Source organism: Procambarus clarkii, chromosome 84 (assembly GCF_040958095.1).
Source record: "Procambarus clarkii isolate CNS0578487 chromosome 84, FALCON_Pclarkii_2.0, whole genome shotgun sequence".
NCBI lineage: Eukaryota > Metazoa > Arthropoda > Malacostraca > Decapoda > Cambaridae > Procambarus > Procambarus clarkii.
In genome coordinates this window covers 13484963-13629141 of record NC_091233.1, presented here as the reverse complement: position 1 = coordinate 13629141, position 144179 = coordinate 13484963, and the positions used below count along the sequence as shown (strand labels likewise).

The window sequence follows — 144179 nt, the reverse complement described above, 5'->3', positions numbered from 1 at the left end:
ATGGGTTCGAGTCACTTCTGGGGTGTGAGTTTTCATTCGCATATAGTCCTTGGGACCATTCAGGCTTGTTCGCATTTGTGTTCCTCACATGTGCCCCAAAGAATGAGGTGATTTGGTGAAATGCTATGCCTAAGATTACCATCCGAGTTGCCGTCGGGGAAGTGGCTCAAATAGCATCGGCTATCACTTCCTTTTGACGGCCGTGATGGTCAAGTGGATTAAGGCGCCCTGTAGTTACCAGTTGCGTTGCTTCTGGGCGTATGGGTTCGAGTCACTTCTGGGGTGTGAGTTTTCATTCACATATAGTCCTGGGGACCATTCAGGCTTGTTCGCATTTGTGTTCCTCACGTGTGCCCCAAAGAATGAGGTGATTTGGTGAAATGCTATGCCCAAGATTACCATCCGAGTTACCGTCGGGGAAGTGGCTCAAATAGCCTCGGCTATCACTTCCTTTTGACGGCCGTGATGGTCAAGTGGATTAAGGCGCCCTATAGTTACCAGTTGCGTTGCTTCTGGGAGTATGGGTTCGAGTCACTTCTGGGGTGTGAGTTTTCATTCGCATATAGTCCTGGGGACCATTCAGGCTTGTTCGCATTTGTGTTCCTCACGTGTGCCCCAATGAATGAGGTGATTTGGTGAAATGCTATGCCCAAGATTACCATCCGAGTTGCCGTCGGGGAAGTGGCTCAAATAGCCTCGGCTATCACTTCTTTTTGACGGCCGTGATGGTCAAGTGGATTAAGGCGCCCTGTAGTTACCAGTTGCGTTGCTTCTGGGAGTATGGGTTCGAGTCACTTCTGGGGTGTGAGTTTTCATTCGCATATAGTCCTGGGGACCATTCAGGCTTGTTCGCATTTGTGTTCCTCACGTGTGCCCCAATGAATGAGGTGATTTGGTGAAATGCTATGCCCAAGATTACCATCCGAGTTGCCGTCGGGGAAGTGGCTCAAATAGCCTCGGCTATCACTTCTTTTTGACGGCCGTGATGGTCAAGTGGATTAAGGCGCCCTGTAGTTACCAGTTGCGTTGCTTCTGGGAGTATGGGTTCGAGTCACTTCTGGGGTGTGAGTTTTCATTTGCATATAGTCCTGGGGACCATTCAGGCTTGTTCGCATTTGTGTTCCTCACGTGTGCCCCAAAGAATGAGGTGATTTGGTGAAATGCTATGCCCAAGATTACCATCCGAGTTGCCGTCGGGGAAGTGGCTCAAATAGCCTCGGCTATCACTTCCTATTGACTTCCGTGATGGTCAAGTGGATTAAGGCGCCCTGTAGTTACCAGTTGCGTTGCTTCTGGGAGTATGGGTTCGAGTCACTTCTGGGGTGTGAGTTTTCATTCGCATATAGTCCTGGGAACCATTCAGGCTTGTTTGCATTTGTGTTCCTCACATGTGCCCCAAAGAATGAGGTGATTTGGGGAAATGCTATGCCCAAGATTACCATCCGAGTTGCCGTCGGGGAAGTGGCTCAAATAGCCTCGGCTATCACTTCCTTTTGAAACTGTGTATGGAGTCAGCCTCCACCACATCACTACACACACACACACATGTGTGCGTGTGTGTGTGTGTGTGTGTGTTTGTGTGCACGTACCTAGTTGTATTCACCTAGCTGGGCTTGCTCGGGTTGAGCTCTGCTCTTTCGGTTCACCTCTCAATTATCAATCAATCAACTGTTACTATCTAGAAACTAACTATTTTTTTTAAACTCTCCCACACCCCCAGAAAGCAGCCTGTAACAGCTGTCTAACTCCCAGGTACCTATTTACTGCTAGGTAACAGGGGCATGAGGGTGAAGGGAAGGGAAGGGAACTATCAGGGAAAAGCACCAAGCCAATACGACTATATAGCTCTTAGCAGGGGTCAGGATAAGGATTTGGGATGGGATGTGTCATCAATTACTGATGACGTGTGTGTGTGTGGGAATGAGGAAAACTGTCCATTTTGTTTCTAACCGGCGCCGGAAATCTTCAGGCTTACGTGCCCAATGTGATGTTCACTCAACCACCAGTGTCCCTGGTGGCTGTGTACTCACCTAGTTGTACTCACCTAGTTGTGCTTGTGGGGGTTGAGCTCTGGCTCTTTGGTCCCGCCTCTCAACCGTCAATCAACAGGTGTACAGGTTCCTGAGCCTACTGGACTCTATCATATCTACACTTGAAACTGTGTATGGAGTCAGCCTCCACCATATCACTGCCTAATGCATTCCATTTGTCAACCACTCTGACACTAAAAAAGTTCTTTCTAATATCTCTGTGGCTCATTTGGGCACTCAGTTTCCACCTGTGTCCCCTAGTGCGTGTGCCCCTTGTGTTAAATAACCTGTCTTTATCTACCCTGTCGTTTCCCTTGAGAATCTTGAATGTGGTGATCATGTCCCCCCCAACTCTTCTGTTTTCCAACGAAGTGAGGTTTAATTCCCGTAGTCTCGTAGCTCATACCTCTCAGCTCGGGTACTAGTCTAGTGGCTAACCTTTGAACCTTTTCCAGTTTAGTGTTATGCTTGACTAGATATGGACTCCATGCTGGAGCCGCATACTCCAAGATTGGTCTAACATATGTGGTATATAATGTCCTGAAAGATTCCTTACACAAGTTTCTAAATGCCGTTCTTATGTTAGCCAACCTGGCATATGCCGCTGATGTTATCCTCTTGACATGAGCTTCAGGAGACAGGTCTAGCGTGATATCAACCCCCAGGTCTTTCTCTCTCTCTCTCTGCCTCCTGAAGTATTTCGTCTCCCAAATGATACCTTGTATCTGGTCTCCTGCTTCCTACCCCTATCTTCATTACATTACATTTGCTTGGGTTAAACTCTAACAACCATTTGTTCGACCATTCCTTCAGATTGTCCAGGTCTTCTTGAAGCCTTAAGCAGTTCTCCTCTGGCTTAATCCTTCTCATAATTTTGGCATCATCAGCAAACAGTGAGAGAAATGAATCTATACCCTCCGGGAGATCATTTACATATATCAGAAACAAGATAAGACCGAGTACAGAGCCCTGTGGGGCTCCACTGGTGACTTCACGCCAATCTAAGGTCTAACCCCTCACCGTAACTCTCTGCTTCCTATTGCTTAGATACTCCCTTATCCACTGGAGCACCTTACCAGCTACACATGCCTGTCTTTCCACCTTATGTACCAGCCTCTTATGTGGTACTGTGTCAAAGGCTTTCCGACAATTCAAGAAAATGCAGTCTGCCCATCCTTCTCTTTCTTGCTTAATCTTTGTCATCTGGTCGTAGAATTCTATTAACCCAGTCAGGCAAGATTTACCCTCCCTGAATCCATGTTGGCGATTTGTCACGAAGTCCCTTCTCTTCAGGTGTGTTACTAGGTTTTTTCTCACGTTCTTCATCACCTTGCATGGTATACAAGTGAAGGACACTCGCCTGTAGTTCAGTCCCTCTTGCCTGTCGCCCTTTTTGTATATTGGGACCACAGTCGCCGCCTTCCATATTTCTGGTAGGTCTCCCGTCTCCAGTGACCTACTATACACTATGGAGAGTGGCAAGCAAAGTGGCTCTGCACACTCTTTCAGTACCCATGGTGAGATCCCATCTGGACCAACAGCCTTTCTAACATCCTCTCATCAGACTGATGATGAATTCTCATCAATCTCATCTAATACAGCTTCACCCAACACTACTTCAACAGAAACTGAAGAGTTTTCTGAACATTTATCCACATGTTCTATGGATGCAGAAAACTCAATTCATGAGGCTACAGAACCATTATCCCTCCAAAGTTAACCTAAGGGTGAAACTGAAACTGAATCTGAAGCTGAAGCTAAAACAAAAGGCTGAAGCTGAATCAGTAACTTTTAATCAGAATAGTGATGGTTTTAAGGATAAAGATAGGATTATCATAAATCTCGTATTCCAGTAATTGGACTTATCTCATCAAGAGAATGCCATCCTGACTATGCAGGATTTCATACAAGGTTTGCATTTAGTCATGAAGAAGAGAACCAGGTGTAGGCTACAAGCAAACCAGGCGCTTGTAGCCTACACCAAATCTACGGAAAATGTACCCACATCAGATTCCTTAAATGAACCTCCCAAAGTGAAACAGTCTTTAGGTAATACGGGTACTAATAATTCATCTAGCATTAACAGGTCGAACACCGATTTATCAGTGAGACCTAAGAGTACTACAAGTACTCCTAAGAAACAAAACACCAAGCATATGCAAACAGCAAAGCCTTCACAACCTGTAGTTGCAGTTTCATTTAAACCGGTGACCCTTAAAATAGACTGAAGGCCGAAGGTTATGTTTGTTTTGCCATCAAGATCATTCCTTATATAAATGTACAATTTATCTTGAAAGAGACACCCGAGTCAGACGACTCAAACAGTTACACAGATGTACCCGGTGTCTCAAACCGCTTAATGTAACCCAGCTGTGAGACCCCATTGAACACATGCAATAGGTGTCGAAAGGGCCAGCATCATGCTGCACTGTGCAAGTATGCTAAATCAAAATATTCAAACCCCAGGGTGTGAGATAGAAAATCCACCCAAGTACAGTGCTGCAAAGTGCAAGCAAATAACAGCATGGATACCTATACAGTCAGTCCATCTAAACCTGTAGTTCATACGTCACCCAAAACTGTGATTCCTACATCTACTACAGGAAGGAGAAGCTGTCTATTCTGTCAAGAGAATCATACCATTTATCAGTGTCAAGCCTTTCCTGATCGCGTTACTAGGATAAAGCGCCTCAAGGAATTGCACAAGTGCACCAAGTGCTTAATGCAACATGATCATAATACCTGCACCACCCCATTGTGCATATGCAACAGGTGCCATTAGGATCAACATCATTCCGCGTTGTGTGGAGTTGATAGGCCAAAATCGCCTAAACTCAAGTTGGAACAGGATACTTCCACCACTGTGCAGTGTTGTAAGGTACGACATGAGGTTAAGGTGCTTAATACCAAGTCTCATAATAATGACACTTTACATACTGCACAACTACGATTAAATAACAAGAATTTCAGGATCATTACAAGAGGTCTATTTGGCCAGGGATCACAGAGAACGTTCATCACTCAACAAACAGCTAACAAGTTGGAGCTCAAACCCTTGCGTAACGTGACATTGAACATAGCAGGATTCCTATCAGCTACTGGACCTAAAGAATATGAAGTAGTACAATCACTAGTACGCCTATGTCCGACTTGTCTAGGTCATAGTAGTTGATAACATCCCATTTGACCTAAATGTTAAAGGTCTAGGAAACATAGGCAGATTTTTGCAGAAAAACAGAATCAAACTGGCTGACAGCAAGATAACGTCTGTCCGCCTCACCGATGTAGGTCTATTAGTAGGGGCAGACTATTATTATCAGTTCATTACTGGAACAACACGACAACAGGGAATAAACCTGTTAAGGTCAGCAGGAAGCTACTTACGTACAGGTAAAGTCTTAAACTGAAGAAGCCTATGCCAGCTGACAACCAATACTAATCAGACAAGATGAGTCTGGTACAATTAATGTTAGCAGAGATAGTTTCTATGGGTCTCAGAGGATAGTTAGTGACCAGTAGCCTAAACCGGTTCACGTCACAGCAAAAAAATCACTGACCCCACTGCAGACTCAGATTCATTCTCGACAGTGATAATTGACCCCACTCAATCCTCATCGCATCCATCATACCTTAGGGTAAGTCTTCCAGAGAAGACCGTATTTATACCAAGTCATCTGAACTAGGATTTTTTTTTTTAGGGATATTCCTGCGCGGGCCCTAAGCCTCTGGCTGGCCCACAACAAGCAACAAGTGTTGCTTGTTTCTGTTTTACTTGGGCGGAGTATGAATATTTATGACTATGGTCGCTTCAGTAAGATTTTATCATATGTGTTTAACAACTTCTCCAGCTCTGTTGAATCTAAATTGAAATCTTAATGGTTTGTAACTGTGCACTGTGTTAGATAATGTTCCAGTGGTCTGTCGGGCATTTCTCCACAGTGCTAGGATTTACTAATCCACTTAATTTGATACACCTGCAGGGTTGTATCAGTTTTTTTTGAGCTCCTTCTCCTTTCTCGTCTCTGCCCACAAGTATTCTTAGAGACAGTTTGTAGAAGTATCTTAGCACAAGCAAAATTGAACTTTGGAATAGCCTGTAAGTGAACATTTACTAGAAGACTATCAGTAGTGAAATAAATAGTTTCTCATAATATACTCATAACTCATACTCATCCTTAAAGTTATCATGTGCTTATTTATACCTGAAGAGAGTTATAGTACTGTAACTTAATGTGTAAAACCAGAGTAGGTCTACTGCTCATTCAGAATCTTTAGGTTGCTATATGTGCTCAGTTATACCTCTAGAGGGCTATAGCACTCCTAGCCTAATATATGTAATTCGCATTTATCCTCTACTTAGGTAGATTAGGGAACATTAGTTAGGGTCAGCTGAGTGCAAGTTGAATCTGTGCTCACTAAAGCTACCCACTGACTACATTCATAGGGACTGATACCCATCTTCTTGAGGTTATCTTGGGTTGATTTCGGGGCTTTAGTGTCCCCGCGGCCCGGTCCTCTACCAGGCCTCCACCACCAGGAAGCAGCCCGTGACAGCTCACTACCTGTCAGCCCAGGTACCTATTTACTGCTAGGTAACAGGGGCATAGGGTGAAAGAAACTCTGCCCATCGTTTCTCGCCGGCGCTCGGGATCGAGCCCAGGACCACAGGATCACGTGTCCAGCGTGCTGTTCGCTCGGCCGGCCGGCTCCCCATATACTCAGTTCTCTACTTTGTATAGAATTTAGCTAGGTTAGGAACTTAGTTATTATTATAGCATAGCCTAAAATACTTGTTCAGCAAGAATTATACCTTAGGACACATTTAATTTTGCATAAATACATAGAATTCCTCGTTTGAAGTTGAGGTCATTTATGAGTCTCCAGTGATCAATTAGTGTCTATTAACTCATCTAGTTACACGTCACTGCGACCCTAGACATTGATCTCACTGTAGATTCAGTATCTCCTTGATCTCAAAGGGGCATAAGAATAATACATTAATCATTGCACAGATGTACCCTTGACAACAGATTAAACTTGTCATACGGATCCGGGACATTCGTTATGTACATACTAGCGTACTAACCTACTAAAATGAAAGAATTTTATAACTTCAAGAAGAGGAACAGGTACGTCAGTACTCAACCATGAACTGCAACCCGTAATTTCTCCCCCCGGAGTTATGTTGGAAATTTCCAACAACTAATTACTAATCCCTAATACAATTGGATGTATATCCTGTACTAGTTGTCATAATCATCAAATACTTAATTACTAAAATTTAGTACTTCAAGTAGCAATTATTGTACTAACCATTATATATTACTAATACTACTAACCAGTAGTGTAATAACATTATTTCATATTATACTGCATAGTAAGTATACCAAAAGTTTCCTAGTATTCATACCCGTGTTGCGTCAACTCACTTGACTGAAGAAAACATTTACATTTGCGAGAATTGTGTTAAATTCACCTTTATTTCAGCATTATTTTACAAGAATTATTAGCTGAATTATTCATCATTGATCCGGCTATATCCCATTGTTTGCCGAGATAATTTTATAAAGTTATGAACTGTTATCAAAGGGCATTCATGGAGGAATAAATTTCCCCTCTAGCTTTTTTGTCTATGTGAACTTCGTTTTATATTAATTGTCACAGCGAGAATTTAATTAGTATTAGCTTTCTTATGACAAACCTTGTCTTTATTATCTCGCATCATTGAGCGAATTATAGTAGAATTTTACTCCGCTCCCACACTCCACGTTACTGTGCATGTGCAAGCCAAGAATAGGATAAGCAGCCATTGTTCTCAGAGAGAGTGTCTGAAAGCTCGCTAGAATTACCGCCTTGTTAGTGCGTCATCCTTGCTACTACAGACGTTAGAGTGACGGAGCAGCTTCATCATTTCTCAGACACAGGGTCGGCAAACTTTAAGTTCCTATATCCTTTTATTATGTGTGATCACATTACAATATTAGATTGGACGTTTGCCGTCATACTGCATGCCCACAAAAAATAACAAGTGAGTTTTATTTCAAAGCGCTCTCACATTTCAATTAGAAATATGTGTAGTATTATATTTCTTTAGATAGTATTTACCTACTGCCCGTATTTCAGCCTGTCTTATTGGCAAGAAAGGACATAACCTCTACCTCAGTTACGTGTTCCCAGGATATCCTGATTCAACGAGTTTTAGTGACGATTCTTGCCAGACGCATGCTACTATTTCATCATACAGCTAAGCTGTTAATTCGTTCTTGTAATTCGTTCTTGTTAATTTGCACCATAGAACATTTCTTAGATTAATTGAATGATTTATTATGATAAGAATTAGAATTCGTACATGCATTTCTTTTTTCATCATTAATTAAATTTATTATACATTACATGCATTATATAAACTAACATTATAGCCAGCTTTAGAATTTATAGAATTTACGGTTCATTTATTATATATTAATATAATTTTTAGAATTTAATTGATTTAATCATAAAGTTCCATAAGCCACTGGTTCTCTCATTTAGAATAGAATTCTGGTTCATTCGAACATATTGGAATTATATATAATTTTATTAGTATTAATCTAGCGCCAGATCTCCCCACAAGACCTGTCAATAGTCTTCTGTAACCAAAGTATACTACTTTAACACACGTCTCTCCGGACTGTAATCAAAACAGAACTACAATTGATTGAATCAAAATCAATCAAAACAAACAGTTTAGATAATTACTTTAATTAAGTATGTTAATTACAATCTGTCACTCAGACCATTAACCAATCAAAGGTAATTTACGTTAATTACAATTTGTCACTTGACAGTCAATCAAAGTGACTATTTGTCAATCACAAACTATCAATCAAAGGTAATTTATATTAATCACAATCTGTTACAAGACAATTAAACAATCAATAAGTAATTCCCTTACTGTCTGTCACACAGACAGCAAATTATTCAAGACGATTTAAGTTAAATCATCGTTGTCACTCAGACAGCTCTGCCAATTTAAACAGTAATAATTACGTTAGATATTGACCAGACCACACCCTAGAAGGTGAAGGGACGACGACGTTTCGGTACGTACTGGACCATTCTAAAGTCGATTGTCGAATGTCTTGAGAATGGTCCAGGACGGACCGAAACGTCGTCGTCCCTTCACCTTCTAGTGTGTGGTCTGGTCAACATACTTTAGCCACGTTATCGTGACTCATCGCCTGCATACGTTAGATAATTACTTTTAGTAGTGTTCACTGACCCTTCAATCTATAATCACAAATTACATATATATGTATATATATATATATATATATATATATATATATATATATATATATATATATATATATATATATATATATATATATATATATATATATATATATATATATATATATATATATATATATATATATATATATATATATATATATATATATATATATATCTTGGTCACGCAGACCAATCAAAACACAGTAGCAAGTAGCACTAAACATCCTGTGCTTAAGTAACACAACACTAAACACGATAACACAGGAATAATAATCACACAGGAATGTGATCAAATGTAAAATCACCTAAGATAGTCACAGAGACCAACCCTCCTCAACGTACTTACTTACAGACTGGTGTTCTCCTCTAAAGAGAAATAGAACATACACATGGAAATTCTAAATCACAGTGGCGATATAAATTGAAACACACAACAACTTGAGAGAGCATAGTGTAATCATACACAACCAGAGTATGATTACGATTATACTGATTATAATGAGTATAATCATTTCGATCCCCCCACACGTCTGAGGGGGAGGGTTGTAATTGTATCCCCTTTTCCTCAAAATAAGGGTTAATTAGGGCTAAATTTGGCCCAAATTAAAGATTAAAACTGAAAAAATATTCCTACCACTAATATGTCCATATTTTACCCTAATTTTTAGGTAAATAGGGGTCCAATTACGACACCCCTTGACAGGGGGTGGTTTCCTGCTGTCAGGACCTCCTCCCCTGTCCCCTGTGAGGGGAATATATATATATATATATATATATATATATATATATATATATATATATATATATATATATATATATAAATATATATATATATACATATATATATATATATATATATATATATATATATACATATATATATATATATATATATATATATATATATATATATATATATATATACATATATATATATATATATATATATATATACATATATATATATATATATATATATATATATATATATATATATATATATATATATATATATATATATATATACATATATATATATATATATATATATACATATATATATATATATATATATATATATATATATATATATATATATATATATATATATATATATATATATATACATACATATATATATACATATATATATATATATATATATATATATATATATATATATATATATATATATATATATATATATATATATTATTAAATATGACCGAAAAAGTAAGATTAATAATTCTAACACGAATTTTCTCAATATTTCGTACATTATGCTTCACTGTTGGAGGTAAATCAAAAATCACTTCTCCAAAATTCATTTTTATTTCTAGTCTGACGCGACACGGGCGCGTTTCGTAAAACTTATTACATTTTCAAAGACTTCACAAATACACAACTGATTAGAACTTGCGTTTCCCTGATTTTATATCTACATTTGAGTGAGGTGGGAAGGGTGATGTGGCATTACATTTGAGTGAGGTGGGAAGGATGATGTGGCATTAACACAAGACAGAACACTAGAGGATATTAATAGGGTATTAAAAGTATCAACACAAGACAGAACAGAAACAATGGGTATTGAATAGAAGTGTTTGTAGAAAGCCTATTGGTCCATATTTCTTGATGCTTCTATATTGGAGCGGAGTCTTGAGGTGGGTAGAATATAGTTGTGCAATAATTGGCTGTTGATTGCTGGTGTTGACTTCTTGATGTGTAGTGCCTCGCAAACGTCAAGCCGCCTGCTATCGATAGATACAGCGATAGCAGGCGGCTTGACGTTTGCGAGGCACTACACATCAAGAAGTCAACACCAGCAATCAACAGCCAATTATTGCACAACTATATTCTACCCACCTCAAGACTCCGCTCCAATATAGAAGCATCAAGAAATATGGACCAATAGGCTTTCTACAAACACTTCTATTCAATACCCATTGTTTCTGTTCTGTCTTGTGTTGATACTTTTAATACCCTATTAATATCCTCTAGTGTTCTGTCTTGTGTTAATGCCACATCATCCTTCCCACCTCACTCAAATGTAATGCCACATCACCCTTCCCACCTCACTCAAATGTAGATATAAAATCAGGGAAACGCAAGTTCTAATCAGTTGTGTATTTGTGAAGTCTTTGAAAATGTAATAAGTTTTATGAAACGCGCCCGTGTCGCGTCAGACTAGAAATAAAAATGAATTTTGGAGAAGTGATTTTTGATTTACCTCCAACAGTGAAGCATAATGTACGAAAGATTGAGAAAATTCGTGTTAGAATTATTAATCTTACTTTTTCGGTCATATTTAATAATATATGTCTACAGGAAAGACTGCTACCAAAATATACTAATATATATATATATATATATATATATATATATATATATATATATATATATATATATATATATATATATACATATATATATATATATATATTGTGACGATAATCTCCTTCAAGAGATTGAGCCTGCTCTTCCCTCCATAATTACGTCGTCGAAATTATATAAAACGACTATGGAAGACATGTCCAACAACAACAACAACACCAGCAAGGCTTGCCAGGGTGAGCAAAACGTATGCAGCCAGCCACCTGTTCGGACTCAAACCACCAAACTACATGTTGATCGCTACCGGCTCCGCTGATTGGTCGCCGGTCTGGCTGTACCTGCACTCGCCCCCCCATACTACTTGATGTCTGGGGTCGCCCCAACCTCCTACCTCAGAATGTTCAGTGCTCTCGTTGTCACCACTCCTCCCGGCTAGACGCTAGCGTGTACTGAGAGAAGTGGTGGCTTAAAGCCAATATTCCAACACCTCCCATTTACTTTTGTATTGCACTTCTTGTTATTTTGCCTTAACGTAACTTTTCATTGTGTCATCTAATTATTCTTATTATTTTGATTGATTTTATTATAAGAATTTGTTTGTGCATTTTATTCATGTTTTGATTTAATTAACGTAATTAAAATTTCATTGTTAAAGTTTACTTGTGTTTTGTGTGTCTTCTCCTTACCTTACCACAGACGAAGTTCCAGTTTTTTCTATTTTTTTTTATAACTATGTGACGCGGCCATACCCCTAGCCTTAAGCAGCCGAACACCAACGCGTTACCGTCACAAGTTATATGGGGGCCTGTCCTAGGAGCTTCACTCAGGTACTGGTGCCAAGTGGTAATTTATGGTAAGCGTATTTAACTTTGTTAACGTAGCTTTACTATTTTTCATATTCAATTCATTTTTTATAAGGTGCGGTGTATTGTGCATTACGAGAGTAACATATAGTGAAGGTGAGACAACTTTGGATTACGTGGTGACTGTAGGCCTCAGTCATACTCTTAATTGGTCATCTCTCCCTCCTTGTTATTACTCGTATTTACCATCTATGTCCCTTGAATATTTCTCATTCTGACAGATCATCATATTGGTACCCTGGTACTGTGGTCTGCCCCGGGTCAAGAGTACCCAATCTTCTGCAATCTGACTGTAGGAGGACAAAGAGGGCCATAGTTCCTCTAGCTCGAACTTTAGTTGCTGAATTGGGACCTCAGCAGCAGTTCTCGTCACCAGTTGACACCTCGCACCCCTACACGTCAGTCAGAGATGATGATACCTACAACGGTAGGGAATTAGCTTATTTTTTCAGAGCACAAAAGTTCGCTAATTCTGTAAGTATCATATTAAATTCAGTAGGAAAAACTTGCTTTATGTCCTATAGAGACTTGGCAAGGTATGCCTACATCCTTGGACTACCAATTTTACTTTTGAAGCATTTAACTGTTTCATTTGTTTTCGAAATTTTGTTTCAGTTGTTAGTAGGATTTTCTTGCCCTTATTCTCTTACATGAGTACCGGGTACAAGATTTCCTGCGCCCTTGATTTAATTTAATCATTTAATATCTTTCACTTAACGTTAATTGTTAAAGATCACACAGGATAGGTACCAGTTGCCACGTTGTCCTGTTTCTGACATTTCACTATTGAATATTCGTGTAACTTTATTTGCTAATTTCACAATGTTTCGTCTCCAAACTTTCCGTGCAAAACCAGCAGGTGAAATAGGAACTTTAAGTCGTGCCAAGAGGACTGAATTACAAACTCTTGCACATGAGTATCAACTAGAAGTTCCCTACCAAGCCAACAAAAATGACCAACACAACCTGTTGCTGGATTACTATTTAGAACAAGGTAAGATAGACTCTGAAACTCATGAAACTTACTATATTGCAGAGAAAACTGACTTGGCAACGATGAAACTTAAACTAGAGCTGGCCAAGATTGAACGTGAGCAGCAAAGAGAAGCAGCTGCCATACGAAGGGAAGAACACGAACGCGAAGCCGCTTTGAGGAGAGACGAACAAGAACGCGAAGCTGCTTTGAGGAGAGAAGAACACGAACGTGAGGTCGCATTACTCCGTGAACGTGAACGAGTACAGCTTGAAACCAAACAACGCGAGTTGGAAATACAACGCGAACATGACAAGCAACAAGCGACTCTGGCTCTAGAGTGTCGTCAACGCGAAATCGCCTTGGAAACTTCACACTTCACTCAACGCCAGCAAGCTACTGCCAATCTTCCCGTCAGTTTTAATATATCACATGCAAGTAAGTTAATGCCATCCTTTGTAGAAGCAGAAGTTGATGTGTTTTTCACCACCTTTGAAACCCTTGCTAATCAACTCCGTTGGCCTGTCGACCAATGGGCCACACTTCCCAGAGTCCATCTTACAGGTAGAGCTGCAGTCACACTCAGTACTTTGGCGTCTGAGAATGACTACTACACTCTGAAACAAGCAGTGTTGGACGCCTACCTACTTTCCACAGAAAGTTATAGAAGGAAATTCCGTGACCACCTGAAGGCAAGTACCACTACCTTCCTCGAGTTTGCTAACACGAAACGGAGGTATTTCATGAAATGGCTGGAAGCAGCACATGTCTCTACTTTTACAGAACTCGTCAACCTGATGCTTGTTGAAGAATTCTTGAGACGTGTGCCGCCTCCTGTCCGCCTCTACTTAGCAGATAAAGAAGAAACCGACTACCTGAAGTGTGCTAAGTCGGCTGACACTTACAGCCTCATCCACCGGCTGACACCCGAACCATCCTCCAGTAAGAAGTCGTGGTACAGTTACGAGAAGGTGAGCCCCGATCAAGCTGGTTCACAACTGTACTGCAAGTATTGTAGACTCTATGGACATACCATAGACAAGTGTGGTAAGTCTCAATACAAGGGAACCACTGACCAACAACGACCCAAACCAACTCCTCCTAAGTCCGGTAAGCCTGTGATGAATGTTGGTGTTGATGTTAATGATCTTTCTCTTTTCAGTAACCACCTGTATACTGGAACTGTCTCTGCCAACGGTTCAAATCCGGAGGGACGTTTCAAATTGAAGATCTTGAGGGACACAGCGGCTCTACAATCGATCATCTTGAAGTCGGCTGTGCCCAACATAGTCTACACCGGGGAAACAGTCTTCATCACTGACCTCACTGCTACCACTCCATACCCTCTCGCCAGAGTCCACCTGGATTGTCCCTACGTGAACGGAGAAGTCCAAGTCGCCGTCAGGGAAAAGCCTTTTCCCATGCCTGGAGTGCAACTTCTCCTAGGCAACGACTTGGCAGAAGACCTGCAACCGACCAACCTGATCGTCATGGACAAACCCCAGGTGTGTAACTCTGTGCCAATAAACCCTATTCTTGAGTATGTTCCAGCAGAGGTTCAAGAGAGTGATGAAGTTTCTCCTCCGGTTCTCGTGACCACCCGTGCACAAGCCGCACGTCCACAGCCAGCTGACTCTACTGCTACCGCTGTCCCTCAAGACCCTCAGAAACTCCCCCCGCATCTGACCAAGTTGGAGTTCCGTAAGTTGCAGAGGGAAGATCTTACTTTAACACCATTGTTTTTCCAGGCTGAGACTCAACCCGACAGTATTCCTGGGTTCTTCCTAGAGAACGACTTGCTCTACCGCAGATATAGACCCAGTAAACTGAAGGAGGAGGACGATTGGGCCAACATCGAACAACTTGTGATTCCCACCAGCCTGCGGCCCACTATTCTACACCTGGCCCACGGAGCATTCTCCCACTACGGCTTCAACAAGACTTACCATGGGATTCGTCAAGACTACTACTGGCCAGGTATGGTAAATAACGTCAAACAGTACGTAAAACAGTGTCATACATGTCAGATGGCAGGCAAACCGAACGTCTCCATTCCCAGAGCACCACTGATTCCCATACAGGTGCCTGCGGAACCTTTCCACAGACTCATAATAGACTGTGTTGGTCCTTTACCTCGGACCAGTTCAGGTAACGCCTACATCCTAACCATCCTGTGTCCTACCACCAGATTTCCCATAGCAGTTCCAGTGAAGAACATCACGGCTGCTACGGTTATAAAACATCTACTGAAGATCTTCACTCAATACGGATTTCCCAGGGAGATTCAAAGTGACTGTGGCACCAACTTCACCAGTGATCTCTTCAAAAGGACACTGGAGGAGTTCAACATCAAACAGGTATTGTCCAGCCCCTATCATCCTGCTTCACAGGGTTCTCTTGAACGTAGTCATCAGACCATCAAAGCACTCTTGAAAAAGTTTTGTAGTGAAACCTCAAAGGATTGGGATAAGCAGATTGACCTAATAATGTGTATTTTCAGAAGTCTCCCCAACGAGTCCTTAGGAGTATCTCCTTATGAGATGCTCTACGGCCGTAAGTGCCGTACTCCCCTTAAGGCTTTCAAAGACTCTCTCAGAGATGCCACCTTCAGTGAGCATCAGAATGTGCCCCAGTTTCTTCAAAACCTTCAACACATTCTAGAGAGAGTCCACCGCTTTGCCCATGATAATCTATTGAAAGCCCAGGTGAGAATGAAGACTCGATTACGACCAGACCAGTAAAGTAAGAAAATTCAAGCCGGGAGACTTCGTCCTTGCCTATTTCCCTATCCCAGGTTCACCTTTACAAAACAAATTTTCAGGACCCTACTGCGTCAAAGAGTGCAGAAACAACAACAACTACGTCATAGAAACTCCAGATAGGCGGCGGAAGACCCAGCTGTGCCACGTCAACCTCCTGAAGCAATATAATGGTACTCCTCCCACTGTCTTGACTAACTATTCCACATTCACAGAACCCTACATCCACAGTGAGACCTTCCCAGCTTCTCCTCCCGAAAGCACTGACAAGGAGTCAGCGCTTTCTAATTCCGAAATCCTTAATGATCTTCCCAAATACTTTCAGGATAATCATAGTGCACCTCTCGTCAAGATCTTCAGAGAACATCAAGAGTTGTTCAGAGATGATCCCCAAGAGTGTAATGTTACCCAGCACGACATCCAACTGCTCCCCGACACCCGGCCGATTCGTCAACCCTTCTACCGAATCAGCCCGAGCAAGAAGGAAGTCATGCGTGCTGAGGTGCAATACCTCTTGGATCATGGACTGGCTACACCTTGTGAGTCCCCCTGGGCCTCACCCTGTATCTTGGTGCCCAAACCCCAAGGTAAGGTGCGGTTGTGCACTGACTATCGTAAACTGAACTGTCACTGTCAAGGATGCTTACCCCTTGCCAAGGATAGATGACATCCTTGATGCCATTGGTAGTGCCCAGTACTTGTCCCAAGTGGACTTGCTTAAGGGGTACTATCAAGTGTGTCTAACGGAGCGCGCTAAAGAGATATCTGCCTTCATCACTCCTTTTGGACTTTTCAGATATGAACGCCTTCCTTTCGGACTATGTAATGCCCCGGCCACCTTTCAAAGAGCTGTCAACCGTGTCATCCAGGGCTTGGATAACACATACGCCTACCTGGACGATATCGTCGTAGCCTCCAACTCCTGGAGTGAACATCTGCTCCAGCTGCGACGTCTGTTCTCAAAGCTCCTGACAGCCGGCCTCACCATCAACCTGGGCAAGTCCACTTTCGCGAAAGGTAAAGTGCGTTATCTGGGTCATGTTATTGGGAGTGGCAGCATAGCTCCGTTAGACTCACACACTCAAGCCATCCAACAGTATCCACAGCCTACCACCAGGAAGCAGCTCCTGCGCTTCCTTGGTCTTGCCTCTTACTACCGTAGGTTTGTGAAGAATTTCAGTACAGTCGCCACACCTCTAATTCTATTAACCAGTCCCAAGCAACGGTATAATTGGACCATACAGCAAACCGTTGCTTTTGAACAACTCAAATTCCTCCTCTGTTCTAACCCCATTCTCGCCTCTCCAGATATCACCAAGCCTTTCGTCCTTCATGTCGACGCCAGTGGTACCGGCGTTGGTGGTGTCCTGATGCAACAACGAGGCGAGGAGGTTCTACCTGTCAGCTACTACAGCTACAAACTGAAACCACACCAGAGGAACTACAGCACTATTGAAAAGGAGCTACTATCCATCGTCCTGAACCTCCAACACTTCGCTCCGTACCTACAAGGCGCCAGGTCTACCACCATCTTCTCAGACCACAACCCTCTCCGCTTCCTACATCAAGCCCAATTCACCAACCAGCGTCTTCTACGATGGGCTCTGTATTTACAAGACTTCAACCTGGAGATCCGCTATATCAAGGGTTCTGACAACACCATAGCCGATGCCCTCTCCAGAGTTTATGAAGTAGAAGCGACTCCATCCATTACTCCACCACATAACGACGTACTTCTTCCAGAACCGCAGGCTTCGGGGGAGAGTTGTGACGATAATCTCCTTCAAGAGATTGAGCCTGCTCTTCCCTCCATAATTACGTCGTCGAAATTATATAAAACGACTATGGAAGACATGTCCAACAACAACAACAACACCAGCAAGGCTTGCCAGGGTGAGCAAAACGTATGCAGCCAGCCACCTGTTCGGACTCAAACCACCAAACTACATGTTGATCGCTACCGGCTCCGCTGATTGGTCGCCGGTCTGGCTGTACCTGCACTCGCCCCCCCATACTACTTGATGTCTGGGGTCGCCCCAACCTCCTACCTCAGAATGTTCAGTGCTCTCGTTGTCACCACTCCTCCCGGCTAGACGCTAGCGTGTACTGAGAGAAGTGGTGGCTTAAAGCCAATATTCCAACACCTCCCATTTACTTTTGTATTGCACTTCTTGTTATTTTGCCTTAACGTAACTTTTCATTGTGTCATCTAATTATTCTTATTATTTTGATTGATTTTATTATAAGAATTTGTTTGTGCATTTTATTCATGTTTTGATTTAATTAACGTAATTAAAATTTCATTGTTAAAGTTTACTTGTGTTTTGTGTGTCTTCTCCTTACCTTACCACAGACGAAGTTCCAGTTTTTTCTATTTTTTTTTATAACTATGTGACGCGGCCATACCCCTAGCCTTAAACAGCCGAACACCAACGCGTTACCGTCACAATATATATATATATATATATATATATATATATATATATATATATATATATATATATATATATATATATATATATATATATATATATATATATTATTAAATATGACCGAAAAAGTAAGATTAATAATTCTAACACGAATTTTCTCAATCTTTCGTACATTTTTTTTTCACTGTTGGAGGTAATTCAAAAATCAATTCTCCAAAATTCATTTTTATTTCTAGTCTGATGCGACACTTGAGCGCGTTTCGTAAAACTTATTACATTTTCAAAGACTTTACACATACACAACTGAATAGAACTTACATATCTCCGTTTTGTTTATATCTACATTTGAGTGAGGTGGATGGGGTGAGGTGGTATTTAATAGGGTATTAATTTCATCAACACAAGACAGAACAAGAGGTGGCATTAATAGGGCATTAATTTCATCAACACAAGACAGAACAAGAGGTGGCATTAATAGGGTATTAATTTCATCAACACAAGACAGAACACGAAACAATGGGTATTGAAATGGAAGTGATTGTAGAAATCCTATTGGTCCATATTTCTTGATGCTTCTATATTGGAGCGGAGTCTTGAGGTGGGTAGAATATAGTTGTGCATTAATTGGCTGTTGATTGCTGGTGTTGACTTCTTAATGTGCAGTGCCTCGCAAACGTCAAGCCGTCTGCTATCGCTGTATCTATCGATGATTTCTGTGTTGCTTACTAGGATTTCTCTGGCGATGGTTTGGTTGTGGGAAGAGATTATATGTTCCTTAATGGAGCCCTGTTGCTTATGCATCGTTAAACGCCTAGAAAGAGATGTTGTTGTCTTGCCTATATACTGGGTTTTTTGGAGCTTACAGTCCCCAAGTGGGCATTTGAAGGCATAGACGACGTTGGTCTCTTTTAAAGCGTTCTGCTTTGTGTCTGGAGAGTTTCTCATGAGTAGGCTGGCCGTTTTTCTGGTTTTATAGTAAATCGTCAGTTGTATCCTCTGATTTTTGTCTGTAGGGATAACGTTTCTATCAACAATATCTTTCAGGACTCTTTCCTCCGTTTTATGAGCTGTGGAAAAGAAGTTCATGTAAAATAGTCTAATAAGGGGTATAGGTGTTGTGTTAGTTGGTGGGAAAGTGTTCGAGTCTCCTGGTGGGAAAGTGTTCTCAAGTTGTATAACTTCACTCTCGTGTTTAGGAGAGTTGTGCATCAAGCATAGACACAGTGTTCTCCCATATTAACAGGGACTTGATGAAAAACGTTAAAATGACCCCTCACTTGCACTAGTGCTCTTGGGAGATGGTGGTCTTTGGTGTGTATAAATACTCTGAAATTACCATCTCTTTTAAGGGTCTGAGCGTGGTGCAGTGGGTTAAAGGCATATATATATATATATATATATATATATATATATATATATATATATATATATATATATATATATATATATATATATATATATATATATATATTATTAAATATGACCGAAAAAGTAAGATTAATAATTCTAACACGAATTTTCTCAATCTTTCGTACATTACGCTTCACTGTTGGAGGTAAATCAAAAATCACTTCTCCAAAATTCATTTTTATTTCTAGTCTGACGCGACACGGGCGCGTTTCGTAAAACTTATTACATTTTCAAAGACTTCACAAATACACAACTGATTAGAACTTACGTATCTCTGATTTTATATTTACATTTGAGTGAGGTGGGAGGGGTGATGTGGCATTAACACAAGACAGAACAAGAGGGGATATTAATAGGGTATTAAAAGTATCAACACAAGACAGAACAGAAACAATGGGTATTGAATAGAAGTGTTTGTAGAAAGCCTATTGGTCCATATTTCTTGATGCTTCTATATTGGAGCGGAGTCTTGAGGTGGGTAGAATATAGTTGTGCAATAATTGGCTGTTGATCTGCCAATTATTGCACAACTATATTCTACCCACCTCAAGACTCCGCTCCAATATAGAAGCATCAAGAAATATGGACCAATAGGCTTTCTACAAACACTTCTATTCAATACCCATTGTTTCTGTTCTGTCTTGTGTTGATACTTTTAATACCCTATTAATATCCCCTCTTGTTCTGTCTTGTGTTAATGCCACATCACCCCTCCCACCTCACTCAAATGTAGATATAAAATCAGAGATACGTAAGTTCTAATCAGTTGTGTATTTGTGAAGTCTTTGAAAATGTAATAAGTTTTACGAAACGCGCCCGTGTCGCGTCAGACTAGAAATAAAAATGAATTTTGGAGAAGTGATTTTTTGATTTACCTCCAACAGTGAAGCGTAATGTACGAAAGATTGAGAAAATTCGTGTTAGAATTATTAATCTTACTTTTTCGGTGATATTTAATAATATATGTCTACAGGAAAGACTGCTACCAAAATATACTAATATATATATATATATATATATATATATATATATATATATATATATATATATATATATATATATATATATATATATATATATATATATATGTCGTACCTAGTAACCAGAACGCACTTCTCATCCTACTATGCAAGGCCCGATTTGCCTAATAAGCCAAGTTTTCATGAATTAATTGTTTTTCGACTACCTAACCTAACTTTTTCGGCTACCTATTGATTTAGTTATGTTAGTTTAGGGTAGGATAAGATAGGTTAGGTTAGGTTACATCATAGGTTAGGTTAGGTTAGGTTATGTTAGGTTATATCTACATCAGTTTTAACTCAAATGTTAAAAAAAATAGCTCGTACATAATGAAATGAATAGCTTTATCATTTCATAAGAAAAAAATGAGAAAAATATTGAAATTCTGGTAAATTGGGCCTATTAGGCAAATCGGGCTTTGCATAGTAGGCCAAGAACTGCGTTCTGCCTTCTAGGTACAACATATATATATATATATATATATGTCGTACCTAGTAGCCAGAACTCACTTCTCAGCCTACTATGCAAGGCCCGATTTGCCTAATAAGCCAAGTTTTCCTAAATAAATATATTTTGTCTATTTTTTTTCTTATGAAATGATAAAGCTAGCCATTTCATTATGTATGAGGTCAATTGTTTTTTATTGGAAATAAAATTAAAGTAGATATATGACCGAACCTAACCAACCCTACCTAACCTAACCTATCTTTATAGGTTAGGTTAGGTAGCCGAAAAAGTTAGGTTAGGTTAGGTTAGGTAGGTTAGGTAGTCGAAAAACAATTAATTCATGAAAACTTGGCTTATTAGGCAAATCGGGCCTTGCATAGTAGGCTGAGAAGTGAGTTCTGGCTACTAGGTACGACATATATATATATATATATATATATATATATATATATATATATATATATATATATATATATATATATATATATATATATATATATATATATATATATATATATTTATATATATATATATATATATATATATATATATATATATATATATATATATATATATATATATATATATGTCGTACCTAGTAGCCAGAACTCACTTTTTGGCCTACTATGCAAGGCCCAATTTGCCTAATAAGCCAAGTTCTCCTGAATTAATATATTTTTTCTAATTTTTTTCTTATGAAGTGATAAACCTACCCATTTCATTATGTATGAGGTCAATTTTTTTTATTGGAGTTAAAATTAACGTAGATATATGACCGAACCTAATCAACCCTACCTAACCTAACCTAACCTATCTTTATAGGTTAGGTTTGGTTAGGTAGCCGAAAAAGTTAGGTTAGGTTAGGTTAGGTAGGTTAGGTAGTCGAAAAACAATTAATTCATGAAAACTTGGCTTATTAGGCAAATCGGGCCTTGCATAGTAGGCTGAGAAGTGCGTTCTGGCTACTAGGTACGACATATATATATATATATTTATATATATATATATATATATATATATATATATATATATATATATATATATATATATATATATATTTATATATTTATGTCGTACCTAGTAGCCAGATCGCAGTACTCGGTCTACTATGCAAGACCCGATTTGCCTAATAAGCCAAGGTTTCCCTGAATTTATATATTTTTCAAATTTTTCCTCTATGAAATCATAAAGGTATCCATTTTATTACGTATGCATTAATTTGTTTAAATTTGAGTTAATAGTATCATAAATATATGACCGAAAGTAACCAACCCTACCTATCTTAACCTAACCTAAACTAACTCTGCAAAGTCAATAATTTATTTTCTTGTTATAATATACTAATAATAATTAAAATAAACTAACTGGAAACAATTTATTGTAAACAAAGAAAATCACTCTGCCTATTAGGCAAAAGGGTCATGTTCATTTGTTCAAAATCGCTAATCTCCGAAAGTTCTTCACCGATTGCTTTGAAATTTTCACATAACGTTCCATTCGAATATGTGCATGTTTTTATATACCTACTATATAGATGCCACACCTGTGACAGGTAAAACATGCTTTTTGAAAAACAGCGCCATCTGTTGCATGGAATAGCAACACATGCTATATTAAATATGTTACAGTTCCATTTCAATGTTTCTGAATACACTGAATATTGAGCTTTCATAGTTTTAAATTTATTTTCATTTTGATTTAATTATTTTGTGTGACATTGCATTGGAATTGAGCTGTGTTGTTTATTATACTATTCATTTCATAAGTATAAATATAGATGCTACACCTGTGACTGGTAAAAAAATAATTTTTTTAAGAAACAGCGCCATCTGTTGCACATAACAGCAACACACGCTATATTAAATGTGTTACGATTCCATTTCAATGTTTCCGACTGCATTGACATATTGAATTTTCATAGGTTTCGATTTTTTCATTTTGATTTAATTATTTTGATTGACATTGCATTGGAATTGAGCTGTGTTTCTTACTATTCCTTTTATTTCGTGAGTATAAGTATAGATGCCACACCTGTTTGTTAAAAACATGCTTTTTAGAAAACAAGCGCCATCTATTGCACATAAGAGCAACACACGCTATACAAAATATGTTACAATTTCATTTCAATGTTTCCGATTTCATTGATAAATTGAATTTTCATAGATTTGGATTTTTTTCATTTTGATTTAATTATTTTGTGTAACATTGCATTGAAATTAAGCTGTATTTTTACCATACCATTCATTTTGTGAGTATAGTATACTTTTTTATTTTTTCATTGTTTTTCATTACGTTTTTTTACTGATTTTCTTATATTTCAGTGATGGGAACATCAGATCATTTGATGTTCTATATTTTCTCACGGGAACATCAGATCATTTGGGAATGCATCGGACGAGGGAGTGGGGAATGGTGGGGAGGACGAGGGGATAGGAGTGGGGAATGGTAGGGAGGACAAGCGGACAGGTTAGGGGGTAATGCTGGGGAGGACGAAGGGACAGGGGAGTTGGGGATGGTGGGGAAGATGGGACAAGGTAATGGAGAATAGTGGGGAGGACAAGGAAACAGGGAAGTGGCGAATGATAGGAAGGACGTGGGAATGGTAGGGAGGACGAAGATTTGATATTTTTTGAACAGGGCGGCGGACCTGGAGCTCCACTCAGACTCGCCTTTGACCATCCCCACACACAAATGAGTCACCCTGCAATGTTTGGTGAGGCTTGCCCCAAACGTCTGGCTAAAGGCACGAACTAACATGTAACGACGAGTCATGTTGGCCTCTCGCTCTCTTCCTCTTACTGTTCTCCCTCCTTCCCTCTCCCTTTCTTCTATCAGTTATTAACAACCATTATGGTGAGTGATTGTGGCAAGTGTACCAATGGTGACTTGTTGCCCTTCGTTACAAACAGACAGATAATATTGTTTATAAATATAATCAAGATTTAGATCTAGAACCTGTTTATCAGAGATTTATACAAATCCTTACAGTTGTGGCAGGAGAGAACAGGTGTTATAGTCATAGAAAACCTTACACTTTACCATCAGAGCGGTCAGATTGATTTTTCCAAAATTTATATAACAAATTTTACATGAGAAAAACTATTTGAAGAATTAGTGTAATTATACCATGCCGTTAGAGAAATTTGGGCACCCGCAGCATTTTACATACACAGATTAAGAGGCTCGACTTGACCACAGTCAGTCTGAATACACAGCTCTTATGACGTAGATCTCATTGCCATAGGAATTATAATGATTGTTGTCAACATGCTATCTCTTTGTCATAGTAATTTCTTATTAATTCCAAATATCCAGCAGGAAGGATACCTGATTTCTGTGTTCACTACTAGCAAATGTTTTTTAAGTAATATATTCTGGGGCACATATCCGTACCGTAGATAAGTGTCAAATCAGTTAGACATAAAAAAAGAGTTTAGTTTAATATTATGAACACTACACCCATCCAGTGGGTGGATGGGTGTAGTTTGCCACACCGTAGATAAGTGGCAAACTAGTTAGACATAAAAATATAGTTTGGTTTTTCAATTATGCACACCACACCCATCCAGTGGGCAGCGGTGGCATGGTTACGGTCACTTGCTAGCAGTAAAACAGTAGGCAAACTTCACTGGGATTTTTTATAACGTTTGGCTGACACGTCAGCCTCACCTTTTCCTGGCCCGAGTTTAGAAGCATCTAATGAAGAACTTGATGTCACATCAGAAGTGACATCAGCGTTTAGATCAAATCCCTCGTCTATACGCATCTTGGAAGGCCGGATGCCCACCGCATTGACATCAGAAGACGTGGAGCGAGCCGTCGGATCCAGGGAGATGCAGCAAGCCGTCATGGACCGGATCACTCTGTTAAATGTTCGCGCCAGCTTGCCTCGGTTCTCAGGCGTCAACACCACGATGAGGAGGATGCCTATCCCTCTCAGGCAGTTCAAGCCGGAGGGAATATACCACAGCCAGTTATACCAAGCACGTGAGGGCTCGACGCTGTTGAATGCCACTAAGAAGGCAATCACCTCCATGAACCACATCGCCCCGGACCACATCACCATAATCACACCTTCCGTCAACCTGTGGGAAGAACTCTGTGTAATATAACCTATCGTTAATGTTCATGGCAAAGTTCAGGTGCATGTTGAGCCTGATGTAAGCCAAGTGATGTAGCCGAGGTGTACATAGAATAATAGCTTTCACCATATATAACAACAGTACAAAATATATTAAAAACAGGACCCAAATTTACCCGTTTTGTCTTTAAGGCAGCACTAGTAAAATATAATACTAGTATAGGTCAGGTAAATGAAAGTATTAACATTATTAAAGTCTAAATATACAACAAATATAAATTACAATTAGTTTTTAACATTATAAAGTAAAGAGTCTGCTATTAAAGAAAAAAAATTCTTAACAGATTTCAATGGATTTAGTGCCACAATTATCACCAAAACAGGTTATTGTGCAGGTTCATATATGCTATAAAATTTGTCGAATACATATTTATGTGAGAACATATATTTATATAATTGTAAATATGTGAACTTATGAGCCTGACAGCTGAGTAGACAGCGCTCGGCATTCGAAGTCCTAGGGTTCCGTGTTTGATTCCCGGTGGAGGAGGAAACAATTGGGCACCGTGCAACAACACTATGCTCAGGTAGTGTGCCTAACAACACCATGCTCAGGTAGTGTGTCTAACAACACCATGCTCAGATAGTGTGTCTAACACCAACATGCTCAGATAGTGTGTCTAACAACACCATGCCCAGATCATGTGTCATACAACATCATGCTCAGGTAGTGTGTCAACACCATGACTCAGGTAGTGTGTCTAACAACACCATGCTCAGGTAGTGTGCCAAACAACACCAAGCTCAGGTAGTGTGTCTAACACAATGCTCAGGTAGTGTGTTTAAAAACACCATGCTCAGGTAGTGTGTCTTACAAACCCAAGCTCAGGTAGTGTGTCTAACAACACCATGCTCAGGAAGTGTACCTACCACAATCCTCAGGTAGTACGTCTAAAAACACCATGCTCAGGTAGTGTGAATAAAACCACCATGCTCAAGTAGTGTGCCTAACAAATCCATGCTCAGGAAGTGTGCCTAACAACACCGTGCTCAGGTAGTGTGCCTAACACCATGCTCAGGTAGTGTGACTAAAATCACCATGCTCAGGTAGTGCGACTAACAACACCATGCTCAGGAAGTGTGAATAACACCATGCTCAGTTAGAGTGCCTAAAAACACCATGCTCAGGTAGTGTGTCTAACAACACCATGCTCAGGTAGTGTGACTAACAACACCATGCTCAGGTAGTGTCCCAAACACCATGCTCAGAAAGTGTGTCTAACAGCACCATGCTCAGGTAGTGTGCCTAACAACACCGTGCTCAGGTAGTGTGTCTAACAACACCATGCTCAGTTAGTGTGTCTAACAACACCCTGCTCAGTTAGTGTGTCTAACAACACCATGCTCAGGTAGTGTGTCTTACAACACCATGCTCAGATAGTGCGTGTAAAGCCATGCTCAGGTAGTGTGTCTAACAACACCATGCTCAGGTAGTGTGTATAACAACACTATGCTCAGGAAGTGTGCCTAACACCATCCTCAGGTAGTGTCTAAAATCACCATGCTCAGGTTGTGTGACTAAAACAACCATGCTCAAGTAGTGTGCCCAACAAATCCATACTCAGGTAGTGTGACTAAAAACACCATGCTCAGATAGTGTGACTAACAACACTATTCTCTGGATGTGTGACTAACAACACCATGATCAGGTAGTGTGTCTAACAACACCATGCTCAAGTAGTGTGACTAACAACACCATGCTCAGGTAGTGTCCCTAATACCATGCTTAGGTAGTGTCCCTAACACCATGCTCAGGTAGTGAGTCTAACAGCACCATGCGCAGGTAGTGTGCGTAACAACACCATGCTCAGGTAGTGTGCCTAAAAAAACCATGCTCAGGTAGTGTGTCTAACAACACCATGCTCAGGTAGTGTGACTAACAACACCATGCTCAGGTAGTGTCCCAAACACCATGCTCAGGAAGTGTGTCTAACAGCACCATGCTCAGGTAGTGTGCCTAACAACACCATGCTCATGTAGTGTATCTAACAACACTATGCTCAGGTAGTGTGCCTAACAACACCGTGCTCAGGTAGTGTGTCTAACAACACCATGCTCAGTTAGTGTGTCTAACAACACCCTGCTATGTTAGTGTGTCTAACAACACCATGCTCAGTTAGTGTGTCTAACAACACCCTGCTATGTTAGTGTGTCTAACAACACCATGCTCAAGTAGTGTGACTAACAACACCATGCTCAGGTAGTGTCCCTAATACCATGCTTAGGTAGTGTCCCTAACACCATGCTCAGGTAGTGAGTCTAACAGCACCATGCGCAGGTAGTGTGCGTAACAACACCTTGCTCATGTAGTGTGTCTAATAACACTATGCTCAGGTAGTGTGCCTAACAACACCATGCTCAGGTAGTGTGTCTAACAACACAATGCTCAGGTAGTGTGTCTAACACCACCATGCTCAGTAAGTGTGTCTAACAACACAATGCTCAAGTAGTGTGCCTTACAACACCATGCTCAGGTAGTGTATCTAAAGCCATGCTCAAGTAGTGTGCCAACAAATCCATGCTCAGGTTGTGTGCCTAACAACACCATGCTTAGGTAGTATGCCTAACACCATGCTCAGGTAGTGTGACTAAAAACACCATGCTCAGGTAGTGTGACTAACAACACCATGCTCAGGATGTTTGACTAACAATACTATGCTCAGGTAGTGTGACTAACACCACCATGCTCAGGTAGTGAGAATAACACCATGCTCAGGTAGTGTGCCGAACAACACCATTCTCAGGTAGTGTGTCTAACAACACCATGCTCAGGTAGTGTGTCTAAAATCACCATGCTCAGGTAGTGTGTTGAACATCATGCTCAGGTAGTGTGTCTAAAAACACCATGCTCAGGTAGTGTGTCTTACAAAACCTAGCTCAGGTAGTGTGTCTAACAACAACATGCTCAGGTAGTGTGTTTAACACCGCCATGCTTAGTTAGTGTGTCTAACAACACCATGCTCGGGTAGTGTGTGTAACAACACCAAGCTCATGTAGTGTGTCTAACAACACCATGCTCAGGTAGTGTACCTAACACCATTCTAAGGACCTGTGTCTAAAAACACTTGCTCAGGTAGTGTGACTAAAACCACAATGCTCAAGTAGTGTGCCTAACAAATCCATGCTCAGGTAGTGTGCTTAACAGCACCATGCTCAGGTAGTGTGACTATAAACACTATGCTCAGGTAGTGTGACTAACAACACCTTCGTCAGGATGTGTGACTAACAACACTATACTTAGGTAGTGTGACTAACACCACCATGCTCAGGTAGTGTGAATAACAACATGCTCATGTAGAGTGCCTAACAACACCCTGCTCAGGTAGTGTTGCCTAACAACACCATGCTCAGGTAGTGTGTCTAACAACACCATGCTCAGGTAGTGTCCCAAACAACATGCTCAGGAAGTGTGTCTAACAGCACCATGCTCATGTAGTGTGCTTAACAACACCATGCTCAAGTAGTGTGTCTAACAACACCATGCTCAGGTAGTGTGTCTAACACCACCATGCTCAGTTAGTTTGTCTAACAACACTATGCTCAAGTAGAGTGCCTTACAACACCATGTTCAGGTAGTGTATCTAAAGCCATGCTCAGGTAGTGTGTCTAACAACCACATGCTCAGGTAGTCAGTCTAACAACACCATGCTCAGATAGTGTGTCTAACATCATGCTTACGTAGTGTGCCTAAAAACACCATGCTCAGGTTATCTTGAGGTTATCTTGAGATGATTTCGGGGCTTAAGTGTCCCCGCGGCCCGGTCCTCGACCAGGCCTCTACCCCCAGGAAGCAGCCCGTGACAGCTGATTAACACTCAGGTACCTATTTTACTGCTAGGTAACAGGGGCATAGGGTGAAAGAAACTCTGCCCATTGTTTCTCGCTGGCACCCGGGATCGAACCCGGGACCACAGGATCACATGTCCAGCTTGCTGTCCGCTCGGCCGACCGGCTCCCAGGTAGTGTGTCTTACAACACCAAGCTCAGGTATTGTGTCTAACAACACCATGCTCCGGTAATGTACCTAACACCATCCACAGATAGTGTGTCTAAAAACACCATACTCAGGTAGTGTGACACTATGCTCAGGTAGTGTGTATAACAACACCATGCTCAGGTAGTGTGTCTAACAACACCATGCTCAGGTAGTGTGTCTAACACCACCATGCTCGGTTAGTGTGCCTTACAACACCATGCTCAGGTAGTGTATCTAAAGCCATGCTCAAGTAGTGTGCCAACAAATCCATGCTCAGGTTGTGTGCCTAACAACACCATGCTTAGGTAGTATGCCTAACACCATGCTCAGGTAGTGTGACTAAAAACACCATGCTCAGGTAGTGTGACTAACAACACCATGCTCAGGATGTTTGACTAACAATACTATGCTCAGGTAGTGTGACTAACACCACCATGCTCAGGTAGTGAGAATAACACCATGCTCAGGTAGTGTGCCGAACAACACCATTCTCAGGTAGTGTGTCTAACAACACCATGCTCAGGTAGTGTGTCTAAAATCACCATGCTCAGGTAGTGTGTTGAACATCATGCTCAGGTAGTGTGTCTAAAAACACCATGCTCAGGTAGTGTGTCTTACAAAACCTAGCTCAGGTAGTGTGTCTAACAACAACATGCTCAGGTAGTGTGTTTAACACCGCCATGCTTAGTTAGTGTGTCTAACAACACCATGCTCGGGTAGTGTGTGTAACAACACCAAGCTCATGTAGTGTGTCTAACAACACCATGCTCAGGTAGTGTACCTAACACCATTCTAAGGACCTGTGTCTAAAAACACTTGCTCAGGTAGTGTGACTAAAACCACAATGCTCAAGTAGTGTGCCTAACAAATCCATGCTCAGGTAGTGTGCTTAACAGCACCATGCTCAGGTAGTGTGACTATAAACACTATGCTCAGGTAGTGTGACTAACAACACCTTCGTCAGGATGTGTGACTAACAACACTATACTTAGGTAGTGTGACTAACACCACCATGCTCAGGTAGTGTGAATAACAACATGCTCATGTAGAGTGCCTAACAACACCCTGCTCAGGTAGTGTTGCCTAACAACACCATGCTCAGGTAGTGTGTCTAACAACACCATGCTCAGGTAGTGTCCCAAACAACATGCTCAGGAAGTGTGTCTAACAGCACCATGCTCATGTAGTGTGCTTAACAACACCATGCTCAAGTAGTGTGTCTAACAACACCATGCTCAGGTAGTGTGTCTAACACCACCATGCTCAGTTAGTTTGTCTAACAACACTATGCTCAAGTAGAGTGCCTTACAACACCATGTTCAGGTAGTGTATCTAAAGCCATGCTCAGGTAGTGTGTCTAACAACCACATGCTCAGGTAGTCAGTCTAACAACACCATGCTCAGATAGTGTGTCTAACATCATGCTTACGTAGTGTGCCTAAAAACACCATGCTCAGGTTATCTTGAGGTTATCTTGAGATGATTTCGGGGCTTAAGTGTCCCCGCGGCCCGGTCCTCGACCAGGCCTCTACCCCCAGGAAGCAGCCCGTGACAGCTGATTAACACTCAGGTACCTATTTTACTGCTAGGTAACAGGGGCATAGGGTGAAAGAAACTCTGCCCATTGTTTCTCGCTGGCACCCGGGATCGAACCCGGGACCACAGGATCACATGTCCAGCTTGCTGTCCGCTCGGCCGACCGGCTCCCAGGTAGTGTGTCTTACAACACCAAGCTCAGGTATTGTGTCTAACAACACCATGCTCCGGTAATGTACCTAACACCATCCACAGATAGTGTGTCTAAAAACACCATACTCAGGTAGTGTGACACTATGCTCAGGTAGTGTGTATAACAACACCATGCTCAGGTAGTGTGTCTAACAACACCATGCTCAGGTAGTGTGTCTAACACCACCATGCTCGGTTAGTGTGCCTTACAACACCATGCTCAGGTAGTGTATCTAAAGCCATGCTCAAGTAGTGTGCCAACAAATCCATGCTCAGGTTGTGTGCCTAACAACACCATGCTTAGGTAGTATGCCTAACACCATGCTCAGGTAGTGTGACTAAAAACACCATGCTCAGGTAGTGTGACTAACAACACCATGCTCAGGATGTTTGACTAACAATACTATGCTCAGGTAGTGTGACTAACACCACCATGCTCAGGTAGTGAGAATAACACCATGCTCAGGTAGTGTGCCGAACAACACCATTCTCAGGAAGTGTGTCTAACAACACCATGCTCAGGTAGTGTGTCTAAAATCACCATGCTCAGGTAGTGTGTTGAATATCATGCTCAGGTAGTGTGTCTAAAAACACCATGCTCAGGTAGTGTGTCTTACAAAACCTAGCTCAGGTAGTGTGTCTAACAACAACATGCTCAGGTAGTGTGTTTAACACCGCCATGCTTAGTTAGTGTGTCTAACAACACCATGCTCGGGTAGTGTGTGTAACAACACCAAGCTCATGTAGTGTGTCTAACAACACCATGCTCAGGTAGTGTACCTAACACCATTCTAAGGACCTGTGTCTAAAAACACTTGCTCAGGTAGTGTGACTAAAACCACAATGCTCAAGTAGTGTGCCTAACAAATCCATGCTCAGGTAGTGTGCTTAACAGCACCATGCTCAGGTAGTGTGACTATAAACACTATGCTCAGGTAGTGTGACTAACAACACCTTCGTCAGGATGTGTGACTAACAACACTATACTTAGGTAGTGTGACTAACACCACCATGCTCAGGTAGTGTGAATAACAACATGCTCATGTAGAGTGCCTAACAACACCCTGCTCAGGTAGTGTTGCCTAACAACACCATGCTCAGGTAGTGTGTCTAACAACACCATGCTCAGGTAGTGTCCCAAACAACATGCTCAGGAAGTGTGTCTAACAGCACCATGCTCATGTAGTGTGCTTAACAACACCATGCTCAAGTAGTGTGTCTAACAACACCATGCTCAGGTAGTGTGTCTAACACCACCATGCTCAGTTAGTTTGTCTAACAACACTATGCTCAAGTAGAGTGCCTTACAACACCATGTTCAGGTAGTGTATCTAAAGCCATGCTCAGGTAGTGTGTCTAACAACCACATGCTCAGGTAGTCAGTCTAACAACACCATGCTCAGATAGTGTGTCTAACATCATGCTTACGTAGTGTGCCTAAAAACACCATGCTCAGGTTATCTTGAGGTTATCTTGAGATGATTTCGGGGCTTAAGTGTCCCCGCGGCCCGGTCCTCGACCAGGCCTCTACCCCCAGGAAGCAGCCCGTGACAGCTGATTAACACTCAGGTACCTATTTTACTGCTAGGTAACAGGGGCATAGGGTGAAAGAAACTCTGCCCATTGTTTCTCGCTGGCACCCGGGATCGAACCCGGGACCACAGGATCACATGTCCAGCGTGCTGTCCGCTCGGCCGACCGGCTCCCAGGTAGTGTGTCTTACAACACCAAGCTCAGGTATTGTGTCTAACAACACCATGCTCCGGTAATGTACCTAACACCATCCACAGATAGTGTGTCTAAAAACACCATACTCAGGTAGTGTGACACTATGCTCAGGTAGTGTGTATAACAACACCATGCTCAGGTAGTGTGTCTAACAACACCATGCTCAGGTAGTGTGTCTAACACCACCATGCTCGGTTAGTGTGTCTAACAACACCATGCTCAGGTAGTGTATCTAAAGCCATGCACAAGTAGTGTGCCAGCAAATCCATGCTCAGGTTGTGTGCCTAACAGCACCATGCTTAGGTAGTGTGCCTAACACCATGCTCAGGTAGTGTGACTAAAAACACCATGATCAGGTAGTGTGACTAACAACACCATGCTCAGGATGTTTGACTAACAACACTATGCTCAGGTAGTGTGACTAACACCACCATGCTCAGGTAGTGTGAATAACACCATGCTCAGGTAGTGTGCCTAACAACACCATCCTCAGATAGTGTGTCTAACAACACCATGCTCAGATAGTGTGTCCAACAACACGATGCTCAGGTAGTGAGTTGAACATCATGCTCAGGTAGTGTGTCTAAAAACACCATGCTCAGGTAGTGTGTCTTACAAAACCAAGCTCAGGTAGTGTGTCCAACAACACCATGCTCAGGTAGTGTGTCTAACAACCCCATGCTCAGGTAGTGTACCTAACACCATCCTAAGGTAGTGTGTCTAAAAACACTTGCCCAGGTAGTATGACTAAAACCACAATGCTCAAGTAGTGTGCCTAACATATCCATGCTCAGGTAGTGTGCTTAACAACACCATGCTCAGGTAGTGTGTCTAAATCCATGCAAAGGTAGTGTGTCTAGCACTATGCTCAGCTAGTGTGTCTAATAACACTATGCTCAGGTAGTGTGCCTAACAACACCTTGCTCAGATAGTGTGTCTAACAACACCATGTTCATGTAGTGTGTCTAGCACCACCATGCTCAGTTAGTGTGTCTAACAACTCCATGCTCAGGTAGTGTCTTACAACACCATGCTCAGGTAGTGTGTCTAACAACACCATGCTCAGGTATTGTGCCTAACAACACCATGCTCAGGTAGTGTGTCTAACAACTCCATGCTCAGGTAGTGTGTCTAACACCACCATGCTCAGTTAGTGTGTCTAACAACACTATGCTCAAGTAGTGTGCCTTACAACACCATGCTCAGGTAGTGTATCTAATGCCATGCTCAAGTAGTGTGCCAACAAATCCATGCTCAGGTTGTGTGCCTAACAACACCATATTTAGGTAGTATGCCTAACACCATGCTCAGGTAGTGTGACTAAAAACACCATGCTCAGGTAGTGTGACTGACAACACCATGCTCAGGATGTTTGACTAAAAACACTATGCTCAGGTAGTGTGACTAACACCACCATGCTCAGGTAGCGTGAATAACACCATGCTCAGGTAGTGTGCCTAACAACACCATCCTCAGGTAGTGTGTCTAACAACACCATGCTCAGGTAGTGTGTCAAACAACACCATGGTCAGGTAGTGTGTCTAACAACACCATGCTCAGGTAGTGTGTTGAACATCATGCTCAGGTAGTGTGTCTAAAAACACCATGCTCAGGTAGTGTGTCTTACAAAACCAAGCTCATGTAATGTGTCTAACAACACCATGTTCAGGTAGTGTACCTAACACCATCCTAAGGTAGTGTGTCTAAAAACACTTGCTCAGGTAGTGTGACTGAAACCACAATGCTCAAGTAGTGTGCCTAACAAATCCATGCTCAGGTAGTGTGCTTAACAACACCATGCTCAGGTAGTGTGTCTAAATCCATGCTCAGGTAGTGTGTCTAAATCCATGCTCAGGTAGTGTGTCTAGCACTATGCTCAGCTAGTGTGTCTAATAACACCATGCTCAGGTAGTGTGCCTAACAACACCATGCTCAGATAGTGTGTCTAACAACACCATGTTCAGGTAGTGTGTCTAGCACCACCATGCTCAGTTAGTGTGTCTAACAACTCCATGCTCAGGTAGTGTCTTACAACACCATGCTCAGGTAGTGTGTCTAATAACACCATGCTCAGGTACTGTGTCTAACAACACCATGCTCAAGTAGTGTGATGAACATCATGCTCAGGTAGTGTACCTAAAAACACCATTCTCAAGTAGTGTGTCTAACAAAACCAAGCTCAGGTAGTGTGTCTAACAACACCATGCTCAGGTAGTGTGTCTAACACCACCATGCTTAGTTAGTGTGTCTAACAAGACCATGCTCGAGTAGTGTGTATAACAACACCAAGCTTATGTAGTGTGTCTAACAACACCATGTTCAGGTAGTGTACCTAACCCCATCCTAAGGTAATGTGTCTAAAAACATTTGCTCAGGTAGTGTGACTAAAACCACAATGCTCAAGTAGTGTGCCTAACAAATCTATGCTCAGGTAGTGTGCTTAACAACACCATGCTCAGGTAGTGTGCCTAACATAATGCTCAGGTAGTGTGACTATAAACACTATGCTCAGGTAGTGTGACTAACAACACCTTGGTCAGGATGTGTGACTAACAACACTATGCTCAGGTAGTGTGACTAACACCACCATGCTCAGGTAGTGTGAATAACAACATGCTCAGGTACAGTGCCTAACAACACCCTGCCCAGTTAGTGAGTCTAACAACACCATGCTCAGGTTGTGTGTCTAACAACACCATGCTCAGGTAGTGTCCCAAACACCATGCTCAGTTAGTGTGTCTAACAACACCATGCTCAGGTAGTGTGTCTAAAAACACCATAATCAGGTAGTGTGTCTAAAAACACCATAATCAGGTAGTGTGTCTAACAACACCATGCTCAGGTAGTGTGTCTTACAACATGCTCAGGTAGTGTGTTTTAAAAAACCAAGCTCAGATAGTGTGCCTAACACCATACTCAGGTAGTGTCTAAAAACACCATGCTCAGGTAGTGTGACTAAAACCACCATGCTCAAGTAGTGTGCCCAACAAATCCATGCTGAGGTAGTGCGGCTAAAAACACCATGCTCAGGCAGTGTGACTAACAACACAATGCTCATGTAGTGTGTCTAACACCTTGCCCATGCAGTGTGACTAACAACACCATGCTCAGGTAGTCTATCTAACAACATCATGCTCAGGTAGTGTCGCAAACACCATGCTCAGGTAGTGTGCCTAACACCACAATGCTCAGGTAGCATGCCTAACACCACAATGCTCAGGTAGTGTATCTAACAGCACCATGCTCTGGTAGTGTGTCTAGCAACACTAAGCTCAGTTATTGTGTCTATCGGCACCATGCTCAGGTATTGTGTCTAAAAACACCTTGGTCAGGATGTATGACTAACAACACTATGCTCAGGTAGTGTGACTAACACCACCATGCTCAGGTAATGTGAATAACAACATGCTCAGGTAGAGTGCCTAACAACACCCTGCCCAGTTAGTGAGTCTAACAACACCATGCTCAGGTTGTGTGTCTAACAACACCATGCTCAGGTAGTGTCCCAAACACCATGCTCAGGAAGTGTGTCTAACAGCACCATGCTCATGTAGGGTGCCTAAGAACACCATGCTCATGTAGTGTGTCTAACAACTCTATGCTCAGGTAGTGTGCCGAACAACACCATGCTCAGGTAGTGTGTCTAACAACACCATGCTCAGGAAGTGTGTCTAACACCACCATGCTCAGTTAGTCTGTCTAAAAACACCATGCTCAGGTAGTGTGACTAAAACCACAATGCTCAAGTAGTGTGCTCATCAAATCCATGCTCAGGTAGTGTGACTAACACCACCATTCTCAAGTAGTGTGACTAACACCATGCTCAGGCAGTGTGCCTAACAACACCATGCTCAGGTAGTGTGTCTTAAAACACCATGCTCAGGTAGTGTGCCTAACAACACCATGCTCAGGTAGTGTGTCTAACAACACCATCCTCAGGTAGTGTGTCTAATACATCCATGCTCATTTAGTGTGTTTAACAACACTATGCACTGGTAGTGTGCCTTACAACACGATGCTCAGGTAGTGTATCTAAAGCCATGCTCAAGTAGTGTGTCTAACAACACAATGCTCAGGTAGTGTGTCTAACATCATGCTCACGTATTGTGTCTAGAAACACCATGCTCAGGTAGTGTGTCTAACATCATGCTCACGTAGTGTGTCTAAAAATACCATGCCCAGGTAGTGTGTCTAACAAAATCAAGCTCAGGTAGTGTGTCTAACAAAACCATGCCAAGGTAGTGTGCCTAACACCATCTTCAGGTAGTGTGTCTAAAAACAATAATGCTCAGGTAGTGTGACTAAAATCACCATGCTCAAGTAGAGTGCCTAACACCATGCTCAGGTAATGTGACTAACAACACCATGCTCAAGATGTGTGACTAAAAACACGATGCTCAAATAGTGTGACTGACAACACCATGCTCAGGTAGTTTTTTTTTATTATTATTATTTTCTACCACAAACGTGGCCACACATTTACAATGCTAACCAGCATATATACATTTTCTTCTGTCCTCCATAGACAGGGTTAGAGATCAGTTAAACATATAGTTCAGGGATTTATTCCCTGGTTGATTGTTCAGGGAACAATCAACCAGCTCCGGTTGTGTGCCTAACAACACCATGGTCAGGTAGTGTGACTAACAACACCATGCTCAGGTAGTGTGACTAACAACACCATGCTCAGATAGTGTCCCTAACGCAATGCTCACGTAGTGTGCCTAACAGCACCATGTTCAGGTAGTGTGCCTAAAAACACCATGCTCATGTAGTGTGTTTAACAAGACAATGCTAAGATAGTGTGCCTAACAACACCATGCTCAGGTAGTTTTTCTAACAATACCATGCTCAGGTAGTGTGTCTAAAACCAACATGCTCAGTTAGTGTGTCTAACAACAGCATGCTCAGGTAGTGTGTCTTACAACACCATTCTCAGGTAGTGTGCCTAACAATACCAAGATCAGGCAGTGTGTCTAACACCATGCTCAGGTAGTATGTCTAAAAACACCATTCTCAGGTAGTGTGACTAAAACCACCATGCTCAAGTAGTGTTCCTAGCAAATCCAAGCTCAGGTTGTGTGCCTAACAACACCATGCTCAGGTAGTGTGTCTAACAACACCATGTTCAGGTAGTGTGTCTAACACCACCATGCTCAGTTAGTGTGTCTAACAACATCATGCTCAGGTAGTGTGTCTTACAACACCAAGCTCAGGTAGTGTGTCTAACAACACCATGTTCAGGTAGTGTACCTAACACCATCCTAAGGTAGTGTGTCTAAAAACACCATGCTCAGGTAGTGTGTCTAACAAAATCAAGCTCAGGTAGTGTGTCTAACAAAACCATGCCAAGGTAGTGTGCCTAACACCATCTTCAGGTAGTGTGTCTAAAAACAACATGCTCAGGTAGTGTGACTAAAATCACCATGCTCAAGTAGTGTGCCTAACAAATCCATGCTCAGGTAGTGTGCTTAACACCACCATGCTCAGGTAGTGTGCCTAACATTATTCTCAGGTAGAGAGACTAAAAACACAATGCTCAGGTAGTGTGACTAACAACACCTTGGTCACGATGTGTGACTAACAACACTATCTCAGGTAGTGTGACTAACACCACCGTGTTCAGGTAGTGTGAATAAAAACATGCTCAGGTAGTGTGCCTAACAACACCATGCTCAGGTAGTGTGTCTAACAACACCATGCTCAGGTAGTGTCCCAAACATCATGCTCAGGAATTGTGTCTAACAGCATCATGCTCAGGAAGTGTGCCTAACAACACCATGCTCATGTAGTGTGCCTAACAACACTATGCTCAGGTAGTGTGCCTTACAACACCATGCTCAGGTAGTGTGTCTAACAATACCTTGCTCAGGTAGTGTGTCTAACACCACCATGCTCAGTTAGTGTGTCTAATGACATGCTCAGGCAGTGTGTCTAACATCACTATGCTCAAGTAGTGTTTCTAAACACATTTCTTAGGTAGTGTGTCTAACAACTCCATGCTCAGGTAGTGTGTCTTACATCATGTTCAGGTAGTGTGTCTTACATCATGTTCAGGTAGTGTGTCTAAAAACACTATGCTCAGGTAGTATGTCTTACAAAACCAAGCTCAGGTAGTGAGCCTAACACCTTCCTCAGGTAGTGTCTTAAAACACCATGGTCAGGTAGTGTGACTAAACCCACCATGCTCAAGTAGTGTACCCAACAAATCCATGCTCAGGTAATGTAACTAAAAACACCATGTTCAAGTAGTGTGACTAACAACACAATGCTCATGTAGTGTGTCTAACACCATGCCCATGTAGTGTGACTAGCAACACCATGCTCAGGCAGTATGTCTAACAACATCATGCTCAGGTAGTGTGTCAAACACCATGCTCAAGTACTGTGCCTAACAGCACCATGCTCTGGTAGGGTGTCTAACAACATTAAGCTCAGTTATTGTGTCTAACAGCACCATGCTCAGGTAGTGTGTCTAAAAACACCATGCTCAGGTAGTGTGTCCAACACCACCATGCTCAGGTAGTGTGTCTAACATCATGCTCACGTAGTGTGTCTAAAAATACCATGCCCAGGTAGTGTGTCTAACAAAATCAAGCTCAGGTAGTGTGTCTAACAAAACCATGCCAAGGTAGTGTGCCTAACACCATCTTCAGGTAGTGTGTCTAAAAACAATAATGCTCAGGTAGTGTGACTAAAATCACCATGCTCAAGTAGTGTGCCTAAGAAATCCATGCTCAGGTAGTGTGCCTAACAACACCATGCTCATGTAGAGTGCCTAACACCATGCTCAGGTAATGTGACTAACAACACCATGCTCAAGATGTGTGACTAAAAACACGATGCTCAAATAGTGTGACTGACAACACCATGCTCAGGTAGTTTTTTTTTATTATTATTATTTTCTACCACAAACGTGGCCACACATTTACAATGCTAACCAGCATATATACATTTTCTTCTGTCCTCCATAGACAGGGTTAGAGATCAGTTAAACATATAGTTCAGGGATTTATTCCCTGGTTGATTGTTCAGGGAACAATCAACCAGCTCCGGTTGTGTGCCTAACAACACCATGGTCAGGTAGTGTGACTAACAACACCATGCTCAGGTAGTGTGACTAACAACACCATGCTCAGGTAGTGTCCCTAACGCAATGCTCACGTAGTGTGCCTAACAGCACCATGTTCAGGTAGTGTGCCTAAAAACACCATGCTCATGTAGTGTGTTTAACAAGACAATGCTAAGATAGTGTGCCTAACAACACCATGCTCAGGTAGTTTTTCCTAACAATACCATGCTCAGGTAGTGTGTCTAAAACCAACATGCTCAGTTAGTGTGTCTAACAACAGCATGCTCAGGTAGTGTGTCTTACAACACCATTCTCAGGTAGTGTGCCTAACAATACCAAGATTAGGCAGTGTGTCTAACACCATGCTCAGGTAGTATGTCTAAAAACACCATTCTCAGGTAGTGTGACTAAAACCACCATGCTCAAGTAGTGTTCCTAGCAAATCCAAGCTCAGGTTGTGTGCCTAACAACACCATGCTCAGGTAGTGTGTCTAACAACACCATGTTCAGGTAGTGTGTCTAACACCACCATGCTCAGTTAGTGTGTCTAACAACATCATGCTCAGGTAGTGTGTCTTACAACACCAAGCTCAGGTAGTGTGTCTAACAACACCATGTTCAGGTAGTGTACCTAACACCATCCTAAGGTAGTGTGTCTAAAAACACCATGCTCAGGTAGTGTGTCTAACAAAATCAAGCTCAGGTAGTGTGTCTAACAAAACCATGCCAAGGTAGTGTGCCTAACACCATCTTCAGGTAGTGTGTCTAAAAACAACATGCTCAGGTAGTGTGACTAAAATCACCATGCTCAAGTAGTGTGCCTAACAAATCCATGCTCAGGTAGTGTGCTTAACACCACCATGCTCAGGTAGTGTGCCTAACATTATTCTCAGGTAGAGAGACTAAAAACACAATGCTCAGGTAGTGTGACTAAAAACACCTTGGTCACGATGTGTGACTAACAACACTATCTCAGATAGTGTGACTAACGCCACCGTGTTCAGGTAGTGTGAATAAAAACATGCTCAGGTAGTGTGCCTAACAACACCATGCTCAGGTAGTGTGTCTAACAACACCATGCTCAGGTAGTGTCCCAAACATCATGCTCAGGAATTGTGTCTAACAGCATCATGCTCAGGAAGTGTGCCTAACAACACCATGCTCATGTAGTGTGCCTAACAACACTATGCTCAGGTAGTGTGCCTTACAACACCATGCTCAGGTAGTGTGTCTAACAATACCTTGCTCAGGTAGTGTGTCTAACACCACCATGCTCAGTTAGTGTGTCTAATGACATGCTCAGGCAGTGTGTCTAACATCACTATGCTCAAGTAGTGTTTCTAAACACATTTCTTAGGTAGTGTGTCTAACAACACCATGCTCAGGTAGTGTGTCTTACATCATGTTCAGGTAGTGTGTCTAAAAACACTATGCTCAGGTAGTATGTCTTACAAAACCAAGCTCAGGTAGTGAGCCTAACACCTTCCTCAGGTAGTGTCTTAAAACACCATGGTCAGGTAGTGTGACTAAACCCACCATGCTCAAGTAGTGTACCCAACAAATCCATGTTCAGGTAATGTAACTAAAAACACCATGTTCAAGTAGTGTGACTAACAACACAATGCTCATGTAGTGTGTCTAACACCATGCCCATGTAGTGTGACTAGCAACACCATGCTCAGGCAGTATGTCTAACAACATCATGCTCAAGTAGTGTGTCAAACACCATGCTCAAGTACTGTGCCTAACAGCACCATGCTCTGGTAGGGTGTCTAACAACATTAAGCTCAGTTATTGTGTCTAACAGCACCATGCTCAGGTAGTGTGTCTAAAAACACCATGCTCAGGTAGTGTGTCCAACACCACCATACTCAGGTAGTGTGTCTAACACTATGCTCAGGCAGTGTGTCTAACAACACCATGCTCAGGGAGTGTGACTAACAACACCATGCTCAGGTAGTGTGAATACAACACAATGCTCAGTTAGTGTGTCTAACAACACCATGCTCAGGTTGTGTGTCTAACAACAACATGCTCAGGCAGTGTGTCTAACACCACCATGCTCAGGTAGTGTGAATAGAAACACCATGGTCAGGTAGTGTGACTAACAAAACCATGCTCAGGTAGAGTGTCTAACAACATCATGCTCAGGTAGTGTGCCTATCACCATTCTCAGGTAGTGTGTCTAAAAACACTATGCTCAGGTAGTGTCTAAAAACACCATGCTCATGTAGTGTGACTAAAACCAACATGCTCAAGTAGTGTGCCTAACAAATTCATGCTCAGGTAGTATGCCTAACAACACCATGCTCATGTAGTGTGCCTAACACCTTGCTGAGGTAGTGTGACTAACAACACCATGCCCAGGTAGTGTGACTAAGAACACCATGCTCAGGATGCGTGACTAAAAGCACCTTGCTCAAGTAGTGTGACTAACAACACCATGCTCAGGATGTGTGACTAACAACAATATGCTCAGGTAGTGTGACTAACACCACCATGCTTAGGTAGTGAGAATAACACCATGCTCAGGAAGTGTGCCTAAAAGCACCATGCTCAGGTAGTGTGTCTAACAACACAATGCTCAGGTAGTGTGTCTTACAACACCGTGATCAGGTAGTGTGTCTAATGCTATGCTCAGGTAGTGTGTCTAACAACACCATGATCAGGTAGTGTGTCTAACAACACCATGCTCAGGTAGTGTGTCTTACAAAACCAAGCTCAGGGATTGTGTCTAACAACACCATGCTCAGGTAGGGTGTCTAACACCACCATGCTCAGTTAGTGTGTCTAACAATAACTTGCTCAGGTAGTGTGTCTTACAACACCAAGCTCATGTAGTGTTTCTAACAACACCATGCTCAGGTATTGTACCTAACACCATCCTAAGGTAGTGTGTCTAAAAACACTTGCTTAGGTAGTGTGATTAAAACCACCATACTCAATTAGTGTGCCTAACAAATCCATGCTCAGGTAGTGTGCTTTACAACACCATGCTCAGGTAGTGTGCCTAACATTATGCTCAGGCAGTGTGTCTAACAACACCATGCTCAGGGAGTGTGACTAACAACACAATGCTCAAGTAGAGTCACTAACAACACCATGGTCAAGTAGTGTGACTAACAACACCATGCTCAGGTTGTAGTAATAACAACACCATGCTCAGGTAGTGTGCCTAACAACACCATGCTCAAGTAGTGTGTCTTAAAACACCTTGCTAAGGTAGTGTGTCCTACACCACCATGCTCAGCTAGTGTATCTAACACCACCATGCTCAGGTAGTGTGTCTAACACCTCCATGCTAAGGAAGTGTGTCTAACAACACCATGCTCAGGAAGTGTGTCTTACAACACAATGCTCAGGTAGTGTGTCTAGCAACACCATGCTCAGGTAATGAGTCTAACACCTTGCTCAGGTAGTGTGTCTATAAACACCATGCTTAGATTATGTGTCTAACACCATATTCAAGTAGGCTTTCTAAATACACCATGTTCAGGTAGTGTATCTTACAACGCCAAGCTCAGGTAGTGTGTCTAACAAATCCATGCTCTGGTAGTGTACTTAAAATCCATACTCAGGTAGTGTGTCTAAAACCACTATGCTCAGGTAGTGTGACTAAAACAACCATGTCCAAGTACTGTGCCTAAGAAATCTATGCTCAGGTAGTGTGCCTAACAACACCAAGCTCAGGTAGTGTGCAGGACACCATGCTCAAGTAGTGTGACTAACAATACCATGTTCAGGTAGTGTAACGAACACCACCATGCTCATCATGTGTGAATAAAACACCATGCTCAGGATGTGTGACTAAGAACACTAGGCTCAGGTAGTGTGACTAACAACACCATGCTCAGGATGTGTGACTAACAACAATAGGCTCAGGTAGTGTGACTAATAACACCATGCTCAGGTAGTGTGACTAACAACACCATGCTCAGGTAGTGTGTCTAACAACACCAGGCTCAGATAAGTGTGTCTAACAACACCATGATCAGGTAGTGTGACTAACAACACCATGCTCAGGTAGTGTGAATACAACACAATGCTCAGTTAGTGTGTCTAACAACACCATGCTCAGGTTGTGTGTCTAACAACAACATGCTCAGGCAGTGTGTCTAACACCACCATGCTCAGGTAGTGTGAATAGAAACACCATGGTCAGGTAGTGTGACTAACAAAACCATGCTCAGGTAGAGTGTCTAACAACATCATGCTCAGGTAGTGTGCCTATCACCATCCTCAGGTAGTGTGTCTAAAAACACTATGCTCAGGTAGTGTCTAAAAACACCATGCTCATATAGTGTGACTAAAACCAACATGCTCAAGTAGTGTGCCTAACAAATTCATGCTCAGGTAGTATGCCTAACAACACCATGATCATGTAGTGTGCCTAACACCTTGCTGAGGTAGTGTTACTAACAACACCATGCCCAGGTAGTGTGACTAAGAACACCATGCTCAGGATGCGTGACTAAAAACACCTTGCTCAAGTAGTGTGACTAACAACACCATGCTCAGGATGTGTGACTAACAACAATATGCACAGGTAGTGTGACTAACACCACCATGCTTAGGTAGTGAGAATAACACCATGCTCAGGAAGTGTGCCTAAAAGCACCATGCTCAGGTAGTGTGTCTAACAACACAATGCTCAGGTAGTGTGTCTTACAACACCGTGATCAGGTAGTGTGTCTAATGCTATGCTCAGGTAGTGTGTCTAACAACACCATGATCAGGTAGTGTGTCTAACAACACCATGCTCAGGTAGTGTGTCTTACAAAACCAAGCTCAGGAATTGTGTCTAACAACACCATGCTCAGGTAGGGTGTCTAACACCACCATGCTCAGTTAGTGTGTCTAACAATAACTTGCTCAGGTAGTGTGTCTTACAACACCAAGCTCATGTAGTGTTTCTAACAACACCATGCTCAGGTATTGTACCTAACACCATCCTAAGGTAGTGTGTCTAAAAACACTTGCTTAGGTAGTGTGATTAAAACCACCATACTCAAGTAGTGTGCCTAACAAATCCATGCTCAGGTAGTGTGCTTAACAACACTATGCTCAGGTAGTGTGCCTAACATTATGCTCAGGTTGTGTGACTAAAAACACCATGCTCAGGTAGTGTGACCAACAAAGCCTTGGTCAGGATGTGTGACTAACAACACTATGCTCAGGTAGTGTGACTAACACCAGCATGATCAGGTAGTGTGAATAACAATATGCTCAGATAGCGTGCCTAACAACACCATGCTAAGGTAGTGTGTCTAAGAACACCATGCTCAGTTAATATGTCTAACAACACCATGCTCAGGTAGTGTGACTAACAACACCATGCTCAGGTAGAGTCACACACACCATGCTCATGAAGTGTGTCTTTCAGCACCATGCTCAGGTAGTGTGGCTGACAACACCATGCTCATATTGTGTGTGTAACAACACTATGCTCAGGTAGTGTGCCTACCAACACCATGCTCAGGTAGTGTGTCTAACAACACTATGCTCAGGTAGTGTGTCTAACACCACAATGCTCAGTTTGTGTGTCTAACAACACCATGCTCAGGTAGTGTGTCTAATGCCATGCCCAGGTAGTGTCTCTAACAACACCATGCTCAGGTAGTGTGTCTAAAACACCATAATCAGGTAGTGTGTCTAACACTATGCTCAGGTAGTGTGTCTAACAACACCATGCTCAGGTAGTGTGAATACAACACCATGCTCAGGTAGTGTGTCTAACACAATGCTCAGTTAGTGTGTCTAACAACACTATGGTCAGGTTGTGTGTCTAACAACAACATGTTCAGGCAGTGTGTCTAACACCACCATGCTCAGGTAGTGTGACAAGAAACACCATTCTCAGGTAGTGTGACTAACAAAACCGTGCTCAGGTAGTGTGTCTAACAAGATCATGCTCAGGTAGTGTGCCTAACACCATCCTCAGGTAGTGTGTCTTAAAACACTATGCTCAGGTAGTGTCTAAAAACACCATGCTCATGTAGTGTGACTAAATCCAACATGCTCAAGTAGTGTGCCTAACAAATTCATGCCCAGGTAGTGTGACTAACAACACCATGCTCAGGATGCGTGACAAAAACACCACGCTCAGGTAGTGTGACTAACAATACCATGCTCAGGATGTGTGATTAACAACACTATGCTCAGGTAGTGTGACTAACACCACCATGCTCAGGTAGAGTGAAACACACCATGTTCAGGAAGTGTGCCTAACAACACCATGCTCAGGTAGTGTGTCTAACAACACAATGCTCTGGTAGTGTGTCTTACAACACCGTGATCAGGTAGTGTGTCTAATGCCATTCTCAGGTAGTGTGTCTAACAACACCATGATCAGGTAGTGTGTCTAACAACACCATGCTCAGGTAGTGTGTCTTACAAAACCAAGCTCAGGGAGTGTGTCTAACAACACCATGCTCAGGTAGTGTGTCTAACACCACCATGCTCAGTTAGGTTCTCTAACAAAAACATGCTCAGGTTGTGTGTCTTACAACACCAAGCTCATGTAGTGTTTCAAACAACACCATGCTCAGGTATTGTACCTAACACCATCCTAAGGTAGTGTGTCTAAAAACATATGCTTAGGTAGTGTGATTAAATCCACCATGCTCAAGTAGTGAGCCTAACAAATCCATGCTCAGGTAGTGTGCTTAACAACACCATGCTCAGGTAGTGTGCCTAACATTATGCTCAGGTAGTGCGACTAAAAACACCATGCTCACATAGTGTGACTAACAACGCCTTGGTCAGGATGTGTGACTAACAACACTATGTTCAGGTAGTGTGACTAACACCAGCATGTTCAGGTTGTGTGAATAACAATATGCTCAGATAGTGTGCCTAATAACACCATGCTCAGGTAGTGTCTCTAACAACACCATGCAAGGTAATGTGTCTAACAACACCATGCTCAGGTAGTGTGAATAACAACACCATGCTCAGGTAGTGTGTCTAACACTACAATGCTCAGTTAGTGTGTCTAACAACACCATGCTCAGGTAGTGTGTCTAAAAACACCATTATCAGGTAGTGTGTCTAACAACACCATGCTCAGGTAGTGTGTCTAATACCACAATGCTCAGTTAGTGTGTCTAAAAACACCATGCTCAGGTAGTGTGTCTAATGCCATCCTCAGGTAGTGTCTCTAACAACACCATGCTCAGGTAATGTGTCTAAAAACACCATAATCAGGTAGTGTGTCTAAAAACACAATAATCAGGTAGTGTGTCTAACAACACCATGCTCAGGTAGTGTGTCTTACATCATGCTCAGGTAGTGTGTTTTAAAAAACCAAGCTCAGGTAGTGTGCCTAACACCATACTCAGGTAGTGTCTAAAAACACCAAGCTCAGGTAGTGTGACTAAAACCACCATGCTCAAGTAGTGTGCCCAACAAATCCATGCTGAGGTAATGCGGCTAAAAACACCATGCTCAGGTAGTGTGACTAACAACACAATGCTCATGTAGTGTGTCTAACACCATGCCCATGCAGTGTGACTAACAACACCATGCTCAGATAGTGTGAATACAACACCATGCTCAGATAGTGTGTCTAACACAATGCTCAGTTAGTGTGTCTAACAACACCATGCTCAGGTTGTGTGTCTAACAACAATATGCTCAGGCAGTGTGTCTAACATCACCATGCTCAGGTAGTGTGACTAGAAACCCCATGCTCAGGTAGTGTGACTAACAAAACCCTGCTCAGGTAGTGTGTCTAACATGATCATGCTCAGGTAGTGTGCCTAACACCATCCTCAGGTAGTGTCTAAAAACACCATGCTCATGTAGTGTGACTAAAACCAACATGCTCAAGTAGTGTGCCTAACAAATTCATGCCCAGGTAGTGTGACTAACAACACCATGCTCAGGATGCGTGACTAAAAACACCATGCTCAAGTAGTGTGACTAACAATACCATGCTCAGGATGTGTGATTAACAATACTATGCTCAGGTAGTGTGACTAACACCACCATGCTCAGGTAGTGTGAATAACACCATGCTCAAGAAGTGTGCCTAACAACACCATGCTCAGGTAGTGTGTCTAACAACACAATGCTCTGGTAGTGTGTCTTACAACACCGTGATCAGGTAGTGTGTCTAATGCCATGCTCAGGTAGTGTGTCTAACAACACCATGATCAGGTAGTGTGTCTAACAACACCATGCTCAGGTAGTGTGTCTTACAAAACCAAGCTCAGGGAGTGTGTCTAACAACACCATGCTCAGGTAGTGTGTCTAACACCACCATGCTCAGTTAGGTTGTCTTACAAAAACATGCTCAGGTTGTGTGTCTTACAACACCAAGCTCATGTAGTGTTTCAAACAACACCATGCTCAGGTATTGTACCTAACACCATCCTAAGGTAGTGTGTCTAAAAACATATGCTTAGGTAGTGTGATTAAATCCACCATGCTCAAGTAGTGAGCCTAACAAATCCATGCTCAGGTAGTGGGCTTATCAACACCATGCTCAGGTAGTGTGCCTAACATTTTGCTCAGGTAGTGTGACTAAAAACACCATGCTCACATAGTGTGACTAACAACGCCTTGGTCAGGATGTGTGACTAACAACACTATGCTCAGGTAGTGTGACTAACACCAGCATGTTCAGGTTGTGTGAATAACAATATGCTCAGATAGTGTGCCTGACAACACCATGCTCAGGTAGTGTCTCTAACAACACCATGCAAGGTAATGTGTCTAACAACACCATGCTCAGGTAGTGTGAATAAAAACACCATGCTCAGGTTGTGTGTCTAACACTACAATGCTCAGTTAGTGTGTCTAACAACACCATGCTCAGGTAGTGTGTCTAAAAACACCATAATCAGGTAGTGTGTCTAAGAACACCATGCTCAGGTAGTGTGTCTAATACCACAATGCTCAGTTAGTGTGTCTAACAACACCATGCTCAGGTAGTGTATCTAATGCCATGCTCAGGTAGTGTCTCTAACAACACCATGCTCAGGTAGTGTGTCTAAAAACACCATAATCAGGTAGTGTGTCTAAAAACACCATGATCAGGTAGTGTGTCTAAGAACACCATGCTCAGGTAGTGTGTCTTACATCATGCTCAGGTAGTGTGTTTTAAAAAACCAAGCTCAGGTAGTGTGCCTAACACCATACTCAGGTAGTGTCTAAAAACACCATGCTCAGGTAGTGTGACTAAAACCACCATGCTCAAGTAGTGTGCCCAAAAAATCCATGCTGAGGTTATCTTGAGGTAGTGCGGCTAAAAACACCATGCTCAGGTAGTGTGACTAACAACACAATGCTCATTTAGTGTGTCTAACACCATGCCCATGCAGTGTGACTAACAACACCATGCTCAGGTAGTCTATCTAACAACATCGTGCTCAGGTAGTGTCGCAAACACCATGCTCAGGTAGTGTGCCTAACACCACAATGCTCAGGTAGCATGCCTAACACCACAGTGCTCAGGTAGTGTATCTAACAGCACCATGCTCTGGTAGTGTGTCTAAAAACACTAAGCTCAGTTATTGTGTCTATCGGTACCATGCTCAGGTAGTGTGTCTAAAAAACACCATGCTCAGGTAGTGTGTCCAACAACATCATGCTTAGGTAGTGTTTCTAACACTATGCTCAGGGCGTGTCTAACAACACCATGCTCAGGTAGTTTGTCTAAAAAACCGATGCTCAGGTAGTGTGTCTAAAAACACAATGCTCAGAGAGTGTAACTAACAACACAATGCTCAAGTAGTGTCACTAACAACACCATGCTCATGTAGTGTCTCTAACAACACTATGCTCAGGTAGTGTCCCTAACAACATCATGCTGAGGTAGTGTGTCTAACAACACCATGCTCAGTTAGTGTGTCTAACAACACCCTGCTCAGTTAGTGTGTCTAAGAACACCATGCTCAGGTAGTTTGTCTTACAACACCATGCTCAGGTAGTGCGTCTAAAGCCATGCTCAGGAAGTGTGTCTAACAACACCATGCTCAGGTAGTGTGTATAACAACACCATGCTCAAGTAGTGTACCTAACACCATCCTCAGGTAGTGTCTAAAAACACCATGCTCAGGTAGTGTGACTAAAACCACCATGCTCAAGTAGTGTGCCCAACAAATCTATGCGCAGGTAGTGTGACTAAAAACACCATGCTCAGGTAGTGTGACTAAAACCACCATGCTCAATTATTGTGCCCAACAAATCCATGCTGAGGTAGTGCGGCTAAAAACACCATGCTCAGGTAGTGTGACTAACAACACAATGCTCATGTAGTGTGTCTAACACCATGCCCATGCAGTGTGACTAACAACACCTTGCTCAGGTAGTCTATCTAACAACATCATGCTCAGGTAGTGTCGCAAACACCATACTCAGGTAGTGTGCCTAACACCACAATGCTCAGGTAGCATGCCTAACACCACAATGCTCAGGTAGTGTATCTAACAGCACCATGCTCTGGTAGTGTTTCTAACAACACTAAGCTCAGTTGTTGTGTCTATCGGCACCATGCTCAGGTAGTGTGTCTAAAAACACCATGCTCAGGTAGTGTGTCCAACACCACCATGCTTAGGTAGTGTTTCTAACACTATGCTCAGGGCGTGTCTAACAACACCATGCTCAGGTAGTTTGTCTAAAAAACCGATGCTCAGGTAGTGTGTCTAAAAACACCATGCTCAGGGAGAGTAACTAACAACACAATGCTCAAGTAGTGTCACTAACAACACCATGCTCATGTAGTGTTTTTAACAACACTATGCTCAGGTAGTGTGCCTAACAACATCATGCTGAGGTAGTGTGTCTAACAACACCATGCTCAGTTAGTGTGTCTAACAACACCCTGCTCAGTTAGTGTGTCTAACAACACCATGCTCAGGTAGTGTGTCTTACAACACCATGTTCAGGTAGTGCGTCTAAAGCCATGCTCAGGAAGTGTGTCTAAAAACACCATGCTCAGGTAGTGTGTATAACAACACCATGCTCAAGTAGTGTACCTAACACCATCCTCAGGTAGTGTCTAAAAACACCATGCTCAGGTAGTGTCAAAAAACACCATCCTCAGGTAGTGTCTAAAAACACCATGCTCAGGTAGTGTGACTAAAACCACCATGCTCAAGTAGTGTGCCTAACAAATCTATGCTCAGGTAGTGTGACTAACAACACCATTCTCTGGATGCGTGATTAACAACACTATGCTCAATTAGTGTGACTAACACCACCATGCTCAAGTAGTGTAACTAACAACATGCTCAGGCAGTGTGCTTAACAACACCATGCTCAGGTAGTGTGTCTAACAACACCATGCTCAGTTAGTGTGTCTAACAACACCATGCTCAGGTAGTGTATCTAACAGCACCATGATCAGGAAGTGTGCCTAACAACACCATGCTCAAGTAGTGTGTCTAACAACACTATGCTCAGGTAGTGTGCCTAACAACACCATGCTCAGGTAGTGTGTCTAACAACACCATGCTCAGGTAGTGTGTCTAACACTACCATGCGCAGTTAGTGCGTCTAACAACACTATGCTCAGGTAGTGTGTCTTACAACACCATGCTCATGTAGTGTATCTAAAGCCATGCTCAGGTAGTATGTCTAACAACATCATGCTCACGTAGTGTGTCTAAAAACACCATGCTCAGGCAATGTGTCTTACAAAATCAAGCTCAGGTAGTGTGTCGAACAAAACCATGCCCAGGTACTGTGCCTAACACTATCCTCAGGTAGTGTGTCTAAGAACAACATGTTCAGGTAGTGTGACTAACAACACCATGCTCAGGTAGTGTGTCTAACAACACCAGGCTCAGGTAGTGCGTCTAACGACACCATGCTCAGGTAGTGTGACTAACAACACCATGCTCAGGTAGTGTGAATACAACACCATGCTCAGGTAGTGTGTCTAACACAATGCTCAGTTAGTGCGTCTAACAACACCATGCTCAGGTTGTGTGTCTAACAACAACATGCTCAGGCAGTGTGTCTAACACCACCATGCTCAGGTAGTGTGACTGGAAACACCATGCTCAGGTAGTGTTACTAACACCACCATGCTCATCATGTGTGAATAAAACACCATGCTCAGGATGTGTGACTAACACTATGCTCAGTTAGTGTGTCTAACAACACCATGCTCAGGTTGTGTGTCTAATAAAACATGCTCAGGCAGTGTGTCTAACACCACCATGCTCAGGTAGTGTGACTGGAAACACCATGCTCAGGTAGTGTGACTAACAAAACCGTGCTCAGGTAGTATGTCTAACAACATCATGCTCAGGTAGTGTGCCTAACACCATCCTCAGGTAGTTTGCCTAAAAATACTATGCTCAGGTAGTGTCTAAAAACACCATGCTCATGTAGTGTGACTAAAACCAACATGCTCAAGTAGTGTGCCTAACAAATTCATGCTCAGGTATTGTGTCTAACAACACTATGCTCCTGTAGTGTGCCTAACACCTTGCTGAGGTAGTGTGACTAACTACACCATGCCCAGGTAGTGTGACTAACAACACCTTGCTCAGAATGCGTGACTAAAAACACCATGCTCAAGTAGTGTGACTAACAACACCATGCTCAGGATGTGTGATTAACAACTGTTACGGTGCCCTCTCCTATTTCTTTCGTTTGCCGGCTTAAAGAGTCATATCAGCTCTCCCTACTGATTCTCTGAGGTTCAGGGAATCTAATGATATATGTGGCGACCAGACCGGCTGCCAGTTAATGGAAGGAGGTTACATTATAAGTTGTAAATAAAGGAAAATTGGCGCCCTGTTATAAAATGAAACAGTATCCCCTATGGCAGATATGACCTTTTGGAAGGGACACAATGTCGATCGCGGATTGGCCGACTTAGGACGCGGGCAACAAATCAGGGCCCGCCATGACGTCACCGAGTGCCCCGGGCGGCGCCAACGTCAGAGTGGTTCTGACCTTGGAAGCGACAGGACGCGCCTCGGTCTGCTCTCAAGGATTGGAGGCTCTGCAAGCCTTGTTCAGTGGATTGAGCTGGCCATCGCACCCCATCATAGTTATTGGAGACCCTGCGCTTCTGGGAAGCAAAAGAGGAACCAAGTTCAGTGAGCAGAGAAGTGCCAAACTTGGAAAATAGTCGGCGACGACGCTGGGCGGCGCCGCTGGCTGGACGTTGAGGTCTGGAAGGTGGGCGAGCAGGCCTAGCTGTGACTGGGGTCACATCCACTGAGAATCTTCGAAGGACGACACCGTGCCTAGGACAAGGAGCAACGCCTTGTGGGAGAGGCGAGTGTGGGGAAAATAGTGACTAGCTCAGCGCCCATCGATGAACCAGGATTGGGGCAGCTGAATCTCAGGGATTGGAACGGCGACGACGCGAAGGCTTCACGACACCTGAGGACCTGTGGAACGTCCTGGATCGTCAATGATCGACCCAAGGAAGCGTGGGAACATCACACCATCGAGGGACAGGCGTCGTGAGCCAGGAATGTAAGGTAGATCATTTTCCCTCCCATTACCCCTTGTATGAGTAGGCTAGTTAGGCCACAATATTTACTTGTGTATGTGGCAGCAAGACTTGATTACTTTAATAGTAGAATAGGCTGCAAGGCAGCTTGTGTCCAGGACTGTCAGAGAGGACAGTGTGTATGGATGGCAGGACAGTGAAGAAGAGGTGCCGACGTGGTGAAGAGGCCCTCCTGTGAGAGTGTGAGACTCCTGTCTTCCTGCCCAGTTGAAGGAGTGTTGGAGGTCGTGGAAGAAGAGGCTGACGATCTCCAGACTCATTATCCATATTCCATATTCATGTATTACTTGTGATTGTGTGTGTGTGTTCATGTAATTTGCATCAGTAAATCCACACATTTTATTACTGTGTTTGAGTGTGCCTCCATTTATGATATTTCTCTATGAGCATACATTTCTGGCTACAAACAATATATAATACACCCACTGAACTGCATTGCTGGGGTGCAGATATAATAACCCAGCTGGCGACCTTGCTAAGAGGAAGATAGAGAAGACAGGCGGGAAAGGAGTTCCTGCAACCTTTTTTTGTCTGGCAGGCAAGACTCAGGGAGGTTATGGTTATAGGTCAGCCTGAGTCTTCCTTCACTCCCCCACGGGTCTAGGCCGGAACTGTTAACAGCAGTTTCCCCGTGTTTGACTGAAGGGCTTCCAGGGTGAATCAGTGGCACCCCTTTGTGGTGGAAGCAAAGACCTGCGGAGGTGGGCATTGTTGGTCCTCTCTTGTGTGACCAAGGAGACTCCGGTCAATCCAGGGAGTCAGAGGGGCTGAGTATTTGGGCCTTTTGAGCCCCTAGCAGTTAAGTGTTAGCAGAGCCCCGGACCGCCCACCCCCACGTGACAGAGAACTGGCGACCTTGCCAGGATTCGAACCCCAATAGCCAAGAACTGGGAACCTCGCCAAGAAGCGTGGATCAAGCTACAATGTGGACCAAATTTCAAGACAAGTGTTGCCAGGGTACTAATACAGTGTGGCCAGTGAATTCGGTGGTACTGTTACTCAACCAGCTAAGGGACTGAAACAGTGAAATTAGTGCCTACTAACTTGTCTGTGCTGTCGTGTATGCTTGATGATATAGAGATGGAGGAAGACAAAGTAAAGAAATTTATTGACACAAGGGACGAGAGAATTTTGGAAGAGTGTACCAAGGCCCAGCTCCAACAAGTGGCAAACCACTTTGGGATCAGGTTGAGGACGACTAAGGTAGCGGAGCGAAGGATAGAGATCATGGCACAGCTCACAGCTCGAGAGGAAGCGACGGGAGAGGAGCCATCTCAAGAGGAGCCGTCCCGAGGAGAGCCGTCGCAAGGTGAACCGTCCCGACTAGGGCCTCCCCAAGCGCCTACCAGTGTGGAGAGAATTCACAGTGAACATGGGAGCAGTGGAAGGTCCAGCTGTAGTAAGAGGAGCCTGCAACTGGAAGCCCAGCTGCGACGAGAGGAGAGAGAAGCGCAAATGCAGCGAGAGGAACGTGCGGCTGAGCTGCAGCGAGAGGAGCGAGAAGCTCGGCTGCAGCGGGAAGAAGGAGAGAGACAACTGCGACTGGAGGAGATAAGGGCAAAGAAAGAAGTCGAATTGCGTCGCGTTGAACGTGGTCTGCCCTCACTACCTGCACGGCGGGATGACCTCAAGGTAAGGGAACGTGACTTACCTACGTTCGAACCACAAGAAGCTGAGGCGTTCTTCGAACACTTTGAACGGATAGCAACTCTGAAGGAGTGGCCGGAAGATGATTGGGCTGCTCTGGTCCAGGGCAGGTTGACTGGTGAGGCCCGGGAAGCCTATAACATGCTGGATCTAGAGGAGTGTACTAGTTATGACGCGATTAAGAATGCGGTTCTCCACTCATTCCGGCTGACTCCGGAGATGTACCGGAAGCGGTTCAGAGAGTGTACAAGAGCGTCGGGAAAGACTTACGCCGAGACCGCCAGGGATATGGAACGGAAATTCCTACGATGGTTGAAGGCGGAGGAAGCGGAGTCGGTGGATGATATCAAACGACTGATAGTGATGGAGAAGTTTATGTCAGTGCTCCATCCTGAGTTGCGAGTAAGGTTGAGAGAAGCAGGTATTAAGAACCTGAAGGCTGCAGCGGATCGAGCCGACATGCTGGAGGAGGCACTACATATCAGGAGGGAGGGGCCGCCCAGACACTCGCCTTACCCCAGGTCGGGAGGGAACCTTAGGAGTTCAGGAGGAGCGAGGATGGATGGGGACTCTCCCAAAAGTAGTGTGCCCAATGAGGTAACCCAGTTCAAGAGCTCAAGAGACGCGGGGAGGAAGCCCCAAGCTGTGAGCAGTGGACCTAACTCGGGAGCGAGTGCTGCAGTCCCGGACACGACGACAGGGATTCCAAGGAGGACCCAGGGGACGTCCGCAAGTGGTACCGCCAGAGTGACTAGCGAGTGGCCGCCCAGGGGAGGTGGCCGATGCTACAACTGTGGTGTGAGAGGACACTATGCCCGCGAGTGTGAGGAGCACCAAAGGAATGTAGGATTAATGTTGGAAGAGGAGAGAGTGTTTGTTCACACCCCATATTATAGTGGACCCAACGTGAATGGTTGGGAAATGAAGTTGGGTGAACATCCCTTCGTTTTCGGGGCCAACGTGAAGTTTGGAAAGTCAGACCCAGTGGAGGTTGCCGTGCTTCGAGATACGGGTGCTGACATAAGTATGGTGACCAGGAGTATTCTCCCCAAGGAATTTAATGATTCACCTGTGGGAGTGGTGAGGATACGCAGTGTGGGGGAGGAATACAGGTTGCCACTTCACGAAGTACAGCTGATTGCCGACTGCGGAGTCGAGAAAGCTATAGTAGCTGTAGCCCCTAAGTTACCCCTAGAGCATGTGCAGATGGTGCTGGGTAATGACCTCGGAGGAGGCAGGATACAACCCGATTGGGCCAGGAGTGCCTATGTTGCAAGCAGCGGTACAACCCTGCCGGGTGAGGTATCGGTCGATCCAGATGGTAGTGAGGAAGCCGACTTCGCCAGGGGAAACGTCGCCAGAGACGACGACAACGAGGGCGAGAGTGCAGAGAGGTCATCGGAGGTTGTGGAAAACCCCGACGGGGACCTCCGACTAAGCCTGATGATGCGAGTGGAGGAGTGGCGAGGAGCAGCTGTACAAACGCCTGGGGCGGTGAAGAGGCTGCAGACCGCACTCCCTCCATACAGAAACGTAAATAAAGTAAGCTCAGTGGATGAGCGAACGGCAGTGAGGGGCAGAGTGGAGGAGCCACGACGCAGTGCACCCTACGCCGGCCAGATGAATAGTGGTAGGTGCAAGATGAACCACCGTGGTGAGGTGAGCCACAGGGAGGTGGATGAGCCCAACCACGAACCGAAGAAGACGTCTGCAGGGAAGAGAATCTCATGGAGGAGTGAAGATGTTCGTCGGGGACGAAGGAGCGAGTGGTATAGGAAGGGCAATACGAAGAAAGCAGGGAATAGGTACACCCAGGGTAGGCGCCAGCCTAACCAGAGGGGCATTGGGCCATCGCAAAAGCCTAGTGTGGAAGAGAGGAAGCTGCTGGATGGAGTACAGGTTACAAGTGCCACTGTGAGGAGACAACGCACCTGTGGGAGAAGAGGAACCGAGAAGAGAGAAGATTGGCGAAGAGGAGATCATGAAAGGAAACATGGAGTATCTGTAGGACGCAGTGGAAGTGCAAGACTATCTCGGAGTGCACGACGCGGTGGAGGCGCTGCATGCACCGAATCTTACAGTGGTAACGAGCCGTGGGAGTACACTCGTAGCCACGGAGAGGGGATTTCTTGTAGGTGTTCAGGGAACACCCATCACACCCGGTCCTATGCGAGGTGGAGATACAATGAGGCAGGTGACTGGCAAGGTGGAACGAGCCACGTCACCAACTGGAGGAGTGACACTTCAGGAACGGAGGGAGCAAGAGTATAGATTACCCTCTTGAGTGCTGCTCTTCCGATATGACTCTTATTTTAAGGGGAGGGGTATGTTACTGTGCCCTCTCCTATTTCTTTCATTTGCCGGCTTAAAGAGTCATATCAGCTCTCCCTACTGATTCTCTGAGGTTCAGGGAATCTAATGATATATGTGGCGACCAGACCGGCTGCCAGTTAATGGAAGGAGGTTACATTATAAGTTGTAAATAAAGGAAAATTGGCGCCCTGTTATAAAATGAAACAGTATCCCCTACGGCAGATATGACCTTTTGGAAGGGACACAATGTCGATCGCGGATTGGCCGACTTAGGTCGCGGGCAACAAATCAGGGCCCGCCATGACGTCACCGAGTGCCCCGGGCGGCGCCAACGTCAGAGTGGTTCTGACCTTGGAAGCGATAGGACGCGCCTCGGTCTGCTCTCAAGGATTGGAGGCTCTGCAAGCCTTGTTCAGTGGATTGAGCTGGCCATCGCAGCCCATCATAGTTATTGGAGACCCTGCGCTTCTGGGAAGCAAAACAGGAACCAAGTTCAGTGAGCAGAGAAGTGCCAAACTTGGAAAATAGTCGGCGACGACGCTGGGCGGCGCCGCTGGCTGGACGTTGAGGTCTGGAAGGTGGGCGAGCAGGCCTAGCTGTGACTGGGGTCACATCCACTGAGAATCTTGGAAGGACGACACCGTGCCTAGGACAAGGAGCAACGCCTTGTGGGAGAGGCGAGTGTGGGGAAAATAGTGACTAGCTCAGCGCCCATCGATGAACCAGGATTGGGGCAGCTGAATCTCAGGGATTGGAACGGCGACGACGCGAAGGCTTCACGACACCTGAGGACCTGTGGAACGTCCTGGATCGTCAAGGATCGACCCAAGGAAGCGTGGGAACCTCACACCATCGAGGGACAGGCGTCGTGAGCCAGGAATGTAAGGTAGATCATTTTCCCTCCCATTACCCCTTGTATGAGTAGGCTAGTTAGGCCACAATATTTACTTGTGTATGTGGCAGCAAGACTTGATTACTTTAATAGTAGAATAGGCTGCAAGGCAGCTTGTGTCCAGGACTGTCAGAGAGGACAGTGTGTATGGATGGCAGGACAGTGAAGAAGAGGTGCCGACGTGGTGAAGAGGCCCTCCTGTGAGAGTGTGAGACTCCTGTCTTCCTGCCCAGTTGAAGGAGTAATGGAGGTCGTGGAAGAAGAGGCTGACGATCTCCAGACTCATTATCCATATTCCATATTCATGTATTACTTGTGATTGTGTGTGTGTGTTCATGTAATTTGCATCAGTAAATCCACACATTTTATTACTGTGTTTGAGTGTGCCTCCATTTATGATATTTCTCTATGAGCATACATTTCTGGCTACAAACAATATATAATACACCCACTGAACTGCATTGCTGGGGTGCAGATATAATAACCCAGCTGGCGACCTTGCTAAGAGGAAGATAGAGAAGACAGGCGGGAAAGGAGTTCCTGCAACCTTTTTTTGTCTGGCAGGCAAGACTCAGGGAGGTTATGGTTATAGGTCAGCCTGAGTCTTCCTTCACTCCCCCACGGGTCTAGGCCGGAACTGTTAACAGCAGTTTCCCCGTGTTTGACTGAAGGGCTTCCAGGGTGAATCAGTGGCACCCCTTTGTGGTGGAAGCAAAGACCTGCGGAGGTGGGCATTGTTGGTCCTCTCTTGTGTGACCAAGGAGACTCCGGTCAATCCAGGGAGTCGGAGGGGCTGAGTATTTGGGCCTTTTGAGCCCCTAGCAGTTAAGTGTTAGCAGAGCCCCGGACCGCCCACCCCCACGTGACACAACACTATGCTCAGGTAGTGTGACTAACACCACCATGCTCAGGTAGTGTGAATAACACCAAGCTCAGGAAGTGTGCTTAACAACACCATGCTCAGGTAGTGTGTCTTACAACACCGTGATCAGGTAGTGTGTCTAATGCCATGCTCAGATAGTGTGTCTAACAACACCATGATCAGGAAATGTGTCTAACAACACCATGCTCAGGTAGTGTGTCTTGCAAAACCAAGCTCAGGGAGTGTGTCTAACAACACCATGCTCAGGTAGTGTGTCTAACACCACCATGCTCAGTTAAGGTGTCTAACAAAAACATGCTCAGGTAGTGTGTCTTACAACACCAAGCTCATGTAGTGGTTCTAACAACACCATGCTCAGGTATTGTACCTAACACCATCCAAAGGTAGTGTATCTAAAAACATTTGCTTAGGTAGTGTGATTAAATCCACCATGCTCAAGTAGTGTGCCTAACAAATCCATGCTCAGGTAGTGTGCTTAACAACACCATGCTCAGGTAACGTGCCTAACATTATGATCAGGTAGTGTGACTAAAAACTCCATGCTCACGTAGTGTGACTAACAACGCCTTGGTCAGGATGTGTGACTAACAACACTATGCTCAGGTAGTGTGACTAACACCGGCATGTTCAGGTTGTGTGAATAAGTATATGCTCAGATAGTTTGCCTAACAACACCATGCTCAGGTAGTGTCTCTAACAACACCATGCTCAGGTAATGTGTCTAACAACACCATGCTCAGGTAGTGTGAATAACAACACCATGCTCAGGTAGAGTCCCAAACACCATGCTCATTAAGTGTTTCTAACAGCACCATGCTCAGGTAGTTTGTCTAAAAAAACAATGCTCAGGTAGTGTGTCTAAAAACATCATGCTCAGGCAGTGTGTCTATAAACACCATGCTCAGGTAGTGTGTCTAACAACACCCTGCTCACTTAGTGTGTCTAACAACACCATGCTCAGGTAGTATGTCTCACAACACCATGCTCAGGTAGTACGTCTAAAGCCATGCTCAGGAAGTGTGTCTAACAACACCATGCTCAGGTAGTGTGTATAACAACACCATGCTCAAGTAGTGTACCTAACACCATCCTCAGGTAGTGTCTAAAAACACCATCCTCAGATAGTGTGACTAAAACCACCATGCTCAAGTAGTGTGCCCAACAAATCTATGCTCAGATAGTGTGACTAAAAAAACCATGCTCAGGTAGTGTTACTAACAACACCATTCTCTGGATGCGTGACTAACACCACTATGCTCAGTTAGTGTGACTAACACCACCATGCTCAAGTAGTGATACTAACACCATGCTCACGCAGTGTGCCAAACAACACCAAGCTCAGGTAGTGTGTCTAACAACACCATGCTCAGGTAGTGTGATTAACAAAACCATGCTCAGGTAGTGTGATTAACAAAACCATGCTCAGGTAGTGTTCCTAACACCATGCTCAGGTAGTGTTTCTAACAGCACCATGCTCAGGTAGTGTGCCTAACAACACCATGCTCATGTAGTGTGTCTAACAACACTATGCTCAGGTAGGGTACCTAACAACACCATGCTCAGGTAGTGTGTCTAACAACACCATGCTCAGGTAATGTGTCTAACACCACCATGCACAGTTAGTGTGTCTTACAACACCATGCTCATGTAGTGTATCTAAAGCCATGCTCAGGTAGTGTGTCTAACAACACCATGCTCAGGTAGTGTGTCTAACATAATGCTCACGTAGTGTGTCTAAAAACACCATGCTCAGGTAGTGTGTCTTAAAAATCAAGCTCAAGTAGTGTGTCTAACAAACCCATGCCTAGGTAGTGGGCCTAACACCATCCTCAGGTAGTGTGTCTAGGAACATCATGTTCAGGTAGTGTGACTAAAATCGCCATGCTCAAGTAGTGTGCCTAAGAAATCTATGCTCAGGTAGTGTGCCTAACAACACCATGCTCATGTAGAGTGACAACACCATGCTCAGGTAGTTTGACTAACAGCACAATGGTCAGGATGTGTCACTAAAAACACCATACTCAAGTAGTGTGACTAACAACACTATGCTCAGGTAGTATGACTAACACCATGCTCAGGTAGTGTGCCTAACAACACCATGTTCAGGTAGTGTGACTAACAACACCATGCTCAGGTAGTGTCCCTATCGCCATGCTCTGGTAGTGTCCCTAACACAATGCTCAGGTTGTGTGCCAAACTGCACCATGTTCAGGTAGTGTGCCTAAAAACACCATGCTCATGTAGTGTGCCTAAAAACACCATGCTCAAGTTGTGTGACTAACAAAACCATGCTCATGTAGTTTGACTAACACTATGCTCAGGTAGTGTGCCTAACAACACCATGGTCAGGTAGGGTGACTAACAACACCATGCTCAGGTAGTGTGACTAACAACACCATGCTCAGGTAGTGTGACTAACAACACCTTGCTCAGGTACTGTCCCTAACACCATGCTCAGTTAGTGTCCCTAACACAATGCTCAGGTAGTGTGCCTAAAAACACCATGCTCATTTAGTGTGTCTAAAAACACTATGCTCAGGTAGTGTGCCTACCAACACCATGCTCAGGTATTTTTTCTAACAATACCATGCACAGGTAGTGTGTCTAACACCAACATGCTCAGTTAGTGTGTTTAGCAAAACCATGCTCTGGTAGTGTGTCTTACAACACCATGCTCAGGTAGTGTGTCTTACAACACCATGCTCAGGTAGTGTGGCTAAAAACACCATGCTCAGGTAGTGTGTCTTACAACACCAAGCTCAGATAAATTGTCTAACAACACCATGCTCAGGTAGTGTACCTAACACTATCCTCAGGTAGTGTGTCTAAAAATACAATGCTCAGGTAGTGTAATTAAAACCACCATGCTCAAGTAGTGTGCCTAACAAATCCATGGTAAGGAAGTGTGTCTAACAAGACTATGCTCAAGTAGTGTGTCTAACACCACCATGCTCAGGTAGTGTATCTAACAACACCTTGCACAGATAGTGTGACTAACAACACTATGCTCAGTTAGAGTGTCTAACACCATGCTCGGTAGTGAGTCTAAAAATACAATGGTCTGGTAGTGTGTCTTACAACACCAAGCTTAGGTAGTGTGTCTAAAAACACAATGCTCAGGTAGAGTCACTAAAACCACCATGATCAAGTAGTATGCCTTACAAATCCATGCTCAGGTATTGTGCCTAACAAAACCATGCTCAGGTAGTGTGCTTAACACCATGCTCAGGTAGTGTGACTAACAATACCAGGCTCAGGTAGTGTGAATAACACCATCATGTCTCTGGATGTGTGACGAAAACGACCAGTGAAGTAGTGTGACTAACAACACCATGCTCAGGATGTGTGACAAACAACAGTATGCTCAAGTAGTGTCATTAACACTACAATGCTCAGGTAGTGTGACTAACAACACCATGCTCAAGTATTGTGTCTAACAATACCATGCTCATGTAGTGTGTCCAACAACACCATGCTCAGATAGTGTGACTAACAACAACACTAAGCTCTGGTAGTGTGACTAACAACACCGTGCTCAGGTAGTGTGTCTATCAACACCATGCTCAGGTAATGTGTCCGACAACATTATGCTCAAGTTGTGTGTCTAACTCTATGCTCAGGTAGAGTGTGTCTAACAACACCATGTTCAGGTAGTGTGTCTAACAACAACATGCTCAGGTAGTGTGTCTAACAACACAATGCTCAGAAAGTGTGACTAACAACACCATCCGCAAGTAGTGTGACTAACAACACCATGCTCAGGTAGTGTGACTAACAACACCATGCTCAGGTTGTGTATCTAACAACACCATGTTCAGATAGTGTGTCTAAGAACACCATGTTCAGGTAGTGTGTCTAACAACACCATGCTCAGGTAGTGTGAATATCAAAACAATGCTCAGGTAGTGTGACTAACAACACAATGCTCAGGTAGTGTGACTAACAACACCATGCTCAGGTAGTGTATCTAACAACACCATGTTCAGATAGTGTGTCTAACACCATGGTCAGGTAGTGTGTCTAACAACACCATGCTCAGGTAGTGTGTCTAAAAACACCATGCTCAGGCAGTGTGTCTTAGAAACCAAGCTCAGGTAGTGTGTCTAGAAACACAATGCTCAGGTAGTGTGACTAACAACACCATTCTCTGGATGCGTGATTAACAACACTATGCTCAATTAGTGTGACTATCAACACCATGCTCAGGTAGTGTGTCTAACACCATGCTCAGGTAGTGTGCCTAACACTACCATGCTCAGGTAGTGTGTCTAACTCGCCATGCTAAGGTAGTGTGTCTAACACCATGCTCAGGTAGTGTTTCTTTCAACACCAAGCTCAGGTAGTGTCCCTAACACAATCCTCAGGTAGTGTCCCTAACACAATGCTCAGGTAGTGTGCCTAACCGCACCATGTTCAGGTAATGTGCCTAAAAACACCATGCTCATGTAGTGTGTCTAAAAACACTATGCTCAGGTAGTGTGCCTAACAACACCATGCTCAGGTATTTTTTCTAACAATACCATGCACAGGTAGTGTGTCTAACACCAACATGCTCAGTTAGTGTGTCTAACACATCCATGCTCAGGTAGTGTGTCTTACAACACCATGCTCAGGTAGTGTGGGTAAAAACACCATGCTCAGGTTGTGTATCCTACAACACCAAGTTCAGATAGTGTGTCTAACAACTCCATGCTCAGGTAGTGAACCTAACACTATCCTCAGGTAGTATGTCTAAAAACACCATGCTCAGGTAGTGTAATTAAAACCACCATGCTAAAGTAGTGTGCCTAACAAATCCATGCTAAGGAAGTGTGTCTAACAACACTATGCTCAAGTAGTGTGTCTAACACTACCATGCTCAGGTAGTGTGTCTAACAACACCATGCACAGATAGTGTGACTAACAACACTATGCTCAGTTAGAGTGTCTAACACCATGCTCGGTAGTGTGTCTAAAAACACAATGGTCTGGTAGTGTGTCTTACAACACCAAGCTCAGGTAGAGTGTCTAACGACATAATCCTCAGGTAGTGTGTCTAAAAACACAATGGTCAGGTAGAGTGACTGAAACCACCATGATCAAGTAGTATGCCTTACAAATCCATGCTCAGGTATTGTGCCTAACAAAACCATGCTCAGGTAGTGTGCCTAACACCATGCTCATGTAGTGTGACTAACAATACCAGGCTCAGGTAGTGTGAATAACACCATCATGTCTCTGGATGTGTGACTAAAACGACCAGTGAAGTAGTGTGACTAACAACACCATGCTCAGGATGTGTGACAAACAACAGTATGCTCAACTAATGTCATTAACACTACAATGCTCAGGTAGTGTGACTAACACTATGCTCAGGTAGTGTGCCTTAACAACACCATGCTCAGGTATTGTGTCTAACAATACCATGCTCATTTAGTGTGTCCTACAACACCATGCTCAGATAGTGTGACTAACAACAACACTAAGCTCTGGTAGTGTGTCTAACAACACCGTGCTCAGGTAGTGTGGCTAACAACACCATGCTCAGGTAATGTGTCCAATAACATTATGCTCAAGTTGTGTGTCTAACTCTATGCTCATGTAGAGTGTATCTAACAACACCATGTTCAGGTAGTGTGTCTAACAACAACATGCTCAGGTAGTGTGTCTAACAACACAACCCTCAGAAAGTGTGACTAACAACACCATACTCAAGTAGTGTGACTAACAACACCATGCTCAGGTAGTGTGACTACCAACACAAAGCTCAGGTAGTGTGACTAACAACACCAGGCTCAGATAGTTTGTCTTACAACAAAAAGCTCAGGTAGTGTGTCTAAAAACACCATACTCAGGTAGTGTGACTAAACCCACCATGCTCAAGTAGTGTGCCTAACAAATCCAAGCTCAGGTAGTGTGCCTAACAACATCATTCTCTGGTAGTGTGTCTAACAACACTAAGCTCAGGTAGTGTGTCTAACAACACCATGCTCAGGTAGTGTGTCTAATAATACCATGCTCAGGTAGTATGTCCAACACCATTGTGCTCAGGTAGTGTGTCTAACTCTATGCTCAGGTGGTGTGTCTAAAAACACTATGCTCAGGTAGTGTGACTAACAACACAATGGTCAGGTAGTGTGACTAACAACACCTTGCTCACGTAGCGCATCTAACAACACCATGTTTAGATAGTGTGTCTAACACCATTGTCAGGTAGTGTGTCTAACAACACCATGCTCAGGTAGTGTGTCTAAAAACACCATGCTCAGGCAGTGTGTCTTAGAAACCAAGCTCAGGTAGTGTGTCTAAAAACACGATGCTCAGGTAGTGTGACTAACAACACAATGCTCAGGTAGTGTGACTAACAACACCATGCTCAGGTAGTGTATCTAACAACACCATGTGCAGATAGTGTGTCTAACACCATGCCCAGGTAGTGTGTCTAACATCACCATGTTCATGTAGTGTGTCTAACAACACCATGCTCAGGTAGTGTGTCTTATACCATGCTCAGGTAGTGTGACAAACAACACAATGCTCAGATATTGTATCTAACAACACAATGCTCAGATAGTATGTCTAACACCATGGTCAGGTAGTGTGTCAAACAACTCAATGCTCAGGTAGTGTGTCTAAAAACACCATGCTCAGGTAGTGTGTCTTACAAACCAAGCTCAAGAAGTGTGTCTAAAAACACTATGCTCAGGTAGTGTGACTAAAACCACCATGCTCAAGTAGTGTGCCTTACAAATCCATGCTCAGGTAGTGTGCCTAACAACACCATGCTCAGGTAGTGTGCCTAACACCATGCTCAGGTAGTTTGACTAACAACACCATGCTCAGGTAGTGTGACTAACACCGTTATGTCTCTTGATGAGTGACTAAAACACCATGTTCAATACGTGTGACTAACAACACCATGCTCAGGACATGTGTCGAACAACAGTATGCTCAGGTAGTGTCACTAACATTACAATGCTCTGGTAGTGTGACTAACACTATGCTCAGGTTGTGTGTCTTACAAACCAAGCTCAAGTAGTGTGACTAAAAACACAATGCTCAGGTAGTGTGACTCAAACCACCATGCTCAAGTAGTGTGCCTTACAAATCCATGCTCATGTTGTGTGTCTCACAACACCATGCTCAGGTAGTGTCTAACACCATGCTCAGGTAGTGTGTCTAACAACACCATGTTCATGTACTGTGTCTAACAACACCATGCTTAGGTAGTGTGTCTTATACCATGCGCAGGTAGTGTGTCTAAAAAACACCATGCTCAGGTAGTGTGTCTTACAAAACCAAGTCAGGTACTGTGTCTATCAACACCATGCTCAGGTAGTGTGTCTAACACCATGCTCAAGTAGTGTGCCTAACTACACTATGCTCAGGTAGTGTGTCTAAAAACACCATGCTAAGGTAGTGTGTCTAACACCATGCTCAGGTAGTGTTTCTTTCAACACCAAGCTCAGGTAGGGTGTCTAATAGCACTATGCTCAGTTAGTGTGCCTAACTCCATCCTCAGGTAGTGTGTTTAAAAACACCATGCTCAGGTAGTGTGATTAAATCACCATGCTCAAGTAGTGTGCTTAACAAATCCATGCTCAGGTAATATTTCTAACACCACCATGTTTAAAAAGTGTATCTAACAACACCATGCTCAGGTAGTGTGTCTAACACCATGTTCAGGTAGTGTGTCTAACAACACCATTCTCAGGTAGTGTGTCTAAAAACACCAGGCTCAGGTAGTGTGTCTTACAACACCTAGCTCTGGTAGTGTGTCTAAAAACACCATGCTCAGGACGTGTGAACAAACTCACCTTGTTTAAGTAGTGTGCCTAACAAATCCATGCTCAGGGAGTGTGCCTAACAACACCATGCTCAGGTACTGTGTCTAAACACACTAAGCTCAGGTAGTGTGTCTAACAACACCATGCTCAAGTAGTGTGCCTACCACTATGCTCAGGTATTGTGACTAACAACACCAGGCTCAGGTAGTGTGACTAACACCATCATGTGTCTGGATGTTTGACTAAAACGACCAGTCAAGTAGTGTGACTATCAACACCATGCTCAGGATGGGAAACAAACAACAGTATGCTCAGGTAGTGTCACTAACACTACAATGCTCCGGTAGTGTGATTACCACTATGCTCAGGTAGTGTGCCTAACAACGCCATGCTCAGGAAGTGTGTCTAACAACACTATGCTCAAGTAGTGTGTCTAACAACACCATGCTGAGGTCGTGTGTCTAACAACACTCTGCTCTAGTAGTGTGTCTAACACCACCATGCTCAGGTAGTGAGTCTAACAACACCATGCTCAGGTAGTGAGTCTAAAAACACAATGCTCAGGTAGTGTGATTAAATCACCATGCTCAAGTAGTGTGCTTAACAAGTCCATGCTCAGGTAATATTTCTAACACCACCATGTTTAAGAAGTGTATCTAACAACACCATGCTCAGATAGTGTGTCTAACACTATGTTCATGTAGTGTGTCTAAAAACACCATGCTCAGGTAGTGTGTCTTACAAACCAAGCTCAAGTAGTGTGTCTAAAAACACTATGCTCAGGTAGTGTGACTAAAACCACCTTGCTCAAGTAGTGTGCCTAACAACACCATGCTCAGGTAGTGTGCCTAACACCATGCTCAGGTAGTTTGACTAACAACACCATGCTCAGGTAGTGTGACTAACACCATTGTGTCTGGATGAATGACTAAAAACCCTATGCTCAAGTAGGGTGACTAACAACACCATGCTCAGGATGTGTGACGAACAACAGTATGCTCAGGTAGTGTCACTAACACTACAATGCTCTGGTAGTGTGACTAAAACAATGCTCAGGTAGTGTGTCTCTTACAAACCAAGCTCAAGTAGTGTGTCTAAAAACACCATGCTCAGGTAGTGTGACTAAAACCACCATGCTCAAGTAGTGTGCCTTACAAATCCATGCTCAAGTTGTGTGTCTCACAACACCATGCTCAGGTAGTGTCTAACACCATGCTCAGGTAGTGTGTCTAACAACACCATGGTCATGTACTGTGTCTAACAACACCATGCTTAGGTAGTGTGTATTATAAGATGCGCAGGTAGTGTGTCTAAAAAACACCATGCTCAGGTAGTCTGTCTAAAAAACACCATGCTCAGGTAGTGTGTCTTACAAAACCAAGTCAGGTAGTGTGTCTATCAACACCATGCTCAAGTTGTGTGTCTAACAATACCATGCTCAGGTAGTCTGTCTAAAAACACCATGCTAAGCTAGTGTGTCTAACACGATGCTCAGGTAGTGTTTCTTTCAACACCAAGCTCAGGTAGTGTGTCTAATAGCACTATGCTCAGTTAATGTGCCTAACTCCATCCTCAGGTAGTGTGTCTAAAAACACCATGCTCAGGTAGTGTGATTAAATCACCATGCTCAAGTAGTGTGCTTAACAAATCCATGCTCAGGTAATATTTCTTACACCACCATGTTCAGGAAGTGTATCTAACAACACCATGCTCAGATAGTGTGTCTAACACCATGTTCAGGTAGTGTGCCTAACAAATCCATGCTCAGGGAGTGTGCCTAACAACACCATGCTCAGGTAGTGTGTCTAACAACACTAAGCTCAGGTAGTGTGTCTAACAACACCATGCTCAAGTAGTGTGCCTAACACCATGCTCAGGTTGATACCTGGTTGATACCTGGTTGATGGGGTTCTGGGAGTTCTACTCCCCAAGCCCGGCCCGAGGCCAGGCTCGACTTGTGAGAGTTTGGTCCACCAGGCTGTTGCTTGGAGCGGCCGGCAGGCCCACATACCTACCACAGCCCGGTTGGTCCGGCACTCCTTGGAGGAATAAATCTAGTTTCCTCTTGAAAATGTCCACGGTTGTTCCGGCAATATTTCTTATGCTTGCTGGGAGGACGTTGAACAACCGCGGACCTCTGATGTTTATACAGTGTTCTCTGACTGTGCCTATGGCACCTCTGCTCTTCACTGGTTCTATTCTACATTTTCTTCCATGTCGTTCACTCCAGTACGTTGTTATTTTACTGTGTAGATTTGGTACTTGGCCCTCCAGTATCTTCCAGGTGTATATTATTTGATATCTCTCTCGTCTTCTTTCTAGTGAGTACATTTGGAGGGCTTTGAGACGATCCCAATAATTTAGGTGCTTTATTGCGTCTATGCGTGCCGTATATGTTCTCTGTATTCCCTCTATTTCGGCAATCTCTCCTGCTCTGAAGGGGGAAGTGAGTGTTGAGCAGTACTCAAGACGGGACAACACAAGTGACTTGAAGAGTACAACCATTGTGATGGGATCCCTGGATTTGAAAGTTCTCGTAATCCATCCTATCATTTTTCTGGCTGTCGCAATATTTGCTTGGTTATGCTCCTTAAACGTTAGGTCGTCAGACATTATTATTCCCAAATCCTTTACATGCTGTTTTCCTACTATGGGTACATTTGATTGTGTTTTGTACTCTGTATTATGTTTAAGGTCCTCATTTTTACCGTACCTGAGTACCTGGAATTTATCACTGTTAAACATCATGTTATTTTCTGATGCCCAGTCGAAAACTTTATTAATATCAGCTTGAAGTTTTTCAATGTCCTCAGCCGAGGTAATTTTCATACTGATTTTTGTGTCATCTGCAAAGGATGATACGAAGCTGTGACTTGTATTTTTGTCTATATCTGATATGAGAATAAGGAAAAGCAGCGGTGCAAGGACTGTACCCTGAGGTACAGAGCTTTTCACTGCACTTGGACTAGATTTTATATGGTTGACAGTTACTCGCTGAGTCCTGTTTGACAGAAAACTGAGTATCCAGCGTCCTACTTTACCGGTTATTCCCATTGACTTCATTTTGTGTGCTATCACGCCATGGTCACATTTATCGAAAGCCTTTGCGAAGTCCGTGTATATCACATCAGCATTCTGTTTTTCTTCTAATGCCTCAGTGACTTTGTCGTAGTGCTCAAGTAACTGTGAGAGGCACGATCTTCCCGCTCGATATCCATGTTGGCCTGGGTTGTGAAGGTCATTGGTCTCCATGAAATTGGTGACCTGACTCCTAATCACTCTCTCAAATACTTTTATGATGTGCGATGTTAGTGCAACTGGTCTATAATTTTTTGCCAATGCTTTGCTCCCTCCCTTGTGTAGAGGGGCTATGTCTGCTACTTTAAGTGCATCTGGTGTCTCCCCCGTGTCCAAGCTCTTCCTCCACACTATACTGAGTGCCTGTGCTACCGGCACTTTGCATTTCTTTATAAATATTGAATTCCATGAGTCTGGACCTGGGGCCGAGTGCATGGGCATGTTTTCAATTTCTTTTTCAAAATTTAGTGCGCTCGTGTTCAAATCAGAAATATATTAAATCAGTTATATTTACAGGGGTTTGAATATCCCGCATAAAGAAATTGTCTGGATCTTCCACCTTCATGTTGTTTATTGGAGTGCTAAACATGTCCTCATACTGCTTTTTTAGGATTTCACTAATTTCTTTGTCATCCTCCGTGTATGAACCTTCACTGGTACGAATAGGTCCAATACTGGCAGTGGTAATGTGACTAACAACACCAGGCTCAGGTAGTGTGACTAACACCATGCTCAGGTAGTGTGCCTAACACCATCCTGCTCAGGTAGTGTGTCTAACAACACCATGCTTAGGTAGTGTCTCTAACAACACCATGTTCATGTAGTGTGTCTAATAACACCATGCTCAGGTAGTGTGTCTTACACCATCCGCAGGTAGTGTGTCTAAAACTCACCATGCTCAGGTAGTGTGTCTTACAATACCAAGTCAGGTAGTTTTTCTATCAACACCATGCTTAGGTAGTGTGTCTAACACCATTCTCAGGTAGTGTGTCTAACAACACCATGATCAGATAGTGTGTCTAAAAACACCATGCTAAGGTAGTGTGTCTAACACCATGCTCAGGTAGTGTTTCTTTCAACACCAAGCTCAAGTAGTGTGTCTAACAACACCATGCTAAAGTAGTGTGACTAACAACACCATGCTCAGGTTATCTTGAGGAGTGGTGGCAGCGTTTAACGATCTTACGAGCTTGCATATAATTATCCTTGTTTTAAGATGTAATATAGTTATCTTGAGATGATTTCGGGGCTTTAGTGTCCCCGCGGCCCGGTCCTCGACCAGGCCTCCACCCCCAGGAAGCAGCCCGTGACAGCTGACTAACACCCAGGTACCTATTTACTGCTAGGTAACAGGAGCAATCAGGGTGAAAGAAACTTTGCCCATTTGTTTCTGCCTCGTGCGGGAATCGAACCCGCGCCACAGAATTACGAGTCCTGCGCGCTATCCACCAGGCTACGAGGTAGTGTCCCCAACAACACCATGCTCAGGTAGTGTGCCTATCACCATGCTCAGGTAGTTTGACTAACAACACCATGCTCAGGTAGTGTACTAACACCATTATGTCTCTGGATGAATGACTAAAAACCCTATGCTCAAGTAGTGTGACTAACAACACCATGCTCAGGTAGTGTGCCTAACAACACCATGCTTAACCAGGTATCATTCTCAGGCAGTGTGAATAGCAACACAATGCTCAGGTAGTGTGTCTAACACCATGCTCAAGTAGTGTGCCTAACTACACTATGCTCAGGTAGTGTGTCTAAAAACACCATGCTAAGGTAGTGTGTCTAACACCATGCTCAGGTAGTGTTTCTTTCAACACCAAGCTCAGGTAGGGTGTCTAATAGCACTATGGTCAGTTAGAGTGCCTAACTCCATCCTCAGGTAGTGTGTTTAAAAACACCATGCTCAGGTAGTGTGATTAAATCACCATGCTCAAGTAGTGTGCTTAACAAATCCATGCTCAGGTAATATTTCTAACACCACCATGTTTAAAAAGTGTATCTAACAACACCATGCTCAGATAGTGTGTCTAACACCATGTTCAGGTAGTGTGTCTAACAACACCATTCTCAGGTAGTGTGTCTAAAAACACCAGGCTCAGGTAGTGTGTCTTACAACACCAAGCTCTGGTAGTGTGTCTAAAAACACCATGCTCAGGAAGTGTGAACAAACTCACCTTGTTTAAGTAGTGTGCCTAACAAATCCATGCTCAGGGAGTGTGCCTAACAACACCATGCTCAGGTACTGTATCTAAACACACTAAGCTCAGGTAGTGTGACTAACAACACCTTGCTCAGGACGTGTGTCGAACAACAGTATGCTCAGGTAGTGTCACTAACATTACAATGCTCTGGTAGTGTGACTAACACTATGCTCAGGTAGTGTGTCTTACAAACCACGCTCAAGTAGTGTGACTAAAAACACAAAGCTCAGGTAGTGTGACTCAAACCACCATGCTCAAGTAGTGTGCCTTACAAATCCATGCTCATGTTGTGTGTCTCACAACACCATGCTCAGGTAGTGTCTAACACCATGCTCAGGTAGTGTGTCTAACAACACCATGTTCATGTACTGTGTCTAACAACACCGTGCTTAGGTAGTGTGTCTTATACCATGCGCAGGTAGTGTGTCTAAAAAACACCATGCTCAGGTAGTGTGTCTTACAAAACCAAGTCAGGTACTGTGTCTATCAACACCATGCTCAGGTAGTGTGTCTAACACCATGCTCAAGTAGTGTGCCTAACTACACTATGCTCAGGTAGTGTGTCTAAAAACACCATGCTAAGGTAGTGTGTCTAACACTATGCTCAGGTAGTGTTTCTTTCAACACCAAGCTCAGGTAGGGTGTCTAATAGCACTATGCTCAGTTAGTGTGCCTAACTCCATCCTCAGGTAGTGTGTTTAAAAACACCATGCTCAGGTAGTGTGATTAAATCACCATGCTCAAGTAGTGTGCTTAACAAATCCATGCTCAGGTAATATTTCTAACACCGCCATATTTAAAAAGTGTATCTAACAACACCATGCTCAGATAGTGTGTCTAACACCATGTTCATGTAGTGTGTCTAACAACACCATTCTCAGGTAGTGTGTCTAAAAACACCAGGCTCAGGTAGTGTGTCTTACAACACCAAGCTCTGGTAGTGTGTCTAAAAACACCATGCTCAGGAAGTGTGAACAAACTCACCTTGTTTAAGTAGTGTGCCTAACAAATCCATGCTCAGGGAGTGTGCCTAACAACACCATGCTCAGGTACTGTATCTAAACACACTAAGCTCAGGTAGTGTGTCTAACAACACCATGCTCAAGTAGCGTGCCTACCACTATGCTCAGGTAATGTGACTAACAATACCAGGCTCAGGTAGTGTGACAAACACCATCATGTGTCTGGATGTTTGACTAAAACGACCAGTCAAGTAGTGTGACTATCAACACCATGCTCAGGATGTGTAACAAACAACAGTATGCTCAGGTAGTGTCACTAACACTACAATGCTCCGGTAGTGTGATTACCACTATGCTCAGGTAGTGTGCCTAACAACACCATGCTCAGGAAGTGTGTCTAACAACACTATGCTCAAGTAGTGTGTCTAACAACACCATGCTGAGGGAGTGTGTCTAACAACACTCTGCTCAAGTAGTGTGTCTAACACCACCATGCTCAGGTAGTGAGTCTAACAACACCATGCTCAGGTAGTGAGTCTAAAAACACAATGCTCAGGTAGTGTGATTAAATCACCATGCTCAAGTAGTGTGCTTAACAAGTCCATGCTCAGGTAATATTTCTAACACCACCATGTTTAAGAAGTGTATCTAACAACACCATGCTCAGATAGTGTGTCTAACACTATGTTCATGTAGTGTGTCTAAAAACACCATGCTCAGGTAGTGTGTCTTACAAACCAAGCTCAAGTAGTGTGTATAAATACACTATGCTCAGGTAGTGTGACTAAAACCACCTTGCTCAAGTAGTGTGCCTAACAACACCATGCTCAGGTAGTGTGCCTAACACCATGCTCAGGTAGTTTGACTAACAACACCATGCTCAGGTAGTGTGACTAACACCATTGTGTCTGGATGAATGACTAAAAACCCTATGCTCAAGTAGTGTGACTAACAACACCATGCTCAGGATGTGTGACGAACAACAGTATGCTCAGGTAGTGTCACTAACACTACAATGCTCTGGTAGTGTGACTAAAACAATGCTCAGGTAGTGTGTCTCTTACAAACCAAGCTCAAGTAGTGTGTCTAAAAACACCATGCTCAGGTAGTGTGACTAAAACCACCATGCTCAAGTAGTGTGCCTTACAAATCCATGCTCAAGTTGTGTGTCTCACAACACCATGCTCAGGTAGTGTCTAACACCATGCTCAGGTAGTATGTCTAACAACACCATGGCCATGTACTGTGTCTAACAACACCATGCTTAGGTAGTGTGTATTATAAGATGCGCAGGTAGTGTGTCTAAAAAACACCATGCTCAGGTAGTGTGTCTTACAAAACCAAGTCAGGTAGTGTGTCTATCAACACCATGCTCAGGTAGTGTGTCTACCACCATGCTCAAGTTGTGTGTCTAACAATACCATGCTCAGGTAGTCTGTCTAAAAACACCATGCTAAGCTAGTGTGTCTAACACGATGCTCAGGTAGTGTTTCTTTCAACACCAAGCTCAGGTAGTGTGTCTAATAGCACTATGCTCAGTTAATGTGCCTAACTCCATCCTCAGGTAGTGTGTCTAAAAACACCATGCTCAGGTAGTGTGATTAAATCACCATGCTCAAGTAGTGTGCTTAACAAATCCATGCTCAGGTAATATTTCTTACACCACCATGTTCAGGAAGTGTATCTAACAACACCATGCTCAGATAGTGTGTCTAACACCATGTTCAGGTAGTGTGCCTAACAAATCCATGCTCAGGGAGTGTGCCTAACAACACCATGCTCAGGTAGTGTGTCTAACAACACTAAGCTCAGGTAGTGTGTCTAACAACACCATGCTCAATTTGTGTGCCTAACACCATGCTCAGGTTGATACCTGGTTGATACCTGGTTGATGGGGTTCTGGGAGTTCTTCTAATCCCCAAGCCCGGCCCGAGTCCAGGCTCGACTTGTGAGAGTTTGGTCCACCAGGCTGTTGCTTGGAGCGGCCCGCAGGCCCACATACCTACCACAGCCCGGTTGGTCCGGCACTCCTTGGAGGAATAAATCTAGTTTCCTCTTGAAAATGTCCACGGTTGTTCCGGCAATATTTCTTATGCTTGCTGGGAGGACGTTGAACAACCGCGGACCTCTGATGTTTATACAGTGTTCTCTGATTGTGCCTATGGCACCTCTGCTCTTCACTGGTTCTATTCTACATTTTCTTCCATGTCGTTCACTCCAGTATGTTGTTATTTTACTGTGTAGATTTGGTACTTGGCCCTCCATTATCTTCCAGGTGTATATTATTTGATATTTCTCTCGTCTTCTTTCTAGTGAGTACATTTGGAGGGCTTTGAGACGATCCCAATAATTTAGGTGCTTTATTGCGTCTATGCGTGCCGTATATGTTCTCTGTATTCCCTCTATTTCGGCAATCTCTCCTGCTCTGAAGGCGGAAGTGAGTACTGAGCAGTACTCAAGACGGGACAACACAAGTGACTTAAAGAGTACAACCATTGTGATGGGATCCCTGGATTTGAATGTTCTCGTAATCCATCCTATCATTTTTCTGGCTGTCGCAATATTTGCTTGGTTATGCTCCTTAAACGTTAGGTCGTCAGACATTATTATTCCCAAATCCTTTACATGCTGTTTTCCTACTATGGGTACATTTGATTGTGTTTTGTACTCTGTATTATGTTTAAGGTCCTCATTTTTACCGTACCTGAGTACCTGGAATTTATCACTGTTAAACATCATGTTATTTTCTGATGCCCAGTCGAAAACTTTATTAATATCAGCTTGAAGTTTTTCAGTGTCCTCAGCCGAGGTAATTTTCATACTGATTTTTGTGTCATCTGCAAAGGATGATACGAAGCTGTGACTTGTATTTTTGTCTATATCTGATATGAGAATAAGGAAAAGCAGCGGTGCAAGGACTGTACCCTGAGGTACAGAGCTTTTCACTGCACTTGGACTAGATTTTATATGGTTGACAGTTACTCGCTGAGTCCTGTTTGACAGAAAACTGAGTATCCAGCGTCCTACATTACCGGTTATTCCCATTGACTTCATTTTGTGTGCTATCACGCCATGGTCACATTTATCGAAAGCCTTTGCGAAGTCCGTGTATATCACATCAGCATTCTGTTTTTCTTCTAATGCCTCAGTGACTTTGTCGTAGTGCTCAAGTAACTGTGAGAGGCACGATCTTCCCGCTCGATATCCATGTTGGCCTGGGTTGTGAAGGTCATTGGTCTCCATGAAATTGGTGACCTGACTCCTAATCACTCTCTCAAATACTTTTATGATGTGCGATGTTAGTGCAACTGGTCTATAATTTTTTGCCAATGCTTTGCTCCCTCCCTTGTGTAGAGGGGCTATGTCTGCTACTTTAAGTGCATCTGGTATCTCCCCCGTGTCCAAGCTCTTCCTCCACACTATACTGAGTGCCTGTGCTACCGGCACTTTGCATTTCTTTATAAATATTGAATTCCATGAGTCTGGACCTGGGGCCGAGTGCATGGGCATGTTTTCAATTTCTTTTTCAAAATTTAGTGCGCTCGTGTTTATATCAGTTATATTTACAGGGGTTTGAATATCCCGCATAAAGAAATTGTCTGGATCTTCCACCTTCATGTTGTTTATTGGAGTGCTAAACATGTCCTCATACTGCTTTTTTAGGATTTCACTAATTTCTTTGTCATCCTCCGTGTATGAACCTTCACTGGTACGAATAGGTCCAATACTGGCAGTGGTAATGTGACTAACAACACCAGGCTCAGGTAGTGTGACTAACACCATGCTCAGGTAGTGTGCCTAACACCATCCTGCTCAGGTAGTGTGTCTAACAACACCATGCTTAGGTAGTGTCTCTAACAACACCATGTTCATGTAGTGTGTCTAATAACAACATGCTCAGGTAGTGTGTCTTTCACCATCCGCAGGTAGTGTGTCTAAAACTCACCATGCTCAGGTAGTGTGTCTTACAATACCAAGTCAGGTAGTTTTTCTATCAACACCATGCTTAGGTAGTGTGTCTAACACCATTCTCAAGTAGTGTGTCTAACAACACCATGATCAGATAGTGTGTCTAAAAACACCATGCTAAGGTAGTGTGTCTAACACCATGCTCAGGTAGTGTTTCTTTCAACACCAAGCTCAAGTAGTGTGTCTAACAACACCATGCTAAAGTAGTGTGACTAACAACACCATGCTCAGGTTATCTTGAGGAGTGGTGGCAGCGTTTAACGATCTTACGAGCTTGCATATAATTATCCTTGTTTTAAGATGTAATATAGTTATCTTGAGATGATTTCGGGGCTTTAGTGTCCCCGCGGCCCGGTCCTCGACCAGGCCTCCACCCCCAGGAAGCAGCCCGTGACAGCTGACTAACACCTAGGTACCTATTTACTGCTAGGTAACAGGGGCATTCAGGGTGAAAGAAACTTTGCCCATTTGTTTCTGCCTCGTGCGGGAATCGAACCCGCGCCACAGAATTACGAGTCCTGCGAGCTATCCACCAGGCTACGAGGTAGTGTCCCCAACAACACCATGCTCAGGTAGTGTGCCTAACACCATGCTCAGGTAGTTTGACTAACAACACCATGCTCAGGTAGTGTGACTAACACCATTATGTCTCTGGATGAATGACTAAAAACCCTATGCTCAAGTAGTGTGACTAACAACACCATGCTCAGGATGTGTGACGAGCAACAGTATGCTCAGGTAGTGTCACTAACAATACAATGCTCTGGTTGTGTGACTAACACAATGCTCAGGTAGTGTGTCTCTTACAAACCAAGCTCAAGTAGTGTGTCTAAAAACACCATGCTCAGGTAGTGTGACTAAAACCACCATGCTCAAGTAGTGTGCCTTTCAAATCCATGCTCAAGTTGTGTGTCTCACAACACCATGCTCAGGTAGTGTCTAACACCATGCTCAGGTAGTGTGTCTAACAACACCATGGTCATGTACTGTGTCTAACAACACCATGCTTAGGTAGTGTGTATTATATGATGCGCAGGTAGTGTGTCTAAAAAACACCATGCTCAGGTAGTGTGTCTTACAAAACCAAGTCAGGTAGTTTTTCTATCAACACCATGCTTAGGTAGTGTGTCTGACAACATTCTCAGGTAGTGTGTCTAACAACACCATGATCAGATATTGTGTCTAAAAACACCATGCTAAGGTAGTGTGTCTAACACCATGCTCAGGTAGTGTTTCTTTCAACACCAAGCTCAGGTAGTGTGACTAACAACACCATGCTTAGGAAGTGTGCCTAACACCATGCTCAGGTTATGTTCCTAACACCACCATGCTCAGGAAGTGTGTCTAACAAAACCATGCTCAGGTAGTGTGACTAACAACACCATGCTCATGTAGTGTGCCTAACACAATGTTCAGGTAATGTGACTAACACCCTGCTCAGGTTGTGTGCCTAACACCATGCTCAGGTAGTGTGTCTAATACCATGCTCAGGTAGTGTGTCTAACAACACCATGCTCAGGTAGTGTGCCTAACAACACCATGCTTAACCAGGTATCATTCACAGGCAGTGTGAATAGCAACACAATGCTCAGGTAGTGTGTCAAACAACATAATGCTCAGGTAGTGAGTCTAACACCATGCTCAGGTAGTGTGTCTAACAACATCATGTTCAGGTAGTGTGTCTAACACCATGCTCAGGTAGTGTGCCTAACACCATCCTGCTCAGGTAGTGTGTCTAACAACACTATGCTCACGTAGTTTATCTAACACAATAATGCTCATGTAGTGTGTCTAACAAGACCATGCTCAGGTAGTGTGTCTAACATTACAATGCTCAGGTAGTGTGACTAACAACACCATACTCAGGTCGTGTGACTACCAACTCCATGCTCAGGTAGTGTGATTAACAACACTATGCTCAGCTAGTGTGTCTAACAACACTATGCTCAGGTAGTGTGTCTAACACCACCATGCTCAAGTAGTGAGCCTAACAACACCATGCTCAGGTAGTGTGACTAACAACACCATGCTCAGGTAGTGTGTGTAACACCATGCTCAGGGAGTGTGACTAACAACACAATGCTCAGGCAGTGTGACCAACAACACCATGTTCAGGTAGTGTGACTAACAACACCATACTCATTTAGTGTGACTAACAACAAAATGCTCAGGTAGTGTGATTAACACAACAATGCTCAGGTAGTGTTACTAACAACATCATGCTCAGGTAGTGTGTCTAACAACACCATGCTCAGGTAGTATATCGAACAACACTATGCTCAGGTAGTGTGTTTAACAACACCATGCTCGGGTAGTGTTCCTAACAACACCATGCTCAGGTAATGTAACTAACAACACCATGCTCAGGTAGTGTGCCTACCACCATGCTCAGGTAGTGTGCCTAACACCATTCTCAGGCAGTGTGACTAACACCAGGCTCAGGAAGTGTGACTAACTCCTTGCTCATGTAGGGTGTATAACAACACAATGCTCAGATAGTGTGTCTAACAACACCACGCTCAGGTAGTGTATCTAACATCACCATGCTCAGGTAGTGTGACTAACAACACCATGCTCAGGAGTGTGTCTAACACCGTGCCCAGGTAGTGTGTCTAACAAAATCATGCTAAGGTAGTGTGTCTAACACCACCATGCTCAGGTAGTGTGACTAACAACACAATGCTCAGGATGTGTGACTAACAACACCATGCTCAGGTAGTGTGCGTATCAACCAAATGCTCAGGTAGTGTGTCTAACAACATCATGCTCAGGTAGTGTGACTAACAAAACCATGCTCAGGTAGTGTACCAAACACCATACTCAAGAAGTGTGACTAACACCCTGCTCAGGTTGTGTACCTAACACCATGCTCTTGAAGTGTGTCTAATACCATGCTCAGGAAGTGTGTCTATCAACACCATGCTCAGGTAGTGTGTCTAACACCACAATGCTCAGGTTGTGTGACTGACAACACCATTCTCAGGTAGTGTGACTAACAATACCATGCTCAGGTAGTGTGTGTAACAACATGATGCTCAGGTAGTGTGTCTAACACTATACTCAGGTAGTGTGTCTAACAAGATTATGCTCAGGTAGTAAGTCTAACACCATGCTCAGGTAGTGTGCCGAACACTACCATTCTCAGGTAGTGTTTCTAACAACACCATGCTCAGGTAGTGTGACTAACAACACCATGCTCAGGTAGTGTTTAACAACACTATGCTTAGGTAGTGTGTCTAGCAACACCTTGCTCAGGTAGTGTGTCCAACAACACCATGCTCAGGTAGTGTGTCTAACAACACCATTCTCATGTACTGTGGCTAACAACACCATCCTCAGGTAGTGTGACTAGCAACACAATCCTCAGGTAATGTGACTAACAACAACACCATGCTAAGGAGTGTGCCTAACACTATGCTCAGGTAGTGTGCCTAATACCATGCTCAGGTTGTGTGACTAACAACACCATGCACAGGTAGTGTGCCTAACACCATGCTCAGGTATTGTGCCTAACACCATGCTCAGGTTGTGTGTCTTACAACACCAAGCTCAGATAGTGTGTCTAACAACACCATGCTCAGGTAGTGTACCTAACACTATCCTCAGGTAGTATGTCTAAAAACACCATGCTCAGGTAGTGTAATTAAAACCGCCATGCTCAAGTAGTGTGCCTAACAAATCCATGCTAAGGAAGTGTGCCTAACAACACTATGCTCAAGTAGTGTGTCTAACACCACCATGCTCAGGTAGTGTGTCTAACAACACCATGCACAGATAGTGTGACTAACAACACTATGCTCAGTTAGAGTGACTAACACCATGCTCGGTAGTGTGTCTAAAAACACAATGGTCTGGTAGTGTGTCTTACAACACCAAGCTCAGGTAGAGTGTCTAACAACACCATGCTCAGGTAGTGTGCCTAACACCATCCTCAGGTAGTGTGTCTAAAAACACAATGCTCAGATAGAGTGACCGAAACCACCATGATCAAGTAGTATGCCTTACAAATCCATGCTCAGGTATTGTGCCTAACAAAACCATGCTCAGGTAGTGTGCCTAACACCATGCTCAGGTAGTGTAAATAACAATACCAGGCTCAGGTAGTGTGAATAACACCATCATGTCTCTGGATGTGTGACTAAAACGACCAGTGAAGTAGTGTGACTAACAACACCATGCTCAGGATGTGTGACAAACAACAGTATGCTCAAGTAATGTCAATAACACTACAATGCTCAGGTAGTGTGACTAACACTATGCTCAGGTAGTGTGCCTAACAACCCCATGCTCAGGTATTGTGTCTAACAATACCATGCTCATTTAGTGTGTCCTACAACACCATGCTCAGATAGTGTGACTAACAACAACACTAAGCTCTGGTAGTGTGTCTAACAACACCGTGCTCAGGTAGTGTGGCTAACAACACCATGCTCAGGTAATGTGTCCAATAACATTATGCTCAAGTTGTGTGTCTAACTCTATGCTCAGGTAGAGTGTGTCTAACAACACCATGTTCAGGTAGTGTTTCTAACAACAACATACTCAGGTAGTGTGTCTAACAACACAATGCTCAGAAAGTGTGACTAACAACACCATCCTCAAGTAGTGTGACAAACAACACCATGCTCAGGTAGTGTGACTAACAGCACCATGCTCAGGTAGTGTATCTAACAACACCATGTTCAGATAGTGTGTCTAAAAACACCATGCTCATGTAGTGTGTCTAACAACACCATGCTCAGGTAGTGTGAATAACAACACAATGCTCAGGTAGTGTGACTAACAACACAATGCTCAGGTAGTGTGATTAACAACACCAGGCTCAGGTAGTTTGTCTTTCAACAAAAAGCTCAGGTAGTGTGTCTAAAAACACCATACTCAGGTAGTGTGACTAAACCCACCATGCTCAAGTAGTGTGCCTAACAAATCCATGCTCAGGTAGTGTGCCTAACAACATCATTCTCAGGTAGTGTGTCTAACAACACTAAGCTCAGGTAGTGTGTATAACAACACCATGCTCAGGTAGTGTGTCTAACAATACCATGCTCAGGTAGTATGTCCAACACCATTGTGCTCAGGTAGTGTGTCTAACTCTGCTCAGGTGGTGTGTCTAAAAACACCATGCTCAGGTAGTGTGACTAACAACACAATGCTCAGGTAGTGTGACTAACAACACCATGCTCAGGTAGCGTACCTAACAACACCATGTTTAGATAGTGTGTCTAACACCATGGTCAGGTAGTGTGTCTAACAACACCATGCTCAGGTTGTGTGTCTAAAAACACCATGCTCAGGTAGTGTGACTAACAACACCATGCTCAGTTAGTGTATCTAACAACACCATGTTCAGATAGTGTGTCTAACACCATGCCCAGGTAGTGTGTCTAACATCACCATGTTCACGTAGTGTGTCTAACAACACCATGCTCAGGTAGTGTGTCTTATACCATGTTCAGGTAGTGTGACAAACAACACAATGCTCAGATAGGGTATCTAACAACACAATGCTCAGATAGTATGTCTAACACCATGGTCAGGTAGTGTATCAAACAACTCAATGCTCATGTAGTGTGTCAAACAACTCAATGCTCAGGTAGTGTGTCTAAAAACACCATGCTCAGGTAGTGTGTCTTACAAACCAAGCTCAAGTAGTGTGTCTAAAAACACTATGCTCAGGTAGTGTGACTAAAACCACCATGCTCAAGAAGTGTGCCTTACAAATCCATGCTCAGGTAGTGTGCCTAACAACACCATGCTCAGGTAGTGTGCCTAACACCATACTCAGGTAGTTTGACTAACAACACCATGCTCAGGTAGTGTGACTAACACCATTATGTCTCTTGATGAGTGACTAAAAACACCATGCCCAAGTAGTGTGACTAACAACACCATGCTCAGGACGTGTGTCGAACAACAGTATGCTCAGGTAGTGTCACTAACATTACAACGCTCTGGTAGTGTGACTAACACTATGCTCAAGTAGTGTGTCTTACAAACCAAGCTCAAGTAGTGTGACTAAAAACACAATGCTCATGTAGTGTGACTAAAACCACCATGCTCAAGTCGTGTGCCTTACAAATCCATGCTCAAGTTGTGTGTCTCACAACACCATGCTCAGGTAGTGTCTAACACCATGCTCAGGTAGTGTGTCTAACAACACCATGTTCATGTACTGTGTCTAACAACACCATGCTTAGGTAGTGTGTCTTATACCATGCGCAGGTAGTGTGTCTAAAAAACACCATGCTCAGGTAGTGTGTCTTACAAAACCAAGTCAGGTACTGTGTCTATCAACACCATGCTCATGTTGTGTGTCTAACACCATGCTCAAGTAGTGTGCCTAACAACATCATGCTCAGGTAGTGTGTCTAAAAACACCATGCTAAGGTAGTGTGTCTAACACGATGCTCAGGTAGTGTTTCTTTCAACACCAAGCTCAGGTAGTGTGTCTAATAGCACTATGCTCAGTTAGTGTGCCTAACTCCATCCTCAGGTAGTGTGTCTAAAAACACCATGCTCAGGTAGTGTGATTAAATCACCATGCTCAAGTAGTGTGCTTAACAAATCCATGCTCAGGTAATATTTCTAACACCACCATGTTTAAGAAGTGCATCTAACAACACCATGCTCAGATAGTGTGTCTAACACTATGTTCATGTAGTGTGTCTAAAAACACCATGCTCAGGTAGTGTGTCTTACAAACCAAGCTCAAGTAGTATGTCTAAAAACACTATGCTCAGGTAGTGTGACTAAAACCATCATGCTCAAGTAGTGTTCCTAACAACACCATGCTTAGGTAGTGTGCCTAACACCATGCTCAGGTAGTTTGACTAACAACACCATGCTCAGGTAGTGTAACTAACACCATTATGTCTCTGGATGAATGACTAAAAACCCTATGCTCAAGTAGTGTGACTAACAACACCATGCTCAGGATATGTGACGAACAACAGTATGCTCAGGTAGTGTCACTAACACTACAATGCTCTGGTAGTGTGACTAACACAATGCTCAGGTACTGTCTCTTACAAACCAATCTCAAGTAGTGTCTAAAAACACCATGCTCAGGTAGTGTGACTAAAACCACCATGCTCAAGTAGTGTGCCTTACAAATCCATGCTCAAGTTGTGTGTCTCACAACACCATGCTCACGTAGTGTCTAACACCATGCTCAGGTAGTGTGTCTAACAACACCATGGTCATGTACTGTGTCTAACAACACCATGCTTAGGTAGTGTGTATTATAAGATGCGCAGGTAGGGTGTCTAAAAAATACCATGCTCAGGTAGTGTGTCTTACAAAACCAAGTCAGGTAGTGTGTCTATCAACACCATGCTCAGGTAGTGTGTCTAACACCATGCTCAAGTTGTGTGTCTAACAAGACCATGCTAATGAAGTCTGTCTTAAAAACACCATGCTAAGCTAGTGTGTCTAACACGATGCTCATGTAGTGCTTCTTTCAACACCAAGCTCAGGTAGTGTGTCTAATAGCACTATGCTCAGTTATTGTGCCTAACTCCATCCTCAGGTAGTGTGTTTAAAAACACCATGCTCAGGTAGTGTGATTAAATCACCATGCTCAAGTAGTGTGCTTAACAAATCCATGCTCAGGTAATATTTCTTACACCACCATGTTTAGGAAGTGTATCTAACAACACCATGCTCAGATAGTGTGTCTAACACCATGTTCAGGTAGTGTGCTTAACAATTCAATGCTCAGGTAGTGTTACTAACAACATCATGCTCAGGTAGTGTGTCTAACAACACCATGCTCAGGTAGTATATCGAACAACACTATGCTCAGGTAGTGTGACTAACACCACCATGCTCGGGTAGTGTTCCTAACAACACCATGCTCAGGTAATGTAACTAACAACACCATGCTCAGGTAGTGTGCCTACCACCATGCTCAGGTAGTGTGCCTAACACCATTCTCAGGCAGTGTGACTAACACCAGGCTCAGGAAGTGTGACTAACTCCTTGCTCATGTAGGGCGTATAACAACACAATGCTCAGATAGTGTGTCTAACAACACCACGCTCAGGTAGTGTATCTAACATCACCATGCTCAGGTAGTGTGACTAACAACACCATGCTCAGGAGTGTGTCTAACACCGTGCCCAGGTAGTGTGTCTAACAAAACCATGCTAAGGTAGTGTGTCTAACACCACCATGCTCAGGTAGTGTAACTAACAACACAATGCTCAGGATGTGTGACTAACAACACCATGCTCAGGTAGTGTGCCTATCAACCAAATGCTCAGGTAGTGTGTCTAACAACACCATGCTCATGTAGTTTGACTACCAACACCATGCTCAGGTAGTGTACCAAACACCATACTCAAGAAGTGTGACTAACACCCTGCTCAGGTTGTGTACCTAACACCATGCTCTTGAAGTGTGTCTAACACCATGCTCAGGAAGTGTGTCTATCAACACCATGCTCAGGTAGTGTGTCTAACACCACAATGCTCAGGTAGTGTGACTGACAACACCATTCTCAGGTAGTGTGACTAACAATACCATGCTCAGGTAGTGTGTCTAACAACATGATGCTCAAGTAGTGTGTCTAACACTATGCTCAGGTAGTGTGTCTAACAAGATTATGCTCAGGTAGTAAGTCTAACACCATGCTCAGGTAGTGTGCCTAACACTATCCATCTCAGGTAGTGTTTCTAACAACACCATGCTCAGGTAGTGTGACTAACAACACCATGCTCAGGTAGTGTTTAACAACACTATGCTCAGGTAGTGTGTCTAGCAACACCGTGCTCAGGTAGTGTGTCCAACAACACCATGCTCAGGTAGTGTGTCTAACAACACCATTCTCATGTACTGTGTCTAACAACACCATCCTCAGGTAGTGTGACTAGCAACACAATACTCAGGTAATGTGACTAACAACAACACCATGCTCAGGTAGTGTGCCTAACACTATGCTCAGGTAGTGTGCCTAATATCATGCTCAGGTTGTGTGTCTAACAACACCATGCTCAGGTTGTGTGTCTAACAACACCATGCTCAGGTAGTGTGTCTAACAACACCATGCTCAGATAGTGTGACTAAAAACACCATGCACAGGTAGTGTGCCTAACACCATGCTCAGGTATTGTGCCTAACACCATGCTCAGGTAGTGTGTCTAACGACACCATCCTCAGGTAGTGTGACTAACAACACCATGCTCAGGTAGTGTAAATAACAGTACAATGTTCAGGTAGTGTGACAAGTAATACCATGCTCAGGTAGTGTTACTAACAACACCATGCTCAGGTAGTGTGACTAACAACACAATGGTCGGGAGATACTCACAGGTTGTGTGTCCGGTGGGAGCGAAGTCCCGAGTGTCGAGAAGTGACAACGGTGCGGCCGTCCTCCGCGGTCGTGCTCTCCACCCTACCTACCAGTGGTGATAGTGGGTGTATTACCATCTCATGAAAAATAATAATAATAATAATAATCGTAATAATAATAATAATAATAATAATAATAATAATAATAATAATAATAATAATAATAATAATAATAATAATAATAATAATAATAATAATAATAAAATTAATAATATTAATAAAATTAATAATAATAATAATAATAATAATAATAATAATAATAATAATAATAATAATAGTAATAACGATAATAATGACAAAATGCATTGGACCTGTGATTAGGGTTCGTTATGAGTCCTCTAATTATTCAACACAAAGCTGCTATAAGAACAATATCAAACTCTGGCCCCTGACAGCACTCAGTACCCTTACCTAAACCTTGCCTGAAATGCTGAGCATATTAGTTGTTTTAAGTATTGTAGGTGCTAGATCTATCTAAATATCCAACATTATGTTTGTAGACCAGACCACACACTAGAACGTGAAGGGACGACGACGTTTCGGTCCGTCCTGGACCATTCTCAAGTCGGACAATAGAGTTGAGAATTTTCCAGGACAGACCGAAACGTCGTCGTCGCTTCACGTTCTAGTGTATTTTCTGATCAACATATTTCAGCCACGTTATTGTGACTCATCGTCTGCATTATGTTTGTAACTCCTCTTCTATGTATGTACTTTTACCTGAATAAACATTTTAATAATAATTTGAATATACATACAACAAAACTCACAGCTCATTACATTCCGAAGTAATCAGTAAAAATATATGCATATAAACATAAGACATCTCTACACAGTCAAAATTCTTTATCTCAACATCTCCTATAAACTTCAACCTAATGAATTCTAGCTTGCCTAGTCCCTTGTAAATTCACAAATTATGTAATTGGTCATTCCACAACATAAGATAATCACATCAATACATTAATTCTTATCTTTACCACAAAAACAAAATAAATTAACAATTTAATATATAAAAAACAATTTACAACAAAAACAAAAAAACGGCTAACCTACTCATGAAAAACTCCCCAGACACCAAACAGAAAGCCTTGAAGGAAACCAACTTGGTCTATGCCTTCACATGCACGCTTGGGGACTGTAAGCCCCAAAGAACTCAATATATAGCAAAGACAACAACGTCTCTTTCTAGGCGATAAACTATGCACAAACAACAAGGCTAAATCAAGGAACATATAATCTCTTCTGACAACCAGACCATCACCAGAGAAATCATAAAAAGCAACACAGAAATCATCGATAAATACAGCAATAGCAGGAGACTCGACATCAGTGAAGCACTACACATCAAAAAGTCAACAAAGCAATCAACAGCCAATTAATACACAACTATCTTCTATCAACTTCAAGACCCGAACCAATATGGAAGCAGCAAGAGAAAGTATGGGCCAATAGGCCTTCTGCAGTTACTTCCATTCTTATGTTTTCATACCTAATTATAGCCATTGTTTCGTGTTCTATCTTGTGCTTGTCACCTCACCCAAAGAATCTCAGATGCGAACTCGAATCGAGCAACACCTCGACATCCTCACAGACTGACATCACCTCAGCAATGAAACAAGGATAATCAAGAAACTAACAACGTTATATGGAGGACCTATGGCAATTCCACGTCCAAGAGACGGCTTCCTGAACCTTGCAGGAATCAACCTCACTGAGGACCAAGTCACTCTCCTAAATCTGGATATAAACTGTCACGTTATGTCCAGACCAAGTGAGATGGCCCGGAAAGTGGAGTTGGAGATTCTGTTGGACGACATATTCGACCTCGAGACACAAAAGAAGGTCACCACCAAAGACACCTTACAAGCAGAACTTATTGCGGAAGGAGGAAAGAATTGAGGCAACTACAGAAGCACAATACTGTCCCCCGAGCTCAAAGCGGCAGCTAAGAGCCTTCGTGAGAACAAGGAAATAGTTGCCAGGAGAGGTGACAAGTTGCCAATATACGTCATTCTTAAAAAAGACGAATATCTGGCGAAAATGAACCTCATACTCTCTGACCAAACTAAATTCCAAAGGGTAAAGAAGGACACTACAGCCGAATTGAAAGCAAAGGTCAACAAATTTATCGAAACTGTGAACGCCAAGAAATCCGGACTCCACCTGCCAAAGATTATTGGGGAATATAAACCTGGATACGCGTATGGAAATGTCAAGACACATAAGCCTGGAAACCCACTTCGGCCAATCATCAGCCAGATACCCACACCCACGTACAGACTGGCAAAACAACTCAACGGCTTGCTGACTCCTTATGTCCCTTGTGCCTTCAGCCTGAAGTCTCCAAAGGAATTTGTTGACGTACTGCGGGGAACACGGGCCACAAGGATAAGAGCCTCGTTGGACGTAGAATCACTATTTACCAACGTACCTGTAGATGAAAGAATCGGGATGATAGTGGACAGAGTGTATCGTGATCCAGCCTGTACTCCTCTTGACATACCAGAAAACATTCTAAGGAAACTACTCCAAGCTTGTACTAAAGAGGCACCTTTCTTGAGCCCGGATGGGCACATGTATAAGCAAGTAGATGGAGCTGCCATGGGTTCTTCCCTAGGTGTCCTGTTTGCGAACTACTACATGGGTACCATCGAGCAAAAAGTCTTAGTCGACATGAACTTGAAACCGGCCATATACTGCAGGTATGTTGACGACATTTTTACACAGGTACCTGATGTCAGACATCTGCAGGAGCCGAAGGAGGCATTTGAGCAGAATTCTGTGTTGCGTGTCACTTACGAGATGGAGAAGGATGGGAAGCTGCCCTTTCTAGATGTAACAGTCATGGAAAGGAGCGGAGATTTCCACACTGCAGTCTACACTAAGGAAACAAACATAGGAATGTGCCTAAATGAAAACAGTGACTACCCAGACAGGTACAAGAGGAGTGTTGTTAACGCTTATGTCGACCGTGTTCTCAGCCACAGCTCAGGATGGAAGCAAGTCGACGAAGAACTCTGTAGGGTAAGGCAGGTCCTAGTCAACAACGGCTTCTCCAATGGTTTCGATGAAGACATCATAAGAAGGAAAGTGAAACACCATGCAACATCTGAAGAGACAACTAACACAATACCTATGCCCCCTATTAGACTATTTTACAGGAACTTCTTTTCCACAGCTCATAAAACGGAGGAAAGGGTCCTGAAAGATATTGTTAATAGAAACGTTATCCCTACAGACAAAAATCAGAAGATACAACTGACGATTTACTATAAAACCAAAAGAACGGCCAGCCTACTCATTAGAAACTCTCCAGACACAAAGCAGAACGCTTTAAAAGAGATCAACGTCGTCTATGCCTGCAAATGCCCTCTTGGGGACTGTAAGCCTCAAAAAACTCAGTACATAGGCAAGACAATAACATCTCTTTTCAGGCGATTAACGATGCATACGCAACAGAGCTCCATTAAGGAACATATAATCTCTTCCCACAACCAAACCATCACCAGAGAAATCTTAGCAAACAACACAGAAATCATCGATAGATACAGCGATAGCAGGCGGCTCGACGTCTGCGAGGCACTACACATCAAGAAGTCAACACCAGCAATCAACAGCTAATTAATGCACAACTATATTCTACCCACTTCAAGACTCCGCTTCAATATAGAAGCATCAAGAAATATGGGCCAATAGGCCCTCAGCAATTACTTCCATTCTTACCTTCAATACCCATTGTTTCGTGTTCTGTCCTGTGTTGAAAGTTTTGTTCACCTCATCCAAAACTGTTGTAACATATCACCTCACCCAAAATGCGGGTATAAAATGAAAAATGAAAGCCGTTTAAATCATAGCATAATTAAGAACTCTGTTTAGTGTTTGCAGGTAATAGTTGTGTGTGTGTAAACTAAAAGTCTTTGAAAATGTAATAAGTTATTAGAAACGCGTTCAAGTGTCGCGTCAGACTAGAAATAAAAATGAATTTTGGAGAATTGATTTTTCAATTACCATCAACAGTGAAAAGAAACATAAGAATGATCGAGAAAATTCGTGTTAGAATTATTAATCTTACTTTTACGGTCATATTTAATAATATATGTCTACAGGGAAGACTGCTACCAAAATATACTAATATATATATATATATATATATATATATATATATATATATATATATATATATATATATATATATATATATATATATATATATATATATATATATATATATATATATATATATATATATATATATATATATATATATATATATATATATATATATATATATATATATTTGCTCAGAAAATATTCTGAGGAAACTACTCCAAGCTTGTACTAAAAAGGCACCCTTCTTGAGCCCGGATGGGCACATGTATAAGCAAGTAGATGGGGTCGCCATGGGTTCTCCCCTAGGTGTCCTGTTTGCAAACTTCTACATGGGTACCATTGAGCAAAAAGTCTTAGTCGACATGAACTTGAAACCGGCCATATACTGCAGGTATGTTGACGACATTTTTACACAGGTACCTGATGTCAGACATCTGCAGGAGCTGAAGGAGGCATTTGAGCAGAGTTCCGTGCTGCGTTTCACTTACGAGATGGAAAAGGATGGGAAGCTGCCCTTTCTAGATGTAACAGTTATGGAAAAGGGCGGAGGTTTCCACACTGCAGTCTACACTAAGGAAACAAACATAGGAATGTGCCTAAATGCCAACAGCGACGGCCCAGACAGGTACAAGAGGAGTGTTGTTAACGCATATGTCGACCGTGCTCTCAGCCACAGCTCAGAATGGAAGCAAGTCGACGAAGAACTCTGTAGGGTAAAGCAGGTCCTAGTCAATAACGGCTTCTCCAATGGTTTCGTCGAAGACATCATAAGAAGGAAAGTGAAAAGCCATGCAACCTCTGAAGAGACAACTAACACAACACCTATACCCCCTATTAGACTATTTTTCAGGAACTTCTTTTCCACAGCTCATAAAACGGAGGAAAGGGTCCTGAAAGATATTGTTAATAGAAACGTTATCCCTACAGACAAAAATCAGAGGATACAACTGACGATTTACTATAAAACCAGAAAAACGGCCAGCCTACTCATGAGAAACTCTCCAGACACAAAACAGAATGCTTTAAAAGAGACTAACGTCGTCTATGCCTTTAAATGCCCACTTGGGGACTGTAAGCTCCAAAAAACCCAGTATATAGGCAAGACAACAACATCTCTTTCTAGGCGTTTAACTATGCATAAGCAACAGGGCTCCATTAAGGAACATATAATCTCTTCCCACAACCAAACCATCGCCAGAGAAATCCTAGTAAACAACACAGAAATCATCTATAGATACAGCGATAGCAGGCGGCTTGACGTTTGCGAGGCACTACACATCAAGAAGTCAACACCAGCAATCAACAGCCAATTATTGCACAACTATATTCTACCCACCTCAAGACTCCGCTCCAATATAGAAGCATCAAGAAATATGGACCAATAGGCTTTCTACAAACACTTCTATTCAATATCCATTGCTTCGTGTTCTGTCTTGTGTTGATGAAATTAATACCCTATTAATACTCTTGTTCTGTCTTGTGTTGATGAAATTAATACCCTATTAATACCACATTTTGTTCTGTCTTGTGTTGATGAAATTAATACCCTATTAATACCACATTTTGTTCTGTCTTGTGTTAATGCCACATCACCCCTTCCACCTCACTCAAATGTAGATATAAAATCGGAGATACGTAAGTTCTATTCAGTTGTGTATTTGTGAACTAAAGTCTTTGAAAATGTAATAAGTTTTACGAAACGCGCTCGTGTCGCGTCAGACTAGAAATAAAAATGAATTTTGGAGAATTGATTTTTGATTTACCTCCAACAGTGAAGCGTAATGTACGAAAGATTGAGAAAATTCGTGTTAGAATTATTAATCTTACTTTTTCGGTCATATTTAATAATATATGTCTACAGGAAAGACTGCTACCAAAATATACTAATATATATATATATATATATATATATGCGAACAAGCCTGAATGGTCCCCAGGACATATGCAACTGAAAACTCACACCCCAGAAGTGACTCGAACCCATACTCCCAGAAGCAACGCATCTGGTATGTACAAGACGCCTTAATCCACTTGACCATCACGACCGGACATAATGAGGTGATAGCCGAGGCTATTTGAACCACCCCACCGCCGGCACTCGGATAGTTATCTTGGGCATAGCATTTTACCAAATCACCTCATTCTTTGGGGCAACACGTGAGGAACACAAATGCGAACAAGCCTGAATGGTCCCCAGGACATATGCAACTGAAAACTCACACCCCAGAAGTGACTCGAACCCATACTCCCAGAAGCAACGCATCTGGTATGTACAAGACGCCTTAATCCACTTGACCATCACGACCGGACATAATGAGGTGATAGCCGAGGCTATTTGAACCACCCCACCGCCGGCACTCGGATAGTTATCTTGGGCATAGCATTTTACCAAATCACCTCATTCTTTGGGGCAACACGTGAGGAACACAAATGCGAACAAGCCTGAATGGTCCCCAGGACATATGCAACTGAAAACTCACACCCCAGAAGTGACTCGAACCCATACTCCCAGAAGCAACGCATCTGGTATGTACAAGACGCCTTAATCCACTTGACCATCACGACCGGACATAATGAGGTGATAGCCGAGGCTATTTGAACCACCCCACCGCCGGCACTCGGATAGTTATCTTGGGCATAGCATTTTACCAAATCACCTCATTCTTTGGGGCAACACGTGAGGAACACAAATGCGAACAAGCCTGAATGGTCCCCAGGACATATGCAACTGAAAACTCACACCCCAGAAGTGACTCGAACCCATACTCCCAGAAGCAACGCATCTGGTATGTACAAGACGCCTTAATCCACTTGACCATCACGACCGGACATAATGAGGTGATAGCCGAGGCTATTTGAACCACCCCACCGCCGGCACTCGGATAGTTATCTTGGGCATAGCATTTTACCAAATCACCTCATTCTTTGGGGCAACACGTGAGGAACACAAATGCGAACAAGCCTGAATGGTCCCCAGGACATATGCAACTGAAAACTCACGTGATGGTCAAGTGGATTAAGGCGTCTTGTACATACCAGATGCGTTGCTTCTGGGAGTATGGGTTCGAGTCACTTCTGGGGTGTGAGTTTTCAGTTGCATATGTCCTGGGGACCATTCAGGCTTGTTCGCATTTGTGTTCCTCACGTGTTGCCCCAAAGAATGAGGTGATTTGGTAAAATGCTATGCCCAAGATAACTATCCGAGTGCCGGCGGTGGGGTGGTTCAAATAGCCTCGGCTATCACCTCATTATGTCCGGTCGTGATGGTCAAGTGGATTAAGGCGTCTTGTACATACCAGATGCGTTGCTTCTGGGAGTATGGGTTCGAGTCACTTCTGGGGTGTGAGTTTTCAGTTGCATATGTCCTGGGGACCATTCAGGCTTGTTCGCATTTGTGTTCCTCACGTGTTGCCCCAAAGAATGAGGTGATTTGGTAAAATGCTATGCCCAAGATAACTATCCGAGTGCCGGCGGTGGGGTGGTTCAAATAGCCTCGGCTATCACCTCATTATGTCCGGTCGTGATGGTCAAGTGGATTAAGGCGTCTTGTACATACCAGATGCGTTGCTTCTGGGAGTATGGGTTCGAGTCACTTCTGGGGTGTGAGTTTTCAGTTGCATATGTCCTGGGGACCATTCAGGCTTGTTCGCATTTGTGTTCCTCACGTGTTGCCCCAAAGAATGAGGTGATTTGGTAAAATGCTATGCCCAAGATAACTATCCGAGTGCCGGCGGTGGGGTGGTTCAAATAGCCTCGGCTATCACCTCATTATGTCCGGTCGTGATGGTCAAGTGGATTAAGGCGTCTTGTACATACCAGATGCGTTGCTTCTGGGAGTATGGGTTCGAGTCACTTCTGGGGTGTGAGTTTTCAGTTGCATATGTCCTGGGGACCATTCAGGCTTGTTCGCATTTGTGTTCCTCACGTGTTGCCCCAAAGAATGAGGTGATTTGGTAAAATGCTATGCCCAAGATAACTATCCGAGTGCCGGCGGTGGGGTGGTTCAAATAGCCTCGGCTATCACCTCATTATGTCCGGTCGTGATGGTCAAGTGGATTAAGGCGTCTTGTACATACCAGATGCGTTGCTTCTGGGAGTATGGGTTCGAGTCACTTCTGGGGTGTGAGTTTTCAGTTATATATATATATATATATATATATATATATATATATATATATATATATATATATATATATATATATATATATATATATATATATATATATATATATATATATATATATATATGTCGTACCTAGTAGCCAGAACGTACTTCTCAGCCTACTATGCAAGGCCCAATTTGCCTAATTAGCCAAGTTTTTATGAATTATTTGTTTTTCGACTACCTAACCTACCTAACCTAACCTAACCTAACTTTTTCGGCTACCTAACCTAACCTAACCTATAGAGATAGGTTAGGTTAGGTTAGGTAGGGTTGGTTAGGTTCGGTCATATATCTACATTAATTTCAACTCCAATAAAAAAAAATTGACCTCATACATAATGAAATGGGTAGTTTTATCATTTCATAAGAAAAAAAATAGAGAAAATATATTAATTCAGGAAAACTTGGCTTATTAAGCAAATCGGGCCTTGCATAGTAGGCTGAGAAGTGCGTTCTGGCTACTAGGTACGACATATATATATATATATGTATATATATATATGGCAATTCACATAAGAATAGAGCGACCTACCATGAACACCCAAATCACGGAACTATTTACTCTACCCCACCATGAGAGTAAGGACAAGACAAGAACATATCGATGCCAACACAGAAGACAAAGTCCAACATAACAGGCCAATTACACTGGATTAATCTTTGTGTTTAGATAGGAGATGCCTCGTATGGGCCAATATGCCTTCTGCAGCCTCTATGTTTCACCTCACATTTATCCCTTATGTATCCCCCCATGTTTTTCACCTTCATTGTATTATCACCTGACCTAATGCGGGTATAAAATCAACTAGTATTGTAAGATCTGTTCACTTGAGAATGAACCATGGAGGTTCGAAACGTCGTGCAAATTATACAAATAAGTGTAATACACTCTATAGTAAATCACTTCTTTTCTTCACCTTAAAAGTACGAAAATGAGTTTTGGAGAACTCCTATTTCAATTAAGCCCTGATGCTAAGAAAATAGTTAGAGGGATAGAAGCCCTAAACCAGAAAATAATAAATACAGAATATGCGGTCATATTCAATGAAACATGTTTGAAAGAAAAACCTGCTGCCAGTATACACCAATATATATATATATATATATATATATATATATATATATATATATATATATATATATATATATATATATATATATATATATATATATATGTATATATATATATATATATATATATATATATATATATATATATATATATATATATATATATATATATATATATATATATATATATATATATATATATATATATATATATATATATATATATATATATATATATATATATATATATATATATAAGGAGGAAACAGTACCTCAGTACAGTATATTACAGTATATTAATGTACATTGTACATTAATATAATCTTTTATTTAGGATATATAATACATTTTTTGGTATTTAATTTTATTTAATATTTGAGTTTTGTATATGATTTTGGTTTGTACTTTATAATTGTCGTTTATTCTGTTTGTATTTTACATACAGTTTTTGTAGATTTGTGGTCATTATATAAATATTTGTTATAGTGTTTAGTATCTATGTGTTAGGTATCAAGTTTCACTTCTGATCACTTCACGTAAGTTTAATGGAATGGTTTGTTTTAGTAGTTATAAATTTCATCTTATAGTTTAATTGATTTTAAATTAGTTTTAATATATGTGACAGTCAATAAGTTCTATTTGTATTGATCACTTTAAGTGCGCTTAAGTGTTTTGTTTTTTAAGCATTTTCCTTTCTTTGATAGGCAATTATATTCAGTATGAGTTCTTTGTTTACCAGCTATTTGATTATGATTTCTGTTTTTTCTTTTAGATCTGATGATGAATACGAGAAGTATTCGAAACGTTATGTTTTTTAAAGTAAAGATTCTGATACAAGATGTTCAGTATATCCCTGGTTTTCCTATTCATCTTAAAATTAAGATTCCCGAAGGGAACATCGATCATAAATATTTTATTAAAACGATATGGAAGACCTACAGTTACGTTATACAGAAGAATTGAGAAAGTGGATTTCGCAGTTAAGAAGGCTTACTTGGATTTGGAATTTCTACAAACCTGTAAGGCGCATCGTTTGGTCCCAAGATTCCTCAGGTTTAAAGTGTATTCCGATAAATTTGCGTTGACAAGTGAATATAATTCTTGGTTATTAAGATTGTTGGACTTTGAAATATCTGAAAAGCAGAAGCGGGTAAATAAGCTGAAAAGTGAATTGCACGTGTACTTGGAGAAATTAAAGATCTTGGTTTCCTGGGTTGATTTTGCATCTTTAAAATGTAAATATGAAAATTATAATGAAAAAAAGGTTGAAAAATGTAGACTTATTCACGAGAAGAAATTGCGTAACTTGGGTATACCTTCATTTAATTCGGTGGACCCTGATAAGGTGGTTTTCAATTTTTCAAAGAGAGTTCTGTCTCTCATTGAGAAAGAACTTCTCTCTCTAGGGTTAGACTTCGGGTTGACGTGTAAAAAACCTAAATTTGTTAATCATTTTTTAGGTTTTGAGCGGTTATGCAATACATTGAAAACTTGTACCCTAAGGACTGGTACAAATTATAGTTGGACCAATATCATCAGTATATATATATATATATATATATATATATATATATATATATATATATATATATATATATATATATACTAGCAGTACCCGGCCTCGCGTTGCTGTGGCTCAGCAATGCATGTGCGTTGCTAAGCCACAGCAACCATCCTTGTCCCCCAGTCCTTCCCACCCTTCTCTCCTCACCCGTCTCTTCGGCCTCCCAACCATTCCCAACGCCACTGTCCCCTCGTCCTCCCCACCATTCCCCACTCCACCATCCCATATTCCTTCCCACCATGTCCAACTCCCCTGTCCCTTTGTCCGTCCCACCATTCTCCATTTCACCATCCCCTCGTCCCCACCATCCAAAACTCCCCTGTCCCTCGTCCTTCCCCACAATTATCCCCCCCCCCTCCCTTGTCCCCTCGTCCTCCCCACCATCTCTCACTTCCGTCCCCTTGTCATCCCCACCATTCCCCACTCCCTCGTCCGGTACCTTCCCAAATGGTATGATGTTCCCATCACAAAATTGGGAACATCAAGTGATCTGATGTTCCCATCACTAAAATATAAGAAAAACGCTTAAAAAAATGATATGAAAATATTAAAAATTTAAAAAATTAACTATACTCACGAAATGAACGGTATGGTAAACAGCAGAGCTCAATTCCAACGCAATTCACACAAAATAATTAAATCAAAATGAAAATAAATCAAAATCTATGAAAATTCAATTTACCAATGCAATCTGAAACAACATTGATATGGAATTGTAACATATTTAGTAAATTGTGTGTTGCTCTTACAGGCAACAGATGGCGCTGTTTGTTAAGACAAGCATAGTTTTACCTGTCACAGGTGTTGGATCTATACTTATACTTACGAAATGAACGTTATGGTAAACAACACAGCTCAATGAACGGTATGCTAAACAACACAGCTCAATGAACGGTATGCTAAACAACACAGCTCAATGAACGGTATGCTAAACAACACAGCTCAATGAACGGTATGCTAAACAACACAGCTCAATGAACGGTATGCTAAACAACACAGCTCAATGAACGGTATGCTAAACAACACAGCTCAATGAACGGTATGCTAAACAACACAGCTCCATGAACGGTATGCTAAACAACACAGCTCCATGAACGGTATGCTAAACAACACAGCTCAATGAACGGTATGCTAAACAACACAGCTCAATTTCAACACAATGTCACACAAAATAATTCAATAAAAACATATGGAAATATATGAAAATAAAATTTATCAATGCAATCGGAAACATTGAAATGGAATTCGTGACATCTTTAGTATAGCGCGAATGTTGCTATTATGTGCAACAGATGGCGCTGTTTTTCAAAAACGCATGTTTTTACCTGTGACAGGGGAGGCATCTATATAGTAGGTATATAAGAAGACGCGCCTATTCGAATGCAACGTTGTGTCAAAATTTCAAAGCAATCGGCGAAGAACTTTCGGAGATTACAGCGTGCGTTGCTCTTACGTCCAACAGATGACGCTGTTTTTCAAAAAAGCATGTTTTTTTCCTATCACAGGTGAGGCATGTATATAGTAGATATATAAAAAGATGCGCCGAGTGGGCTCCTGAGCTACCGTGCAGTGAGGACGTGTCGCCTGCTGCTCCGGTGGTTTGAGTCGGTTCTCACTACGTGTAGAGAGCCATGGGGAAGGCTCAGCGCAAGAGGGAATGGAAGCAGCTTTCGGACGAGGAAGGACGGGGGACCGATGTGCAGCAGGCCCCAAAGAAAACTGCTATCGAGGCTTTACCACTTGCTTCTACCAGCAAGTCAGCGGACGTCATGGACCTAGAGAGGACAGCGTCAGTCACACACCAGCCAGTGTCAGTCAATGCTTCTCTGTCCGCAACGCTGCCGCGGGACGGCAGTATGAGTCAGGAGAGGACACCACCGGTTTCACGCCAGCCAATGTCGGCCATTGTTCCTCTCTCCACAGCCCAGCCACAGGACAGCAGTATGGGACAGGGGAGGACACCACCAGTCTCACACCAGACATCGCCAGCCTCTGCACTTCTTCCGAAATTCAAGATCATGCAGACCGACCACTTTCCTACAGCATATGGAGTAGTAACGGCGATGGAAAAAGAACAACCAGAGCTCAAACTTTCCATTACAGTCAACCTGAAGGGAGAAATAATACTGACACCTCAAGACCAACAGACTGCACATTACTTAGAGAAGGTAAGAGTCCTGCAGGGGAAACCTGTGTGCTTGGTAAAGCTGGACCCTTCAGAACGACGCACACGAGTCGTGCTTTTGGGATACCCAATCGACTTTCCCCTGGATCCAGTGCTAGAACACAAGCAAGTCCTGAGTGCGGAACGTTGCCACACAAAAGTAGACAAGGCAGCGACGCGTCAGGTTCTGGTGACCGTCATGGGACATGTGCCGGAAACTTTCGGTCTTGGAAATTGGGGGACATACCGACAGAGGCCATACGTCCCGGAACCCCTACGCTGCTTCAGGTGTCAGAAATACGGCCACCATCAGTCACGCTGCACAGGACAGGAGAGGTGCGGAGTGTGCAGCCTGAGACATCCCACCAAAGACTGTATTGCCAAGCACAAGGCAAACCAGGCCACAACAGCCAAATGTCCAAATTGTGGAGGCAAACATCATGCCTGGAGCACAACCTGCTCTGCACGGAAACAAAAAGTGCAGACAGCTCAGGCCAGGGTCAACACACTGACCAGCGGTACATCCACCAACACCACCGTCTGGAACACTCGTGCACAGCCACAACAGCCACCCACTCTCACAGAGCAAAATTTCCCGAATCTGTCAATTCCGAATCAGACATTACACGAAAGTGTTGCAGAAGTCCAGCAAGTGCAAATGAGCAGAAAACACTTACTTTCGGAATCTACTCCCCAGCTATACAGTTTTACCGAGGTCCAGCTGCAAACCATCGTGAAGATCATGGCAGAGACCATTATCAATTGCCTACAGATGACGCGGAACGCCTCACAACAACAGACTCAAGACATCACTTGTGTGATAATGGACAAGATCGTGCAGCAGACCACAGTTACACGAGAAATAGACAGTCTCCGACAGGATGGAGCACAAGAGGACAAACAACGCAACTTGGACATACTGACTACCGACAACAGTCGGCTAGTCAAGACACCGGAACATCGACATTCACAAACGCAACTGCAAGACGCAGTGACCACCCACGATCAACAGAATCTTCCAACACAGGAGACAGACAACAACAGCCAATGCAGTCTGATCTGCAGCAACGCCAACAAAGACGTATTGAACAGCAGAGATGCGCAGGTTCCGCCAACACAAGAAACGGCCGCGAGCAATCAATGCAGTCCGACTTGCAGCAATACCAACAACAAAGTGATGGACCACAGTTCTGCACAGGTTCCAACAATGCCGGGGTTGACCACGGACAATCAATGCAGTCCGACCTGCAGCGCTTCCAACAACATAGCGATGGACCACAGTTATGCACAGATTCCACCAACGTCGGGGATGACCACGAACTATCAATGCAGTCCGATTTGCAGCGACACGACTTACGAGGCGGAGAATATAGAGGTCGATTCCGAGGAGGAGTTCTAGTAGAACAAGCAACACCAACCGAACCCGTCGTCTGGCCATTACGAATTCTGCAGTGGAACATACAAGGTCTTGGAAATAAAAAACACACACTTCAGGAGGCTGCAATCAGCACGAAAGCAGATATAATCGTTTTGGAAGAAACTCTTTTCCCAGCCACGAAATCCTTCAGATTAGCTGGATATCAGCACTATGTTCTCCCGTATGAGCAGGGGAGACTAAGAGGATTAATGACCCTAGTCAGAAACACCATACCCAGCAAGACAATAGACTCGGTTTCATGTGGGGATGGAGTAGAGGTATTAGCAGTTACAGTGAATATGGCTAATTTTGAGCTCCTCATATACAACGTCTACAAGCCCCCTAGACGTAAACTAGAAGCAGAGGCAGTGCTTGCCTTGGCCACGCAGGAAAATTTAATTCTTGCTGGAGATTTTAATGCTCATCATCCAGAGTTAGGTGCAACTGGGCCAGCCAATGCAGATGGGCGCCATTTAGCTGCAGCTCTGCGAGAAGTACCTGAAATTACACTTCTCAACACTGGGGAACCCACTCACATTCTAGGAGGTTCCCTTGATCTTACATTCATCTCCACAGCACTCCAGCAACAGGCGAAGTGGGAAGTAGACCCGGTGATCACTAGTGACCACTATGCTACTGTCACGACACTCAACCTGGCACGACCTCCTACACCTCCTGCGCGGCCTCGGTGGAATTTAGGAAAGGCCAATTGGAATGTATACCAGGAAGAACTTGAAAAATGGTATGCAACGTACACGCCACCTGAGGATTTGAACATACACGAGACCAATCTGCAGGAAGCCGTTGCAGCTGCTGCGAACAAAGCTATTCCAATCATTATCACAGGTAACACGAAACGAAAGAACTATTGGTTCTATAGTACTGACGTTAAAGAACAGAACCACAGAGTCAATATCTTCAGAAAACATCTAAAGAGAAACCCCACACCAGAAGGAAGAAATCTGCTACGAGCGGTGATATCTGATGCAAGGCGAGTTTCTCGAGAAGTAAAGGAGGCAAGATGGTTTGAGTGGTGTCAAACTCTAAATGAACATAGTAGTCTTGGCAAGATATGGGGTCAGATTAAAACTATATCAGGTCGACCAGCCCGGCCACAGGCATGTATTCAACCATTGCAGGAGGCTGAGAGACTTGCTCTCCAATTTGCAGAAAGAACAGCTTCATATCAGCTTCCTGCAATGGTCCGAAGGCAGCAAGAACACTTAAAACAAGAGAGGATGACAGTCATTCATGAGGGCATAGCTATAAATGACGAATGTGACTGTCCCTTCACCGAACAGGAACTAAGCAGAGCCAAAAAGGGTGGTAAGGACACTGCTCCAGGTGCTGATAACATTACATACTCAATGATCGCATATGCAGGTCCTGCTGGAGACCGAGGGATGTTGGACGTCATCAATGCGTCTTGGCAGCAAGGCAAACTACCTCCCTCTTGGAAGAAAGCAGACATCATACCGATTCCTAAGCCGAATGAACCTGGCAATTATAGACCCATTTCCTTAACATCATGCGTTAGTAAAACTGCAGAACGGATGGTCTTAAATAACCTACTGTGGAAGACTGGAGACCTTCATAAACACATATTTGGCTTCACTGGAGGTGTAGGTACTGCCAACTGCATAGCAACCTTACTAGGAACAGTTAACTCGGGTCCAGCTATAGTGGTCTTCCTTGATCTGGAAAAAGCATTTGAACTTGCAAGCCCGCCAGCAATACTACACACCTTAGTTAAAAAAGGTGTGAGGGGGAAAATGCTAGCATGGATTCATTATTACCTAAGTCACAGGTATGCCAGAGTAAAGTTGCAAGGACAAGTGTCGGACTACCACTTGCACGAGAATGGGACTCCACAAGGAGGAGTCCTCAGTCCTAGTCTTTTTAACATCCTTATGGAAAACCTTGTTACCATGTCCTTTACAGAAGGGGTTACATTGCTAAGCTATGCTGATGATCTAGCATTAGTCGTTGCGGGTCCTTCACTTCTAAATAAAGCTCAAGGTGCTTTAGATCAAGTGACATCTGAATGCAGTGTTTTAGGGCTAAAAATATCTGCACAGAAGTCTAAGGCGATGAGACTAGGTGGCAAGGCTCCAGACAGGCACCTACGCATTCAGGACATTAACCTTCAGTGGGTTCCACAATATCGATATCTCGGAGTGTGGATTGATTTTAAGATGACATTCAATAAGCAAATTCAATATCTAAAGGAGAAAGCAAAGTCACGAATAAATATAATGAGAGCAATCACAGGGCCCCGTCTAGGAGCGGGACACAGAGTGTTGAGAATGTTTTACATACACGCCGTTCGTTCCCTGGTTGATTATGCAGCACCTGCCTTACTCACTCTTTCTCCTGGTCAGTGGGCAAACGTTGAGGTTCTTCAAAATGATGCATTGCGAGTCATAACAGGTGCTCCCAGATGGACTAAAATCCTGAACCTAAGACTAGAGACAAAGCTAACGTCGATTGAAATAAGGGTAAAGGGGATTGCTGCGTGCATGCTGACCAAGATATTGACTAGACCTAGAATCAGTTCACTTAAAGATTTGATCACTGGAGCACTAACTCTGGACAGAAGAGCCTCCAATAGCAACAGGTGGACCCATTGTGCGATAAACGCCATCGATACGTTCGATATGGCAAACACAGTCACTGAGAGGGGTGTCGACGACATACATGCGGACTTTGTTATACAAGCCCCTTGGGAATCTCTGCCAGCAGACTTTCAGATTATGGCTCTTGACGGAAAGAAGAACCAGACACATCCTCATCTGCTACGTCACATTGCACAGATGCATATAGAAGCAAACATGGCATCCGACAGCTTCACTTACTTCACGGATGGGTCAGTAGACCAGCAGGGACAGGAAACCGGAGCTGCAGTTAAAGCAGGAAACTCTGTATATAGTTGGAGGCTCTCAAATGGGTGTTCGACTTTACAGACTGAGATGCTAGCCATTCAAAAGGCTTTGGAACATGCTCTTGCTGAACACCGCCAACATGTTATCGTCCATACAGATTCGAGAACCGCCATTGAAACCTTGCAACAGGAACACATATGTGATAACATCCATCTGATCACCAATGCCTTATCATTCATGCACACACTCCACCGACAAGGCCGACGGGTGCTTATCAACTGGGTGCCAAGTCATGTGGGACTATTAGGTAATGACATTGCAGACGAAGCTGCAAAACTTGCTACTAAGAGGAGGAATGTAGACATTTCCATACCACCGAGTCTCTCCCAGATGAAGAAAGTGATTCGAAACAGAGCAATGCGAAGGCTGTACAGTGACCACGACGCAGCAGTTGCAACATCAGGATCTGCGGGTTGGTACAAGAATTCCACCAACTACGAACCACTTAGTTTGATGAAAGGGGGCAGTAGAACAACAGAAGTGCACTTACATCGCATCAGGCTTGGATACCCATGTGCATGGGAAATAGGCTTACGGGTTCCGGAAGGTGAGAGGAAATGTCAACACTGTGGAGAAATGCCCGACAGACCACTGGAACATTATCTAACACAGTGCACAGTTACAAACCCGTTAAGATTTCACCTTCGATTCGACAGAGCAGAGGAAGTTGTTAAACACATATGGCAAAATCTTACTGAAGCGACCATACGGGTCATACATACTCATCCTCCGCCCAGGTAAACCAGAAACGAGCATCACTTAGTGGGCCAGCCAGAGGCTTAGGGCCCGCGCAGGATTATCCCTGCTAAAAAGAAGAAAAAAAAAAAAAAAAAAAAAAAAAAAGATGCGCCTATTCGAAGGCAACGTTGCATCAAAATTTCAAAGCAATCGGTAAAGAGGTTTCAAAGATTTCCCCTCACATGAAAAAAACAGATTTTTTCAGTAAAAGCATGTTTTATCCAGTCAAAGATGTCATATTTATAAAATATTTATATAAAAACCTGGCCGGATGCGAATGGAACATTGTGTGAAAATTTTAAAGCAATCGGTGAAGAACTTTCGGCGATTAGCGATTTTGAACAAACGAACATTTCCATATATATAAATATATATATTAGTATATTTTGGTAGCAGTCTTTCCTGTAGACATATATTATTAAATATGACCGAAAAAGTAAGATTAATAATTCTAACACGAATTTTCTCAATCTTTCGTACATTTATTTTCACTGTTGGTGGTAATTCAAAAATCAATTCTCCAAAATTCATTTTTATTTCTAGTCTGACGCGACACTTGAGCGCATTTCGTAAAACTTATTACATTTTCAAAGACTTTAGTTACACATACACAACTGAATAGAACTTACACATCTCCGATTTGTTTATATCTACATTTGAGTGAGATGGATGGGGTGAGGTGGTATTTAATAGGGTATTAATTTCATCAACACAAGACAGAACACGAAACAATGGGTATTGAATAGAAGTGATTGTAGAAAGCCTATTGGTCCATATTTCTTGATGCTTCTATATTGGAGCAGAGTCTTGAGGTGGGTAGAATATAGTTGTGCATTAATTGGCTGTTGATTGCTGGTGTTGACTTTTTAATGTGTAGTGCCTCGCAAACGTCAAACCGTCTGCTATCGCTGTACCTATCGATGATTTCTGTGTTGTTTACTAGGATTTCTCTGGCGATGTTTTGGTTGTGGGAAGAGATTTTATGTTCCTTAATGGAGCCCTGTTGCTTATGCATCGTTAAACGCCTAGAAAGAGATGTTGTTGTCTTGCCTATATACTGGGTTTTTTGGAGCTTACAATCCCCAAGTGGGCATTTGAAGGCATAGACGACGTTGGTCTCTTTTAAAGCGTTCTGCTTTGTGTCTGGAGAGTTTCTAATGAGTAGGCTGGCCGTTTTTCTGGTTTTATAGTAAATCGTCAGTTGTATCCTCTGATTTTTGTCTGTAGGGATAACGTTTCTATTAACAATATCTTTCAGGACCCTTTCCTCCGTTTTATGAGCTGTGGAAAAGAAGTTACTGTAAAATAGTCTAATAGGGGGTATAGGTGTTGTGTTAGTTGTCTCTTCAGAAGTTGCATGGCGTTTCACTTTCCTTTTTATGATGTCTTCGACGAAACCATTGGAGAAGCCGTTGTTGACTAGGACCTGCCTTACCCTACAGAGTTCTTCGTCGACTTGCTTCCATTCTGAGCTGTGGCTGAGAGCACGGTCGACATATGCGTTAACAACACTCCTCTTGTACCTGTCTGGGCAGTCGCTGTTGGCATTTAGGCACATTCCTATGTTCGTTTCCTTAGTGTAGACTGCAGTGTGGAAACCTCCGCTCTTTTCCATGACTGTTACATCTAGAAAGGGCAGCTTCCCATCCTTTTCTATCTCGTAAGTGAAACGCCGCACGGAACTCTGCTCAAACGCCTCCTTCAGCTCATGCAGATGTCTGACATCAGGTACGTGTGTAAAAATGTCGTCAACATACCTGCAGTATATGGCCGGTTTCAAGTTCATGTCGACTAAGACTTTTTGCTCGATGGTACCCATGTAGAAGTTTGCAAACAGGACACCTAGGGGAGAACCCATGGCGACCCCATCCACTTGCTTATACATGTGCCCATCCGGGCTCAAGAAGGGTGCCTCTTTAGTACAAGCTTGGAGTAGTTTCCTTAGAATATTCTCTGGTATGTCAAGAGGAGTACAGGCTTGATCACGATACACTCTGTCGGCTATCATCCCGATTGTCTCGTCCACAGGTACGTTGGTGAACAGTGATTCTACGTCCAACGACGCTCTTATCCCTGTAGCCCGTGTGCCCCGCAGTAAGTCAACAAATTCTTTTGGAGACTTCAGGCTGAAGGCGCAAGGGACATAAGGAGTCAGCAGGCCATTGAGTCGCTTCGCCAGTCTGTACGTGGGTGTGGGTATCTGGCTAATGATTGGCCGAAGTGGGTTTCCAGGCTTGTGTGTCTTGACATTTCCATACGCATATCCAGGTTAATATTCCCCAAAAATCTTTGGCAGGCGGATTTCTTGGCGTTCACAGTTTCAATCAGTTTGTTGACCTTTGCTTTCAATTCGGCTGTAGTGTAGTATGTTGACGACATTTTTACACAGGTACCTGATGTCAGATATCTGCAGGAGCTGAAGGAGGCGTTTGAGCAGAGTTCCGTGCTGCGTTTCACTTACGAGATAGAAAAGGATGGGAAGCTGCCCTTTCTAGATGTAACAGTCATGGAAAAGAGCGGAGGTTTCCACACTGCAGTCTACACTAAGGAAACGAACATAGGAATGTGCCTAAATGCCAACAGCGACTGCCCAGACAGGTACAAGAGGAGTGTTGTTAACGCATATGTCGACCGTGCTCTCAGCCACAGCTCAGAATGGAAGCAAGTCGACGAAGAACTCTGTAGGGTAAGGCAGGTCCTAGTCAACAACGGCTTCTCCAATGGTTTCGTCGAAGACATCATAAGAAGGAAAGTGAAACGCCATGCAACCTCTGAAGAGACAACTAACACAACACCTATACCCCCTATTAGACTATTTTACAAGAACTTCTTTTCCACAGCCCATAAAACGGAGGAAAGGGTCCTGAAAGATATTGTTAATAGAAACGTTATCCCTACAGACAAAAATCGGAGGATACAACTGACGATTTACTATAAAACCAGAAAAACGGCCAGCCTACTCATGAGAAACTCTCCAGACACAAAGCAAAACGCTTTAAAAGAGACCAACTTCGTCTATGCCTTCAAATGCCCTCTTGGGGACTGTAAGCTCCAAAATACCCAGTATATAGGCAAGACAACAACATCTCTTTCTAGGCGTTTAACGATGCATAAGCAACAAGGCTCCATTAAGGAACATATAATCTCTTCCCACAACCAAACCATCGCCAGAAAAATCCTAGTAAACAACTCAGAAATCATCGATAGATACAGCGATAGCAGACGGCCTGACGTTTGCGAGGCACTACACATTAAGAAGTCAACACCACAATCAACAGCCTATTAATGCACAACTATATTCTACCCACCTCAAGACTCCGCTCCAATATAGAAGCATCAAGAAATATGGACCAATAGGCTTTCTACAATCACTTCCATTCAATACCCATTGTTTCGTGTTCTGTCTTGTGTTGATGAATTTAATACCCTATTAATACCACCTCACCCCATCCACCTCACTCAAATGTAGATATAAACAAATCGGAGATGTGTAAGTTCTATTCAGTTGTGTATGTGTAAACTAAAGTCTTTGAAAATGTAATAAGTTTTACGAAACGCGCTCAAGTGTCTCGTCAGACTAGAAATAAAAATGAATTTTGGAGAATTGATTTTTGAATTACCACCAGCAGTGAAAAGAAATGTACGAAAGATTGAGAAAATTCGTGTTAGAATTATTAATCATACTTTTTCGGTCATATTTAATAATAATATATATATATATATATATATATATATATATACATATATATATATATATATATATATATATATATATATATATATGTATATATATATATATATATATATATATATATGTCGTACCTAGTAGCCAGAACTCACTTCTATGCCTACTATTCAAGGCCCGATTTGCCTAATAAGCCAAGTTTTCATGAATTAATTGTTTTTCGTCTACCTAACCTACCTAACCTAACCTAACCTAACATTTTCGGCTACCTAACCTAACCTAACCTATAAAGATAGGTTAGGTTAGGTTAGGTAGGGTTGGTTAGGTTCGGTCATATATCTACGTTAATTTTAACTCCAATAAAAAAAAATTGACCTCATTCGTAATGTAATGGGTAGCTTTATCATTTCATAAGAAAAAAGTTAGAGAAAATATATTAATTCAGGAAAACTTGGCTTATTAGGCAAATCGGGCCTTGGACAGTAGGCCGAGAAGTGCGTTCTGGCTATTAGGTACGACATATATATATATATATATATATATATATATATATATATATATATATATATATGTCGTACCTAGTAGCCAGAACGCACTTCTCGGCCTACTATTCAAGGCCCGATTTGCCTAATAAGCCAAGTTTTCCTGAATTAATATATTTTCTCTAATTTTTTTCTTATGAAATGATAAAGCTACCCATTTCATTATGTATGAGGTCAATTTTTTTTTATTGGAGTTAAAATTAACGTAGATATATGACCGAACCTAACCAACCCTACCTAACCTAACCTAACCTATCTTTATAGGTTAGGTTGGGTTAGGTAGCAGAAAAAGTTAGGTTAGGTTAGGTTAGGTAGGTTAGATAGTCGAAAAACAATTAATTCATGAAAACTTAGCTTATTAGGCAAATCGGGCCTTGCATAGTAGGCTGAGAAGTGCGTTCTGGCTACTAGGTACGACATATATATATATATATATATATATATATATATATATATATATATATATATATATATATGTCGTACCTAGTAGCCAGAACGCACTTCTCAGCCTACTATGCAAGGCCCGATTTGCCTAATAAGCCAAGTTTTCATGAATTAAAGTTTTTTCAACTACCTAACCTACCTAACCTAACCTAACCTAACTTTTTCGGCTACCTAACCTAATCTAACCTATAAAGATAGGTTAGGTTAGGTGAGGTAGGGTTGGTTAGGTTCGGTCATATATCTACGTTAATTTTAACTCCAATAAAATAAAAATTACCTCATACATAATGAAATGGGTAGCTTGATTGTTTCATAAGAAAAAAATTAGAGAAAATATATTAATTCAGGAAAACTTTGCTTACTAGGCAAATCGGGCCTTGCATAGTAGGCTGAGAAGTGCGTTCTGGCTACTAGGTACGACATATATATATATGTATATATATATATATATAAATATATATATATATATATATATATATATATATATATATATATATATATATATATATATATATATATATATATATATATATATATATATATATATGCGAACAAGCCTGAATGGTCCCCAGGACAATATGCAACTGAAAACTCACACCCCAGAAGTGACTCGAACCCATACTCCCAGGAGCAACGCAACTGGTATGTACAAGACGCCTTAATCCACTTGACCATCACGACCGGGCATAATGAGGTGATAGCCTAAGCTATTTGAACCACCCCACCGCCGGCACTCGGATAGTAATCTTGGGCATAGCATTTTACCAAATCACCTCATTCTTTGGTGCACACGTGAGGAACACAAATGCGAACAAGCCTGAATGGTCCCCAGGACAATATGCAACTGAAAACTCACACCCCAGAAGTGACTCGAACCCATACTCCCATACATACCAGTTGCGTTGCTCCTGGGAGTATGGGTTCGAGTCACTTCTGGGGTGTGAGTTTTCAGTTGCATATTGTCCTGGGGACCATTCAGGCTTGTTCGCATTTGTGTTCCTAACGTGTGCCCCAAAGAATGAGGTGATTTGGTAAAATGCTATGCCCAAGATTACTATCCGAGTGCCGGCGGTGGGGTGGTTCAAATAGCTTAGGCTATCACCTCATTATGTCCGGTCGTGATGGTCAAGTGGATTAAGGCGTCTTGTACATACCAGTTGCGTTGCTCCTGGGAGTATGGGTTCGAGTCACTTCTGGGGTGTGAGTTTTCAGTTGCATATTGTCCTGGGGACCATTCAGGCTTGTTCGCATTTGTGTTCCTCACGTGTGCCCCAAAGAATGAGGTGATTTGGTAAAATGCTATGCCCAAGATTACTATCCGAGTGCCGGCGGTGGGGTGGTTCAAATAGCTTAGGCTATCACCTCATTATGTCCGGTCGTGATGGTCAAGTGGATTAAGGCGTCTTGTACATACCAGTTGCGTTGCTCCTGGGAGTATGGGTTCGAGTCACTTCTGGGGTGTGAGTTTTCAGTTGCATATTGTCCTGGGGACCATTCAGGCTTGTTCGCATTTGTGTTCCTCACGTGTGCCCCAAAGAATGAGGTGATTTGGTAAAATGCTATGCCCAAGATTACTATCCGAGTGCCGGCGGTGGGGTGGTTCAAATAGCTTAGGCTATCACCTCATTATGTCCGGTCGTGATGGTCAAGTGGATTAAGGCGTCTTGTACATACCAGTTGCGTTGCTCCTGGGAGTATGGGTTCGAGTCACTTCTGGGGTGTGAGTTTTCAGTTGCATATTGTCCTGGGGACCATTCAGGCTTGTTGGCATTTGTGTTCCTCACGTGTGCCCCAAAGAATGAGGTGATTTGGTAAAATGCTATGCCCAAGATTACTATCCGAGTGCCGGCGGTGGGGTGGTTCAAATAGCTTAGGCTATCACCTCATTATGTCCGGTCGTGATGGTCAAGTGGATTAAGGCGTCTTGTACATACCAGTTGCGTTGCTCCTGGGAGTATGGGTTCGAGTCACTTCTGGGGTGTGAGTTTTCAGTTGCATATTGTCCTGGGGACCATTCAGGCTTGTTCGCATTTGTGTTCCTCACGTGTGCCCCAAAGAATGAGGTGATTTGGTAAAATGCTATGCCCAAGATTACTATCCGAGTGCCGGCGGTGGGGTGGTTCAAATAGCTTAGGCTATCACCTCATTATGTCCGGTCGTGATGGTCAAGTGGATTAAGGCGTCTTGTACATACCAGTTGCGTTGCACCTGGGAGTATGGGTTCGAGTCACTTCTGGGGTGTGAGTTTTCAGTTGCATATTGTCCTGGAGACCATTCAGGCTTGTTCGCATTTGTGTTCCTCACGTGTGCCCCAAAGAATGAGGTGATTTGGTAAAATGCTATGCCCAAGATTACTATCCGAGTGCCGGCGGTGGGGTGGATCAAATAGCTTAGGCTATCACCTCATTATGTCCGGTCGTGATGGTCAAGTGGATTAAGGCGTCTTGTACATACCAGTTGCGTTGCTCCTGGGAGTATGGGTTCGAGTCACTTCTGGGGTGTGAGTTTTCAGTTGCATATTGTCCTGGGGACCATTCAGGCTTGTTCGCATTTGTGTTCCTCACGTGTGCCCCAAAGAATGAGGTGATTTGGTAAAATGCTATGCCCAAGATTACTATCCGAGTGCCGGCGGTGGGGTGGATCAAATAGCTTAGGCTATCACCTCATTATGTCCGGTCGTGATGGTCAAGTGGATTAAGGCGTCTTGTACATACCAGTTGCGTTGCTCCTGGGAGTATGGGTTCGAGTCACTTCTGGGGTGTGAGTTTTCAGTTGCATATTGTCCTGGGGACCATTCAGGCTTGTTTGCATTTGTGTTCCTCACGTGTGCCCCAAAGAATGAGGTGATTTGGTAAAATGCTATGCCCAAGATTACTATCCGAGTGCCGGCGGTGGGGTGGTTCAAATAGCTTAGGCTATCACCTCATTATGTCCGGTCGTGATGGTCAAGTGGATTAAGGCGTCTTGTACATACCAGTTGCGTTGCTCCTGGGAGTATGGGTTCGAGTCACTTCTGGGGTGTGAGTTTTCAGTTATATATATATATATGTCGTACCTAGTAGCCAGAATGCACTTCTCAGCCTACTATGCAAGGCCCGAATTGCCTAATAAGCCAAGTTTTCATGAATTAATTATTTTTCGACTACCTAACCTACCTTACCTAACCTAACCTAACTTTTTCTGCTACCTAACCTAACCTAACCTATAAAGGTAGGTTAGGTTAGGTTAGGTTCGGTCATGTATCTACGTTAATTTTAACTCCAATAAAAAAAATGACCTCATCCATAATGAAATGGGTTGCTTTATCATTTCATAAGAAAAAAATTAGAGAAAATATATTAATTCACGAAAACTTGGCTTATTAGGCAAATCGAGCCTTGCATAGTAGGCCGATAAGTGCGTTCTGGCTACTAGGTACGACATATATATATATATATATATATGTCGTACCTAGTAGCCAGAACTCACTTCTCAGCCTACTATTCAAGGCCCGATTTGCCTAATAAGCCAAGTTTTCCTGAATTAATATATTTACTATAATTTTTTTCTTATGAAATGATAAAGCTACCCTTTTCACTATGTATGAGGTCAATTTTTTTTTATTGGAGTTAAAATTAACGTAGATATATGACCGAACCTAACCAACCCTACCTAACCTAACCTAACCTATATATATATGTAAGGTTAGGCTAGGTAGCCAAAAAAAGCTAGGTTAGGTTAGGTTAGGTAGGTTAGGTCGACGAAAAAACATTAATTCATGAAAACTTGGCTTATTAGGCAAATCGGGCCTTGCATAGTTGGCTGAGAAGTGAGTTCTGGCTACTAGGTACGACATATATATATATATATATATATATATATATATATATATATATATATATATATATATATATATATATATATATATATATATATATATATATATATATATATATGCGAACAAGCCTGAATGGTCCCCAGGACAATATGCAACTGAAAACTCACACCCCAGAAGTGACTCGAACCCATACTCCCAGGAGCAACGCAACTGGTATGTACAAGACGCCTTAATCCACTTGACCATCACGACCGGGCATAATGAGGTGATAGCCTAAGCTATTTGAACCACCCCACCGCCGGCACTCGGATAGTAATCTTGGGCATAGCATTTTACCAAATCACCTCATTCTTTGGTGCACACGTGAGGAACACAAATGCGAACAAGCCTGAATGGTCCCCAGGACAATATGCAACTGAAAACTCACACCCCAGAAGTGACTCGAACCCATACTCCCATACATACCAGTTGCGTTGCTCCTGGGAGTATGGGTTCGAGTCACTTCTGGGGTGTGAGTTTTCAGTTGCATATTGTCCTGGGGACCATTCAGGCTTGTTCGCATTTGTGTTCCTCACGTGTGCCCCAAAGAATGAGGTGATTTGGTAAAATGCTATGCCCAAGATTACTATCCGAGTGCCGGCGGTGGGGTGGTTCAAATAGCTTAGGCTATCACCTCATTATGTCCGGTCGTGATGGTCAAGTGGATTAAGGCGTCTTGTACATACCAGTTGCGTTGCTCCTGGGAGTATGGGTTCGAGTCACTTCTGGGGTGTGAGTTTTCAGTTGCATATTGTCCTGGGGACCATTCAGGCTTGTTCGCATTTGTGTTCCTCACGTGTGCCCCAAAGAATGAGGTGATTTGGTAAAATGCTATGCCCAAGATTACTATCCGAGTGCCGGCGGTGGGGTGGTTCAAATAGCTTAGGCTATCACCTCATTATGTCCGGTCGTGATGGTCAAGTGGATTAAGGCGTCTTGTACATACCAGTTGCGTTGCTCCTGGGAGTATGGGTTCGAGTCACTTCTGGGGTGTGAGTTTTCAGTTGCATATTGTCCTGGGGACCATTCAGGCTTGTTCGCATTTGTGTTCCTCACGTGTGCCCCAAAGAATGAGGTGATTTGGTAAAATGCTATGCCCAAGATTACTATCCGAGTGCCGGCGGTGGGGTGGTTCAAATAGCTTAGGCTATCACCTCATTATGTCCGGTCGTGATGGTCAAGTGGATTAAGGCGTCTTGTACATACCAGTTGCGTTGCTCCTGGGAGTATGGGTTCGAGTCACTTCTGGGGTGTGAGTTTTCAGTTGCATATTGTCCTGGGGACCATTCAGGCTTGTTGGCATTTGTGTTCCTCACGTGTGCCCCAAAGAATGAGGTGATTTGGTAAAATGCTATGCCCAAGATTACTATCCGAGTGCCGGCGGTGGGGTGGTTCAAATAGCTTAGGCTATCACCTCATTATGTCCGGTCGTGATGGTCAAGTGGATTAAGGCGTCTTGTACATACCAGTTGCGTTGCTCCTGGGAGTATGGGTTCGAGTCACTTCTGGGGTGTGAGTTTTCAGTTGCATATTGTCCTGGGGACCATTCAGGCTTGTTCGCATTTGTGTTCCTCACGTGTGCCCCAAAGAATGAGGTGATTTGGTAAAATGCTATGCCCAAGATTACTATCCGAGTGCCGGCGGTGGGGTGGTTCAAATAGCTTAGGCTATCACCTCATTATGTCCGGTCGTGATGGTCAAGTGGATTAAGGCGTCTTGTACATACCAGTTGCGTTGCTCCTGGGAGTATGGGTTCGAGTCACTTCTGGGGTGTGAGTTTTCAGTTGCATATTGTCCTGGGGACCATTCAGGCTTGTTCGCATTTGTGTTCCTCACGTGTGCCCCAAAGAATGAGGTGATTTGGTAAAATGCTATGCCCAAGATTACTATCCGAGTGCCGGCGGTGGGGTGGATCAAATAGCTTAGGCTATCACCTCATTATGTCCGGTCGTGATGGTCAAGTGGATTAAGGCGTCTTGTACATACCAGTTGCGTTGCTCCTGGGAGTATGGGTTCGAGTCACTTCTGGGGTGTGAGTTTTCAGTTGCATATTGTCCTGGGGACCATTCAGGCTTGTTCGCATTTGTGTTCCTCACGTGTGCCCCAAAGAATGAGGTGATTTGGTAAAATGCTATGCCCAAGATTACTATCCGAGTGCCGGCGGTGGGGTGGATCAAATAGCTTAGGCTATCACCTCATTATGTCCGGTCGTGATGGTCAAGTGGATTAAGGCGTCTTGTACATACCAGTTGCGTTGCTCCTGGGAGTATGGGTTCGAGTCACTTCTGGGGTGTGAGTTTTCAGTTGCATATTGTCCTGGGGACCATTCAGGCTTGTTCGCATTTGTGTTCCTCACGTGTGCCCCAAAGAATGAGGTGATTTGGTAAAATGCTATGCCCAAGATTACTATCCGAGTGCCGGCGGTGGGGTGGTTCAAATAGCTTAGGCTATCACCTCATTATGTCCGGTCGTGATGGTCAAGTGGATTAAGGCGTCTTGTACATACCAGTTGCGTTGCTCCTGGGAGTATGGGTTCGAGTCACTTCTGGGGTGTGAGTTTTCAGTTATATATATATATATATGTCGTACCTAGTAGCCAGAATGCACTTCTCAGCCTACTATGCAAGGCCCGAATTGCCTAATAAGCCAAGTTTTCATGAATTAATTATTTTTCGACTACCTAACCTACCTTACCTAACCTAACCTAACTTTTTCTGCTACCTAACCTAACCTAACCTATAAAGGTAGGTTAGGTTAGGTTAGGTTCGGTCATGTATCTACGTTAATTTTAACTCCAATAAAAAAAATGACCTCATACATAATGAAATGGGTTGCTTTATCATTTCATAAGAAAAAAATTAGAGAAAATATATTAATTCACGAAAACTTGGCTTATTAGGCAAATCGAGCCTTGCATAGTAGGCCGATAAGTGCGTTCTGGCTACTAGGTACGACATATATATATATATATATATATGTCGTACCTAGTAGCCAGAACTCACTTCTCAGCCTACTATTCAAGGCCCGATTTGCCTAATAAGCCAAGTTTTCCTGAATTAATATATTTACTATAATTGTTTTCTTATGAAATGATAAAGCTACCCTTTTCACTATGTATGAGGTCAATTTTTTTTTATTGGAGTTAAAATTAACGTAGATATATGACCGAACCTAACCAACCCTACCTAACCTAACCTAACCTATATATATATGTAAGGTTAGGCTAGGTAGCCAAAAAAAGCTAGGTTAGGTTAGGTTAGGTAGGTTAGGTCGACGAAAAAACATTAATTCATGAAAACTTGGCTTATTAGGCAAATCGGGCCTTGCATAGTTGGCTGAGAAGTGAGTTCTGGCTACTAGGTACGACATATATATATATATATATATATATATATATATATATATATATATATATATATATATATATATATATATATATATATATATATATATATATATATATATATATATATATATATATATATATATATATATATATATATATATATTTATATATATGTGTGTATATATATGTACGACATATATATATATATATATATATATATATATATATATATATATATATATATATATATGTGTGTATATATATGTACGACATATATATATATATATATATATATATATATATGTCGTACCTAGTAGCCAGAACTCACTTCTCAGCCTACTATTCAAGGCCCGATTTGCCTAATAAGCCAAGTTTTCCTGAATTAATATATTTACTATAATTTTTTTCTTATGAAATGATAAAGCAACCCTTTTCTCTATGTATGAGGTCAATTTTTTTTTATTGGAGTTAAAATTAACGTAGATATATGACCGAACCTAACCAACCCTACCTAACCTAACCTAACCTCTATTTATAGGTAAGGTTAGGTTAGGTAGCCAAAAAAAGCTAGGTTAGGTTAGGTTAGGTAGGTTAGGTAGACGAAAAAACATTAGTTCATGAAAACTTGGCTTATTAGGCAAATCGGGCCTTGAATAGTAGGCTGAGAAGTGCGTTCTGGCTATTAGGTACGACATATATATATATATATATATATATATATATATATATATATATATATATATATATATATATATATATATATATATATATATATATATATATATATATATATATATATTATTAAATATGACCGAAAAAGTAAGATTAATAATTCTAACACGAATTTTCTCAATCTTTCGTACATTACGCTTCACTGTTGGAGGTAAATCAAAAATCAATTCTCCAAAATTCATTTTTATTTCTAGTCTGACGCGACACGGGCAGCGTTTCGTAAAACTTATTACATTTTCAAAGACTTTTAGTTCACAAATACACAACTGAATAGAACTTACGTATCTCCGATTTTATATCTACATTTGAGTGAGGTGGGAGGGGTGATGTGGCATTAACACAAGACAGAACAAAAGGGGATATTAATAGGGTATTAAAAGTATCAACACAAGACAGAACACAAACAATGGGTATTGAATAGAAGTGTTTGTAGAAAGCCTATTGGTCCATATTTCTTGATGCTTCTATATTGGAGCGGAGTCTTGAGGTGGGTAGAATATAGTTGTGCAATAATTGGCTGTTGATTGCTGGTGTTGACTTCTTGATGTGTAGTGCCTCGCAAACGTCAAGCCGCCTGCTATCGCTGTATCTATCGATGATTTCTGTGTTGTTTACTAGGATTTCTCTGGCGATGGTTTGGTTGTGGGAAGAGATTATATGTTCCTTAATGGAGCCCTGTTGCTTATGCATCGTTAAACGCCTAGAAAGAGATGTTGTTGTCTTGCCTATATACTGGGTTTTTTGGAGCTTACAATCCCCAAGTGGGCATTTGAAGGCATAGACGACGTTGGTCTCTTTTAAAGCGTTCTGCTTTGTGTCTGGAGAGTTTCTAATGAGTAGGCTGGCCGTTTTTCTGGTTTTATAGTAAATCGTCAGTTGTATCCTCTGATTTTTGTCTGTAGGGATAACGTTTCTATTAACAATATCTTTCAGGACCCTTTCCTCCGTTTTATGACCTGTAGAAAAGAAGTTCCTGTAAAATAGTCTAATAGGGGGTATAGGTGTTGTGTTAGTTGTCTCTTCAGAAGTTGCATGGCGTTTCACTTTCCTTTTTATGATGTCTTCGACGAAACCATTGGAGAAGCCGTTGTTGACTAGGACCTGCCTTACCCTACAGAGTTCTTCGTCGACTTGCTTCCATTCTGAGCTGTGGCTGAGAGCACGGTCGACATATGCGTTAACAACACTCCTCTTGTACCTGTCTGGGCAGTCGCTGTTGGCATTTAGGCACATTCCTATGTTCGTTTCCTTAGTGTAGACTGCAGTGTGGAAACCTCCGCTCTTTTCCATGACTGTTACATATAGAAAGGGCAGCTTCCCATCCTTTTCTATCTCGTAAGTGAAACGCCGCACGGAACTCTGCTCAAACGCCTCCTTCAGCTCATGCAGATGTCTGACATCAGGTACGTGTGTAAAAATGTCGTCAACATACCTGCAGTATATGGCCGGTTTCAAGTTCATGTCGACTAAGACTTTTTGCTCGATGGTACCCATGTAGAAGTTTGCAAACAGGACACCTAGGGGAGAACCCATGGCGACCCCATCCACTTGCTTATACATGTGCCTATCCGGGCTCAAGAAGGGTGCCTCTTTAGTACAAGCTTGGAGTAGTTTCCTTAGAATATTCTCTGGTATGTCAAGAGGAGTACAGGCTTGATCACGATACACTCTGTCGGCTATCATCCCGATTGTCTCGTCCACAGGTACGTTGGTGAACAGTGATTCTACGTCCAACGACGCTCTTATCCCTGTAGCCCGTGTGCCCCGCAGTAAGTCAACAAATTCTTTTGGAGACTTCAGGCTGAAGGCGCAAGGGACATAAGGAGTCAGCAGGCCGTTGAGTCGCTTCGCCAGTCTGTACGTGGGTGTGGGTATCTGGCTAATGATTGGCCGAAGTGGGTTTCCAGGCTTGTGTGTCTTGACATTTCCATACGCATATCCAGGTTAATATTCCCCAAAAATCTTTGGCAGGCGGATTTCTTGGCGTTCACAGTTTCAATCAGTTTGTTGACCTTTGCTTTCAATTCGGCTGTAGTGTAGTATGTTGACGACATTTTTACACAGGTACCTGATGTCAGATATCTGCAGGAGCAGAAGGAGGCGTTTGAGCAGAGTTTCGTGCTGCGTTTCACTTACGAGATAGAAAAGGATGGGAAGCTGCCCTTTCTAGATGTAACAGTCATGGAAAAGAGCGGAGGTTTCCACACTGCAGTCTACACTAAGGAAACGAACATAGGAATGTGCCTAAATGCCAACAGCGACTGCCCAGACAGGTACAAGAGGAGTGTTGTTAACGCATATGTCGACCGTGCTCTCAGCCACAGCTCAGAATGGAAGCAAGTCGACGAAGAACTCTGTAGGGTAAGGCAGGTCCTAGTCAACAACGGCTTCTCCAATGGTTTCGTCGAAGACATCATAAGAAGGAAAGTGAAACGCCATGCAACCTCTGAAGAGACAACTAACACAACACCTATACCCCCTATTAGACTATTTTACAAGAACTTCTTTTCTACAGCCCATAAAACAGAGGAAAGGGTCCTGAAAGATATTGTTAATAGAAACGTTATCCCTACAGACAAAATTCGGAGGATACAACTGACGATTTACTATAAAACCAGAAAAACGGCCAGCCTACTCATGAGAAACTCTCCAGACACAAAGCAAAACGCTTTAAAAGAGACCAACTTCGTCTATGCCTTCAAATGCCCTCTTGGGGACTGTAAGCTCGAAAATACCCAGTATATAGGCAAGACAACAACATCTCTTTCTAGGCGTTTAACGATGCATAAGCAACAGGGCTCCATTAAGGAACATATAATCTCTTCCCACAACCAAACCATCGCCAGAAAAATCCTAGTAAACAACTCAGAAATCATCGATAGATACAGCGATAGCAGACGGCCTGACGTTTGCGAGGCACTACACATTAAGAAGTCAACACCACAATCAACAGCCTATTAATGCACAACTATATTCTACCCACCTCAAGACTCCGCTCCAATATAGAAGCATCAAGAAATATGGACCAATAGGCTTTCTACAATCACTTCCATTCAATACCCATTGTTTCGTGTTCTGTCTTGTGTTGATGAATTTAATACCCTATTAATACCACCTCACCCCATCCACCTCACTCAAATGTAGATATAAACAAATCGGAGATGTGTAAGTTCTATTCAGTTGTGTATGTGTAAACTAAAGTCTTTGAAAATGTAATAAGTTTTACGAAACGCGCTCAAGTGTCTCGTCAGACTAGAAATAAAAATGAATTTTGGAGAATTGATTTTTGAATTACCACCAGCAGTGAAAAGAAATGTACGAAAGATTGAGAAAATTCGTGTTAGAATTATTAATCATACTTTTTCGGTCATATTTAATAATAATAATATATATATATATATATATATATATATATATATATATATATATATATATACATATATATATATATATATATATATATATGTATATATATATATATATATATATATATATATATATATATATATATATATATATATATATATATATATATATATATATATATATATATATATATATATGTCGTACCTAGTAGCCAGAACGCACTTCTCAGCCTACTATGCAAGGCCCGATTTGCCTAATAAGCCAAGTTTTCATGAATTAAAGTTTTTTCAACAACCTAACCTACCTAACCTAACCTAACCTAACTTTTTCGGCTACCTAACCTAATCTAACCTATAAAGATAGGTTAGGTTAGGTGAGGTAGGGTTGGTTAGGTGAGGTCATATATCTACGTTAATTTTAACTCCAATAAAATAAAAATGACCTCATACATAATGAAATGGGTAGCTTGATTGTTTCATAAGAAAAAAATTAGAGAAAATATATTAATTCAGGAAAACTTTGCTTACTAGGCAAATCGGGCCTTGCATAGTAGGCTGAGAAGTGCGTTCTGGCTACTAGGTACGACATATATATATATGTATATATATATATATATATATATATATATATATATATATATATATATATATATATATATGCAATATGCAACTGAAAACTCATACCCCAGAAGTGACTCGAACCCATACTCCCATACATACCAGTTGCGTTGCTCCTGGGAGTATGGGTTCGAGTCACTTCTGGGGTGTGAGTTTTCAGTTGCATATTGTCCTGGGGACCATTCAGGCTTGTTCGCATTTGTGTTCCTCACGTGTGCCCCAAAGAATGAGGTGATTTGGTAAAATGCTATGCCCAAGATTACTATCCGAGTGCCGGCGGTGGGGTGGTTCAAATAGCTTAGGCTATCACCTCATTATGTCCGGTCGTGATGGTCAAGTGGATTAAGGCGTCTTGTACATACCAGTTGCGTTGCTCCTGGGAGTATGGGTTCGAGTCACTTCTGGGGTGTGAGTTTTCAGTTGCATATTGTCCTGGGGACCATTCAGGCTTGTTCGCATTTGTGTTCCTCACGTGTGCCCCAAAGAATGAGGTGATTTGGTAAAATGCTATGCCCAAGATTACTATCCGAGTGCCGGCGGTGGGGTGGTTCAAATAGCTTAGGCTATCACCTCATTATGTCCGGTCGTGATGGTCAAGTGGATTAAGGCGTCTTGTACATACCAGTTGCGTTGCTCCTGGGAGTATGGGTTCGAGTCACTTCTGGGGTGTGAGTTTTCAGTTGCATATTGTCCTGGGGACCATTCAGGCTTGTTCGCATTTGTGTTCCTCACGTGTGCCCCAAAGAATGAGGTGATTTGGTAAAATGCTATGCCCAAGATTGATTACTATCCGAGTGCCGGCGGTGGGGTGGTTCAAATAGCTTAGGCTATCACCTCATTATGTCCGGTCGTGATGGTCAAGTGGATTAAGGCGTCTTGTACATACCAGTTGCATTGCTCCTGGGAGTATGGGTTCGAGTCACTTCTGGGGTGTGAGTTTTCAGTTGCATATTGTCCTGGGGACCATTCAGGCTTGTTCGCATTTGTGTTCCTCACGTGTGCCCCATAGAATGAGGTGATTTGGTAAAATGCTATGCCCAAGATTACTATCCGAGTGCCGGCGGTGGGGTGGTTCAAATAGCTTAGGCTATCACCTCATTATGTCCGGTCGTGATGGTCAAGTGGATTAAGGCATCTTGTACATACCAGTTGCGTTGCTCCTGGGAGTATGGGTTCGAGTCACTTCTGGGGTGTGAGTTTTCAGTTGCATATTGTCCTGGGGACCATTCAGGCTTGTTCGCATTTGTGTTCCTCACGTGTGCCCCAAAGAATGAGGTGATTTGGTAAAATGCTATGCCCAAGATTACTATCCGAGTGCCGGCGGTGGGGTGGTTCAAATAGCTTAGGCTATCACCTCATTATGTCCGGTCGTGATGGTCAAGTGGATTAAGGCGTCTTGTACATACCAGTTGCGTTGCTCCTGGGAGTATGGGTTCCAGTCACTTCTGGGGTGTGAGTTTTCAGTTGCATATTGTCCTGGGGACCATTCAGGCTTGTTCGCATTTGTGTTCCTCACGTGTGCCCCAAAGAATGAGGTGATTTGGTAAAATGCTATGCCCAAGATTACTATCCGAGTGCCGGCGGTGGGGTGGATCAAATAGCTTAGGCTATCACCTCATTATGTCCGGTCGTGATGGTCAAGTGGATTAAGGCGTCTTGTACATACCAGTTGCGTTGCTCCTGGGAGTATGGGTTCGAGTCACTTCTGGGGTGTGAGTTTTCAGTTATATATATATATATATATATATATATATATATATATATATATATATATATATATATATATATATATATATATATATATATATATATATATATATACTCCCCCAGCTAACCAGGAACCCCTCAGCCAAAGAACAGGGTCCTGGGAACTATACACCCTGAGGTGCACCCAGAGGGGGACCCAGACCCAGAGGAACGTGTCGGGTTTGTGACGAATCTCACAGCCTTAGAAAGAAGGAACCCTACGTCAACACAACAACTGTGAGGGTTCACGGATGGTAGCTGTAGAGAGGGATGGCCCACAGGTCCCCCCGGCACCCCCACACATCCCAGCAAACTTCATGTCATCAGATGACCTCCTGGGGGCCATCAAAGCATCCACCACCAGAACTCTTCCCCACATTCCTAAAGCAGTGGACCCATTTGCAGCAGGGAAATATACAGACCTTCTAAGGAAAGTGAATGAACGGTCTGAAAATCTTAATGCTGCGGCCACCATCAAAGCATGGCATAATTTGCTCCTGTTTGGCAATATTTGCTTAGGCGTACCTGCAAGAGGAGGCAAGTCACTAGCCTCATCAGTCACTAGAGCAATAAATAATTTCCCTAGAGCTGGCAACTTGATCCCCATCCCTCCTCAACACAAAAACCGTCGTGGAAGACCCAAGAGTTCCAATGATAATTTTAAGCTTGGAACACAAGTGACCAAGAAAATTGAAGAGGGCAACACAGTAGGGGCAATTAGGTTACTTACCAGTGAAAAAATAATCGCCCCTACAAATACTGCTACTGCCGACTCACTGAGAGAGAAGCACCCTCCCAGAGTACCATGGGAACCCACTGCTCGGGACACAAATGTCCCAGACATGGGACCTCTATTCCTCCAAGCGTCAGAGGTATACAAAGCCATCATGTCATTTCCACCAGGCTCAGCAGGGGGATACACTGGAGTAAGACCTCAGCACCTCAAGGAGATGACAAACCTAGTTCTCGGCGAAGTTGCCGAGACACTGCTGTCAGAGATCACGAAGTTTGTCCACGACTGTCTCTCCGGGTTGATACCAGATACAATTAAACGCTTCTTCTTCGGAGCATCCCATTGTGCCCTTAAAAAGAAGGATGGTGGAGTCAGACCCATTGCCGTGGGTAACACACTTCGGCGCCTTGTTGCTAGGGCAGCTGTCAGAAAAATTAGCATAGACGCTGCAACGATGCGTCGACCCCATCAACTAAGTTTTGGTGTCCCCCATGGCTGTGAAGCAGCAGCTCATGCAGCACGAGCGTATATCAAGGACCTCCCAGAAAATAAGGCATTAATTAAATTAGACTTTAAAAATGCCTTCAACCAGGTAAAAAGGGATGTGGTACTGGAAGCAGTTCGAACCAGCTTTCCTTGTCTACTTCCTTTCGTTTCAGCAGGGTACAGTAGGGAATCGACACTGTTGTTTGGGGAACATGAAGTTGTTTCCGCAGAAGGTGTCCAGCAGGGAGACCCACTTGCCCCTTTTCTTTTCTGCATGGCAGCTAAGGAGGTCACAAGCAGGTTGTCCAGCGAATTCAACATCTGGTTCCTGGACGATGGCACCCTGGCAGGGACACAGGAATCCCTGCTAGGAGATCTTCAGCTAGTGAAATCTAGGGGAGAGGAGTTAGGCCTTACACTAAATCCATTAGAGTATGAAATCACCTCATCCAGCCAACCAATCATAGATGCAGTACGAATCTTATTGCCAGGAGCCCAAGTGATCGCTCCCACCGACAGTGTGCTGCTAGGGGAACCTCTGGGCTCGAACGCCATTGAAGTAGTCCTCGAAGAAAAGCTTAAAGACCTGAGGAGGATGGAGGCGCGAATAGAGGCTTTGGATGCTCACGATGCTTTGTACCTTCTTACAAGGTGCCTGGCCTTGCTCAGACTTACCTATTTCCTCAGGTGTGCTCCTTCCTTTGACAGCCCAAAATTAACGGAATACGACTCACTCCTAAAGACAATAACTATGAAAGTGTTAAACCTCTCCCTACAAGATGACCAGTGGGACCAAGCAACGCTCCCAGTTAGACTCGGGGGTATAGGTATTCGCAAGGCGACACAGTTAGCATTGCCGGCATTCTTATCCTCGACCAGTGCTACAAGTGAATTAGTGAATGAAATACTACCAGAATACCTAAATAACTCCATTGAGATTCGTGGTCCCAAATTTGTAGAAGGAGCTGGTCAGTGGGACACTCTGGCCAATTCACACACCCGACCAACTTTTCCAAACGACGGTAAACAGGCCAAATGGGATAGCCCCATAGTGGAGAACATCGCTAAAGCATTGCTGGACGCAGGTTCTCAGAAGGACAGAGTTCGTCTCCTAGTTGTGCAAGCCCCCCATGCTGGGGACTTCCTGTTGGCAGTCCCTAATTCCGCCTTGGGCACCAGCCTGGACCATCGGGCCCTAAGTATTGGTGTTGCTCTGCGCCTTGCCGCCCCTATCTCCACCGAACACCGGTGTGTTTGCGGCCATGCACGGGCAGACCAATACGGCAGCCATGGCCTCATCTGTCGTAAGACACAGGGAAAGATTGCCAGACATGAAGCAGTCAATGACATTATCAAGAGAAGTTTGGCTATAGCTGGGTGTCCAGCACAAAGAGAACCCCAGTTGTGCAGACCTGACAACAGCCAAAAACGCCCAGATGGAGTCACGCTGCAGCCATGGAGGGAAGGTAAACAGGTCGTATGGGATTACACCTGTGAATCTACATTAGCTGATACCTATTTACGTTTATATATATATATATATATATATATATATATATATATATATATATATATATATATATATATATATATATATATATATATATATATATATATATATATATATATATATATATATATATATATATATATATATATATATATATATATATATACGTTTGCGAGGCACTACACATCAAGAAGTCAACACCAGCAATCAACAGCCAATTATTGCACAACTATATTCTACCCACCTCAAGACTCCGCTCCAATATAGAAGCATCAAGAAATATGGACCAATAGGCTTTCTACAAACACTTCTATTCAATACCCATTGTTTCTGTTCTGTCTTGTGTTGATACTTTTAATACCCTATTAATATCCCCTCCTGTTCTGTCTTGTGTTAATGCCACATCACCCTTCCCACCTCACTCAAATGTAGATATAATATCAGAGAGACGTAAGTTCTAATCAGTTGTGTATTTGTGAAGTCTTTGAAAATGTAATAAGTTTTACGAAACGCGCCCGTGTCGCGTCAGACTAGAAATAAAAATGAATTTTGGAGAAGTGATTTTTTATTTACCTCCAACAGTGAAGCGTAATGTACGAAAGATTGAGAAAATTCGTGTTAGAATTATTAATCTTACTTTTTCGGTCATATTTAATAATATATGTCTACAGGAAAGACTGCTACCAAAATATACTAATATATATATATATATATATATATATATATATATATATATATATATATATATATATATATATATATATATATATATATATATATATATATATATATATATATATATATATATATAATGCACAGACTACCCTATTCCAGTAGCTGAAGTTTATAACTTTTTAGACACTCAACCCACCAGGAGACTCGAACACTGGCCAACAAGGGGGCAGTTGCATGCTGTATCCACTACGCTATACTTCAAAGCCATAAGAGAGTGTCTGTCTCAGTGTCTAAAAAGTTATAAACTTCAGCTACTGGAATAGGGTAGTCTGTGCATTAAGCATTTGGCACTGAGTTTTCCCATATAACAGGAACCGATGAAAGAGCATCCGAGGTCCCACACTATCTCATCGCCTGGGAGAGGATTGGAATTCTGGTTGGTTAAATACCCCAGAATTCCTACCTCTCTTATGGCTTTGAAGTATAGCGTAGTGGATACAGCATGCAACTGCCACCTTGTTGGCCAGTGTTCGAGTCTCCTGGTGGGTTGAGTGTCTAAAAAGTTATAAACTTCAGCTACTGGAATAGGGTAGTCTGTGCATTAAGCATTTGGCACTGAGTTTTCCCATATAACAGGAACCGATGAAAGAGCATCCGAGGTCCCACACTATCTCATCGCCTGGGAGAGGATTGGAATTCTGGTTGGTTAAATACCCCAGAATTCCTACCTCTCTTATGGCTTTGAAGTATAGCGTAGTGGATACAGCATGCAACTGCCACCTTGTTGGCCAGTGTTCGAGTCTCCTGGTGGGTTGAGTGTCTAAAAAGTTATAAACTTCAGCTACTGGAATAGGGTAGTCTGTGCATTAAGCATTTGGCACTGAGTTTTCCCATATAACAGGAACCGATGAAAGAGCATCCGAGGTCCCACACTATCTCATCGCCTGGGAGAGGATTGGAATTCTGGTTGGTTAAATACCCCAGAATTCCTACCTCTCTTATGGCTTTGAAGTATAGCGTAGTGGATACAGCATGCAACTGCCACCTTGTTGGCCAGTGTTCGAGTCTCCTGGTGGGTTGAGTGTCTAAAAAGTTATAAACTTCAGCTACTGGAATAGGGTAGTCTGTGCATTAAGCATTTGGCACTGAGTTTTCCCATATAACAGGAACCGATGAAAGAGCATCCGAGGTCCCACACTATCTCATCGCCTGGGAGAGGATTGGAATTCTGGTTGGTTAAATACCCCAGAATTCCTACCTCTCTTATGGCTTTGAAGTATAGCGTAGTGGATACAGCATGCAACTGCCACCTTGTTGGCCAGTGTTCGAGTCTCCTGGTGGGTTGAGTGTCTAAAAAGTTATAAACTTCAGCTACTGGAATAGGGTAGTCTGTGCATTAAGCATTTGGCACTGCGTTTTCCCATATAACAGGAACCGATGAAAGAGCATCCGAGGTCCCACACTATCTCATCGCCTGGGAGAGGATTGGAATTCTGGTTGGTTAAATACCCCAGAATTCCTACCTCTCTTATGGCTTTGAAGTATAGCGTAGTGGATACAGCATGCAACTGCCACCTTGTTGGCCAGTGTTCGAGTCTCCTGGTGGGTTGAGTGTCTAAAAAGTTATAAACTTCAGCTACTGGAATAGGGTAGTCTGTGCATTAAGCATTTGGCACTGAGTTTTCCCATATAACAGGAACCGATGAAAGAGCATCCGAGGTCCCACACTATCTCATCGCCTGGGAGAGGATTGGAATTCTGGTTGGTTAAATACCCCAGAATTCCTACCTCTCTTATGGCTTTGAAGTATAGCGTAGTGGATACAGCATGCAACTGCCACCTTGTTGGCCAGTGTTCGAGTCTCCTGGTGGGTTGAGTGTCTAAAAAGTTATAAACTTCAGCTACTGGAATAGGGTAGTCTGTGCATTAAGCATTTGGCACTGAGTTTTCCCATATAACAGGAACCGATGAAAGAGCATCCGAGGTCCCACACTTTCTCATCGCCTGGGAGAGGATTGGAATTCTGGTTAGTTAAATACCCCAGAATTCCTACCTCTCTTATGGCTTTGAAGTATAGCGTAGTGGATACAGCATGCAACTGCCACCTTGTTGGCCAGTGTTCGAGTCTCCTGGTGGGTTGAGTGTCTAAAAAGTTATAAACTTCAGCTACTGGAATAGGGTAGTCTGTGCATTAAGCATTTGGCACTGAGTTTTCCCATATAACAGGAACCGATGAAAGAGCATCCGAGGTCCCACACTATCTCATCGCCTGGGAGAGGATTGGAATTCTGGTTGGTTAAATACCCCAGAATTCCTACCTCTCTTATGGCTTTGAAGTATAGCGTAGTGGATACAGCATGCAACTGCCACCTTGTTGGCCAGTGTTCGAGTCTCCTGGTGGGTTGAGTGTCTAAAAAGTTATAAACTTCAGCTACTGGAATAGGGTAGTCTGTGCATTAAGCATTTGGCACTGAGTTTTCCCATATAACAGGAACCGATGAAAGAGCATCCGAGGTCCCACACTATCTCATCGCCTGGGAGAGGATTGGAATTCTGGTTGGTTAAATACCCCAGAATTCCTACCTCTCTTATGGCTTTGAAGTATAGCGTAGTGGATACAGCATGCAACTGCCACCTTGTTGGCCAGTGTTCGAGTCTCCTGGTGGGTTGAGTGTCTAAAAAGTTATAAACTTCAGCTACTGGAATAGGGTAGTCTGTGCATTAAGCATTTGGCACTGAGTTTTCCCATATAACAGGAACCGATGAAAGAGCATCCGAGGTCCCACACTATCTCATCGCCTGGGAGAGGATTGGAATTCTGGTTGGTTAAATACCCCAGAATTCCTACCTGTCTTATGGCTTTGAAGTATAGCGTAGTGGATACAGCATGCAACTGCCACCTTGTTGGCCAGTGTTCGAGTCTCCTGGTGGGTTGAGTGTCTAAAAAGTTATAAACTTCAGCTACTGGAATAGGGTAGTCTGTGCATTAAGCATTTGGCACTGAGTTTTCCCATATAACAGGAACCGATGAAAGAGCATCCGAGGTCCCACACTATCTCATCGCCTGGGAGAGGATTGGAATTCTGGTTGGTTAAATACCCCAGAATTCCTACCTCTCTTATGGCTTTGAAGTATAGCGTAGTGGATACAGCATGCAACTGCCACCTTGTTGGCCAGTGTTCGAGTCTCCTGGTGGGTTGAGTGTCTAAAAAGTTATAAACTTCAGCTACTGGAATAGGGTAGTCTGTGCATTAAGCATTTGGCACTGAGTTTTCCCATATAACAGGAACCGATGAAAGAGCATCCGAGGTCCCACACTATCTCATCGCCTGGGAGAGGATTGGAATTCTGGTTGGTTAAATACCCCAGAATTCCTACCTCTCTTATGGCTTTGAAGTATAGCGTAGTGGATACAGCATGCAACTGCCACCTTGTTGGCCAGTGTTCGAGTCTCCTGGTGGGTTGAGTGTCTAAAAAGTTATATATATATATATATATATATATATATATATATATATATATATATATATATATATATATTTATATATATATATATATATATATATATATATATATATATATATATATATATATATATATATATATATATATATATATATATATATATATATATATGTCGTACCTAGTAGCCAGAACGCACTTCTCGGCCTACTATGCAAGGTCCGATTTGCCTAATAAGCTACGTTTTCATGAATTAATTGTTTTTCGACTACCTAACCTACCTAACCTAACTTAACTTTTTCGGCTACCTAACCTAACCTAACCTATAAAGATAGGTTAGGTTAGGTTAGGTAGGGTTGGTTAGGTTCGGTCATATATCTACGTTAATTTTAACTCCATTAAAAAAAATTGACTTCATACATAATGAAATGGGTAGCTTTATCATTTCATAAGAAAAAAATTAGAGAAAATATATTAATTCAGGAAAACTTGGCTTATTAGGCAAATCGGGCCTTGCATAGTAGGCTGAGAAGTGCGTTCTGGCTACTAGGTACGACGTATATATATATATATATATATATATATATATATATATATATATATATATATATATATATGTCGTACCTAGTAGCCAGAACTCACTTCTCAGCCTACTATTCAAGGCCAGATTTGCCTAGTAAGCCAAGTTTTCCTGAATTAATATATTTACTATAATTTTTTTCTTATGAAATGATAAAGCAACCCTTTTCTCTATGTATGAGGTCAATTTTATTTTATTGGAGTTAAAATTAACGTAGATATATGACCGAACCTAACCAACCCTACCTAACCTAACCTAACCTATATTTATAGGTAAGGTTAGGTTAGGTAGCCAAAAAAAGCTAGGTTAGGTTAGGTTAGGTAGGTTAGGTAGACGAAAAAACATTAATTCATGAAAACTTGGCTTATTAGGCAAATCGGGCCTTGAATAGTAGGCTGAGAAGTGCGTTCTGGCTATTAGGTACGACATATATATATATATATATATATATATATATATATATATATATATATATATATATATATATATATATATATATATATACATATAAATGTAAATTTTTTTTTAATCAAAATATATATATATATATATATATATATATATATATATATATATATATATATATATATATATATATATATATATATATATATATATATATATATGTCGTACCTAATAGCCAGAACGCACTTCTCAGCCTACTATTCAAGGCCCGATTTGCCTAATAAGCCAAGTTTTCATGAATTAATGTTTTTTCGTCTACCTAACCTACCTAACCTAACCTAACCTAGCTTTTTTGGCTACCTAACCTAACCTTACCTATAAATATAGGTTAGGTTAGGTTAGGTAGGGTTGGTTAGGTTCGGTCATATATCTACGTTAATTTTAACTCCAATAAAAAAAAATTGACCTCATACATAGAGAAAAGGGTTGCTTTATCATTTCATAAGAAAAAAATTATAGTAAATATATTAATTCAGGAAAACTTGGCTTATTAGGCAAATCGGGCCTTGAATAGTAGGCTGAGAAGTGAGTTCTGGCTACTAGGTACGACATATATATATATATATATATATATATATATATATATATATATATATATATATATATATATATATATATATATATATATAAATGTAAATTTTTTTTAATCAAAATCGCCAGTCTGAGAAAGTTTTTCACCGATTGCTTTGAAATTTTCACACATTCCATTCGCACCCGAGTGGGTTTTTGTATACATACTATATAGATTTCACTTCTGTGATGGGGAAAAAATAATAAATTTTTTAAACTGTTATTATCAAGTGAGGGAAATCTTCGAAACCTCTTTACAGATTGCCTTGAAATCTAGACACAACGTTGCATTCAAATAGGCGCGTGTTTTTAGATACCTACATGCCTCACCTGTGACAGGAAAAAACATGTTACAAAAAACAAACACAAAATAATTCAATCCAAATGAAAAAAATCGAAATCAATGATAATTCAATTTGTCAATGGAATCTGAAACATTGATATGGAATTGTAACACATTTAGTATAGCGTGTGTTGCACTTGTGTGCAACAGATGGCACTGTTTCGTAAAAAAAATGTTTTTACCAGTCACAGGTGTGGCATATATACTTATACTTACGAAATGAATGGTATGGTAAAAATACAGCTTCCGAAACAATCCGAAACAATGTCACACAAATTAATTTAATCAAAATTAAAATAAATCCAAATCTATTAAAATTCTATTTATCAATGCAGTTGGAAACATTGAAATGGAATTGTAACATATTTAGTATAGCGTGTGTTGCTAAAATCGGTGAAGAGCATTCGGAGATCACAGAATGTGTTGCTCTTACGTCCAACAGATGGTGCTATTTAAAAAATAAGTCCTGTCATAGGTGAGGCATGTATATAGTAGGTATATAAAAACACGCGCCTATTTGAATACAATGTTGTGTCAAAATTTCAAAGCAATTGGTAAAAAGGTTTCGAAGATTTCCCTCACATGAAAAGCACAGTTTTTTTTTTTTAATTCCCCATCACAGAAGTAACATCTATATAGTATGTATATAAAAACCAGCTTAGATGCGAATGGAATGTTGTGTGTAAATTTCAAAGCAATCTGTGAAGAACTTTCGGAGATTAGCGATTTTGAACAAACCAACATATACATTTTTATTTATATATATTGTGTGTCGTGATTATGTTTTCGTGTATTGATTAAGTAGTGATTTAAAGGCTATACATATTGAAGAGGTGTTATAATATGTTTTTACATTCACATGATGACAGAAGTGCTGGTTAAGAGATACTGAAGTGTTGCCATATATCATCATTAATTTCGAGAGTATTGCCATCGAACTTATTTAGAGAGATTTTACAAACCAGTATACTACATTGTTTATTCAGTGTAGCCTATTGTGAGTAAACAAATCATATTTTACTAATGTGATTCCTTCCTCCTCTTGATTTCTTTTATGTGTTGTCGTGGTGTTTACTGTGCACCACAGTAATGTTGAAGAAGCGCTAGACTGGGAGAAATGACATCCAACTGTTTTGGAAGTATTACTTGACCACAGAGTTTTAAGTCAAGTTGGCGACCTTGTCAATAACCTTATGGACGGGCAACTCAACCTGGGATAAACCTTGAGTTTCTGTATCCATGGGAACTCCCTAGTTCCCAGCAAGGAAACTAGGGAGTGGTAGAGTTACCTCACTTACTACGGGGTGCAAGGCTGAGTTGGGTGCAAACCCTGCTCCATAGTTTAACTGGGGTGCTCCCCAGAGGTGAACAGTGGTACCTAGGGAGGGGAGAAGGCCCCAAGAGAGAGGAACTATAGAGCGGAGAGTGCTGCAGCACTTAGGGCGGACATTGTCGAGCATTCTAGAGGAACATTGACTCCTCTTAAGCAAGAGTATGCCGGAGCGTAATTGGCGATTCTGCGGGATACGTAATCGGGGATCAAGACCCGTCAGACAATATATCTCTATAAACCTCGGTTTACCTCCCCAGGGATGTGCCTTCACAATCACACACCCGGGTACTCAGCTCTGGGCCCCCACCTCACTTGTGGACCCTTGTTTTTTTGGAAAACTCATTATACAGTCCCTCACTCAGGGATACAGCGACCCTCACTGTCCACCTGGGGCTCTACCTCTTGGCCCCACACTTGTAACTCCTGTATATCGCTCACACAGGGATGCTACTACCCTCACTGCACACCTGGGGCTCTAACTCTCGGCACCCATCTTGTAATAACTTTATAGTACCTTGTTGTGAGCTAGCTCCTCACAACCACCTTGTGGCATCAATCTCACCTTGTTTCATTAATACACCTCAACCGCTCACTCTGCTGATGGCCTCTGGGGATCTCCTTAGTTCCTCACTGTTCATTAAAGTTTCCCCATAAACCACTACAGGCCCTTTCCTCTGGTATTTGCAGTCCTGCCATCACAGTGCATAGCTCCAGCTCTTGTCCATCGGTCCATGGAGTCTCTCACTCTCTTGACGATGGCCAAGACTCTTCTCTCAGGCTCCTGATTATCTTCGTTACCCTCCGTGTTTTTCTTTTAATGTGGACTCCTTGTCACAGTGATAACTTCTTGTATCACCAGTACCCGCCTCTTCTCTCTAGGTTCTTCAATCGAAGAACGCCGTCCTCTTGACAACTAGTGGGTCTAGCTAGTTAACATAAAAACAAGGTAACTGCAGAAGGCCTATTGGCCCACACGAGGCAGCTCCTATCTATAACCACCCAATCCCACTCATAAACATGTCCAACCCATGCTTGAAACAATCGAGGGACCCCACCTCCACCATGTTACACGGTAATTGGTTCCACAAATCAACAACCCTGTTACCGAACCAGTATTTACCCACGTCTTTCCTAAATCAAAACTTATCCAATTTATACCCATTGTTTCATGTTCTGTCTTGTGTTGATACTTTTAATACCCTATTAATATCCCCTTTGTTATGTCCATTCATCCACTTGTAAACCTCTATCATGTCACCCCTAACTCTTCGCCTTTCCAGTGAATGCAAGTTAAGCTTTGTTGATCTTTCTTCATATGAAAGATTTCTAATTTGGGGAATTAACTTAGTCATCCTACGCTGGACACGTTCAAGTGAATTTATATCCATTCTATAGTATGGCGACCAAAACTGAACTGCATAATCTAAATGGGGCCTAACCAGAGCAAGATATAGCTGAAGAACAACACCAGGTGTCTTGTTACTAACGCTTCGATTAATAAATCCCAGTGTCCTATTTGCCTTATTATGAACATTCAGGCATTGATCCTTTTGTTTTAAATTCTTACTAATCATAACTCCAAGATCCCTTTCGCAATCCGACTTCGCAATCTCAGAACCATCAAGCTCGTATCTTGTAACTCTATCATCATTACCTAGCCTCAGAACTTTACATTAGCAGCATTAAACTGCATCTGCCAATCTTTTGACCATTTCAAAACCCTATTTAGATCAACTTGAAGTGATTGTGAGTCTTCTTCCGTGTTAATTTCCCTACCGATTTTTGTATCATCTGCAAATTTTCAGATGTTGCTACTCAAACCTGAATCTAAATCATTTAAATCATAGTTGGGTGTACTCAATGGGTCTAGTTCCTAGTCTCCGTGATGTGACACACTGTCAAAACATCTTCACAATCCCAGCGAAACCGGTTATCATACATGATGTAACATGCTAACCGAATAATGGGGGGTTTAGTTCATGACCCTTTTATGTGCCTCTAACATTTTCACTGCCACTCACAGTATGGATATAGTTGGGTGCTAAATATATGAACTAAACTAACCCTTTTCCATTCGGCGCAGGTTTGCTGAGCGGACGCAGCGGGAGGCAACCAGCAGGAAGGTGTTGGCACACAGCGTCAGCAACATGGGCACGTACAGATACACCAGTTTGGCCTTCTGGTCTGTGGATAATAAATCAGATTTGTAAATACAGTCATATTCCGCTTAACCTGTTCTTTGGATTATCTAATTTCCAAAGTATGTGACTCTGGAACAGCAATGTTTAACAGCACTGCTCCTATACGGATAAGCACAACACCGGAGACTGACCAGAGAAGAAGCAGTTTTTGAGACCAATCCTGGGGGTGATGACGCTGCAGGGGAGGGAGGCGCGGTAGTGGTTGAGGGTGAGGGCGAGGCTGGTGATGAGCCCCGGCACGCCCCAAGCCCACAGTGAGTGTAGTATGTACCGCCAGCCCTCATCTTCACCAAACATTCTGAAGCTCCTGTACACAACATGACACTATTAGAATTAATGGAACTACAGAAAGCCTATTGGCCCATTCAAGGCAACTTTTATTTATATCCACTAAAACAGATTTTTTATTTTATTATTTTTTTACACAGGTAGGGTACAGGAAAAACGACTTCTGATTCAAGAACATAAGAACAAATATGGCAAATCTAATGCAATGTTATTGGGATATGCACAGATAACTGAGAAATCTCTATGGCAAGAATGATGTTGGTGTTGTTGTTGACCAGACCACACACTAGAAATTGAAGGGACGACGACGTTTCGGTCCGTCCTGGACCATTCTCAAGTCGATTGTGTTGATGTTGGTGTTGTTGATTTAGAGGCGACGACGATCGAGGGATCGGATGCGACCTGGCTGCCTAATACTTGGAAATTGCGAATAGGGATGGGATCCTTGCAGCTTCTTCAGCTGACGGACATATCCAATAAAGTGAAAGGTATGTCAAACGATGTCGTAGCAGATGTCGCCCTCTCCCGCGCCCACTCCGTCAATGAAAACGGGTGAGGCAAAGAATATGCAACCTATGAATAGCACTCTAGTTTGATGTGAGCACTATAAACCCATGGGCAGTGGAGAAATAAATGTACCACAGTATCCACATTGTTCGGACACCACTGGCAGTAGGGGAAATCATTCAACTGGCGACAATGGAGATGCCCAGTCAGACAGGTGTGCCTAGTCAGAAGGTGAGTGAGGGTTGTGTCAGGATGCATTAACTTTGATGAGCCCAAGGACTCGGGAAGGCGCCCTCCCGGAGGGTACCCAAAGAAGAGGATTTAAGGGCGGTCAAAATTTCTGCCTCCCATCCCGCAAGGCAGGTTGCCCAGAGCTATGTGAAAGTCTCCATTAGTTCCAGACACACCTGTGTAACTTTATGGATACCATGCGCCAATCCTGATGCTGCGTCAGCCACCTCATTGTCATTAATCCCGACAAGAGACGGAACCCATTGTGGTTTCGTTTTGAGAACACGTGACGCAACTCTTCTCCGGGTTGATTGAGAACTCCTTTCCCATCACACTTGCAGAGAACACACTCATTGCTTACTGCAGGGAACTCTGCACCTCCGGGATAGTGGCACCATCCGCCAGAAGGGTTATGTGATCTGCATAGCATAAAAATTGGGCACCATGGAAGACCAGGAGATCGGACAGAAGAATGGAAAATAGGAGTGGACTGATGATCACTCACTGGAGAACACCACTAGAGACTGGGCGGGATGAGGAGTCAACACCCCCCACCGCCACTCTGAACGAGTTTAACTGTTGATAGCTCTGAAACTATGGCTATTCCAAAGGAAACAGAGAGTTAGTATAAATGGGGTTAAGTCAGAGTGCGATAATGTTGTTAGTGGAGTACCTCAGGGCTCTGTCCTGGGACCTCTGTTGTTTATAATATATATATAAATGATTTAGATTCAGGTTTGAGTAGCAACATCTGCAAATTTGCAGATGATACAAAAATCGGTAAGGAAATCAACACAAAAGAAGACTCGCTATCACTGCAAGTTGATCTAAATAGGGTTTTGAAATGGTCAAAAGATTGGCAGATGCAGTTTAATGCTGATAAATGTAGAGTTTTGAGGCTGGGTAATGATGATAGAGTTACAAGATACGAGCTAGATGGTGTTGAGATTGCGAAGTCGGATTGCGAAAGGGATCTGGGAGTTATGATTAGTAAGAATTTAAAACAAAAGGATCAATGCATGAATGCTCGTAATAAGGTGAATAGGACACTGGGATTTATTAATCGAAGCGTTAGTAACAAGACACCTGGTGTGGTTCTTCAGCTATATCTTGCTCTGGTTAGGCCCCATTTAGATTATGCAGTTCAGTTTTGGTCGCCGTACTATAGAACGGATATAAATTCACTTGAACGTGTCCAGCGTGGGATAAGAACATAAGAACATAAGAACAAAGGTAACTGCAGAAGGCCTATTGGCCCATACGAGGCAGCTCCTATTCAATAACCACCCAATCCCACTCATATACTTGTCCAACCCGTGCTTGAAACAATCGAGGGACCCCACCTCCACAATGTTACATGGCAATTGGTTCCACAAATCAACAACCCTGTTACTGAACCAGTATTTACCCAAGTCTTTCCTAAATCTAAACTTATCCAATTTATATCCATTGTTTCGTGTTCTGTCCTGTGTTGATACTTTTAATACCCTATTAATATCCCCCCGGTTATGTCCATTCATCCACTTGTAAACCTCTATCATGTCACCCCTAAACAAAGTTAATTCCTCAAATCAGAAGTCTTTCATATGAAGAAAGATTAATAAAGCTTAAATTGCATTCACTGGAAAGACGAAGAGTTAGGGGTGACATGATAGAAGTTTACAAGTGGATGAATGGACATAACAAAGGGGATATTAATAGGGTATTAAAAGTATCAACTCAAGACAGAACACGAAACATTGGGTATAAATTGGATAAGTTTAGATTTAGGAAAGACTTGGGTAAATAGGGTTGTTGATTTGTGGAACCAATTACCGCGTAACGTGGTGGAGATGGGGTCCCTCGATTATTTCAAGCGCGGGTTGGACATGTATATCAGTGGGATTGGGTGGTTATAGATAGGAGCTGCCTCGTATGGGCCAACATGCCTTCTGCAGTTACTTTTGTTCTTATGTTCTTAAACCATCCCAATGTGGAACCCGAGAGGCCCAAGCCCTGAAGGACAGCTGAATGTGATGCAGAGTCAAACGCACTCTGGATGTCAAAGAAAACTGCAAAAGGAGCACCCACCTCCGACGATCAGTGTTCAATCGTCGATGTTCAAAGGTGAGGAGACAGTCCATAGAGCTCCTTCTCGGACGAAACCAACTGAAGCCCTCTGGCAGGAGACCCGATGTCTCTACTACCAATACAGACGGAGGGGTACCAGGCGTTCCATGAATTTTCTGAGTGTGAGAGGATGGTCTCTCATGATTATCCCACAGCCAACTTGAATGGCTCATTGCAGTGCACAGTGCACCGATCCTCGTGCACAAGCCCTATCTCTGTAAACCCTGGATGGTAATCTGTCATGTTGGGTGTCTCCAGGATGCCCACTTAACCAGGAATACGTTTATAATACGGAGGCTGCCGTATGTCCAGGCAGGAAGTAGATACAGGAAAGTTACTGGCCATAGGGTCATAGAGTACATTGGCTACATGTACATTGCCAGCGTGTGAGAGAGAGAGAGACGCCAGTGAGGCGACAGGACAGACTGACCTCTGGGGTCAGCCTCAATCGGCGCAATGGAGAATAACAACTGTGACGTGGTCTTGATGTGTTCATGACGTCACCTCTGCTACTGATCAGGTGTGCGTATGTCTGTCAGACACACAGTGCGCCCTCCTGCGAGTACACCCCCCCCCCCCCCGTTTCAAGTACGATTTGTGGGATAGCCTGTCGTCAATGGTCTCACGTCGTGACGAGCAGAACCAGTTGTCAGGACACCTACGAGTTCTTGCACAAATGTGCCTGAGTGAGTGAGTGAATAAGAGAGAGGTACCCTACCTGTAAGTACAAGATCTTGTCATTGTTATATTGTGTCTGTGTTGAACTGAGAGATCAACCACAGTTCTCACCTTCTCATACCTGGCACAGGTATAGGTGAAGACACCCGACGTTGTATGCGTGTTTATCTGAGTGGTATCACGACATTGCACTCGTCTGTGAATGTGAGCTTCACATACGCCACACATTTAGTTATTGTGTGACATTATTATTGTGCATGTTTCTTGACTGTCCCATTGACAGTATTACTGTGATTTATTGCATATCATCATTACCCGAGTATCCGGTTAGATCCGAATAATGGTCTGACGTCTGGCTAATGGATCCGAATCCATTAGCCAAACGTCAAGAGTCTCGGTAACGCAACCATAGCCTTTCTGACGCCAATCTAAAGTAAATCAAGCACCCTTTGTATTAGTGGTTAAGTTAGTAAATAAACTACGATTAAGCTTTATGCGGTGTTTCCGTTGAACCACTTCTAAATACTGCCAACTATTTATTCAAGCTCTCAGCTCCAGGTGTCTCCAACACCGAGTTGCCTAATTCACTAAACTATAAATGTGATGAGGACCCTAGGAGTCCCCTTAAAGTGTTAAATCATTGAGAAGATTCCAATGATCAAAGTGGACCAGGACCAGGTGAGGCTAGTCTGAGAAGAGACCTTCAAGGACTCTAACTCGACCTTGCTCCCAGGCCTTGTACGGTTGCTCTCGTATTTTCTCTGCTAATTTCGACAGCTTCGTGAAGCGTCCGCCACATGTACATTGGTGACGTACGCATTGCAGTCGGGAAAGCAAAATAGAAAACCCCCACACTGAGCCATGGAAGCAGACCGATATAAGCTCAGGACCGACGCATCCTTTCCAGGCTTGGAAAAGGGGAGAAGAATGGTGCATTTCCACGAGTCAGGGAAGACACCCAAGAACCAGCAGACATTTTAGAAGAGAAGGTGGGACCGGAAAGCCCAGGGCATCCTCCGAATGAATTCATATGGGATGCAGCCTTTCTCCGGCACTGTGCTCATTCTAGAGTGACAAAGCCTCCTCGAGTTCACCAGGTGTAAATGGACGATCTGAGTTCTGAGCTAGGCCAACACTCTTTACGGGCGCCAACTGACGTAACCCGTTGGGATGCATGGAACACGGAAAACCTCATAAAAATAGTTAGCCAAAAGATCAGGCATTTGCTTTTCCTCCCAGGTTCGAATTACCACTGGGGTCAATGAGCAGGATGGAAGGCTAAGAGTAGCTCCCAGACATCCTTCGAACAAAATTCTAGGCCCCCTGCAGAAGAAGAGTCGAAGCGAAGAGAGGCACAACAGTCAGCCCAGGCCCGTTGTTTGGCAAGGAGGACTATCCACCTACACGTGGCATATGTCCTGCAAAAAGTCTGTGGGGTGGGGTGGCGATGCCACGAGTTCCATAGTCGGCGACGGTCCAGGACAGCCTGCCGGCATTCAGAACTCCACCACGGTGCTCCTTGGCAGGATGAAGTAGAGGTCCAGCCACTGGCCCTCTTAAGGTATCGAGAGCCCATAACGAAGAGGAACTCAGAGAGAGCATCCACTGACCAGTGTAGTTTCGCTGCAACTGGAGTAAGGGTTGCCCAGTCATCAGCCACAAAGCCAAACCACCCCTTCTCCTAGAAGACCCACCTGGACCTCTGCGTGGTTAGGGTAGGACTAACTGTGACTCAAAAGGAAATGACGATGGGCAGGTAATCACTGCCCAGATATGACCCTAGTCCAAATCTGCGCCATTTGAAAGGGACCTTCCCCCAATGCAGAGATCAAGTGTAGAAGTATGCCCGCTAAGTGGGTCTATCCAAACCCTCCAGCGTCAGTATGGACAAGTCTGGAGAGTCAAGGAGAAACTGAGACAAGGTCCGGCCGGCCGTGTTGTTGAATTGATGGTTGTTATGATAAGTGGCATAAAGTAAGAAATTAATGACAGAAACTGGAAGTGAGTTAGGGAACAATGATCACAAGGAAATGAGATTTAGCATAGAATGGGATAAATGTGTAAGAGAGAATTCTGTTATAGTGCTAGATTTTTGAAAAGCTGATTTTAATGGACTATGAAATTTCTTGGGTGGAATAGAGTGGATAGACCTGGGCATGGGGGGGAGTGGGCCAGTCTTGGAGTGATTAGTGAACCTAGCAATGGGTGAAGTAACAAGGGATTGCGATGTGGGTTCAAAATATGACTTATTTACAATATTCTGGCCAAAAGTGCAGGAACGTAGAATACCATACAAATTATTTAGATCGAATAATAATGACCCGAAATGAATAACAATGGATCTGAAGAACCTTATAAGTAAAAAGAAAGTTTGGTACAAAAGGATTATGTAAGGGGAAATCAGTATAGAACAAGAATTCGTCCAACTGGTTAGAAATGTTAAAAAAAAGAGATAAGGAGGTAAAAATAAACTTTGAAATTCGTATAGCAGGGCAAGAAAAGTCAAATCCTAAAGTCTTTTTTCAGTTATATCAAACAAAAATTAGGGAAAGGATAGGTCCAATATAAACTGTGACAGGTCAGATAACTGATAATGACGAAGGGATTAGTAGTATTTTAAATATATATTTTATCTTTGTATTTACTAAAGAACTTAATTAACATTATGCCTTCAGCCAATAAAACAAGTCTATATTGGTGGGGAAGAGGACAGGTTGACTAGTATAGTAGTTACCAGGGAGGATGTTATTAAACAAATAGTGAAACTCAAGCTAAACAAATCCCCAGGGCCCGACGAAGTGTTTGCCTAAGGAATGCAAAGAGGAGCTTTGCGAGCCGTTGTCTACCATATTTAATAAATCATTAGAATCAGGAAGAGTGCCAGAGTCGTGGAAGGTTGCTAATGTGGTACCAATTTTCAAGAAAGCAGATAGATCACTTGGGTCAAACTATCGGCCAATTAGCTAAACGTCAATTGTGGAAAAATTGCTCTAATCAATAATTACGATAGCCATTCGTCTTAATATTGAAAAACATAGATTCATTAATGACTCACAATATAGTTTTATTAACAGATGTTCATGTTTACCAAATTTGCTATCATTCTATTCCAGCATATTTGAGGCAGTGATAGTGGAAAGGCTTGTGACGTTGAGTACCTTGACTTTAGCAAAACTTTTGATACAGTGCCATATGAAAGATTGATTAAAAAGATAGATGCTCATGTTATTGGGGGTGCTTTATTAAGTTGGATTAAGGCATTGCTATACCAAAGGAAACAAAGAGTTAGTATAAATGGAGTTAAGTCAGAATGGGAAAATGTTGTAAGTGGAGTGCTTCAAGGCACTGTCCTGGGACCTCTGCTATTCTTTTTTTTTTTTTTTTTTTTTTTTGAGATATATACAAGAGTTGTTACATTCTTGTACAGCCACTAGTACGCGTAGCGTTTCGGGCAAGTCCTTAATCCTATGGTCCCTGGAATACGATCCCCTGCCGCGAAGAATCGTTTTTTCATCCAAGTACACATTTTACTGTTGCGTTAAACTGAGGCTACAGTTAAGGAATTGCGCCCAGTAAATCCTCCCCGGCCAGGATACGAACCCATGACATAGCGCTCGCGGAACGCCAGGCGAGTGTCTTACCACTACAATACGGAGACTGTTATTTGATATATTCATGTTATACATAATTGATTTAGATTCAGGTTTGAGCTGTAATATCTGCAAATTTGCCGACGATACGAAAATCGGGAGAGAAATAAACAGGACAGGGACAAAGACTCACTATCATAAGAACCTGATTTACCTTTACCTAGATTTACCTGAGGGCCACTAACCCAAGTGGCCTCGGCGAGGACAGGGAGCCGGCGGTTTATCGAAGGTCCCCCCATTTGCCCTCATGATCTTTTCCAGGTAAATTTTAATATTAATATTAAATGAACAAATCCGCAAGGGCAGTGATGAAGGTTTGAACCTACGCACGGGATGTTTCCAGATGCACCTTAGTCAATTGTACCACTACATCGTCAAAAGAATTGCAACCTGGAGTGCTACTGTCCTCACTAGGATCCCAAAGCTTCTCCGAAGCCCAATCGGGGTTTTACACAATGCCCCCAAGCACCCGGGCTCTGTCAACCAGATGTTCTACCTCAACGCCCTTATTTTAATAAACACAGAAATCACAATAATATGATATGTCAAATGAACAAATCCAATTTTGACCATGTTGTGGTACAGTTGACTAAGCACCATCTGGGAACATCCCGTGCGCATGTTCAAACCCTCATCATGGCCCTTGTGGATTTGTTCATTTGATATATCACGTTATTGTGATTTCTATGTATTAATATTAAATATTATATATTTTAGAACATAAGAGCATAAGAATCAAGGAAACTGCAAAAGGCCTATTGGTCTATAGGTGGCAGCTCCTATTTATATCCACCCAAACTCATTCATATATATGTCCAACCCGCTCTCACACAAGACAGCACATATATGACTTAATGCTTAAAGTCAATATGTTTAATAAGAATTAGTACATATGTGGTATATTCCAAGTTACATTTTTTCAAGGCCCAAACTCTTCCTCACGTACCAATTTACGTCTCACAGTACCCGTCCATCGCTGTAGACAGCAGAATAGTCGTGATTGGTTCAATTATAATGAAAATTGTAGTTTTCAGGTCCCACATGGGTTGTGAAATTTACCTGCTATTGTCCATGCTCTTAGAATATTACAGTTCAGCTATATCCAATTGAAGGT

General features: G+C 42.6%; 1 protein-coding gene across 1 annotated transcript; it reads right to left on the bottom strand.

The window, feature by feature from the left end:
- Positions 1–23474: 23474 nt before the first annotated feature.
- LOC138358504 (probable G-protein coupled receptor Mth-like 1) lies at positions 23475–135903 on the bottom strand. The gene is made up of 4 exons (XM_069316482.1): positions 135734–135903; positions 135466–135585; positions 86696–86783; positions 23475–25625 (listed from the first exon to the last, which is right to left on the bottom strand). Exons 1-4 carry the CDS (start codon positions 135897–135899, stop codon positions 25166–25168), a joined length of 834 nt encoding a protein of 277 aa, XP_069172583.1. The 5' UTR covers positions 135900–135903; the 3' UTR covers positions 23475–25165.
- Positions 135904–144179: the final 8276 nt, after the last annotated feature.

What these genes read in the sequence shown, in the direction of transcription:
- LOC138358504 (XM_069316482.1), bottom strand. Translation starts at nt 135,899, where the DNA reads ATGTTTGGTGAAGATGAGGGCTGGCGGTACATACTACACTCACTGTGG. An exon ending in CCTGCGCCGAATGGAAAAGG is followed by an intron (nt 86,784 to 135,465) that starts GTTAGTTTAGTT and finishes CACCACTGGTAG; the next exon opens with GTAGGGTGGAGAGCACGACC. An exon ending in TCCCACCGGACACACAACCT is followed by an intron (nt 25,626 to 86,695) that starts GTGAGTATCTCC and finishes TTCTTCCCACAG; the next exon opens with GTTGACGGAAGGTGTGATTA.